This window comes from Colius striatus, chromosome 4 (genome assembly GCF_028858725.1).
Source record: "Colius striatus isolate bColStr4 chromosome 4, bColStr4.1.hap1, whole genome shotgun sequence".
NCBI lineage: Eukaryota > Metazoa > Chordata > Aves > Coliiformes > Coliidae > Colius > Colius striatus.
In genome coordinates this window covers 82426441-82570619 of record NC_084762.1, presented here as the reverse complement: position 1 = coordinate 82570619, position 144179 = coordinate 82426441, and the positions used below count along the sequence as shown (strand labels likewise).

At 39.8% G+C, this 144179-nt stretch overlaps 2 protein-coding genes across 2 annotated transcripts; one reads left to right on the top strand and one right to left on the bottom strand.

Annotated features, from left to right (window-relative positions):
• Window positions 1-14287: 14287 nt before the first annotated feature.
• Window positions 14288-17876, bottom strand: UTP23 (UTP23 small subunit processome component). Its single transcript, XM_061995649.1, has 3 exons — window positions 17623-17876; window positions 15673-15847; window positions 14288-14783 (listed from the first exon to the last, which is right to left on the bottom strand). The coding sequence occupies exons 1-3, from the start codon at window positions 17808-17810 to the stop codon at window positions 14397-14399; spliced, it is 750 nt and encodes a 249-aa protein (XP_061851633.1). The 5' UTR covers window positions 17811-17876; the 3' UTR covers window positions 14288-14396.
• Window positions 17877-30743: 12867 nt separating this feature from the next.
• Window positions 30744-118587, top strand: EIF3H (eukaryotic translation initiation factor 3 subunit H). Its single transcript, XM_061995322.1, has 8 exons — window positions 30744-30890; window positions 54017-54173; window positions 101775-101942; window positions 103449-103548; window positions 104949-105098; window positions 112478-112598; window positions 115122-115254; window positions 118327-118587. Exons 1-8 carry the CDS (start codon window positions 30771-30773, stop codon window positions 118422-118424), a joined length of 1047 nt encoding a protein of 348 aa, XP_061851306.1. The 5' UTR covers window positions 30744-30770; the 3' UTR covers window positions 118425-118587.
• Window positions 118588-144179: the final 25592 nt, after the last annotated feature.

The following is a 144179-nucleotide window of genomic DNA, read 5'->3' as shown; positions in this document are numbered from 1 at the left end:
GCTGTTTGCACACATCTGATGGAATGATTTCATTAGACTGGCTTCAAGCTCATTGTCATCAACACCCTAGTTTCTTTTAGAAGTCATTGAGATGCAGGTCATTTTCTTACTTTTAGTTTCAGAGACTGAAATGGAGCTGCATCAACATTCTGGTAATTTCTGGTTATTTCTTACTTATCTTTTCATTTACAGACATCCTACTTTTCCTAGGCAAACAATACACCCATTATCCCCCTTCTTTCTACACATTGATTCAGAAAATCAAATCTACCAAGGCATGTTTTCAGCGTATGATGAGTGTTTTGACATTGGTTCAGATAAACAAGAGTACTAAATATAAATACTATGCTTGTTGGGACAGGGAAACTGAAGGAGAAAACCAGCATCTTTCTGAGAGTGCCAGAAGGATGCACACAATAGGTGTGGGAGCTCCCTGCCTAAGATACAAGGTCTGCAGGCTTGGGCTGGGCAGTCTTACTTTGTACCTGGGCATGGGATATTGGGGATTTCCACGAGCAATAGCTAACAGAGAGAGTGCTGAGAGAGAAATAGAAGGTATGATCATGCTGCAAAAAAGCATGAGCAACTAGTTGAAAAGTTCAGTAATAGCACTAGATAGCCAGAATGGAAAATACCTTAAAAATATATGATTACTCTCTACAGAGGCTTGCAGTTGAAACTTCAGTACAGTAAGTGGACTATTTCCTTATCAGACGTGACAGAAGGTAGACTGGACTGCAAGGCACTGTGCAAATATGAACTATGACCGTTATTTAAAGCCACCTCACTGGATAGCCTGACACCTGGAAGTCCATCTACCTGTAAGAACAGTTATTTTGTCCATGCCTAAATCATATTTCTGAACCCTTTCTACCTGTCAGTAGTTAAGTTAGAAATAATTCTGTGATTCAATAGCATGTTTCTGGAAAAATAAGTGGCATCAGAAAACAAGTCTTTTCCCCTTGTTCAGCTTTGTTTTCCATGCCCCCTTCTGTGCTGCTCTCATTCTCCATGTATTATATGAGGGATTCATAGAAAATGAAGGAATCAAGTGTCCTGGAAATACCTTCTTCTAAATTACACGTGCACTTGGACTTCTGACCCACGGAGCAGTCTGACAGAATAAACTGTTCTGGTGGATTGTATTGAAAAGGGGTTTATTGAAAAGAATAAGCAAAGGAGTTTACTCTTAAGGCAGTAAGGGTTAATCTGCTACAATTTTGCTAACTTAATTAAAAATGGAACAATCCCCTGATTGCATCAGGGCTCCTATTAAGACTAAATCAATAAACCAACGGGTTCAAATCACAGAATCACTAGATTAATGCAGCGAGTAATCAAGCTGGAGTCAGAGGTTGGCAATGGAAGGAATTATTTTGTGTTAGTCCTGTTTAAAGCTCTCATGAGAGCAAGGGACAGAATTTAAGGCAAAGCAAGTTTCTTTTCCATCTGAGGATAAAGACTGTAGTCTAACCAGTGCGTGAAATTATTTAGCCAGTGAAGAATCATGTTGGTTTTAGGCCCATGCCAAGGAGATGTTGTAATCCTATCCTGTTTCATTTTGAGGAAATGCAATTTAGAGAGTTCTCAGAGGTTCCTCTTTAACATGACTTCTTTGTGCTTGGCTGCTGCCAGTGGTTATGGGTTAACTGTTCTCTCCAAATACCACCAAAACTAGAAGCTTCCCAGAGAAGAATAAAGACTCTTTCTTGGAGGTACAAAAGAAGTGGCACAAAGAGGAGTCCACTGCCCCCAGACCAACTGCTCTTTCCCTTCCTCAAGCACTTGTTCCCATCAGCAAACTGACAGGCAGTGCTCTTCTGGCTTATCTGACTTGAGGAGAGGCTCTTCTACTATTCCACAAGACATTCTTCTTTTTAATCTATCCACAACTCTGAATTTGTTATTCCAGTATAAAATGTCCATCAAATTGTCTGTGGCACACTGAAAGCCCCTCATGGGATGTCACAGTGCATCCTCCCTCCAGACCTTCTGGACTAAGTGCCCCTACACGCACTGCCCTCCCTGGCCACTAATCAGCCAGATAAATGGCAAGACTCCAGAGCAGTTTGGAATCATTATTTTATTGCATATTTTATTCAAAGTCCCTTTAGCATTCAAGCTGTCTTATCTCCCAGAAGAGAGACCTCAGTCTCTTTGCTGTGGCTCTCTTGCTGCCTTGCCTTTATCCAGTCAATTTCAGGGGAAAATGCTCAGTAAAGTAAAAGCTATGCTATTTTCCAAGTGTTTCATGCATTCCTTAAGACAGAGTACTGCAAAGAGAACAGCGAGCTTTCACCTGCAGAGATTTATTTCACATTTCACTAGTGAAGTTTTAAGAGCCACATTTTTAAATATGCTTGAAGATTCTGACAGACAATTTGTAGGATTTTAGTACTCTTTACAGATGGTTTGTAAGCTTTTGAGATTCAAACTCTCATTCAGGTTGGTGCTTTTAGAAGTCAGGTATAATGCCTAATGAGCGTGTCCTCTGAGCAAGTGAAAAATTGTCCTCTTTGTTTCCTTATGCTGTGCAAAGTGTCCTGGTAGGTATCTTTTCCTATGTTTATCCATTCTGGTGTATTGCTTCAGTTAAGATGGTGACCAACAGACGCTCCAAGAATTCATTAGGACGTTACAACAAGTGCAAAGCAAGGAAGCCAAAATGCTTTAATACTTTTTTCCTCCCCTTTAAGGAGGAAAAAATATTTCTGCCTTTGTTTCTTTGTGTATAGCACGGGGTAAGGAAACGTGCCCCTCCTTTGCTGCTGTCCATCATCACAGGCACAGGGTATTACGTGGGAGACAGGGTCAAATCCCTCTTAGTTAAAGTAGTCCCACATCTGATAAGGTACCATCAGTAATCAATATAATTCCTGTCCTGGTTCAGGAAAGTCCTTTGTGGTGGCCAGATGACACCAAACAGTCCGAAAAACTAAGTGATTTCTTCCACCTGAAGTCACTTTTATGGTGTAACACCTGAGAGTTCAGCCTGCTGGGCAGAAATACATCACACCTAGCAGAGCTGCTGGGGTTGTGCCATCACTGAGTAACTCTAGCAGGCTGGGCAGGCAGTGATGTCTGGGCCATAGGCTTCCGTGAGATGAGAAAAATATTCAGACAGACTAGCATGCTGTACAGGATTTGACGTATTTTTAATGAATTAGAAAAAAATCCATGGTAAATTCATTAAGATATTTCTGCGGGGGTCTCTAACCAGAGTCCCACAGCTGGGATTTAAAGGTTCTGAGACAACATGTAAAAGTTTTCCCTTTGGATGAGGCCCAAAGAATGTACTAGAAAGATAAATGCACGCTTCTCTCCTCATCTTCTCTCTTTCTCTGTAAAACATTTAGGCTGAGATCTCCCCTGGAGATAAATTGGCACAGTTTCACTCGTTGCAGCAGAGCTGCAATAATTTAAGAAGGGCTTATGCATTTTAAATCATGTAGGCTACAGCAGAGACAGAGGGAGTATTGCAAACCACAGTCCCTTCTGCACAACCACATCCCCTCCCGCTCCTGGTCCCCACCTGACTGCGCTCCCCTTCTCCTCTTTAAGGCCAGGCTTGGCGGAGGTTTTCTCATCCACCAGCAGCCTGGCTCCAGCATGTGGACAAGAAGTCTCCAAGAAGACCTGGGGCGCCTCGCACCCCTCGGCTTCACACCAGAGTGAGGGGCCCGTGTCCAGCCTGGCCTCACACACCCCCCAGCCTTCCCCCGGTGCCTTTGTGGTGCTTGGGGTTTCCACTGAGCAGCCCCCCAAAGTAATTAATACAGAGGGCTGTACGCTGATGCTGCAGAGCCCATTACTCACTTTTGCTGAGACAGAGGAACTGTTTGTACAGAGTTTGCAGAGATTATCGCCTTGGCTCCAGGATTTGTCATGTTTCATTACAAATGGTGTTTTAGTGAGCTCCTCAGTTCCCAGTGGGCCGCAACCTGTCTGAGGCAAAGTCAAACACTGCAGCAGAGGTTTCCCAAGAAGGGGCTTAACTGTTCCAGATTGCTTGATTACACAAATAGGACTTTGATATGAGACACGAATGCAATTAATTCCTCAGGAGTTACATTTGATAATGGCACAGAAATTAATCTTCATTCGCAGAAATAACACTGGTTGTTTCTTGGAGTTTAAGTAAAAGCCTGAAGAGATACCCACTATCCCACCATAAATATCGCTTTATTTTCTCTTCTAAAAGGATTATTAGTCCTGTAACCTACTGGATTTCTTATTTGAAAAGGTTTTAACGGGGATTAATTCATTAGTAAATGAAGGAAAGGGCACTGCAGCCACAAAATAGCCAAGCTACAAGCATTGTCCTGCACAAGCTTTGAAATCTGCACTCCCAGTCATAAACTGGTAGAAAGATAAACTAAGATTGAGTTTTACAAAGTCATTTAATATGCCTAAGTACTCTGGTGTGAGTTAGTTGCCTAACACTGTTGGGGAGCTTGTTCTAGGTAACACAGGAGTAACTAGGAAACTCTCATGTGATTCTACAAGATGCTGATCATAAACTCCTTCCTACAAAAGATAGATAAGGACAGTCATAAAACCAAGGGCATTAGTGAAGAGTAAATATTTTCAAGACTATATTATATATTTTTAGACACTCTTTCTGCTTTCAACTGGAGAGCAGAATTTCTAGTCTTAAGCTTTTACTTAAATATTCTTAAAGTTTTAAGTACTCTTAAAGTAAAGGGCATTGATCTTCTTCAGCGTAATGGTACCAGATTTACTTGTGGTGAAGGTAAGCTTGTATATTACAGGCTGGTAGCTGAGAAAGCCTTCATCAAATATAATTTAAAAAAAAAGAATACATGAAAGAAAAGTTTGGTTATTTAGAAGTTTGGTGATTATGTATTTTGGGCAATCCTACCACCTGCAGCTTAAGTGAGCTAGCTATTTCAGAGACTTTTGGAAGGCACAAATGAACAGATGGTGTGTTTGTGACACCATCAGGTAGTGGGCAGTGAATATTAGTAAATTGGCAGGTATCCACCAAAAATGATTCCAAAGCAGATAATTAAATAAGTTATAAATAACATCAACAACTAACTTTTTTTTTTAGACCTTCAACAGCTGAAAAGGAAAGAATGAGAGGAGGAAACAAAATCTTTTCAGATTAATTATACAGCTTTATTTCTTACCTTTTCTTAGTCCATTACACACAGAGACCAATTAAAAAGCTAATAAATTAAACATCCCTCAGATATTCTACACAACTGAAGCTAATTGTCTGACATTTTGATATGGCCAAGCATATGTAATAGCAATGTTCTAGTTCTCTCTAGCATTAAGAAATAAATACAGATTTGAAATAAAATCCCCCAGACATCACAAAAAGCCAGATAGATGGAAAAGAAGTCCATTGATTGGCACAGAGCAGTGATTTTCCTGAATGCCATATCCCCATTTTAATTTTCCTATCTTCAGCTCAGAAGTTTGGCAGGCTTTCCTGGGTTCTGATAGCACTGACCTTGGAATTTCTTGTGCAAATTTTTCTATGACACAAGCTTGATCACGAAGATATTGTTCATGCTTAGGGCAATAAGACTTGGGGGAAGATTCCGTCTATGGAAATGCAGACATTTAACCATTGAGACCTACAAGAACCTTGCAGAGGGGCAGTCAGGAAGGCCAAGGCTCAGCTAGCACTCAAATTGTACAAAGATGTCAAGAACAACAAGAAATGGCTCTTCAGACACATGAACAGTAAGCAGAAGCACAGAGAAGACACAGGACCATTGCTAAGCATTGTAGTGAAACTATATTCTCCTCAGTGCAAGGCCACTGTCTATGGTATTTGAAAAGTTAGGGAGAGCAGGGGATGTCCCTGATGGCTGGAAGAAGGCAACTGTCATACTCATCTGCAAAAAAGGCCCAAAAGAGTACCAAGAAAACTACAGGCCCATTAGTTTTACATCGGTCCCTGAGAAAGTAATGGACCAAGTCCTGCTAGAAAGTGACACTAATAAGATGAAGCAGATGACTGTGAGAAGGCAGCAGACAGTTACCAATGGCAAATGATGCCAGAGCAGCCTGATTGCCTTCTACAACAAAATAACATCTTCTCTCAACATGGGAAAGCTGTAGATGCTCTTCACCTGGACTTCAACAAAATGTTCACCACCATTTCCCACAGACTTCTCCTGGGCAACCTGGCAAGATGCAAATTGGTTGGAAGACAGGTAGTGAACTGACTAACAGGTCACACTCAGGGGTTGGTATTTTTTTCACTCAGGCTGGCAGCCTGTCACAAGTGAGGTCTACCAGGGATCAATATTAGGCCCCACAGTGTTCAATATCTTCATAAATGATCTGGATGATGGGATTGAAAGCACTTTCACCTGGTTTGATGACAACACGTCACCAGGTGCTGAGGTGAAGACATCAGAAGGGAGAGCCATCATACAGAGACATCTGAACAGGCTGGAAGAGCAGGCTAGCATGAACTGTATGAAGTTTAATAAGGACAAGTGCAAGGTCCGGCTCCTGGGACACCAAAGAGAGAGTACAGGTTAGGATCTATGTGATGGGAGAACTAAATTGCTGAAGGGGACATGGGATCCTGGTGAACAACAAGCTGACCTTGAGTCAGCAGTGTGCTGCTAGACCAACAAAGGCAAATTGGATCCCGGGCTGCATCCACAGGGGCATTACTAAGCAGAGACAGAGACGTGATCATCCCACTCTACTCAGTGTTTGTCAGGTTGCATCTGAAGAACTGTGTCCAGTTCTGTCTCCCACAACATGGACAAACTGGAGAGAGTCCAAAGGATGGCCACAAAGATGAGCAAAGGGCTGGAGAACCTACTCTGTGTGGAAAGACTGAAGGAGTTAGGTGTTTTCTCCCTGGAGAAGAGAAGGTTTAGGGGACAGCACTCCAGTACTTAAAAGGCAGCTACAAAGAGTACAGATGTTTTCTCTTCCCAAGGAACAACATTGAGAAGACAAAGGCAATGGGTAAAAGTGGCACTGGTAGAAATTTCATCTTGGCTTAAGAGAGAAATTTTTTACAGTTAAGAACAACCATTCAGTGGAACAAGCTCCCTGGGGATGTGTTAGATTCCCCATCACTGGAGGTTTTCAAGATGTGATTGAACAGGGTGCTAGATAATCTCATCTAGTCTCCCTTTCCCTTGAAAGGTTGGACTAGAAGATCTTTCAAGGTGTCTTCCAACTTGATCACTTCTATGATTCTGTTCTATTCAAATTATCATTTACATCTTATTTTTAGAGTACAGAGATATAACCCTAAGTCTAGAGTACAGCTGTGTTTTATTTGGGATTTATTGTGTATTGACTATGTTCTCACGAGAGCATCAGCACAGTAGCCAGTTGACTTGTGTATGTTAGCGATCCCAGCCTCCTAAGAGCATGAGAGCTGAGGGAAATATTTACCCCATCACTTCACAGGCCAGAAGCTAAGATGTGTCCAGGAGCAATGGCATCTAGCTCAGGCACCAAGGCAGTTGCTGCAAACTAACAGGTGAATGCAGAGTTCCCATCCTGCACTTTTTCTCACAAGACTCTTCCTGTCCACAGTATTTCTTGAAGAACATCCAGCAGAAGGCAGAGGCACTCTTCCCAAGTGGGCCTGAAGAAGTTTAAATCTGCTTTCCTGTTTGGTGCTGCTGTTTGCGATGCTAAAGGCACTTCAGCCTGGAAAAGAGGTGAGTGGAGACATCATAGAGGTGTATACAGTCACGAGTGGCACAGGAAGGGTGACTGAAGAATGACTGTTTAATGTTTCATCCATTACAGGGGCTAGCTGGTAGGTAGCACATTCAAAACAAGATATGTGGAAATATTTTTCATAAGATATGTGTTCAATTTGTGCAATCCCTTACCACAGAAAATAAGAGGCTTAACGTTTAAATGGTCTCAAGGAGAGACCTGACAAATTAATGAAATAGAAATTCATTGTGTGCTGTTAAAATATTTTTCCTGGGTCAGGAACTCCCTAACAAATTGTCATAAAGTTGGAAAGTCATCTGGGGAAGTACCAAGAAATTCTTTTGTTTGTTTTCATCCTATTCCTGAGGAACGGCTTTCAGACACTATTGGAGGTGTGATGCTGGGCTAGACAGATTTTTGGACTGTCCCAGAACAGCTCTGCTTGTGTTCTTGGGAGCTGAAAGAGAGGTTAGGGTGGAAAGAGGGAGCCAGGAACTCTAGAAAACTGCTCTCTAAATTTTTTCTGAAAACCTGCCTGTCAAAATGGGTGCCAATTCACAAAGTGAAAAATTTCCTCACTGTTTCTCCAAGGCAGTTTGAAAGAGTAACCGCCCCAAAGAGTCAAGTCAGTAGCATCTTTGGCCCCTGAGGGATGAACATGGCAAAACGATCACTCTGGATCAACGAGAAGTCAAGACTGCAATAAGAAATTTTTGAAGTCCCCTACCGAGTTTCTGGAAGGAGATTAGACTTTAAAAAACCCACATCGTGCTTTGGGTCATGATTTCCACAGCCAGGAGAGCCTCAGTCTATCCCAGGCTATTGCTGAGAGTATCCTCAGGAGCAATTAACTACATGGATTCACCCTATCAATAATGGCATGAGTAAGGTTGCTCCTGGATGTAATATCTGTGTCCTGGGCAGTGAGCCACATGCAATGTCAGGCAAGCTCTACAAAAGAAGGATTTGGCTGCAAACCTGCCAGTGCTGAGAAGAATGCAATATTGAAAAACCATACAGACAAGGAGTGTTTGACACCATGAGACCCACATTCTGCGGGAACTCCTGGGCTATCTACACAGGATCTGCGAGCGGGTCAGTGAGTCCAGCTCCCTGTTTTGAAAAGGCAGAAACAGAATCAGAAAGGGCAACAAAGTTTTCTTAAGAAAATTAGATTTGTTTTTTCATTTGTTCATGATTTATTATTCTGTTCTTCCTCTCCTTGACCGCAAAGCCATTTCTCGTTCACTTTTTGCTACTGACCAATTCTTTCCTTCTGTTAACACCCAGAAACCCTTACATATATTTTTCACTCTTCCTTGGTTTCTTTCAAATCCCAGTAACTAATCTACCCTCTCTTCCTCCAAGCTCTTGGGTCTGGGTTGCTTTTAATTGGACCCCTGTTAACAGCTTCATTGTTTCGCTGTATCCATACACAGAGTGCAGCTGCGTGCTCTCCCTCTCAACCATGGGAGAAGGAATTGGAAAATAAAGTCCCCCCGAGAGAGACCAGCCTGTCTCTTCTGTAACAAGCTGTAGCAACTTTTGCAAAATGACTGCCTCCGTCGGCAGACAGCTGAGCTCTCAGAGACAAATTTGGTGCTCGAAGCACACAGACATAATAATTACCAGAAATACATCACAAGCCCTTCTGCTGGCATTAGTTAGGCCATTCCTAAATCACAAGGTGCAGTCTCTCTCCCTCTCCTGACTCTCTGAGTATGAAAACTTTTGCTTTCTGTCATTCTCTCTTGGAACACTGCAATCTTTCTCCCTCAAATTGTAAATGATAACACCTGCTGGGGCTTTTATCTGCGTATCTCCGGCTGCCCCCTGGGTGAGATATTACGCCCACACAGAGGTATGAAATATACAGTAGCTGCTCGTGAAACTTCTGTATGGAAGACGCAATAAGTATAAATAATGGCAATGTTCTGACGTTCTTCATCTTGTATCTGACAGAACATGTTTAAGAAACCTCAGGAACAGGCTAAAGTTGGTGCAGAAGTCATTCACACTGTTATCAGTGTAGCTGAAAACAAATGAGCAGGACTGCACTGGACATCCTGTTTTCACCACTAGAATGTATTTATTCAAGTCATACCATATTCATATTTACTTTAATGATTCATAAACATCACAGGTTCCAGAAGCTTCTAATTAACTCATCCATTTACTGTTGTTAACAGATGCTCAGGGAGAGATTTATTGTACAATACCGAATCTCACCAATGTATAAATCCAGCCAATTGAATTGGCAGGCAGTCTGGGTAAATATCTTCTGCTGCTGGTAGATGAGACTGCCGTAAATTCAGCATTAATGCCCTGAAGACTGTGGCTGAAGCATTATTGTTTTCTTCTTCTATTACTCTGCACATGTAGCATACACTGTACTGTACAACAGTGCTCATTTCTCTCTTTTTTTAAAAAAAGGATTTAGTGAGGCACTGCATAGGATTCAGGGTATATATTTACCAAAGAAGTTTTTGCTCAGCCTCCTTTTAATTTACCTCTGGCTTTCTGTAGTTCCAAAACCAAAACCAGTCCCTTCAACATGCTACAGCAAAACAATCCTAAGCTTTATTAGAAAAGTCGCATTGGGAACACCATTTGTGGCACAGACACAGCCAGATCCCGAGACCATTTATTGATAAACGAGTGGGACTGGCCACTGTGACCTTGGGCAGCACACAGAGCTGAATGGCTACAAAGGACACGTTCGCTCCACAGCACAGCATTCCACAGCACCCAGGGTTGTGACACTCCCAGTGACACATACTGCTGCATTATTAGAGGGACTTGGGTATGGTTTCTAGCCCAGGCCACCTAAACCCCCACCCAAGCCCGTGCGACAGAGGCAGCGCAGCACAGCCAGGCCCTGCACGGGGCCTGTGGCCAGCAGCCACACTGGTGCACGCCATGAGAACCTGGCCTGGCTAGGGCCAGTCTGCACCAGCCTCACACCCCGCTACGGGCTGGACGCCCTGTCACTGATCTAATGATGTCAACACAGCCCAGCAGCTTCGGCCTGGCCGGCTTGTTTCACTTGGAAACTAGGCCAGGGGATGGTTCTTTCAAATTTCAAACTGGTAACAACACATGGTCTGATTGCCTCTGCTTGCAGCAGCTCTCTTCCAAAACTGAAAGAAGAAGTTATTTATTTCCCTCACCAGAGGAGAGCTGCAGCTATGCTGCAGACACATTTTACAGCTTTTCTCTCAAGAGCTCACTCTCTTTTCTTTCCAGTTCTTCCCAACGGCAGCACCATGACTCAGTTTGTGTTAGCAAAGTACTAAGGAAACACAGATAAATATTGTTTTAAATTCCTTAAGGTGGAAGTCATTAGAGGACTATTAAAATAGTCTTTTTTTTTTTTTTAGTAATTATGTTTTTGTCTGTCTATGGTCTTAAAAAAAGTGTCTTTAAGCTTTGTGTTTCAACAGCACTGAAAGGGACTACTGTAAATAGGGTGTGTTTTCTTTAAAAAACTCCCACAGTTCTTAAAAACGGCATTTTTGGTAATGAGTTTTAATATACTTTTGACACAGAATGAGATTTTGAAGATGAACCATCTCTGTTGTCTGTTCCAACCTTTACTTACAGCAGTGTTTTCTGCAGAGAGGGGTTTGGGAAGGGGGAGAAATACAAGGAGTTTTTCAGGGAGAATGGGGAGCAAAAGTGCATTAACATGGCACTGTGCCCAAGTAAGTGAGGAAGGGAACATGGCAGCTTGAGAAAGGCAATATACATTAAACAAACAAGCTGCATTAAGGAATTTCTGAGTTCCTGAATTTCTCCTCAGAGTTCACTATCAGCTGTCAGTGTAGGAACACCACCACGATGAGCGTGACTGGTTTAAATTTTAATCAAAGCTTTCATCCTGCATACTGCACCCTTCCTGGCTGCTTCCACCTCCCACACTCAGCTCCTGAGGTGCAGGTGGGCTCTGGAATAGTACAAGAAAGGCACAGCCCACTCGAGGCAGCTGTGTCATGAGGAAGGGCTTCAAACCAAGGCCACAGCAGCAGCAGCAGCAGCAAGGAGCAGAAGATGCTGCAAGCATAGAACATACCCATGGACCTCCCAGGCGCTGGCCGGAGGGAAAGCTCTGCAGAACCCAGGGAACAACCCTGCAGCTTCCCCTAAGACTGGCCAACTCTCACCACCCCATCTGGTTTCTCAAACTCCAGGAAACAACTGTCCATACTGTTTCAAAAGCCAACAGAAAGCACCACACATCACAGCTGCATTCAACCTTCAGGCACCTGAGAACCTGCGCAGATAACACACGGATGGGAACTCCCTTGCAAATGCGTGATGTGCAGGCTGAAGGGCTTAACCTCAGGTAGGTGAAGAAACAGCAAGCTTTCCTTTTAAGAATTACATCTTGGTTAAGTAGAAACAGGTGCAGAGAAGTTAAAAACCTGGTGAGGTGGCTGGGAACTCCGTTATGGCACACCTAAGCCACAGCAAATCCGTGCAGCATCCCCTATGTCATGCCACCTCCATCACCCACTGCTGCTTCCTAATGACACCCAATGCACAAGGCACAGGAAACCATTACTCAGGAAAATCATGTACTTGAAACATTCTCAGCAGCTCCCTCCTCCAACTCAGATCTGTTCTGCTCATAACCTTAGAGGACTTTGGAACAAATGCAACATGGTGTGAGTCCCATCAATGTCAACAGGCTGTAGTTCAGGAATCCTCCGCTGCTGTGCCATACTGTGATGGCATTAGGTGTCAGCCAGTGCTATGGTTCAGCATTTTCAAGATTTATTCTTCTCATTTTAAAAGGAAGAATAAACTAAAGATCGACTAGACACATTAGAGATGCCATTACAATGTCAAGAATATTCATTTGTGGGTCAATCTCTGCAGTAATGAAAAACAGGACATGAGGAAATAGGTTTAAGTTGTGCTGGGGGAGGTTTAGATTGGACATTAGGAAGAACTTTTTCACCAAGAAGGTTATTGAGCACTGGAACAGGCTGCCCGGGGAGGTGGTGGAGTCACTATCCCTAGAGATACTTAAAAGATGCGCAGATTTGATGCTAGGGGATATGGTTTAGTTCAGTGATGGACTTGGCAGTGTGAGGTTAGTGGTTGGACTCTATGACCTTAAAGGTCTTTTCCAACTGTAATGATTCTTTGATTCTAACAGACTTTTCAGGATCTTCTAATAAAGATCTCAAAGAACAGACGTTATCGGTTCATACAAGTTAATGGAGTAATTTAGGAATTTCCTCAGGGTACCTTTCCAAAGAAGTTAACTTTTGTATTCAGACAATACAGACAGGTGAGACGCTCTTCTAGGTCAACTCCACATTCTGTAACAGAATGACTGTCAAAGCTAGTTTTAGTAAGAATAGCAACTGAGATTTAGAAGGAAGTCTGGGATACTACCAAACCCCACCTGAAACCCAACAAGCACTTCTGAAAAACTGCTACTGATCATACAAATTCTGGTAGGAATCAAGATGCTGGAGAGAATAATGAAACTTGAGGGTTCCTAAATATTTTGTTCACAAATGTCATGGTTTAGCAAGGAGCAGCTTTTTCTTGATAACAGGGGGAGCGGGTTGCTGTGAAGACTGGGTAAAGAGTTCTGGGACTCTCTCCTGGCTCTTGGGTGGCTCAGACCCACCTCTGGCCTGGCTGGGCCAATCTGGTGCCTCTGCCACCACTATTTAGGGATGGGAATTTGAAGTGCTTGGCAGGAGGTGTAAGAGTAATGCAAGATGGAGGCAACTACGAGGACCCCGCAACCAGAGAAGGAGGAAGGAGGAGCACCAGACCAGAGACTCCAGTGCAAACCATGGTGAGAATGCAGGATGTACCCTTGCAACCCATGCAGGTCAATGGCAGGACTGAGAGCCACCCGCAGCTCCGTGTGCGTGCACCCGGACGGTTGAAGGACTGTGTGGGGAGACGGCCGTGGCACAGGCTGTGCTGGAGAGCCTGTGCACCGCAGAGCAGCCCCACGCGAGAGGCAGAAAGGAGCTGCAGCTTTTGGGATAAATGGATGTCAGAGCAGCCCATGCAGGGCTGCCGTGTGTGTGAGGTACCCCACTGAAGAGCAGGGAGGACTGGTGAGGAGCACACCTGCCCTGAGGAAAGGCAAATAGCAGAAACCATGGAGAACAGACTGACTGAAACCCCTTTTTCCCCCTCTGAGCTGTTCAGGTCGGGAAGAGATAAAGACACTAGGATCAGGGCTCTGAGTCTGGGAAGAGGGGAGGAGTGGAGAGAAGGTGGTCTTAAAGGGCTAGTTGGACTCTTCATCATTGTACCACTCTGTGTTGTTTTATTTTGGTTATGTTTTGGGGGTTTAAGGTTATGTTTTAGTTGGTGTTGCATTAAATTATTTTCTGTGTTCTTCCCCAAGCCGAGTAGCCTGCTCTGTTTTGTCCTGGACCTGAAGCAGCAATTTAGCTCTCCCTGCCCTTTGGCAATTCTCAGGTCTTTGGTACATGAGGCTAATCGTGGTCTTTTGTCCCCTGATGGGCCTAAACCAAGACAAAAATAAAATTACTAGACTACTGAATAAATTACTAGGACAATAACCTGCAAATGCTGAGATGCAGTAATGAGCAATAACACCTCATAAAAACAAGTTTTAATATTAACAACTCCATTTCACATGATGGCACATTAATCTTTCTCTTTGCAAAGTCAAGTCCTGTTCACAAACACTGTTCACAAATATGGGTTTATTCTTCTTCATTCTTCTGCACTGACTGCACGGCTTCTGCTTTAACCCTATTTCGCTTTCTTTTTCTTCTCTTCTTCTTTTCAGCAGAAGGCTCCTGACCTTCCTGTGTTTTCTTCTTTTTTTTCTTCAGACAGCTGAGAGGATTAGGGCCACCTGCCCTTTTACGTTTTCTTCTCTGTTCACTTTCTTGCTTTACTAGTCCTTCTTTTTCTTTAAGCTGCAGTATACTTTGTTTTTGGTGCTCTGGAACAAGCTGATTTGTTTGCAACTTCTGAACAAATGCCAAAGATTTAGGAGAAGGTTTGTCTAGCACCATAGTGTTCTGAATAATAAAGAGGAGAGGAACGCCAGCCTTCTTTTTCACTTTGTTTGCTAAATCCTGATCCTGTAAAATTAAATACTTTAGTCAATATTTTAGGATTAAATGATATTTGCAATTCAAATGCACCTACTTTTAATTCAAAGCTACGAAGATAAATTACATTATGAAAAAGATAAGAAACTTAATCTAGCAGATATACGTGGTAGTGCCTTTCAGAGCAATTTAAATTTCAATTTCTTTCCTTCTGGTTAGCTATACTTCTGATGGAAAATTGATTAACATTTCCCCTTTTTAACACCTATATAAGCATACATGTTTTTCCTGAGGAAAACAATCCCAGTTTATTGGTATGTAGTACACCACAAGAAGTTACACAACGTCTTTTATAACAAGTCATATTAAACTCTTTGTATATTAAGCATAAAGAATTCTACTGTAAACCACTTGATATATATTTTATGTAATATATACACACAGTCCCAACAACAGAGCTAAGAAAAAACCCAGTGTTTCTTATTTGTAAACAAGTTCTACTCTTCTTCTTTAGTTAAAGCCTCCAAAATGTCCTAAAGTTGAAGTTCTGTGGTAGTTTTTTCAGACCATCGTGCAAACAGTCCAGGGCTAGGGATGAACACACACATGCAATATTTAAATTACCAGCCGTCAGTTGTTTTCGTACTTGTCAACAGGTAGTCAGTATGTTTTCTACACTTTCTGATAAACTAAGCAATATCTTTCTAGGCTAAAAAAAAAAAATCTAGTTGTTCCAAGTAAGACAAAAGGTACCCTACTTTATAAGTACCAAATAACGTTTACGAGCAAGGCTTTACAAGATTAATTCCCACATGCTACTGAAAAATCTCATAATCAATGTTTCTGTAGGTTTCCTTATCCTAAGGTATCAAAGGATCACTTCAAATGAAATGGAGTTATGATTCCCATGAGCATTTACCTGTGTGGCAATAAAGAAGTGATGAGGGTTGCCTTCTTCAATCATGGAAAGCAAACAGACCGAACCACTCACAGGATCCTTGTGGTGAGAACAGTTTCGAACTTGAAATCTTTGGGCAATTAATTTTGCCCCATACAGTGCTTTTCCCAGTGCCTCCAGTTCTTTCAGAACACATCTGAAACCCAAGAGATTGATGATTTCTAATGAAGAAAATAACTGCATATTTTTTATAACAGCAACAGGTTCATGTGAATTAATTAGGAATGAGCAATGCCCAGTTGTCAGGCTCTGTGATTTTTAAATGGCACACAGCAATCTGAAACAGTAGCACACTTGAACACATCAGCAACATTTCCTTGGTTCCAAATAAGATTAACCAGTAACAACGTGTTCAGGTATCATCTAGCATATGAACAAATATATACAAATATATAACAAAGAAAATTGCTCTACTTAGCACAAACTGATTAATCGCTGCATGGAAGTGAATTTCTGTACCAGTGTCCATCACCCTGCCTCAAACTTGCTATCAGAATCCTACTGACTCAAGCAGAAGAAAAAAGATTGTCCATATGATTAAAAACCTGGATGTTTATGGCTCCACAACATTCCAACCAGAGAATAAAAAGTAAATCTAAAATCATAGAATCATAGAACGGTAGGGGTTGGAAGAGACCTTTAGAGGTCATGAGATGAAGCCTAACTTATTCCAGCCACCACGTCTTACAATTAAATCTGGGCTGTGGTAGGAATGTAAGGCCTTGAAATACAGCTTCAGGGACATGATAGCAACTATTTCTCTTTCCAGAGAAGAAAGTTCAGCCTTTGAGGATGGTCTTTATAGAGACCCGAGGCTCTTCTTTTTGCAAAGACTCTCACAGTGAGCCAGCTTGTTTCCTCAGGGAAACATTGGTCATGTCATTGAGGTGCTGCATTACCAACTTAGCATTCTCACAGCAGAGAACACAAGTTCATTCAGAGAATTACAGAATCTTAAGGGTTGGAAGAGACCTTGAAAGATCATCTAGTCCAAGCTCCCTGCCAGAGAAGGACTACCTAGACTAGATCACACAGGAACTCATTCAGGTGGGTTTTGAAGTGAAAACAGGTTAAAAAGAGCAATAGATATTGCTGAAAGAAGGAAGCAAAAAGTGACATTTTGAAATATGGTTTGTATCAAAGTGATTCTCAAACCTTTCACAGCTAAGGTCATGACTCCATACTTCCTACTGTCTATAAGTATGGGCCAGTTCTGTATGCTTTGCAAGATGGTTGTTATTTTTGTAGCCTAGGGTACACATCTTCCTGACATTTTCAACACCTGCCTCCATGATGGGCAGTTGCCTATACTGTCATTACAGAAATTCAAGTAAGAGAGAGTTTATCATACACAAAGTCAAGTGAAAACAAAGGTAACTTCAAGGCAATTTAGGTATTTAGCATACATGCTTTCTTCCACACCTTTGTCTGGCACATCCTTTTCCTCCTTTGAGAACAGACACTTTGGAAAGAACCTTTACTGGCAAGCTGAGACTCCAGAAAAGCAGTAATTCGCTCCTGGCCCAAGACAGCCAAGTTGGGCTCAGTTTTCTCAGTTCACCAAGACGCCGGGAGTGCGAAGCGTCTGGCCCGGCCGTCTCTCACACACTAGTGTTACCCCTCGCCTTATCTCACCCCTCAACAGTTTCTCCCATCCTCGGAAAGGCAGCTTGTACCGAGGGATGCCCCTACCCTTCTCCACAACAGCCCCAGTGACCATCCAGTCGTCACGGCGCGGGACCACGGGCCGCCGCAGCCCCTGCCCGACTCCCGCGCACATGCGCACTCCGGCTCACCCCCGCCCGGCTCGGGACCCCCCGGGCATGCGCACGGCGGCCTCCTCCCGCTCCCGCCGCAGGCTGCAGCGTCCCCCCACAACCCCGTGCCCGTGCCCGGCAGCCGCCGCCGTACCGCGTGGTGCAGAGCTGCGTGGCGCCGGCCAGGTACCCGGGCAGCTGCTCCCGGATCTGGATCTTGTTGCGGAGCGCGGCCTGGCAGAAAGTGCCGTCCAGCAGCACCTGGAAAGGCTCGCGGAAGTGGAAGTTGTGCCGGTAGAAGCCCATGTTCTTCTTGGCATGCTTCTGCCGCGTGAGCTTCATGCTGCCGCCGGCGCCCGGCCTCCCTCCGGCCTCCCCCCCGCGCGGCGGCTCCTCCGGAAGCCGTGCCGGGCCCTTCCGCCGCCGCCCGCCCCCGAGGCCCGGCGCTTCGGGCCTGTGATGGGGTTTCCTTGCCCAGCCGCGGTTTCACTCAGATGGCCTGAGAACTAGTACCTTGCTCCGTGTTTGCTCCTGCCGTTCGTTAACATCAGAATCACGTTTTTATGTTGTTTTTTTTGTTTGTTTGCTGTAGTGATTAAATTACATTTGCTGCCCCAGAGGCTGTAGTTTAACGATACATCGGCGTCCTTTCCCTGGGAAGCCTTACTCAGTGCCTGCTTCTTGGCTTGCCTGTACTGGCTCCATCGGCGTCTGCTCCGTGTGCACAAAATGGAAGTTGAGAAGCCTGTGCTCTCCATTTCAATACCACAAACAGAAAATACAGTTTCACTGTGGCACTCAGAAAGCTACATTGCGCCTACTCCTCCAACAGAAAACCTGAGCACACCAGACATTCAGCAGTTAGGAAGCTGAACTTAATGCTTGTATTTTAGGCAGGCAAAGAGATGTGCTATCATAACACCATCAAAATGATAATTGGAGACATCTGTCTTGCTATGCAGGTGCAACAGGAGACACCTTTCTGCCAGAGACAACTCTATCACAAACAAGAAAATTGCAGGTACCAGTTAGCTGTATTCAGTCAGACTGTTCTAATGTCATTTAAGCAAATTCCCACCTGTCATATTGGTCCTTTTACTATAGAGGAGATGAGGAAAACATCTGCTTCCAAGCAGGTTAGTGTTGTGAGAAACTAAAAAGGAATGCATTTAATTTCTATTCTAGAAATTAAAATGTTTAAATGGGAAGATAGTTTATAAAGTACTTATAGGATGAAAAGTACAAAAAACAGGTGATTGAGAGTATTTTCCATGGGATCTGACAGTATTTTTCTGTCATTAAATCCTTCTTTCCAGCTGTCTTCGGGGGAGAGTTGCGTGTGCTCATGAGTACAATGGACATACATGGATACATGCCTTACTGTATGAGCTAAGAGATGTGTTGAATTCATTGGTCTTTATTAAACTTTAGTCTTGTGGCCAACATATTCCCTTACTGGCGTGGTGTCCCAGTTCTTCTATCTAACTGCATAGTTTCATTATTTAAAAAAAATTAGACAGAAACACTCAGCAAGTCTCCAAAGTAAAACCTTATTAGATGAATTATTTTTTCTTCATGTAATTTTTCTTCTTTTTTCTTTTCTGGAGGATGACAATGACTAATTAACTGCCCAAAGGCAGGCAGTTATTCCTTCTTAAGAACACTTTCCACATCTCACAGCCAGAATGTGGAATCTGCAATGATAACAGCTGCTATTGCAGAATGGAGATAAAAAAAGAGAAACAAGTAAGTGAGAGCTTGAACTAGTCATTTTGAACTAAATACAAAGTAAGATATAATCCAGAGTAGGGTGTTAAATACCATTGTGATGAGATATTCTTTCCCTGTTCAGTTGGTAAATAATATCATCACAGACAGGCTGTAATGCGATTGGTATGGTAAGTTTTGTTCAGAAGGCTGGCTAGCAGGCAAAGGAACAGCACAGATTTCTCCTTCATTGTGCAGAAGATAGCATTAATTGTATGGTAAACTACTGGCAGTACCATTCTGTACATTTTATTTCACTTTTATACAATTCTTTTAAAGGATTTTTTAAGCTAATTTCTAAATTAAAAGTAATGCTGTAAGAGAGCAGAGAAGTACAGTTTTCCAGCATTTTCCTTCAGCTTCTTGACAGTACTTTGCATATGACAAAATTCACCATATTCCTTTCAGATTCAATTCTTTCACTATTCCCATGAGTCATCTGTAATATGGTTTTTTTTATTTTTTGGGGTTTTTTTTGTTTTATTTTGTCAAATAAGCCTAAAGATTTCATGGGAGCTGCTGAATCCAGTGGTCTCCAGGACCTGGGGATTGCTGCTCCTGGCTGCTGAAGTCCATCCGTGTACACTCTTAGGACCTGGGAGGGTTCTTGTGCCTGCACATGTCTTGGATAAGCAAATGCAGGTACATACACTCACACAGAGGACACTACAACAGCAGCCATGTAGACCACCACAGCACCTGTAACCACTAGAAGTCATACATGATGGAAGTACAGATAGTGACACAGTCTTGCACCTCTTCTCCAGCTGATCAGAGCTGAAATTCCCAAGTGGCTGCTCACACCCTCAGTCCCTGTACTCACCAGCACACCTACATTCACAGGTCCCTCACATATGAGCAGGGCCCCTCAGTCCATCTAATATCCATGTCTGGGCCTTGGGTTCCCTAACCTGTCTGTGCCTCTCCCACTCACTAGCTACTCCAGCTTAAGTCTGCTAGCAGGTTACACACACAGAGGATTATGTTCACTGGGGAAAGATAGCTAGCTAAGGAAGATAACTGTTTAAGAAAGGAGCTCAATAGGAAGATTGAGCTGCTGTGATCAGGCAGAGAGCTCAGTCAGACAAGTGTACTGACCACTGACAGCTCATCTGTGAGCCCCTCTCCGCTTCATTTCCCCTCATGTCCTAGATCCACCCTGAGCCTTCCTTTCCCTGCCTTTGGCCAGTTCTGTGAACGTCCCATAAAAAGTTTTGTATAATCCCACAAGCCCCTGCTGATATCTCAAAAAAAAGTTTTGCTTGGTCCCATATGCCCCCTCAAATATCTTGTGATACTCAGGAAAATCGTGTTTCCTCCTTATCAGATAGGTTGACCCTCTGCAGTATTGACTTCCTGGGCAGCTCCTTTAGTGGCCTGAAGAGTTCTGCTCTTCTCTGTTGTCTTTGTAACCACCTGTTTATTTGGCTTTTTTTTTTTTCATCTGTATGTATTTAATACATCACTTTCATCTTGCTTCTTATTTATTTTTTATCAAATAGTCCTTAACCAGATGACTTAGTCAATTAAATGCTCTCACATTCCACATACCCTTTCAGAAACTGACTGTAGCACAGCAAAGCTTGTGAAAAAGCTCATCAGAAGATACCTTTTGGAAATTATTTCCTATTATATTTTTAATTGAGAAGTTTCATCAATTATCTGTCTGCACCACTGAAAGACTTTGAGTTTTGGGATCTTTTTAAAGTGAGATTTTACTGAAGAACTAACAAGCCACTTGTATTATCAGTAGACTGCCTACCAGCACTATCATTGTGGAAATGAGCCTGAAGAGAAGAGTAGAAGGTGTTGAAGCACTAGTTTAATTAACTGACTTTTTTCCAACACAAGAAACAGAATTCAAAATGGGAAACTTCCTTTTCTGAAACCAAAGCTCCTGACCGCTGCTGGAAAGGATGCAAACTGGTCTAGGGTACAGTTCTGATCTAACAAAACTGTTCCTGCGACTTTATCAATAATGCTAATAACTCATGAGTAGACACAATGTTTATGAAAAGAAGGTGTCACACTGAAGGAAACCTCTATATCAAAAGTTTACACCACATCTGTGGTCATAGGAAATCCAGTTTCACCCATTGCACCACACACAAAATGTGCTGCAGAAGAGTATTAGCTCTTTGCAGAGAAGACGGTATTTTAGCATATAGCAGTTCAGCTCTGGTTTTGAGATGCTAGGTAAAGCAGTAGTAGAATTAAAGAACATAAAATTGCTGTGACATGTGGATTACTTGAAATGAAAGCTGCTCTTTGTCAAAAGAGCTTTGATGTAGGCCTAGTGACAAAGATTTCTCTTCCTAGCTGGCACTTAGCAAATGCTTGTAGCTCGGTGATAAAAAGATTTCAGGTCCTGACTCTCCCAAACTTGTCCTGTCAGACCTTTTTAATCTGATTGTGTTGCTTTTGGGCAAATGTCATGCTCTATGGTTATTTCCAATAGGTCTTAGCACTCCACATGCTTAAATAGGAAAAATTAACTGATGTCCAAAAAAAAAGGTAGGGTTTTCAATTAGAACATTTGGAAACAAAACTATGACACATAAACACAGGACAGTAAAACATTGTTGGAATGTGTCTGAAAATATTTGCCTAGATGTATTATTGATTTTTACTGAGGTATGTATAGCCACAGAATAAGATTCAGCAGCATTTAATATGATAAATTGTATTTCTCAGAATGTTTATTATTCATGGCTGGCTCCTCCTTTCATTGCCTTGGAGCCAGTTTGGAGCTTTTGAATTTTAGCCTTCATCATATACATTAATCTTTTACGGTATCTGTTTTTCTGTTATAGGAAAGCAGCATCTGGATTTATAATGAATATGGCTGTGACAAGCCCTGTCTTTTCTTTATGGATTAGTAAGAACTCAGCAGATCAGAATGTTTTATATAGTAAAGATTTTTCACCTTTCCAGCTCAACTGTTACCATAATCCTTAATTAGAAAATTACTTCTGGCTTAAATACAGTAACTGACCATTACAGAATGACCCACATTAACTATCTTGTTAATTGTGTATCATAAAGTATACATTTATTGTAGATATTACAATATTTAATTTGACTGCATACTGTTGACTTCCATGGGTAAGAAAAAGAATATCTGTACAGGCTTTTAAGTGACTTCCTAAGTACTTTGAGAACATTCAGAAGGACAAAGGTTTTGGAGGCAACTTCAGCTTTTTTACAAAAGCTGGAAGAACGTATAGGGCTGAAAATAATCAGAGGGATTCTTAACAGCTTCTCCAATGTTATGCAGCTTTTCTCAATTATGAACAAAATCAGATTAATTTAGCTAAATCTTTTGTCTTTCTGATACACATCACCAATACACACCATTTAGTTTATGCAACACTTTTGGTTGACGCAGCTTTTTAAGATGTATGTGTTAAACAACTGGTTTCATGCTTCTGTGAAGACACACAAGGGCATCTTTTCTGAGTATCCTTTCCTCTCTGCACTGTTTGTTGAGATCTGCAGTAGTTGTCATTCTGCTTCCTCTACACTCACAGAGCCTGTAGAAGCACTTAAGAGTGATGTAAAAGTGTCATAATCTAGAAAAATAGTAAATCTTTGTGGAGTACTCAGGACTGGAATAGTAATTTCAATTCAGGGAGTGGGAAGAATGCAGAAGATGGCAAGGTGCTGTTCCAAACACCGATTATATGATGGCCGATGTGTTGGGCAGATAGAGAAGAAGAATGGAGTGATGCTTCACATCTTGCAACCTTTTGTGCCTATGAAAATATCCATTGTTTCATGTTGGGCAGAACATCCCTCTCCTCCTTTTAGTATTTCTGACAGCAAGTCAATACATCAGGTCCATTTTAGTTATTTTAAACAAACACAATTTTACTTCGGAGATTACAGGAAGCTGGATGACATAAAGCATGGCATGTATGTACATTACTTCCATTTTTTTCCTCATTTCTTGTTCTCCTTAGACAAGGTTGTTATATTCCACATCTGATAGCTTGTGTGTTATTTAGAATCAGAAGGTGCAGTAGCTGGTTATGAAGAATGTCTGAATAAACTGACATCAAAAGGGAAATTACATGGGCAGCTTGTCTCCAGCAAGAAGTTAGCTTTATGGCCAAAGTTCTGATTTGTGCAAGAGAATTCAGTTCAGTTGCCTGAAATATTACACATGTCTTTTCACCCTTTCATTCATTTCAGAAAGAATTAATTTAACTAGAACAGAGAAGTAGAATCATAAAATCATAGAATGGGAGGGGTTAGAAGGGATATCTAGAAATTATCTAGTCCACCCCCCCTGCTAAAGCAGGTCCACAAGAATCTTCACTTTGTGGTTAATATATATTCTCTATGAATATGTATTGTTCACATAGAAAATATATATTCTATAATATATTCTATATGCTTACCTAATTTTCTAACTGGTGTTCTGGTTTAGCAAGGAGCAGCTTTTGGCTTAGTAACAGGGGGAGCGGGTTGCAGTGAAGACCCGGTAAAGAGTTTGCGGACCCTCCCCCAGCTCCTGGGTTCAGACCCACCTCCGGCCCGGCTGGGCCAATCTGGCACCTCTGCGATCACTATTTAGGGGACGGGAATTCGGAATGCGAGTCAGGAGATGTAAGAGTGATACAAGATGGAGGCGACCACGCGGACCCTTCAGCCAGAGAAGGAGGAAGGAAGGAGAAGCAGTAGACCAGAGATCCTTCTGCAGGTCGTGGCGAGAATGCAAGCTGTGCCCCTGCAACCTATGGAGGTCCATGGCAGGACTGAGAGCCACCAGCAGCTCCATGTGAGTGAGCCCGGATGGGCGAGGGACTGTGTGGGGAGACGGCCATGGCCCAGGCCGTGTTGGAGAGCCTGCACGCCGCAGAGCAGCCCCACACGAGAGGCAGAGAGGAGCTGCAGCCTTTGGAATGGGTGAGTGTCGGAGCAGCCCGTGCAGGGCTGCCATGTGTGTGAGTTACCCCACGGACTTGCAGGGAGGACTGGCATGGAGTTCACCCGAGGAGGTTTGTCCTGAGGAGGGACAAACGGCAGAAGCTATCGGGAACAGACTAACTGAAACCCCCACTGCCTGCCCTCCTGAACCGTTCAGGAGGGGACAGGGTAAAAACCCCGGGATCAGGGCTCTGAGCCCGGGAAGAGGGGAGGTATGGCAAGAAGGTGTTCTTAAAAAGGCTGGTTGGACTCTTCATTGATGTATTACTCTGTGTTGTTTCATTTTGGTTATGTTCTGGGTTTTTGGGGGTATGTTTTAGTTGATGTTGCATTAAATTGGTTTTTTTTCTGTTTTCTTCCCCAAACCGAGTGGCCTGGTCTGTTTTGTCCTGAACCTTAAGTGGCAATTAAGCCCTCCCTGCCCTTGAGCAATTCTCAGCCTCTTTGGTACTCGAGGCTAATCGTGGTCTTTGTTTCCCTGATGGGCCTAAACCATGACAACTGGATACTCTAGGAAGAGTCTGGCTCTGCTTAGAACCATAAAATAACTCTGTAAAAATAACATTTATTTGTTTTATAGGAGTGAATTAGCACTTAAGATGTCTCAGTCTTTTTTATCAAAGGCATCTTCAGTTAGGCATTTTTGTTGTTAATCCCTATGCCATTTTTTTCCTGTTAGTTGTATGCTATAAGTATTGAGGTGCTATAGTAAATGATCGATTAATAATAAAAATACCTATGAACATCAGTGTGTTTAATGCAGTGTAAAAAGAGTGGATAAGAAAAGAAGGTAACTAAAACCTCTTGTTGGAAAATGGTTATTGAATATAGCAGAGAAAAATTTGAGCAGTGAAAAAAGTGCACAACTTTCCCAAGAGAAGAGCTTATATTTTTAAACATTTCCTTCATATGCAGAAGTGTCTTGTTATGCTGCTGTGGTGTTTTAAATCATGGAATCACAGAATCTTAAGGGTTGGAAAGGGCTTCAAAAGATCATCCAGTCCACCCCCCCTGCCAGAGCAGGGCCACCTAGAGTAGGTCACACAGTAACTGATCCAGGTGGGTTTTGAATGTCTCCATAGGAGACTCAACAGCCCATCTGGGCAGCCTGTGCCAGTGCTCCCTCACCCTCATAGTGAAGAAATATTTCGTTTTGTTTCTTTAGAATGTCTTGTGTTCCAGCTTGTACCTATTGCTCCCTGTCCTGTCATTGGACATCACTGAGAACAGCCTGGCTGACCACTTTACGTATTTGTAAATATTAATGAGGTCACCCCTCAATCTCTTCCAAGCTAAAGAGCCCCAGCTCCCTCAACCTTTCATCATAAGGGAGATGCTTCTCTCTATCATCTTTGTGGCCCTGTGGTGAACTCTCTCCAGCAGCTCCCTGTTCTTCTTGAACTGAGGGGCCCAGAACTGGACACAGTATTCCAGATGTGGTTTCACGAGGGCAGAGTAGAGGGGGAATTATATTAAAAAATAATGCTTTTATATTTCACCAAGCAAATACTAGAAGGTTGCCTGTCTAAAAGCATGGCTGAAACCATGCATGGCCTCTGAAACCTCTGTTCTTACAGCAAAGAAATTTAATTTTCAAAGCTCACATTCTGTTCCTGTAGTTTCTTTATTGCATTTGATGTTTGTCTCTGGGGGTTTCTATGCTCTTGCAGCTCCCACATTCACCATTTTTCTTTCACTCCTGCACCTTATTACTTCTCATGTCCCATTTCAAACAAAAAATCCAATAAAACCAATTTCTTCACTTTGATTCTTGTGAAGAAAATTAGGAAAAAAACATGGAATGTACTTCAGTATTTGTACTGATTAACGTAATGAGAAATACCACAACTTTGGGTTTTTTTGGTCACTAAATGCCCTTGCGGTTTTGTACTCAGCTCTTAAATTTTCATATTGAGCTTCTCTGTAGAAAGTAGCAAACGTTGGATGAATATCTAACACTTCAGAAGATTATTATTTATCAGTGAAACAGAATGTTGAGCCAGCAATGTGCCCTCATGGCCAAGAAGGCCAATGGCATTCCGAGATGCATCAAGAAGAGTGTGGCTAGCAGGCCAAAGGAGGTTCTGCTCCCCCTCTAATCTGCGCTGGAGAGGTCTTGTGTCCAGTTCTGAGCTCCTCAGCTCAAGAGGCACATAGAACTTCTGGAGAGAGTCCAGCACAGGGTCACCAAGATGATCAGAGGACTGGAGCATCTGTCCTGTGAGAAGCGGCTAAAAGACCTGGAGCTGTTTAGCCTGGACAAGAGAAGACTGAGGGAGGATCTCATTAACACAAATATTTAAAAGGTGTTTTCAAGTCGATGGGGCATCACTTCTTTTTGTTGTCTGAAGTGACAGGTCAAGGGGTAATGGACAAAAGCTGGAACACAAAAAGTTCCACTTAAGGAAAAACTACTTTCCTGTTCAGGTGAGGGAACCCTGGTAGAGGCTGCCCAGGGAGGGTGTGGAACCTTCTTTGGAGATTTTCAAAACCTGCCTGGAAGTGTGTCTGTGTGGCCTGGGCTAGGTGGATGTGGTTGAGCAGGGGGTTGGACTCGATGATCTTTAGAGGCCCCTTCCAGCCCCTACCATTCTGTGATTCTATGATGCTGTACAAAGAAACATGCAAAGGGCTTGACTTCAGTCACTTGCATCTGGTGGAGTAATGAATGATATTCGAACAAAAGGAGTGCAGAGTGCTATCTTTATATATCAGGGAGAACCTTTGTTAACGTGGGTTGATATGCCAGATGATATTTCATTTCCTTTAGACCTGAAATGCTGTGGTCAGCAGGACACAAATGGCTGAAAATCCTGAATTACACAAGGCTTATCGACAACACTGCTTCCTGAAGCTGTACTTGGTATTTGGGATTGCAAACACAAGGCAGTCAGTGCTACTGGATATTAGTGTAGTCATACAGTTATATATAGTTATATATATAGTTATACAAGCATGCACTTGGCAAAACTGCATCTACTAGAGAGACCTGAGGGTCCCTGTTAAATCTTCTTATGACTCACCCCTCCTCTCCTAAAAAAAAAAAAAACCCAAAAACCTAAGAAAAGAATGGGCACTTAAGTGGTCTTGTCTGACCCATGGCTTTGGAAATGTGGTTCATGAGTCTTCTTGCCTTCCTTCTGTTTTCTCCTCATGCTATGGGAGGGGAGTGAGTGAGAGGCTGAGTGGGTGTTTGTTCACTGGTGTCAACCCACCACAGATACCTTCATAGATACACAGAAGGACCTTCTCCTCACAGGAATTTGCACTCCATCTGTAGGATGTGTGAGTGGTATGTAAATGAGAGGCTACTATCAAAAGGCATCTTGTGAATAAGAAAGGGATTTCATCAGGAGCAAAGAGGCCATGGCATGTGTAGAACAACGTAGAATAAGCTTTTAACTTGAATGTAGGCATTAAGCACAGCCTTATAGTCTCTACAGTTCTCCCAAATTCAGCCTTATCTTACACAGAAAATATGTTAGATTCTTACTTTATTTTTGAGCAATGCACCCGCCTGCTGAGACAAAGCAGGTATGTTACATATAAAGACACATTGAAAAAGGTCAGCAATATATTCCTATGAAGATAATGGCACATGTCTGTCTTTCCTGATGTTTGAAAATTGAAGCCTCAACATCTCATCTTGAGAAAATGGAGCTTTTGAGAACTTGAAACTTCTGTAAGGAAACAAGATATTACAAGGCAATTTTGGGTTTGGAGAATCTGTTGATACTGAGTTTTGGAGATTATTTTAATGGAAACAATTTCATTTTGTAGATAATTAATGTTGTTTTAGGCAACTGTAGTTATTAGTGCAACTTTGTATTTGGGGTGCTGTTGCGTCTCGGTGCAAGTACAGACTGCTATATGTGTATCCTAAGTAATTCTTCTCTATGCCACTGCACTTTGTGATAATGAAATTAAGGTGTTCATTATGCTTAGAAATATTTGGAATTGCTAAGAGGGTAGGGAGAATTCAGACATGACCCATTTACCAAGTGGTAGCAAGTCATTGCATGTTAGCCCATCTCTGGTAACTATTCATGTGCGTGGTCTTAGCCTGCAGCATACACAAATGAAATTCAAGTTGGTTTAGCCCTTAAGGTAAAGTCAGTCTGAAAATTTGGAAGGGATTACATCTTTGAACCCTTAATCAGATAATTTCCATTTAGCAACACTAGTTCTGCTCATAACACTGATATGGTGCAGGGGAGGGAAATGACATGTGTCGGTTACACCAAGGTTTTCACTTGGGCTGGACTGGGGAATAAAAACATTTGATTTGGTTCCAGCTGTCTCTTGATTCAGAATATCCTTTTAAAATGATTAATGGAGTCAGTGCACTACTTGAAATTTCAAAAATACTTTGTGATGGAAATGTTCTGTTCTGTGGTTTTCCCGAGTAGCTTGGGCAATGTTACCATTGTTTTTTTCTATCTCACATTCTTTTTATGTCCTCCTTTTCAAGAACTGAGTATTTTCAGTGATGAAATTTTCTCTGGTCTCTTGTCTCCAGTGATCAGCTGAGTTCTGTAAAATTGATATTTGTGTTTCATTTCTCATGTTAATCATAATTAACCAAATTGACTGAGCCCTATGCCAGTCCCTCGAATGGGGCTATTTTGGGTGCCCACAGCAACCTCTTTGAACATGCTGATGTTCTGTGCTGTAGCTACTTGTTTGGTTAGATTTTATTGTGGTGTTTTTTTTTTTTTTTCTTCTTTTTAAATTACCATCAGCTGCTGTACAAGAATGAATAGAAAGGAATAGTGCACTCACAGTTGTCTTACCCTAGGATTTACGAGTGGTAAAGCAACTGTGCATTTACAGGCAGAATGCATGGGGATTTTTTTCTGTTATTGAAAATTTTTCTGTTTCTATAAAACCTTTCAAAAATACCTTTGAAGGAGCCTACAGATCTCCAGCAGTCCATGGACTGGGGTAGAAAACCACTATATTACCATAACACTGTTTTCTAATCTTAAGTTTTCTTTAATCAAAGGTATTTGATAATATTTGTAAATTAAAACTGGATATGTATATCTATATAAGAGCAAAGTGAAATATTAATATCAAATCAAGCCACTTTGTTCTCTAGAAAAACTTCAAAAGGCAATGCCAGTGGGAGTGCAACATTCAGTCATGGAAACCTGCTAAGGGCAGGACTCAAATTTGCACCACCTACGTGACTGAGCTCATTGCCCACAGCAGACTGTCTTGAAACTGGGGGTTGTTATTGCGTCAGCTCCTCTACAAACCTATTTTTTAAGAACAATGCCCTAATCCTGCTGCACATGCACATTTCAGTCTCTTTGAAGCACAAGGCATGTTTCACTTAAGTGATGCTTCAGTTCTAAACTTTACCTTTGATCTCCATTTAGCAGGTTTAAAAAGGAAATCTAAGAGGGGATTCATCACACTGAACTTTAGCCATTCAACGTGAGGTGTTTTTAGGTAAGCTGGGTATTGAGATCTCTTGTTAGTCAATCCCTGTCTGGTCAGTGGTATCAGTAGCATTTAGGTTTGCCTGGTGGACATGATTATTATACTAGGTTCTTGGCTTCACTTTGTTTCAGCCCCGATGCAGGCAGCTGGTAGTGAATATTCTTATGAATATGTTAAGGCTATTTTATAGGAACAGGCGAAGCTGGGTGTGTGTCTACTGGAAAATGTGGATACATCTTTGTATTGGTGCTGGTAAATACATTCCTCTCAGCTACATTGTTGAAAAGGTTCTTAGTGAATTTTTATGAAGTCACCTATTTGGCATAGTGTCTGGAGAGCTTGGGAGTGTATAGCATGTCTACCTTTCATAGCCCACTCCATTTTGCAGAAAAACAGGTACAGTTTGAAATACTTCTCTAAAAACCAACCAACCAAAAAGGAGCAGTAAAGCAGAAGCAAAGGTTAACTTTTAATGCAACACTTAAACCCCTTCCTGGGACCATGAGCAGCTGATAGAAACAAACTCCTGAACTATGCAATGTCAAGATTTTGCATCCTCTCTCAGTGCACTGGAGACTCGTTATTCGTACTCAAGACAGGCATTCACCTTGGATTTCAGCACTGAAAACAATGAATTCTTGAAAAGGAGGACATAAAAAGAATGTCAGATTGAAAAAATAAGGGCAACGTTGCCCAAACTACTGAGGAAAACCACAGAAGACTTCCATCACAAAGCAGTCTGCTTTTTAAGAGATAACCCCCAAAGCTTTCACATCTCTTATGTCTTGGAAGTGCTTCTCCCCCACTGTCACGCTGATTTATCAGGTGTAATCGCTCCCCATGAGCAGAGCCAGCCCACAGGCCCCAGCCACGGCCGGAGGCACCGGCGGCGCAGACAGGTGGGCCGGGAGGAAAGCAGCGGGGAGTCCCCTCTCCGGCCCGTCTTCTGCCCCGCTCCCAGCAGCGCCTCGCAGGTTGCCCCGTCCTGCCGCTGCTGCAGCAGGGCCGCGGGGGTGGCCGGACTGGGACTGCGCGTGCGCGGCCGGCCGCCTCCCGCCGCGTTTCCGCCCGGACCCGTTTCTCCGCGTGCCGCAGCGGCCTCGCCGGCGCTTCCGGTGTTTCGCTTTCCTCTTTCCGGCCGGCGTGAGGGGCGAGATGGCGTCGCGCAAGGAAGGCGCTGGGGCTGCCGGCAGCGGCTTCGGCGCCTCGAAAGGCAAAGGCAAGGCAGCCGCCACGGGCGACTCGGCCGTCAAGCAAGTGCAGATCGACGGGCTGGTGAGCGGAGGGGCCAGGGCCGCCGCTGGCGGAAGGGCGGGCGCGGCGGCCGCGTGGGGCTGCCGGCGAGGGTGGCCTGGCCGGGCCGCGGGGCTGCGGGCCGGCGTCGGTCCTAGGCCGGCGTCCCTCCCGCGACCTGATCGCCGTGGTGGCCCGAGGGGCAGGGGCGGTCTCATCCTCCTCCCGAGCTTTCTCAGCGGTGGCCGGGCTGCCCCTGGGCTCATTCCTAGGGAGGGGAGCAGTTGCCTCCCCAGTGTAAGCAATGCCCGGGACGGGGCAGAAATTAAGTGCTTATAAGTATTTCTTTTCATTCTTCAGCCCCACAGCCCGGGCGCTTGGATTTTCTATTTCCACCTTTCGTACCTCAGACTGTTGAGGTATTATATCTTACAGGTGTAAGAGATGGTGAGCCTGGTGGGTTTTTCACTTAGCCGATATGGTTTTGTGCTTTCTCTGTTAGGGCCAGTAGCACCTGCTGTTTTCTTAATAAGAACTAAACCCTTGAGCTGAAAAGACTTAGTAGACAATAGAGCCATCCCAATAGAGACAGTCCTTGCAGATCTTAAGTGAAAGAGCATCTACTAAAGTTGGTTCTTTGTTTTGCTACTGCCTCTTTTTGTGTCAATTGATGCCTCACGCTGTTGGTAGCACAAATAATGACACAGAGTGGTGAAAAAAATAGAAGCATTGTTTGTTGCTTTTTTGTTATCTTTGTAAAGTGTCACCAGAACTCTGTACAGCTGAAATGTGAAGGGGAATCAGTATACTGGTAAGGAGAAGGAAGATCAAAGTTTTGAGGCAAACTTTGAGGCCCTCTTGACAGTTTATAGTGAGTCATTATCCTGAAGTTATACAGTATAGTAAATGTTTGGGAAAAGGAAAATGACTTATGTATAGTGACTCTTACAAATAAGAACGTTAGAGTATTTCTTCAGTATTCTGTTTAACTGTTTGTGCATCTGTGGCTTTGATGCATGAAGCATTTTAAAGGATTGATGAAAACTGACCAGTCGTGAAATGCAGCCCTAAAATTACAGCAACTGACCATAGACTGCTGCTGTTACAAACAGACTAGTGCCAGATGGGCAGTAGTGTGTGTGTGTGGCTTTTTATTAGCAAGTTAGAGGGGAGAACAGTGAAGGAGGAAATAGTAAGAACAGGATACAGGTTGTGACCTTTGTGTTTCTGTTGGTGTAAAAGCTGTTTTATCAATTTTTGGACTTAACAACTGTTAGATTTGGTGATTTTTTTTGTTTGGTGTTGGTTTTTTTTTTTTTTTTTTTTTTTGTTCTTGCTTTAATGAAATAAAGAGAACAGATGTTTCAAAACTGTTCTCCATCAGACAGGTAATCTGTTTTATGAACTACTGTTCATGCAAGTCAACTGCGAGTGGCCCTGATGGTCTGCTTCTGACAGTCTAGGAGATGCCTACAGTTGCTTTTTGCTTTATGCTTTTTCTTATTGTTGTGTATTCTTCTGGTACAGCACAGTGGTGCCTCTTGCATGGAGTCTGTATGGAGGAAAATAACTTACTGAAAGGAGTTGAAAGCTTTCACCATTCCACTTGCTTAAGATGTCTCCCAATGGATCTTACACAAAATGTTCTCAGGATGCTAACAGTGTGTTTCACAAAGTGCCACGACATCTGTGCTGTAGACAAGTGTTGGCATAAATTCGCTTGCTTTATAAAGAAAGTGGATCCTATGGCAAGTCCTTGGAGTGTCTTACTGAAATTCTGCTAAAATATTTCTAATATCTTACAAACTTAAATGTCTCATCTGTGCTCTCACAAAGTAATGAGATTTTGTCAGTCATCTTGATGATGACTATGGTAGTTATGTGCCAAAAGTAAGGATGCACTTTGGTGTGTGTCAGGAAAGTTAATGATCTAACACTGATATCTTGACAATGACATAAGTAATACTTACAAATGGGACTGCTTTGAAAGCAAAGACATTCAGTGTAGGTTGCTTTTGGGTCTGTGTGTGGGAAATAGAAGACGTGTCAGTCTGCTTAGGATGTGAGAATGTGAAAGTATTTTTAGAAAGCTTTTTATTTCAGAGAAACAGTAGAATAAAACAATATTAGTAATGAAAAGAAAAAGTTCTTAATCTCAGTATGTTACCTTAAAACATAGTATATAGTGATGCAGCAGTACCTATTTTTCTGGCCTCCTCTTAAAATTTGCTAGAAGTAGAGCATCCTGTAGTTACTTTAATATGTTTAATTCCTTATTATGTAATGGTGTAATTTGGACTTGTAGCAAGTGCAACTTTGTTTCAAGTAACATAATGGTAAGTTAAAAAACAAAACCATGGCAGGAGTAAAAGCTAACAAGGAAACCTTAACTAATAATGTAATTATTAGGTTTGTAAGGCATGATAAGAAAAAGTGGGTGATATTCTCTATCTAACTTGGGAATACAAGGAATGACTGCAAGATCAAAGAAAATTTACTCTATCTAGTTGCTTTTACAACACAGAAAAAGACAGTGAATGCATGTGGGTTCAGAGCCATTGATGTTGAGGTTTGTTAAATAAGGCATCTTTGAGGTGCTGGCTTTTTGAAACTGTCTTCTGAATTATTGAATTGAGTGGACATTGCTGTTTAGACTCTGCAGTGAATAGAAATATGAGATTTCTCTTCCTCCTTTTTGGTTTATTTAGTAATAAAGATTAGTACTGGCAACCTGTGCTTGTTCTACAAATCACTGTAGAACTACCTAGGGAGTAGGGATGTGTAGTCTATATAATAAGGACAGCTGTAGGGGATAACGTGAGTTTAGTGGCATGTTATGGAAAGTCCTAATGTATCACTGGTTTATGCCACCATGAAGTCCATGGCCTGATTCAGCTTGTATTGGTTCAGCAAACAAAGCGTTCTATGCATTTAAGGTTTTGCATAGAGCTTTTATTGTTATAGCAATGTGTCAATTACAAGCTTAATGAAAAAAACTTATAATGAAAGCAATTTCCGGTGTCGATGGTCTAGTCTTTCCAAGAAATGAGAGGTTGCTGGGTAAAAAACCCTCCAGAAACTCTCTCCAGATTTTAAATTCATCCTTTGCTGGATGTGTGAGGGAAACATACTGATGAAGGATGAGGAAAAGACTGAGGTACTTAATGCCTTCTTTGACTCAATCTTTAATAGTAAACCCAGTTGTTCTCAGGGTACCCACCCATCTGGACAGAAGGCAGAATGAAGGCCCCATAATCCAAGGGGAAATGATGTGTGACCTGCTAAATCACTTAGACACACACAGGTCCATGGAGCTGGATGGGATCCACCCGAAGGTGCTGAGGGAGCTAATGGAACTGCTTGCCAAGCTGCTTTCCATCATCTACCAGCAGTCCTGGCTCACTGGAGAGGTCCCAGAGGACTGGAGGATGACAAATGTGACCCCCATCTATAAGAAGGGTCAGAAGGAGGATCCTGGGAACTACAAGCCTGTCAACTTGACCTTGGTGCCAAGGAAGGTTATGGAACACATCATCCTGAGTGCCACTGTGAGGCACATACAGGACAACCAAGGGTTCAGGCCCAGTCAGCATGACTTTATAAAAGGCAGGTCCTGCTTGACCAACCTGATCTTTTAGGATAAGGGGACCCACTTAGTGGATGAGGGAAGGGCTGTAGATTTTTTCCTACCTCAACTTTAGTAAAGCCTTTCTGACAGCATCTGCCTGGAGAAACTGGCTGCCCATGACCTAGATGGGTCTATTCTGAGATCTGTGGAAAAGTGTCTGAATGGCCAGGCTCAGAGAGTGGTGATGAATGGAGTTAAATCCAGTTGGCGGCTGGTGAGCAGTGGCATTCTTCAGGGCTCAGTTTTCAGGCCTGTTCTGTTTAAAACATTTACCAGTGGTCTAGATGAAGTGATTGTCTGCACCCTCAGTAAATTGCAGATGACACCAAGTTGAGTGGGTGTGTAGATCTGCTTGAGGGCAGGAAGACTCTTCAGAGGGACCTGAACAGGTGGGTTGAGGCCAATTGTATGAGGTTCAACAAGGCCATTTTGGGTCTTGCAAGTCACTGCAACCCCGTGCAACACTACAGACTTGAGGCAGACTGGCTGGAAAGCTGCCTGGAAGAAAAGGAGCTGGGGGTTTTGGTTGATAGCTGACTGAATATGAGCCAGCAGTGTTCCCAGTTGGCCAAGGGGATCAATGTCATTCAGGCTTGTATCAGAAATACTGTGACCAGCAGGACCAAGGAAGTCATTGTCCCCCTGTACAGCTGGTGAGGCTGCACTTTGAGTGCTGTGTTCAGTTTTGAACCCTTCACTACAAAAAGGACACTGAGGTGCTGAAGAGTGTCCAGAGATGGACATTGAAGCTGGTCTTAAGCACAAGTCTGACAAGGAGCGTCTGAGGGAGCTGGGAGTGTTTAGCCTGGAGAACAGGAGGTGGAGAGACTTTCACTCTTACAACTACCTGAGAGGACATTGTACTGAGGTGGATGTTGGTCTCTTCTTCCAAGTGAAAAGTGACAGGACAAGACAAAATTACCTCAAGTTGTGCCATGGGAGGTTTCAATTGGATATTGAGAAAAATTTCTTCACTGAAAGGGCTGTCAAGCATTGAAACAAGATGCCCTGGAAAGTAGTGGAGTCACTATCACTGCAGATATCTAAAAAGACATATAGATGAAGTGCTTAGGAAGATGGCTTAGTGGTGGCATGGCAGAGCTAGGTTAATGGTCAGATGTGATGATCTTAGAGGTCTCTTCCAACATAAATTGTTCTATTTTATAAATTGTCCGTTGTTAGGTGTAGCAGGAAATGATGAAGTCCTAATTCTGAGTTTCCATCAAAGCTTGGAGACTTTCCTAGAATGCTTTTTAGTGAAACTTCTGACCTTACTGAAGTATCTAAAAATGCACTTGCCAAGTTCCTTGACATATTTCAACAGATCTCCCAGTTTTAGTAGTGATTTCAGGCAAAATAAGAAGTGACAGCAGAGATGAATTGGTGTATGTCTTGGAGACATAAGATCAGGCAAGATGAGCAACAGTTTTCTAAGATAAGCATGAAAGCTTGTGTAATACAGAAATTCAAACAGTATTCAAAACCAGAGTTATTCCATGGTAGTGGATTGTGGGTCATGTCTGACCACGGACATGTGGATAATGGATATATGGAAAAATTCTTCTGGGAAAATAACAGCTGTGGGCTAGGAGATGAGGATCTTTTAGCAAGGTGAGTGGACTGGCTGCTAGGCTAAATAAGTGGGTTTTATTAATCAAGTTTATCTTCAGAAAAGTCACAAGAAAGTATGATTGAATCAAAGATCACTTTAAGCTTAATCGTCTCTGATTTGGTGATGGGGTAGTGTGCCTAATGGTTTGTATTCTCATCTGTGCTGTGTGGAGGGGTTTTGAATTATTTTTTTTTTAACATAAAAAAACCCATGTGAGTGTGCCTTTTTAAAAACACCCAAACATTATTGAATTTCTTTTCAGTAGTTGCTCTACTCATAGTTGTGGCATTTAAATTGTTTATGCCTTGTTTTCCTATTGGCCGTTATTATTCTAAAAATGTATGATCAATAAGATTGTATCCACAGCTGTTATTGGGGAGCACCTAGGTAGCTTCTTGGCTAAGGAGCCTTTTGGGATGATATCATAGAATCTTTGAGTGGTAGGGGTTGGAAGGGGCCTTTAGAGATCATCTAGTCCATCCCTCCTGCAGGAGCAGGTTCACCTAGATCAGGTCACTGAGGAATGTGTCCAGGCAGGTTTTGAAAACCTCCAGAGAAGGAGACTCCACACCCTACCTGGGCAGCCTGTGCCAAGGCTCCCTCACCTGAAAAGGAAAGTAGTTTTCCCTTGTGTTTAAATGGAACATTTTGTGTTTCAGCTTCTTTCCATCACCCCTTGTCCCGTCCCTTGAGACAACAGAGAACCCTCCTGACACCCACCATTTAGATATTCGTAAATTGTAATGAGATTCCCCCTTCAGTCTCCACTTCTCCAGACTAAACAGCCCCAATTCCTACAGCCTCTCCTCATAAGGAAGTTGTTCCAATCTGATCGTCTTGGTGGCCCTGCACTGGACTCTCTCTCCAGAAGTTCTCTGTCCCTCTAGAGCTGGGGAGCCCAGAACTGGACACAATACTCCAGATGAGACATCACCAGGGCAGAGTAGAGGGGAAGCAGAAGCTCCCTTGACCTACTGACCGCACTCTTCTTGATGCATCCCAGGATGCATCGTGTTTAATATGATATGTTTAATGATAGGTGAAATAAGGTATCATGTTTGCAGAAAATAAGTTTTGGAGAATCATCTTGCAAATGTTTAAGCACTGTTTTAGATGACAGCTTGGAAATACTCTTGGAAATACAGTAATCAATTTCAGTAGAGTTTGAGTAATTGCTAATACCAGTAAAGATTGTATGGAACCGGCTACAAACACTTGACATTTCTTAAGTTGGGAAGATCTGTGCTTTGCCTAGCTTTTCTTGTGGTTCCTTCCCTTCTCCTTTACCCTTTTTGAAGACTTTGTAAAAATGCCCAGACTGTGTGTTCTGCCTCCTGTTCTCTGTACAGTTCCTTGGTATTTCAGAGCTGTAGAATAGAATTTTAGGATACAACATCCTTCTGGCTGTAATGTGTTGTGTGTGTCCACCAAAGGACTTCAAATAGAAATTTAAGTTGAAATTTAATCTCTTTGAGTTTAAGTAATCTCTTTGAGTTTCCTTGGCCTGTTTCCCTTAAAATTTAGATCAGATTATGCTGATGCTGAGAGTTAGTGTGTGAATTGCATTCTACCCTGATGTGTTCATGGATACCCTGAACCATGGAGAAGACAAAAGTGTTTTGTATTAGTTGGGTAGTATGCATATACTTTCTATTAATCTTCAGGTACACTGAGCTGCATGAATCTAACCCAGAGGGGAACTTCTGACATACAATCTGTGCTTATATTTAGGAGAGAAAGCACTGATGTGTAGTAGCAAGTTGAAAGGGCAAGAAATTCCTTTAAATTCAGGCTTAATGAAGACTTCTTAACCTGAAATGAGTAAAGCACCCACATTGTGGTGAAAATTTCAGTGTGTTTTGTCAATGGATAGCAAGTATACTTGCTAACTGAGCACAAACAGTAAATGATTTATAGGACTGCACTGGTGCACTCAGCATCTACTAAGTGTCATGGTAAGTATACTCTAGTGAGGCATTTGGAACTAGAACATCTGGTATCACTTCATACCATGAAACTAGTGTGCTGACAAAAGGAGTTAATCTAAATGTGGAGGTGGCTTAAATGTGTTGAGCAGTGTTATGCTTCAAGATTTGAAGGGAAAAATATTATTTCAAAACAACTTTTTTTTCTGCAGTGCGAGGAGAAATAATGTGTTGCCCTCTACACTGCTGTCGTTAACAGTTACATTTCTCATTACTTTTCATTCCTGTTACGTGCATATCAAACAAGTCTCTTGCCTTGTAATTATATATTTGTAGCTGTTGAAAACAGTAAATTGTGCTCTTACAATACCCTTTGGGCTTTGTTAATACCAAGGAGAAGAGTATTTATACTCTTTTGAGTAACGTGCTACACTTTAGCAATTGAAATGTTACATCAGAAACCAACAAGATAATAAGCATTATCTTTGTGTCTTATTTAGATGTTAATTTTGACTTTGGTATCTATAAATGGGAAGGTGAGAATTGCTGGCTTTGTTGCTGAGACAGGGCAGTATGTCCTGGTACACACCAAAACATCAATTTTCAATTTATTGTAACAAAATTAGGCTTTTCAGCTGACATGCAGCATGGTGTAATGGAGAGAAGTGTACAGGGTACAGGAGACAGGAGCAGAAAAACAGCAGGTTCAGATTTAGAAAGCCCTTTGTGGTATGTATAAAATGAACATTTTTTATGCTTTATTATGTCTTAGTACTTTTTCTTCCACCTTTTAAATAAGTCTTAGAGACCTTATGAGAGGCCTTATAAGAAGAGGAACAAGTATTTTGTGTTTTTCTTGTCTTTGAAAAAGAGAATGTATTTTCAACTTACTATTGCTATAGTGTTTTTTTTTTAATTATCTGTCTTTGCTAGAGATGTTTTTTTATTATGAATACTTTGTGTGTTATTTTTCCATAGTTACACACATGCTCAGAATACCTTCTCTGTGATGACACAGTTTTTAACTTGCTGTTCTTTTAATCTTCAGGTGATGTTTAGATTGCAGAGATATGACCGCAGTGCCTAGCTTTTCGATTTATGTTACCACGTAACATAATGGTATCCTCTTAATGGAAAGTAAATACACTGTTAATGTAATGAATTGGAACATTTCAGACTCATATAGTAAGTATTTGTTAGTGTTTTGTAAGATTATTCAGTAATCAAAAATTGGGTGCAAAACAAAGACAAAATTATTTAACTTTGATAATGTGTTTTATAACAGACATACCTAAGGTTATTTAGGAATAAGCCTGGGAATAGTCTAGAATGACTTGTATGTGGATCCTTGTTTCAGATAATAATTTTATTTATTTAATTTGGATTAATTTAATTTTTAAAGTTAATAGAAATGCTTGTCTACCCCCTAGAGTCTGAAGATGCCCCTGAAGTTTGCTGTATGCATGCAATAGGCTAAGTATCTTTTAGAAATATATGATCTTTTATGAAAAATGAGGGTTAGAGTGTAGGTTTGAGCATATAAGGCTTGTCAGTCTCTGCCTTTGTTCTACTTAAACATTGTAGCTTGCTTTGCAGGCCATTTGCTAGGTATCCTTCCCATTCCACGGAGCCCAATGTCAATGCAATATGCAGTATACAGACCTAATCATGTTAAGTGAGTGTTGCACTCATTTGGTGTTCAGAGTCTCATGTGGATGTGTGAGTCTCTTCATGTAAATATTTGTGTTTTCTTAATGTGCATCTTAGGAAAACAGACAATCTCATTGTCGAAATTCTTTGTTAAGATAGAGCTGAGTTTTGAGCACTTAGGTCTTGTGGTGGTTTAGCCCTGGCTGGGTGCCAAATGGCCACCAAGTTGTTCTATCATTCCCCCTCCTAAACTGGACAGTGGAGAGAGAAATATAATGAGAGGTTTCTGTGTCGAGATAAGGACAGGGAGATCACTCAACAATTACTGCAAGGAAGTGAGAAATTAAAAAAACTCAAATCTTAAAACACCTCCTCCCACCCCTCCCTCTTCCAAGGACTCTCCTTCCTTCCCCTCTAGTGGCACAGGGGATGGGGTGTAGTCAGCTCATTACAGATGGATTTTGCTGCTGCTTCTCAGGGAGAGGCCTCCTCACACTTCCCACTGCTACAGTGTGGGGTCCTTCCTCATGGGAGACAGTCCCTCGTGAACTTCTCCAACGTGAATCTTTCCCATGGGCTACAATTTTTCACAAACTGCTCCAGCATGGGGCCTCCCATAGGGGCAGCTCTTCACACCCTGCCCCAACAAGGGTCATCCATGGGGAGAACAGTCCTTCAGGTATTGATTGCTCCAGTGTGATCATGAGGTCTAACAGCAAACCTACTTTGGCGTGGGCTCCTCTCGCCCCACAGGCTCCCAGGTCCTGCCAGGAACTTGCTCCAGGGTGAGCTTCCTCCAGAATCACAGCCTCCTTCAGGCATCTACCTGCTCTGCTGTGGGCTCCTGCATGGGCTGTGAGTGAATCTGTTCCCCGATGGCCTCCATGGACTGCAGGGGCCCAGCTGCCTCACCATGGGCTGCACCACAGGGCAAAAGGGTGTCTTTCTTCCAGGGCCTAAGCACCCTCCTCCCCATCCTTCTCCACTGACCTTGGTGTCTGAGAGATGTTTTCACATTCTCACACCTTGTTGCTGCTGCAGTTTAGCAACTGTGCAACAACTTCTTTCCCTTCTCAAATATTTTAATCATAGAGTCATTACCTCAGTCACTAATTGGCCAGGCCTTCATCATATGCGGGGTCTATCTTAGAATTGACTGGGCACTGGCCCTATCATCTACAGGGGAAGCTTCTGGCAGCAATTTGTTTAAAGAGGCCACCCCTGTAGCCCCCCTGCTACCGAAACCTGGCCCAGGCTAAACCACTACCTCACTCTCTTATTTTATACTGCTACATTATTATCAATATAAAAATCCTCCTGGTTTTAAAAACTTTTGAACTTTAGATGACATATTGGGTGTTTACTGCAGCTATCATACCACTTTTTGGGAACAATCTGAAAGCTATACTACCTTGTCCATTGGCGCTCGCAGTGATAAAATGAGAATGGTTGTTTTTAATCTGTCACAGTAGCTGTTCTTAAAAATGGAACTCTTCTGGAAGTGGTTTTCACATGGCCAAGTTCAGATGATGATACAAAGGCAAGTCTTATCTCTGTTTGAAGGATGAGGAAGCTGAAGCTTACCAGCAGTAACTGTCTTTTGTGTTTTTTCCTCAATGTTATATTTTAAGTCAGCAGGAAAACTGAAGCTCGGTTCAGACTCAGTTCTCTGGATTGCACTACCTGTTACTAGGAGGATCTGTCTATTGCAGCCCCTTAGCACACATCTTTTCTGACAAATGCTTGGTTAAGTGCTTGAATATGGAAAAAATTGTTGCACAAAAGGTTATAAATTATTAAAATGACATGGAAGTCATGTCCAGTAGGGATTTTACTGCTTACTTGGAAACATCTGTTGAATACATATGGAAGTCATGATTTTTAAGACACACCCTTAAACGATATATATGTATTCCAGTTCTGTTGTGCAGGGTTTTTGAAAAAGTTTAGTAGTTTCAGCCACTGCTCCCTCCTCCCCATCTAGATCTGCCTTATTTTGCTAATTTTTGAGGTTCAGATAGGTAATGGTAACTGTCTTGCAGTTTTTCTTCAGCTTCAACATGATAATTGTTTGGCACAGTCCAATTAAAAAAAATAGGCTCATAATAAAATTTGCTACTGCTACTTTTGCCTGTCATCTTTAAATATTATTTTAGGGAGCTACTAGAAGTTGATACTGAAGAGAAAACCTTTTACTTGCAAATAGACTACTAGTCCAATGAGCATTGTGAATATTTGAACAACAGTGATTCACTAATACACGGAACATACTGTATGTTGAAAGTGTAAAGCTCTGGTGTATCAAGAAAGTGTTGAAACTGTGCCTGCCTTTATTACTTCTATCTGATTTCCATATGTTGTACTCTAAAGGAGTATATTCATCAGCTTTCATTCTTGAAATGATGGTTAGGTATTGAATTCATTAAAAATCATGTCTAAATTATATTGTCAATTTTAAAAACTTGCTTGAAGTAGTGAAAGTTTTCAAAAGGTTGGAGTTCAATGAGATTTGTGAGATAGGAGAAATAATACACTAAGCAGTCCAGGGGAAACACTCCATCCCACTTGTTACTAGCAGAATTTTGGACGTTAATCTTATTTCAGCCTTATCACTGCCTGCTAATCATGTGCTAATAACATCTAATGCCATGCTGCTTGCACGATTGAAGTCCTGGGGCTGCCTTACAGAAATGTTTCTACAAGGAAGTGATTCTGCAGCGCTTGTGGCCCTCATGGTTTCCATGGGAATGAGCATGAATCCATGTACTGTGAAATGTGTTATGAAACTTTGTATTGTGGAGAAATACATTATACTAGTGTGTGAACAGGGCAGTGGAGAATGTACAAATGTGATGGTGCATTTTTACTTAGACTGAGACAATATTTAAAGTGTGCTAATGGCTTGCAAAGAACCATGGAGATAGTTAAGATGAACTGTTGTGCACTCTGAAAAAAACAAGTGAAAATGTAATGGGACAAAAGTCAGGAAGAGATTGGTCTCTTTGGTAAAACACACTTTGATTAACATTTGATGTTTGGTATTTTTCCATGTTTCTATATTTTAATAAACTTTGTTTTTCTCCTCTGTTTAGTGACTTTTTCCTTTGGTGTACCGCAGTTTATGTTCAACTTCTCTTTGCAAGAACAAGCAACTCACTTGTATGTGAGTAAATAAATGACTTAAACAGATGATTCATGGTACATACAAGACATTAGCTGATTAATGTAAGTTCCTAACAGAGTCAAGGAAAACCACAGCCTATGAAAAACCAACAGGCCTCTAACAGAAACCCAGTAATCTCCCCTTCTAATGTTGTATTTGTACAGACATAGGCTTAGTGTCTGTACTATTTCAGTTCTTCATGCTGAGTTCCACCTAACTATTTGTGTTGGGAGCCAATTCTTTTTCATTTAATATTCCAGATATATACTAGTTTTAGTTCTCTATTTGCTTTGTGTTCTGTGTCTTGTTTTATATAAAATCAGTGATTTTTGTAATTTGGAATAGCTGTTTTGTTTTGAATATACCTTGTTTTTTTTTGTTTGTTTGTTTTTGTTTCTTTTAAGATTCCTACAGTTTTTGAGGTGTCCTAGTAATAACAGCATGAGTGAGTAGCTAACCCATGTGTGCAGCATCTGGGTGTGCTTACAGGCAATACAGTGTATCGATCACCTGGCAGTGTCCATGGTGAGCCTGGACTTGCACTGTGTAACCATCTTAGCTGTAACACTGGGACTACTGAAGGTGCAGGCAGACTGAATTGCTGTAGGGGAAGGCCTTGTTCTTTTTAGACTCAGTTTCTCTCTTACTTGAAGGGAAATACTGGAGCTCTTGAATCAATTTTGAAGAAATGACAAAACAACTGAAAGAGCAGATCATAGAATCATAGAATGGTAGGGGTTGGAAGGGACCTTTAGAGATCATCTAATCCAACTCCCCTGCAGAAGCAGGTTCACCTAGATCAGGTCATATAGGAACATGTTCAGGCAGGTCTTGAAGACCTCCAAGGAAGGAGACTCCACAACCCCTCTGGGCAGCCTGTGCCACTGCTTCGTCACCCTCACAGGAAAAAAGGGGTTTTTCGTATTTAAATGGAACTTTTTGTGTTCCAGCTTCATCCCATTACCCCTTGTCCTGTTGCTAGCTACAATAGAAAAAAGGGATGCCCCAACCTCCTGACACCCACCCTTTAGATATTTATAAATGTTAATAAGATCTCCCCTCAGTCTCCTCCAGAGACAGGCCCAGTTCCTGCAGCCTTTCCTCATAAGGAAGATGTTCCAGTCCCCTGATCATCTTGGTGGGCCTGTGCTGGACTTTTTCCAGCACTTCCCTGTCCCTCTTGAGCTGAGGAGCCCGGAACTGGACACAGGACTCCAGATGAGGCCTGACCAGGGCAGAGTAGAGAGGGAGAAGAACCTCCCTTGACCTGCTGCCCACACTCTTCTTGATACATCCCAGGATGCCATTGGCCTTCTTGGCCACGAGGGCACATTGCTGGCTGATATTTAGCTTACTGTCAATCAGGACTTCCAGGTCTCTCTCTGCAGAGCTGCTCTCCAGCAGGTCAGTCCCCAGCCTGTACTGGTGCAGGGGGTTGTCCCTTCCCAGGGGCAGGACTCTGCACTTGTCCTTGTACCTCATCTCCTTGTACCTGCCCAACTCTCATGCCAGTCAAGATCCTGCTGAATGGCAGTACAGCCTTCTGGAGAATCAGCCAGTCCTCCCAGTTTGGTGTCATCAGTGAACTTTCTGAGGGTACACTCTGTCCGCTAATCCAGGTCGTTGATGAGGATCTTGAACAAGACTGGCCCCAGAACGGATCCCTGTGGAACTCCACTGGCCACAGGCTTCCAACTCGATTCTGTGCCACCCTCTGGGATCTGTCATTCAGCCAGCTCTCGATCCACCTCACTGCCCACTCATCCAAGCCATACTGCCTGAGCTTTCTGATGAGGATGTTATGGGAGACAGTGTCAAAAGCCTTGCTGAAGTCAAGGTAGATGACATCCACTGCTCTCCCGTCATCTAGCCAGCCGGTTATGCACTCCTAGAAGGATATCAGGTTGGTCAAACAGGATTTCCCCTTGGTGAAGCCATGTTGACTCCCTCTGATAACCATCTTTTCCTTCAGTGGTAACATTCAGGATAAGTTGTTCCATCACCTTTCCAGGGATGGAGGTGAGACTGACTGGCCTTTGAAGTCACTGTTTAGGGGGCATTTCCCTGGTGGTAGTTGAAGCTTTGTGTTCAGTTTGCATTGAGCAAGTTGCTGAGATAAATATAACTGTCACAGTTTCAGAAAGTGGAAAGTTAACTGAAAGTCTGTTTTTTGCTTCAGAGTAAGCAAGACATAGCTTTTACAGCCATGCTCTAAAAAGTACATATAACCAGTTAATGTTCAGGAAGGAGTAGTAAAAATGCTTCTTGGCCTGTTACTGACTTTAGGTTTTGCTTTGAATCAGCTGCTTACTAAGATAAAGTAGCAAGCTTATGTCTGACTAATTGTTATGTATAGATATTATCACCTTCTTTGTCCTGTTGTGGAAAAAAAAAAAGCAAACCACTGGAAAGTGTTGAGTTAGATGTCTGTAAGCGTTTTGTGAGGCAGGAAGTAATACAGAAAACTATCCAGGTTCCTATAGTTACAGTGTGATATGGTTCCTAAACCAGGGAAAAGTGACAGCAAATGCTGATGTTATATCAATAATTTGTTATAATTTGGGTAGTTTTCTTCAGCCTAATGTACATACTGTGGAGCTGCACTCCTTTTTGAAGGCAATATGATCCATCTTGTAGTTAAATAATCTCAAATCTTAAGGTTTACAAACAAACAGGTGATATGTGCCAACTGATGTAACAAGTTGCACAGGGAACAAAAAGCATTGGATGCTTTTCACATGATTCCTAATCCTCAATTGTATTTAAGTAGTACAGAGGTATATAACATTCTCTACCCCCCAAAGCCCTACAGTTCAAGATGTAATATTTTCTCTTCAATTTAACACGAATTTCCAAAGTCATTTGGTACTGAGGAGCTGCATGAGTCTAAACCAACAGAATCCTATGATTTATAATTTATGTGTGAAAATATATGTATTTACAAGCAGATCCTCCCTGCTTTTGAGGACCATCTCAGATCAGTATGCATTGTTCACAATGGTTGAATTCAGACTCAGCTCTAGGAAACTTCCACTCATGTCAAGAAGGCATTTTGATATTTATACCTGATTGAGATGGGATGAAATGTCATGTGTGTTGGGGCCTGGGCTATAATGAACGTTATGGAGTTAGACAAAGATGGAGAAAGTTAGCAGTTCATCTTTGAATTGTCTTCAACAGCAGAAAAAGAAAAGAAAAGAATGCCTTTGTGACAGCAAGCTTGAGCAGGGAGGAAAAACCAAAACTACAGACTAACAGAGACAAGGTCAAAACAAGAAGACAGGATAGGGCATTCAATTAAGCATTGTTAGAAGATGGAATAGAGCATTCAATTAAGCATTGTGTGATCGCATGTACGTGACTAACAAATTGCAATATATGTAACTAACAATAGTGTAAAGTTAAGTAAAATGTAAGGTAAGCATAACTTTAGTCTAGTGTGAGAGAAAACTAACTGAAGGTCAAATAGATGGAGTGATATTTTAAGCACAATAAGGTTGATGTTTTAAGTACAATAAGGATGGTGTTTTGACACAATGATGTTGGTGTCTTAAGTTGTTAGAGAAATGAAACTTTGAGGCCTTATGCATAGCGTGTGATCCTTAGTATTAACTAATTGTCATGAATTGTAGCACGTATACAGCATTTGGAAAAGGTATATGTGATGATTATGTGACAATAAATTTGGAGTGGATGCACATCATATTGGTGTCTGGTCACTCCCGTCTCACATAATGAAGAACAACCCCTGCACATGTGTAATTCTGTAATACCTCCAAAATATCGTTTTTACGCCCCAAATTTCTGTCAAGTTGAGAAATAAGATTTTTAACATCTGGTATTTATTATCTGTTGAGTGACAAAAAATGTAAGCTTAGTAACCCAAGAACTGTATTTTCAAAGGCATTATAAATATCTATGTTAAGGCTCTACCCAGTTAAGATAAAGGTAAAATATTGCAGAGAGTTTGAGGTCTTCTGTTCAAAGGATGACTATTATACTTGCTAGACAGAACAGTGAGGGCAAAAAATTGTTATTTCTGAACTTGCTGTTCAGAATCAACATTTTTTTTAAAGTTACCTTGGTTTCAGTATCTTTCTGATTACTTGTCAGAGAATTAAAATACCTTTATTGGCCATCAGTCATAGTTAGGATTGAAGAGATCTGTCAAAACAATTACTTTGAGATGTTGAAGTGCTTTGTGGAAAACATTGTGTTGTGGCATTGTTTTTTGTGGATTATTTTTGTTTTAATTCCTCTGAGATAAAAATAGTCTAATAGTTTTAATAGCTTTTATTCCAAAGTTAAGCATGAGAAGAAAAGAATAACTGTTTAGACATCAATCATGTCAGGAATACTCAGAAAAAAATAATCACTGTTGAAAAGGACAATCTAGAAAAATTAAAAAATATCTCCTGATAAGCTAGAATATGCATTTAAGTGAACTCAGTGTTTGCTTGTCAGTAGAAATTGTTATATTTCTCAAGATTAGTATAACGTGGAAAATCCAATTTCACCTCTAATCTTCAATTCACCTTGTGCCACAACTTTATATGATGGCAGTCTTGGCCATGAAGCTTCACTTCGAACAGCTAAAAGACTAGGGTATCAACCTGTTGTTTTTGTGTTTTTGGCACTTCATCTGTCAGACAGTGCTTTCCAGGACATTTTTCTGTGGACTGCACTGATTAAGTTGGAATTTATGTGTGCCTGTAAACATCTGTCTCTCTAATAATCTGGAGGAGAGCGTTATGTGTATTAGACATACATTTTCTTACTCTTAACTGTTGCAGTGGTATCTTTACTTCAGAATTCCTTTTGTCATGGCAGGAAAGTTCAGAGACTCTGTTAGTGTCTTAACGAGTGGTGCTGTAGCCAGGAGACAAATCAGCACAAGGCCAGTTTTAGCTTGGTCAGCTTCCAGAACTTGTGTTTTGTAAGTATAGGATAAGCAGTTATCTTTAGTCTGTAAAAACCTGATGTGAAACTATTAAAAAATGCTAACATTGCCCATGTTTCACTATATCTTGCTCTAGTTTTTGCTCCTTTTTTTTTTCCTTTTTTAAATTTCGCCAAGCCTTTGTTTAAAAGAGAGCAAATTGGAGTGAGCTCTGTCTGGGTGGGGATGAGGGGCAGCTTGTGTGCTTATGGGTGAGAGTGAAGGGGCAGGGTAGTGTGAGTGATACTGCAGTGGGAGTTCACTGCAGGCCACCTGATCAGGAAGTGGATGAGGCCTTCTACAAACAGCTGAGAGCTGCCTCAAAATCACAATCCCTAGTCCTTATGGGGAACTTCACTCTGATATTGACTGGCAAAGCCAAGCACACAGAGTCCAGGAGGTTCCTACAGAATGTTGATGACAACTTCCTGTCACAGGTGGCTGAGAAGCCAATAAGGAGAGGCTTGCTGCTGGACCTTGTACTTAAAAATAAAGAAGGTCCAGTTGGGAATGTGATGGCTGGAGACAACCTTGGCTGCAGTGACTGCAAGTGACACCAAGCCGAGTTGTGACCCTGGACTTCAGGCGAGCTGACTTTAGCCTCTTCAAAGACCTGCTTGGAAGAATCTGATGGGACAGGATTCTTGATGGTAGGAGTACCCAAGAGAGCTGGTCTGTCTTCAAGCACCACTTCCACCAAGACCAAGATCGATGTGTCCCCCTGAGCACAAAATCAGGAAAAGGAGGCAAGAGGCTTACATAGTTAAAAAAGAACTACTGGATCTACTTAAGGAGATGAAAGAAATGTGTGCAAGGTGGAAAAAAAAGCCTGGTTGCTTGAGAAGGGTATAGTAACATTGCCAGAGTATGCAGGGACAAAACCAGAAAGGCCACAGCCCTTTTGGAATTAAACCTGGCAAAGGAAGTAAAGGTAAACAAGAAGGGCTTTTTCAAATACATCAGCAGCAAAAGAAGATTAAGGAGAATGTGAACCTGCTGAAAAACAAAGAGGATGTCCTAGTAACAGAGGATGCAGAGAAGGCAGAGCTACCGAATGCCTTCTTTGCCTCAGTTTTCACTGCCAAGGCTGGCCCTCAGGAAGCCCAATCCCTGGAGGATAGTATGATAGACTGGAGAATGGAAGTCTCTGGAGGTTTTCAAAACCTGCCTGGACATGTTCCCATGTAACCTGATCTAGGCCGGACTTGCTTGAGCAGGGAAGATGGTCTTTAGAGGTCCTTTCCAGCCCCTACCATTCTGTGATTCTGTGAAAAACATTCTGTGCTTATCTGAGGACTTTGGAATTGTTTATTTGAATTTCATTTTTGTGTAGCTAACTAACTATATTTCAGCACAATACAGGTTGTAAAATTTCTTTTGGTCTACTGTGATCTCAGGAAGCATGCACAGCTAGGAAATTAGTATAAAATTTGATATGTAAAATTTGATGTGTCTTAATTTCGTATTATTAAACAGATGACCTAATTTTTTTCCAAAGGTAGCATATATCCTCTTATGTTTGTCGGGTAGGTTTAGCACAATTGAAACTCAATTGCATGAGTCATTGTTAGTAATGATAGTTGAGATTTATCCATTAGTAATGATAGTTGAGATTTATCCATTTAGAAAACTACATTAACAATTCTCCTTTGAATATTGCCACTGCTATAAGTAAAATTGCTCACGCTGTAATGCTTAGAAGTTCATGGTTTGAGTTTTAAGAAGTCATATGGAAAAAGCTCTGTATGTGATACAGATGTATTCCAAACATATCAGACACTATTAGTGGTAATAGCTTTCAAGACTCTTTTGCCAAGCTAAATATCCATCAGAGTTTCACTAGTGTTAAATATTGAGAGGATGTGAGTGTCATGGCATGTTCCTCATTTGATGCCCGTGTCAGTTGCAGTTGGTTTTAAAACAGCTTCGGAACACTATGTTGCTTACACTCTCATCTCATCCTCTCCCTAGATGCTGGCAATCCATGCCAGTGGTTGTGCTGACAAAACTTTCTTGGGTGGGGAAAAAATGTTAAGTATTTGAAGAGATTTAAGTACTTGAATTAAGACTGTAAGTTGGCTTGTTACATCATGTATCCAGTGACCTAACAGAAGCTCTCTCTTTGTTACCACATCTGTAAGACACAGCACAGGTACTGGTTTCTATGTGGTGACTCAGCTCTCTGGATCACAATCATAAATTAATCGTAGATGCTTTGATTTGCTGTTGTTTCTCTTTAGAGACGTAGAGAACTGTGTATCTTGGCATATTCATGTCACTGCAGCAGAATTTTCTCAGGACCTCTGAAAGGCTTATGATATTTCAGCTGATGTTTCATGTTATAGGTATTTCTTTCAGGAGAGTTTGTAAACTGTGGAAATTAACAACTGCAATGTGGCCAAAGTTAAAATTTGTCATCATACTCCACTCCTACAGCTAAAGTATGTATCTTTGAAATTTTAATACTTTCAGAATGGTTCTATTTTTTGTAGTATGACTTCATTCTTAATGTTTGAGCAGTGCTTTGAAGATCTGAAGATTAAAAGTACTGTTGAAGTGGAATTTTTTTTTTGTGTTGAGGACTTAATAGCCATTAAAATTTTAAAAATAGCTACTCTGAGTGCTGATACTGCTTTGGTATTTTGAACATCAGATTTGCAAGGCTGAGGGAGTCTTGGGATTTATTTGGGAGTTATTTGTGTATCCTTTTCTAAAGAGTCTTTGTGTACTTGTATATTTCTTCTATACTAATTGTATTTACTAACTCAAGCTGTATATGGTTATTGACTTGTGTGTTCAGAGGTATCACAATTTAAAATCTGGGGTTTTTTGACCAGGAAGTCATACTTACATTTTCTACTTGAGTACATAGCTTTTTCCTGGTTATCCAGCTGTATTACTTAAATAAGAGTACAGCTGAAATGTGGCTTGATTACTGTTAATTTCACATAGCAATGTTATAGCAGCGAAGGGTCTAAGGGTATGTAAAAACAACTGTAGTTTTTACAACTGTAGTTTTTACAAAGAGGCAATATCTGTTATTAGATTAGTAAGTGGATGGGAATTGTAAATAGTGTTTGGAAAGTGAATTGGCATTGGATGAAAGATGGGATATGCTGGTGTTCATTTAGATTTCTTCGGGACTTTTTTTGTTTGTTATCTGGAAAACCTGATTTGTGTTGGTGTGTTGTGTTACTTGCATTATTCACATTAACACAGATTTTCAGACCAGTGAAACTATTCTGATTCTGTTCTGGTGTTTCATAAGTATAACATCTATTTTGGGAAAGGTCTAGATACAAGCTAGTGTTCATTTGTTTGGAGGGTGTGATTTACTTACTGTGAAGTATTAGCTTTTGCATTTAGATGCAGAAATGCTGTGGCATTGTCATTTGTGTAGTGATCTTCTTTTCCTGCTGTATCTACACTAACAAAAATGAAAATGACATTTTTAACATTTGAAACTGATCATCTAGAGAAGTAGTTCTACTTTACATTTAAAAGTCTGTTTTTAGTACTGAAACACAAGTTTCTGTGCATGTTTCCATCTTTATCACATGGTAGCATTTTGATGGAAGGTTTTTCAATCCAAGTTTAAGAGCTTGCTATACTAAAGACTTATGTCTTGAGTGCTAAATAAAACTCTCAAAAACCAAGAATAAAGCAAAACCAAGAATAATTTGTCACTGGATGTGCTTCTCAGACTTGTTCATTTATCTTTTTATAAATGATTTTAGTAGCTAATGGGTTTTCCAGTACAGTCATAAACCTGAACTTCTGCAGCTTGCTAAGAAGTGTGAAGTATAGAGTAGTGAGTTCATGACCTTCTCTGCTACCTTTCTCAGACTGTGTTAGAAAAGAAGCTTTCAGGTAGTCCTAAATTGGGGTCTGTATCTCCCCAGATAATATCTACTGTGGTCTTCAGTCTGGAGATTTAAAACTGCAGACTTGTGCAAAAACCTTTTTTGTGTGTTGTGGTATTTGGTTAGTATTTAAGAGTTTTGAACTCCTAGTTTTATCTCCCTGAAAAATCATTGATACTTTGTGACAACCCATGCTCATTTTGTTTGTCTCTGCATTCTTTGATGAGCAGTTATCAACAGAAGTACTGCAATAAAATTGGTTTTGTGCCACAAATGCTCCTGGAATGGAATCAAACAGCCAAACAGCAGTCACAGTAACAGGGACAGTCAGTGTGCATAGAAAACTCGAGCAAATAAGGAGCAAAATACTGGAAAAGTTGAAGCTTACAAGATTGTAAAGATGTTGAGAATAGTTGTATAGCGGGCAGAGAGCATGCTGTGCTGTAATCTGCCTGGTTAGTTATGGATTCCTTGACTGGAAGACAGAGCTTATGGCAAATGTATGATAAACCTTTACACTAAATGAAAACTGAATGTTGTTTATGTCCTGGCTCTAGTAAAGGTAGAAGACATCCATCTTCCACATCCAGGTGATCTTGAAGTGATGTTTGCTATACTGCTTTCAGCACTGTTAAATTCTACTTCACTGTCCACTGAATTTAATTTCCTTACTGTTTTCCCACAAAATGAAATATATGTAACCAAAGCATCTCTTTGTCTCTCTGCTCTGTAGCCCTGTTTCAACAAATTGGATAAAAAGGTATGGCTTCAAGGGACTTGAGGGTCAGACATGAATGTGTATTGGGGTGAAACAGTGTTATCTACCCATGACTGAGAAGTTCCTAAGCAAATGTATCTAGATGCCAGAGAAGGCACAAGTATGTCATATTATGAATAAACAATGAATCAGTGGATATTAGTTCTGTTTGATACTTATATCTAACATAGAAAAAGATCTTTCTTTTCTGTACATGCCAACTGTATATGAAGCTCTTGCTTTCCCATACTACCCCAACAAGTCATTTTTGTAATACAAAATTTCTTTTGCAGTCACCTTTTTATTCTACTTAACCTGTAGTGCCTTAATTTGTTAATGGTGTTTTAAAAATTTAAATATAGAGTTCTGCTAAACAACCAAAGAGAAAGCTAGGGACAAATACATGTTCATGATGTCTAAATATGAGCTTTTTTTTCTTCCCTGTTGAATGTTCACTAAATACCAGTATTTGTACATAATGTGTTCTTGGAGTGATTGAACTGAAATCTATTAGACTAATCTGTTTACCAGCAGACATTAAAGCCGTATTGCTTAGCAATCATTGCAATAGGAGTCATGAGGCATTTTCTGGTGCATTTTGACTGGATGGATTAGGGTTTAGTGGAATAAAACCCACTTATGCTGAACAAAGCATAAGTTCCTTCAAGTCTGTGTATGTGGAAAGTGTCTTGTTCCAGTTTCTGTTAAAGATAAAATGTTTAAAGTATTTCTAGCAAATGATTGACTATTTTTGAGTATCGTTTTTGGTTCATACTGTTCGCATTTACAATATCATCTCATGAGGATTATTTGTTGTAGAGTTCAGATTTACAGAAGGAAGTGATATGAAATGTGATGAGTACTTTTTGCTCCTTTTTTCTCATTCATTACCTTTAAACATCCTGTGACACACAGTTTACAAAGTATAAATTAAACTATCACCTGAAGTAAAACTGCAATGAGATATAATTTTGAGGGTTAATGCAGCTGAAATTTGATGCGTTTTGTACTCGAAAAAAATTTCCTACCAATTTCCTACCAATGTTCCTGTGTGACCTGATCTAGGTGGAATGGAACAGGCTGCCTGGAGGGGTTGTGGAGTCTCCTTCCTTGGAGGTCTTCAAGACCTGCCTGGACATGTTCCTATGTGACCTGATATAGGTGAACCTGCTTCTGCAGGGGGGTTGGATTAGATGATCTCTAAAGGTCCCTTTCAGCCCCTACCATTCTATAATTCTATGAATTTCTACATAGTTATTTTCAAGGTGTTTTGTTAGTTTCTTGTACAATGTTTCCCTCAGGAGGGAGCTTATTGCCCCTGCAAGATAGCTTTTAACAGTTACAGCAACACGGTAAAGTAAAAAAGATCAATATTTCATTTTAGAAGGATATTTCAGAAAATTGGTTTAGAATTGCATTTTGACCGTTCTTTTAATGGTCTTTTTATTCTCCTGTGCTATCGGAATGGCTGCCCATTCTACAAACTATATTAAAATTGATGGTGTTTAAGCCAGTAGCAAACTTGGTTTGCAGCTTTAAATTTACGCAGTGCTTTGAGAAAAGCTCAAAACATGTAGTCTGAGTACAAAAAAACATATTGCATAATATAATTTTCTTGGTTTGTGTTCTAGGTTGTGTTAAAGATCATTAAACATTACCAAGAAGAAGGACAGGGGAATGAAGTGGTCCAAGGAGTGCTGCTGGGTCTTGTGGTGGATGACAGACTTGAAATCACAAATTGCTTCCCTTTCCCTCAGCATACAGAAGATGATGCAGACTTTGATGAAGGTAACAGTTACAGCTTTGCAAAAATTTAGATGAAAATGAAAATCCATATGTGAAAAAAATTGTGGTTTTTTTTCCCCATGGTAAACATAAGCTCATATGTTGTCAGACAGTCTTTTTATTTGAATTGAGGTATAAATAGGTTACTTACAATGTCATCCTGAATATCCAACTGAAATCTTGTCTGTATAAGGAAAGTTATAGTGATAAATACTGTATCATATGGACACATGTATTTTAGATTATGACTGTCCACATAGGCAGTTATGTTAGTTTCCAGTCTGTAATTCACATAGACTTTAAAGTTCTTTATGAAAATGGCTGTATGTATGTGTTTATGTATGCATACATATATGTAAGTGTGTAGTCAGGCATATACATTGCCTCTTTCTGTTTCCATTTGTATATGTGAAGTACTCATTGAATGCTTGGAAAGCACTGCCTTGCAAGTTTAGGAGGCTAGTTAAATTGAAGCCTGCATGATCTTTTTGCTTCTTCAAGTGACAGAGTAGCATGAGTGGTTTTTGTCTTGGTGTTTTCATGCTGGTCCTAGTGATGTTTTGTTATTGCCACTGTCAGTATAATTGACTTGACACAGAAGGATAGAAAATTTATAAAGTCAACTTGAAAAGCTTACAATTCTAATGTTGGTTATATATATATATATGTATATATGTGTGTGTGTTTGTATTTCGTAATACTAGTAGGAACACTTCTTTGTTAGAGCTTAGAGAGAGACAGTTTAACTTCAGGAGTAAAGAGGCACTATAGTCAAAGCAGTTGTGGTTGGAAGCTTGATTCTATCTAATTTTGAAAATTCAGTTTGAGCAAGATTACTTAATCTCTCAGTATAAACTGCTTTTTCTTGCTTCTAATGAGATTAGATATTATTAGATTAATATTTTTATCTTATTACAAAAGACTCTCAGGTCTTGCCTTTAAACAGATGATTTTAAGAATTATTTATAACTTGGTAATGTTTCTTAGCTGTTTATTGCTTCTGTTGTGGGGTTATACAATTTGCTACATGAAGAAAAAAAAGTCAAAACACAAGAGAGTCCTAACTGACCTACATTAATATGATGCCTGAGTCGGAACTAAATTTTATTAAAGCCTAGAAGATGTTTTAAAGATTCCATCTCATCTTTTGTTCATCAAAGGATCAGAGTAATCTGAATGTTTAATTGGAGACCGTGCTTCATTTTTTCCTGTATAAAATGCCTGAATTATTTCCATGTAGCCGATAGGCAAGCAAGAAGTGAAATAAATTTCTTATCTTGATAGAGGAATTAATCGTAGTATATGATGACTACCATGCTGAAAATGCAAGCTTGTGATCAACTATTCTACTTGGGAAAAGTTGCATTCCAAGAAAGTGACTCTTGTTACCAGTCTGTCTTTTTCTCTTTTTACCAAGTAGGTAATAGTCCCAGCATTAAGTAAGGTGGAAAAGGCAATGCATGTGGAGCTTCATTCACCTGGATGCCTTAGTTTATCAACCTTCTGTTCTCATACTGCAGGCACAGAAAGAGCAGACTCTAGCCAGATTGGAAAATGAAGGTATCAGTGCAATACTGATACACTCCTCTAGCACTGGTAGTGAATTTGAAGCCAGATCAACGGAGCTTGCCTGTGCTGAACCCGATAAGCCAACCTGAAAAGCTGTTTTGTACTGGTTTTCATCTTCTCTAGTATCTACTATATAGGTCATAGAGAGGTTCTCTCTGTATTCTTCCTGGTGATATACAGTTAACTAGACTGAACCATCCAGGAAATGCACAGTGCTTATGTCCCATCTGCATTCTCTTTACTTAGGGCACGTTCAGCCCTTTGACCAGTATGGTAGAGGCTAGGGAAGATGAAACCCAAACAAAATGACTCTTGAAATTGCCATCTTGAATGTTAGGTACGTTCTTAGGCTCTATTGTAGCATTGTCTTCTGTCTTGTCAATGTGAAAAACAATGTTTTATAAATACTCTTTGTTTGTTTTCCCTGGAGCTATCTTTCCCTATGCAAGCATCATGCCAGCCTTTCAAAAGATTCTTTTTTCTTCCACAGATATTCCATCAGAGAAATCTCTTATTAAATGCCAGAACCCCAAAATTCAGGATGCTAAAAACCAAACCAAACAAGACACCACCCTCCCCTCAAGCCTTGTATAGTTATATCAGTATCATAACTAGCTTTATATATTTGCACAAATTCAAGCCCAGAGATGTAGAAAGTATAAGGGTCTTAGCACTTCAGTACCATCACCCAGAATGATACCTGATGTCATTTTCTTTGGTCAAAATAGTATTACATTGCCTTTTCTTCTTACTTAGTGTATATATATACTTTTTTCCCCCATAGTGTCTTAAGTTCTGGAATAAGAACAATCTGCAGGCCCAGAAGCTTTGAATCTCAATGGGAAAGTGCTTCTCAATGGACTTTGGTTGTACTTGATCTTATGTTAATGCAGGGACTGTTGCACTTGCTGATGAGCTACACTAACCCTCCTGTGGGGAGGAAATGGGGAGCAACCATGGAGGTGTTGGCAAACCGATGATGAGAATTTGGTGAATACATTCCCAAAATTAATTTCTATGATTTTGCAGGAGCTCTAGGAATAGATCACCTGAAAAACTTTCATTTGTCATGTGATCCTGAGGTGATAGTTGTTAAGAGAATTGAGCTCATGTACAGGAGGGTGATATTTGAACAAATAAATTACAGGATAATTGGCAAGATGCAATTTTGTTCATATTTTCTTTTTTAAAACTGAGCAAATCTAATATAAACCACATTTTATATGCAATAAAAACATCCTTTATTTGAACTTGAAATAGAAATCAGTTTGATAAAACATATATTTCTAACTTATTTTCAACAACCATTTCTTTAGATAGGCTTAGATATACCTTTTTTATGGTGCCATTTTGTCTCTTGCTGTTAATACGTAAGATAATATTAAGTTTTGACTATTTGCTACAACAGAATTCCTTAAAAAATGCAGTTTTTAGTGCAAGAGAATTTTTGAGTATCGCTTTAACTGACACTATTTCTAGAAACTACAGAGAAGAGAGTTTATTTTAGCTACAAGTACTTCTTATTACAAATCTGGGAGGATTGTCTACCATGTAAAAATTCCCAGGTGTTTTTTTTATCTTACTTTCTCCTGCAGTGTTGTCTTCCTCTGATCCTTTTTACAAAGTGTAATTTTTTTGGAAAGATTTTTCCTGTCAGGGAAGTCTTAAACACTTAGGTTGGCCTGCTGCAGCTGCCGCAGTGTAAGATTTTTGGAGAGGTTGGGAGGGTTCAACCCAGGTCTCTATGTTAGAAATCTGGAGGTGAAGTTTAGCAGATGATGTGTGAGCTAATGGAGGAGAATTGCAGAAAAGGGGTACGTTGTTGAGTCTTCAGCAAAACGTGCTTCAACATGAATGTTTGGTGTTTTGAAGCTGCACTCTGGACTTCGGGACTGATGTATAATTTTCAGACAACTATGTTTCCTTATTACTAGTGCACTTAAATCCTCATAGATATTGAATTCATTTATCAAGATATGGATCTTTAGTTTTAAGAAGATATTTTCAATTATTTATACACATAACTTCTATTCCTGTGTCTGTCCTCCCCTCCCTGCTCCCCAGCATCCTCCTCCTGTGCCTGTCCTCCCCTCCCCACTCCCCAGCATCCTCCACCTGATGGATTCGGCTCTTGTTTAGGGAAAATTAGATTTCTGCTGTAAGGATTTTTGGCTTAGGCATTTCTGTGAAATGATGCAGTACCCCAGCTTGTCTTTGTGAGGGTGGTTTTGTGAAAATTACTGTCACTTTAGAGCATTTCAGAGCTCTTGTCTGGACATAGTTTTGTTTTCTTTGAGTTAAGGTTCAATAAAAGGTGCGATGCATGAGGTGCATATTCTTGCTGAGAAATAAATGTGTTATTCTTGCTTATAAATTGTGTGTCTAAGTGACATGTTAAGTTCAGTCCTTTGCACTTCATTGTTTTTATCTTCAGTGCTATTCATTGAGTAGTTCTTCTCCCTGTTTAAAGGAAATTTATATTCCTTTTGTGGAAAGCAACAATTAAAAATGTAGTATACATCTCTATTCATTACAGATTTTGTAAGACATTGTTTTCATCAGGTATTTTGAAACAGATTTTATTTTGATCTGATACATTTTAGTACCCTACAATAAATTAAGTGGTGTGATAATAACGCAAATAGAAACTTCAAAAGAGTTCTAGAAGGTTATAACTCTTTATTTTTGTATAACTACGCAGAGTTTTCATTTAATTCCTTCTGAAATCATATAGATGAAAAGGCGGTGCAGATTTGTTTCTCTCTCAGTCCTGGCCTGATTTTTACTTTGTTACCCAAGAAGGTTAATCTTGTTTTTCAGTTTTCAAGTTAGAAATATCTAGATGATTAAAGATTCTAATACCTGTGTTTTTCTGTGCCGTAGGTTGTATTTAGCTGTATCACCAGTCAGTAACAACTAGAAATAATGTAATGCAGCATTTCCACAAAAACACCATTTCCTTTGTGGCTTCTATTTAGCCTCAAATCAATGCAGTTATATGTGGAGAAAAATGTCATAGCTCCTATGTAGTGTTTTTTTAGGATTTTAATTGGCCAGGAGTAGCAGTAGTTCACACTGCTGAGCCCTACTCTCCAGCACTGCCAGTACAGTGACTCGTGATACGAGGCCCTTGCAGAAGCAGAAGATTTCAGGTGGCTAAAAGGAACATGCTTAGAAAAGTTAAAAAGCAATTAATGTGTCCTTCTGAACTGTTGCCTAATGCAGTGAGCATTGGCTGTGTTAAGGCCTCTTCTGTTGTATTGAAGGACTTAACTCTTGAGGTTGCATTTATTAAGGTGAAACCTGAGGTCTGCTATACTGCTTTGACATTACAGGGACTTCAAGACCAAAGTCACACGAGTTCTTATGCTTTCCAGCATACTGTGTCTCTGTGCATAGGTATGGTGGTATTCGGTGGACTGTTTTGGCTTTCTAAAAAACATCTTAATAAAAAGGACGACTTCTTAAGTTAATAGAGAAGCTCCACAAACAGCATTTTGAGTATCACTGGAGAGGTAGTATGAACTCCCAAGGTACTTGAAACCCATGTATGGTTACACCAGAATCTCCCAGACAGTACATATATACCTGTAGGAACCAAATGGACTCTGTGAAGGTTGATCTTTTTCTTTGTTTTTTTTCTGATAGCATTGCTGTAGAAGTCCTGATGTCATTAAATCTCAGCTCCCTAGCTGTGTTGATTCATTTTCTTTTCTGTAAAGGCTTCTGCCAAGGCTAAATTTTATCAGTTTTTATTGTAAAAAAGCAATTCCTGGTTATTCCTATTTAAAATCTGCTAGTGTTATAAATCAAACTGTTTACTGTTATAGGCATACCTTTTATTTCTTTTGTGTTGTTGCAGGACATAATTTGAGCATGCTGTAACTGTTCTGAATAGGCAGATGCAATTTTAGTTGACGAAACTTTGGTGGTTTTGATTTAGGTTTATTCTCTTTAGGTATAGGAGTTGGCAAAAACTGTTAGAGGAGGGCATATGTATTGTCTTTTTTGGTAAGAGTATGGAATGTTTATGAAATATATGAAATTTAAGTTTTGTTTTATTAAAGACACGAACAGATGAGCCAAAAGCTCCTAAATCGCAGCCTTTGTTCTGGCTCTAGTTGTAGTCCACTTATCTGATTTCCTCGACCATGTTTTTCGTAAGTTCCTTTAGTAATTTAGGAGGAAAGCTATACTATGTAAATGTTGACTTTTCAGTTCCTAAGTGCTGCCAGAAGCCCGTCAGGTTTGTGCATGCATTTATGAAGTTTCACTTTGTGCTCTATGTAAAAGGGATATTGAATTGTAAATTGGATTTTTCCTTTATCATTTGGCTGTAAAGAGTTCATGAAATAGCCTCTAGACTTGTTAAGGATTAACTTAGATAATGATGGTTTTGACAGAGGGTGGATGGTCAGCTGTTAAGCAGGCAAAACAGTCTCATTGAGTTTTTCATATTTTGTGGGGTTTTATTTTTGAGTTGCCAGAACTGATATTGGAATATACTGATCAACAGACAGATTGGTCATTAAGTGTGCTTAGCTGTCATGCAATAAGATGATTGCATAATCATGGTTCTTTAAGAAAGCTGCTAATCACACCTGAGTTTTATACTTCACCTGTCACTAGTAGTGCTTGATTTCTTTCCTAAAAGGAAACTAATATTGACACAGTTTGCATAATTGTAATGGTTCAGTGGAGTAGCAGGCAAGCTGCATGTTAAATGTTTGGTATAGTTTTCATACTGTGCAGACTTCTCTCTACTGGATGTTTTTGTCTTTATTAGGCAAAGAAGAAATTCAGATAAAGGGCAATTTTTCAGGGCACAGTCTATCTGCTAAGTGTCCCTGCGTGTGTGGTACATGGGCTTGTTTGGATCGGATACAGCAATGTACGCCAAAGTTCGGTTTTCTACTAAAAAGTCCTGAGAAAAAACACCTTTTAACTGTCATAAATACAGCAGAGGAAGGCGAAGAGGAGACGTGTGTGTCTTCGTTACCCCGTTCTAGCTGTGTTGCATCGCTCAGCGGCTGAGCGGAGGGACGCGCGGCGGCGGAGCGCCCGTTAGAGGGCACTGCTGCCCAGCGCACAGCCCGCCGCGCCGCCCCGCACCGCGCCGAACAGCACCGCGCCGGGCAGCACCGCGCCGGGCCGGGCGGCCGGGGGGCGACCATGGAAGTGCTTTTCGTCTTGATAACGTTCATATAAGCGTTTACACAAACGAATTCAGAAAATGTATTACAAAATGGATCGAGTTATAAAGCTTTACCGACATGCTTTTTCGTTTGTTATATCAGCCGAATTGTGTCGCCTGGTCTAAGGAATGTATCGATTGGTAGAATTTGATTCGGAGACTTGTGTGTGTGTGTATATGTATCCTAAGAGCAGAGCAGGAACTTTCTTGCTTTGCAGGTTCCCTTCTTCACTTCCCCATTCTACTACAAGTAACTAAGACAGAGGAGGTAGCACTTGTGATGGAACTTCTTAGCTTATTTAATTGGTTTCATACTACTAGACTAGGCAGAATTTTTTAAAAAAACAAACATATAAACTATTCCCTTTTTTTGATAGTATTGCACAAAATGCTTGAAATGATTTTTTTTTTTCAATTTAATTTCTGGGTTTTCAAGTTGATTTTCACTGTAGAGGCAATGCTTTGAAGTGGTAGGTAAATCCTTTTGTTTAATGTCTAATTTTAAATCAAAAAAGAGAAATAATTTTGCTCTTTAAAGCACCAGGTATATTAAAGTTTTATTTAAATAAAGCTCCATTAAAGTCTTGCTGTAGAAGAAGTTTAGTGTAATCTGCTTTTAAATGCAGAAATGTTGTACTTTTATATATTTTTTAAATTTCATTTTTTTATGAAAACATATTTCATGACATTTTTTCCTTGGGTAATTTTAAATGTAAAAACCTTCTGGCTGCCTAGATTCTACTGAATGCAGTCATAGCTTGTTTTATATATATTCTTAATAAAATTGCAATGGATATTATTGTCGTATCTAATAAACTTTCACAGTGAACTTTACTGAAAATTTTGCTTAAGAGTAATCATCTAGTAATCCTAAAAGTGAAGTTAAAGAAGCATCTATTTTAAGTGATAGGTCGTTTGCTGTACATAACTACCTTTCAGCCACATTAGAATGAGATGGAAGTTTGTATCCGGCTCAGTTTTGCGTTTAACTGATTCGCTTTATGCAAGTTTGGAACTTGAAGCCAGGATATTTTTTTCTTCACAGTTTGTGTTCTAGCTTACTTGTATCCTTTATTTGTAACCTTGACATATGATCATTTAGTTTGCTGTATGGGTAGTTCATATAGTTTTGTTATGCTTGCAGAAATGCACTAATTTTTATGTAATCAGCAATATGAAAGCCCAATTTCTTTTACCTGCAATTTAGGTAAAATGTTACAAATCAGCTACTTTAAATTTGATTTTTCTTGCTAATATAATCAGCTAAACTCTGACTAAAGGCATAAAAGGGCATAGAAGAGGCTAAAACAATTAAATAATAAAAGTCTATTCAGATGTTTAATATCTGTGCTTTGGTTTCAGGCATCAGTCTGAATTTTATGCCTACATTGTAGTTTGCGATTTTAAAACATTAAGCCGTGTGCTTACTGTAGAGGAGAGAAAATGTAAAGGTTATTTACCCTGAGCACTCAAAGGTTTTGAAATAATTTTTGTTGAGTTATGAAGAATCCAAAGGTTGTTTTATTTTTAGAAATTTATTAAATATATTGTAGAGATTTGAGAATGTGCAAGAACTATAAAACATGAAAACATTTTATATTTCCCTAGACTTTAAAGCACACTGATGCAAATGACCTTGTGTTTATGTTTTATCATTAACTTAGGAAATATTATGGTGAAGAGTATCTAATGTGCCAATTCCTATTTAAAGAAGAGATGCACAATTCTTTTAGTTGTTCTACTACAGTTTATGAAACAATATTGCTTTCAACATATGGCAAAGGTGAAACTTGCTGGCTTTTTTTCTCCCAAAATGTACTGCATCCTTTACTTAGCATTTGAATTTGCCATCCTGCAGTTCAGGAGGAATTCTGCATAAACCCATTTATATTTTAAGGAAACAGAGTTTTTTCTGGCAATTACTAGAACGTATAATAGACATCCTGGTAGATCCCATATTCATCTTATACAGCTAAAGCAAGTATTGCCTTGTGTGTCTAAAGTTAGAGAAGCAGTAGCTTTAAACTACCTCTGTTCGGAGGAAGTAAAGGCTTTGTCCAGAAGGAAGTGCAGACTATGTAAAAAGATGGTGGTGTCAATTCTGATAAAAACTTTCAGCTTCATCCTTGATTATGATTCTTCAGTCTTGGACAGTGTGCTACAGGAGGGAATACTTCTGTTGGATTGCCTGGATCACTCTCTGTGTGCTTTTTTCATATCTGGTTTTGCTCTGTAAGCTTGTCATTGCTTAAGAGACCAATAGATGCTTGTGATCCCTGTAGTCCCCCATAGCTTTAGCCAAATATTTTGACTCTACACTCATTTGTTCTTTTGGTAACACTTCTCCCAGTGTGAGGACCAAGAGGAAAAGTGTTCTTTTCACACCTTCTTATTGCCTCTTTCCATTCCCCCCTCCTTTCCTTTTTTGCTAATGCAAGTATTTAGCTATTTCCTTCTCTGAAGAATGTTGCAATAAACTTGAGGGAGCTGAAGAAAAGCATGGCAAAATGAACAAATCCCACGTGCTAATGTTTTTTTTTCTGAGAGCCAAAATGAAGGAAATGCCTATAGTTCTATTGAACAATAATTCAAATCAATACATCTGGATGAGAAAGTATAGAAACTGATTGAAACAAGTAGTAGTAGTAAATTAAGAAAAAATCTTTTTCGTTCTTGTTTTTTGCTGCATGTTTTATGGTTTTCTCCACTGCATAATCTGGAAAAATTATGTAGCGTTATTCCCTTCTAGAAGAAAACTATACAGTCTTGATGTATAGAACACATTAAACCCAAATGACACCTTTTTGTTTTAGTGTTTATTTTGTTGATAGAAAAACAGAGACGTGTTACTGGCCCGAGGTTCAGTACTGGATATTGAACTGAATACTTGAGGAACAGAAGGATTACTAAAATTGAAATTATTTTCTAGAGAAATACTAGTCGTTGATGGAAAAGAGAAAAATCTGTAGTAAAGTTTAAGTTTAGATTTTCATTTTAGCATTATGTATTTATGATTAATATAGACTGTCAAATCCAGTGATACAGTCAAAAATACATGGAGAAGCTGAGCTCAAACTGAGCTGTAGTCTGGTAAGCCAGTATATATAATCTTAATAACAGCAAAATATAAGGAAATAAAAACTTTAAAGCTCTCCTGAAGATGATAGGTGTGTGTGTAGCTGCACGTGTAGTAGTGCATAGCTATGTAATTCCTTATTGACTGTATTTACAAAATATATTTGTTGCAGATAAGGTTGTTCTCACACATCTAACTTCAAGACATTTACTATATTTTGGTTTATGATGTGTTGGTCAAGAAGTTGCTGTAGTATGCAGCTTGTCTTCTGTTTCACTGTTTGCTGAATACACAGTTTGATTTCTTTTATTGGATTACATGCTTCAGTTCAGCCTCAATTTATGCTGTATAAAAATACATGTTAAAATAGATTGTTTACTCTTCAGTAAAATACTCGTATGGTTTTGTTAGTTTAGTGTGATAGATCCTCAATGCACATATTTATAGCCAACGAGCAACATTGTGGAGCTTTAGTCAATAATAGAAATGGAAAGATTTCTTAAAACTTTTTTAGAAAACAAGACGGGCATGTTCTTTGTGCGATATATTTAGGTCATAAGGGACATCTGCTAAGGATAATTTTTTTAACACTTGCTAACAATTCTAATATAATATGGCCTATTCATCAGTCATATTGTTCCTGACTTGGCTAGTGTGGATTTTAGTGATTCCCGATGTGCATTCAGACTCTCTTAATTGCTAGTTTCTTGCTGTTCTATCTCATTGTTTTGTAGGACAATGCATAAGCGGGCACAGAATAATCAAAATGGTTTCCCTGTCCATATTAGGCACCTAACAGAGATATATTTACTGTGCAAAGTGTGCTTGTTTTTGCAAGTGGAAGTCTCATTGGAACAAAATAAATCTTAATGGGAAAGTAATGCAACAAGATTTGAACTGCTGTTCAATATGCATGTATGAATATATATATATGTATCAGAATACTTATGTATATCTGTATATATTTTTATATAGATAAAAACATAATCTGTGCAATATATCTTCGAGTTTTTATTGCGTGCTTTTATGCAGCACAAAAATTAGAGGGATAAGATAGGGAGGCACTACAGACACTGAACATCAGGATTTTAGAGTTCTCAATGTATTAACTCTTAAATTGTGCCAGTTTTATGCCTTTGAGAAAGATAAGCTGATGCAGAGATATTTGCAGTATAACTGCAAGTATGATCTTGTTTTCATGAATGCAGGATTTCACTTATCTGTAGGGTATTTGACTCCTGAACAATTTCATGTACTGTTCCTCCAACTAGCATGTGCAAGGCAGGTAGTTAGATGGGCAACACTAGGCTTCACTGTTTGAGGGGAGAGAGGCTATGGTGAGGTTTAGGTTTTGGTATTAGTGAAATGGGAAAATTGACCAGCTCAAGTCTGGCAGTGTTAGTGAAAGGGATATTTGTAATTTGACATCCACATGTAAATGGAAATAGGTTTGCGTTTTTTTTTTTCCTTTCCCCCCTAGCATGTTCTGTTTATTTGGTTTTGTTTCTTCTTAATAGTTTGCATTGCTCCGTACTGTGTTCTTACCTACCAATAGAGTAATAACTGTTTAATGATAAGAACGATTGTCCTAAACCATTAATTATTTTTTCTAAATTCAATTTGTGCAACTCTGAACTGTTTGTGATAGTGGAAGAAAAATAGAAAGTAGAAATTATAGATTTTGTGACAGGTTGGGGAAGCTTTCTTTATAGCTTACTCCAGGTGTTGAGTCTTGTTTAAACCTAACTCTTATCTTTCTGATCAGTTTTGGGAGAAAACAAGAGGACTTTCTTTGCTAGGGTTGTTACTCATTTTTACTTAATTGTCTTAGCCAAGCACAATAGATGATCCTTAAAGTCCTGCGTGGCTGCAAAACATTAAAACAGTTTGTTGGGATTTTTTTCCCCCAATTCTGTAAGTGATTTTTAGTTCCGCTTTAACAAAGCATGTTTAGGAAAACTGTTTTGGACTATTAAAGTAGTACCAATGATTGGGAATAAATCAGCCTGTGGCTGTTAAGTCAGTTGTTGAGTACAGCTGAAAGACCATGGTCTTTGCAAATGTTGATTTCATTCAGAATTTAAATCTGTAGCTGTATGACACAATTGAAGTATTTTATCGGATTCACTAGTTGTTCTCTATGTTAAAGAATTGAAAATTTGATTCCTCTATGCACTGTTGATTAAAACAGTTTGTCAAAAGCTTTATGTAAACAGCTTTACATAAAGTGTACTTTATGAAATGTACAGCTTAAGCATAGAACTGTGATATTTTTTTTTGTTATGTATGCAGCCTGGGAGAAAGGAGTGAGGGAAGACTGTGAGAAGGGAATTGAAGACGCTGTTGTAAGGATGCAGTTTGGACACTGGGTGCCACTCCTGGTACACACTGAGGTTTGAAAGCCTTTCTCATGCAGTGGAACAACAAGCACTCTTAAAAATGGAGGTATTTGTTACTCAGGAAATTCTGAAGGTCTTCATCTCCTGAGCCTAATGGTTCTGCTATGTGAAAAACATATGCCAGAGTCCTACAAGGAAGAACTAAAGCTACAAAGGCAGGATTTAAAAAAAAAAAGAAATTTAATTCAACTGAGAATTATTTTCTAGACTTGATGTGTTGCTCTCTAGTTACATATAAGCTCCCATCATGTACAAGACAGACAAGATTGCAGCACCAAGCATTCAGGAGCTAGAACAAATACGGCAGTTCTCAGGAGTAGTAAGAATAATTTCAAAACAAAAAACCAGGAATTAAATATCTCCCTGGAAGTATATCTTATCTTTTTTTGGTTTTTTTTTTTTGGTCATCATTTGCTTGTTGCTTGTTAGAGTAATACAGTGTTAAAATCATTGGAAAGTTGGAAGACTAGAGGAAAGGACAGTCGAGGATTGGTTTGGGATTGATTAATTTACAGAAACTAGAATTAGAGCAATATAGTGATGGTTTCCAACAGGCACCAAGTGCTGAAGACAAGAGGAATGCTGAGGAGATGGAGTGAGGAGTGGGAATAAGAAGTGTTGAGATACAAATTGGAAGAAGGTTGGTGCTCCCATCCTGCAAGCTGTGTAGCTTTCAAGCTAGGAAGCGCAACCTGATTTATGCTTTACTGTGCTCATGCCCAGCGGCGTCAGCTGGCTCTGGGTGTTCTAAACATTGTACAAACACATACTTGCTCAAACATTTTAGAAACAGCGCAGGAGTTTAGGTGCCCAGGTCTTAATGGCTTTCAGTGGAATATTGGCACCTCTACCTAGCTAATTTGGAAACTGAAATTTCAGTTACAACTGAAAGGCAGATGGGGGTTTGGAAAGCTAAGTGCCAGAGCATTTACCAAATGCTAGACTTCCAAAACTGATTTTCATGCAAAAATTTCATCCACTCTTTTATTTGAGAAGGAGTTGAAGTAGTGGGTCAGAAATTAAAAACTACTTGGAGATCGAGATCAAAGCAAGACACTACTTGAAATAATGGCAGGGTGAGGGATGAGGGAGTTCCTTGTAAAATTTGACTTTGATGAAATAGTGTAGAATTAAAAAGTTCCTCTGTCCGCAAGTGTAGAAATTTGAGCTCTTGGTTTTTAAAATGACATTTGACAACGAGTTCCTCGTATTCACAGTGCTCCATTCTGTGATATTTGAATGAATCTTCCAAGCCACTTTTCTTATTAGGATGTTTCAAGTGAAAAATTAATTGATGTGTTTGGATTCACAAAGCACAAAGTTAAAATGAAGAATAAATGTCGAATTGTCTTTTTTTCTTGGTCTAATTGCTGTTAGAGTTTATACTCCTTTTAAAGACTTTCAGAAGTAGTTAAAAATATTAGTGATGTATTTAATTGAAACTTTCAGGTTAAGTCTCTTAGTTGCCATTATGTTTTTTTTTAGACTTTCCAAGACAAACACATTGACCCACAGAAAATGATGGCAAACATGAGTCATCTGCTATCTCCTTTTTAATTAGCTAAGCTTTATGTTGATAGTGAATAATACAAAGCCATGCTGGTTTCTGTGGTTTTGCCAACTGTGGCAAAAAACTTGACTTAAAAAAAGTTTTTTTCTTTTTTTTTTCAATTAGATGTTATCAAAATGCACCAGATACATAAGCAGAGACAGAAATGAAAGAACTGGCAACAAACCTTTTGTTGACACCTGGAAATGTATTAAATGGGCCACTTGAAATAATGAGTATGGCACATGATAAGCTAGAGCTGCCTGGGTTTTATTAGGTTGCTTGATGCTTTGATCACAAATTTATTTAAAGAGGTGATTGTTTATAGTGTCAATGCTCCTTGTCATCGCTGTGATTTAGATTTCAATCTGACACAATATAAAGAGGAGTTGCAAAAACCAAGACTCAAATCAGAAATTGATATGGGAGAGATGCTAGTTTAACATGTCAGCCTTTGAACAAAAGCACCTGTTAAACAAGACCTGTACTCTGAAAGAGCAGTAGATGGTTTTCAGCTGATGTAGGACACATGGAGAGCAACAGTAATATCTCATGCCTTCTGGGAGCAGACAGAGCAGTTGTCGTGGAATGGTCTTGCCATCTCAGGTGGAGGGATTGGGATGGACATCAATGAAAACATCTGTGTGTTGGCATACTGCAGCCATGTCCCTTTGGAGCTAGTGTCACAAGTAAGCATGGCTGTAGACTATGTGCAAGCTTTGCATTGTGCTGTGAACAGCTGGGTTCTGCTCCCCAGTGCTGCCCTCTCTATGTTACAGATTTTGATTTCCCTTTGCTCCTTCTTCATGCATTTAAGTGTCACTTCAACATGAAAGAATGTCCTCTGATCTGCTCATTCTTGCTAATAAATTAATAAAATCCGATCTATGTCAATAACTTGATTATGGGAAACACCTGTATTCTTTCTTTTAATGTTGATGCAGTTTTGCGGAGATGAAATAACACTATTACTCTATACAAAATGCCTAAGTTGGAACTTTCTGAGGCTTGGGTGATTGTCAGAGCTAGGAGAAGGGCTTGTTTGGCAGCATCTATGTATTTGATTTGGTTGTGGATACTTAATAATATTGTTAGCCTCTAATAATACTTGTCTTGCGGAGCTTGCTATTGAAAATCTATAACCCCCCCCCTTTTCTTTTTTAGTATATAGCAATAACAGCTAGTGTTTAATGACAGTAGTTCTTAATTGTGATTTTATTTTTCTTTTGTGTATGTTTGGATTCTTCAGAATAGACAGGGACACATGATTAAGTCTTCCTTGAGAAAAAGATTTTTTTGCAAAAGGAGAAATTTTGTTGGGTTTTTTTTCCTTTGTCCAAGGTGGCTGCAAGGAGCAGCAGGGGATTTAACTTTTATCAAGGGTGAGTCATGAGGAGAAGCACTGGAGGGTAGGGGTACAATATCAGAGGTTATGGGGAAGTCTGGAGAGGTCCCAAAGGACACGTTAGCCAAATGGTCCTGACAAATGGTATATAATGGGGAGGAAGTTGCTATCAAATGACTTTTAGCTCTGTCCCTATAATTTTGATAGCATATTTATCCTGAATTTCAAAGAGACTTTAAAATTACTAAAGTCTATGCATTTCAATGTCTGTAACTTGATCAACTTGTTTAGTAATATTTTCCATATACCCCTCTATATGTTGAAGTCTTTGTGCATCGGCTCACGTGAAAGTGGTTTGATTTTACTGAAAATTTTTAGAGTTATTAAGTGGAAGACTGTAGTTTTTGTCATACAAATGATGGCATCTTAAACATAGTTCAAGTATCTCAGAATGGTATAAAGAAGAAAGGGTGTTTTACTTTTCATTAGTTGTCCTTTCACTCAATTTTATGTGTTGTGGTTGTTTTCTCTTGTGACACAGAGGAAGACAGTTGATACAAATGTCGTAAACACAGTGTAATGTCCAAATGCCTTTGAGATCCCTTATGTTATGAAATGAGAACTGGTCACTTGGGAGGATTATTGGGGAGGAACAGGGCAAATCCTCCCCACTTTTAAATGTTTGGGTTTTCGCTCTTTTTTAATTTACTTTCTATCTCCAAATTAATATAAAAATTAAAGCAATCTATATTTTTACTTGATCTTTTCCTAGAAATATGTGTGAAACTTAATATTTATTAAATACCTGCAAACAACTCTTTCTTTGACATTTTTGCTTTCAGAACAAATAAAGTTTAATTATTAATCAAAATTTTAAATTAGTTTTACTGTTGACTTTTTCTTTTGCATTCAAAGAACTGCTCTAATTCTCATTAAAATAGCAGTAGGTCTATATCTTCAGATCTTAGGCATGCAGTGTATAGATGCTCTTCTTGCGTATTTCACATCTCCTTTCTTCAGAAGTTCCCATCATTGTGTCACTGTACTTCAGCTTGCTCCAAAGCTTGAGCAAATCTCTTGAAACGTGTCCACAGGAGATACCAGGCTAACTTGTATGCATGTATGTCCTGTAACTCCTTCTAGTTGTGCTGCTGCAATTAACAATGACTGATTTGTTGGTAGTGCTGCTGTATTTTGTGAGTGGCCAGAGGTCTTGCTCACAGGGTTTGCGTGAGCAGCTGAGCCCTCACTTGTGCAGGTGTGAACTGGGAAGTGACATATCAACGGGGATCAATCTGTGACTACTGGTGGTTATCTGGGCCTAGATCCTATATTTGAGAGACTTCCAAATATCTTTCACAATGAGTGTATTTCTGATCAGTTCTCAAGCGTGGTACTCTTAGAAAGGTTATAAAGGTATCAGCTGAACAAAGCAAATGCTAGTGGTCAATATTTATACTCAAGTGTTAAGGCATAATATAATGTACACTTCAGTCCCCATGAACTCTTTTAAACTAGCTAAAATAGTGACACAACTTCCATGATACTTTCTGCCAAATGTGTGCATGTAAGTATGGAAACTAGTTATCAAATGATTTGTTTATTGTAAACTTTGATAAAAAGAGTGGTAGTTAATTTCAACAGCATACTTTCGTATAAGCTGGTGTTAGGAAATGTGCTGCTAAATTTTGGGCCTTCAGCTCAGGTAGACTTTTTTGTTTTCATTTCCTAGTAAAGTCTTGGAGAGCTTTGGTTCGGTTAAAGGCCAATCTCCCCCTTTTTTTGAAAATTACAGGAAACTGTTACAGGAATAAAACAATACAACGTCCACTCTCATGAAATCCACTCTCTGCTCTAATATCTTGTAAAAACAAGATCTGTTTTTGCTAAGAAATGGCTAAAAGTGTTAAGAGAAGACATGGCAGTAGACATGGATGAATAACGAAAGCTTCCACTGAATCTCTTTACTAAGTGTATCGTGTCTATAAATCCATTCAAGCTCTTATAAGTTAACTAAACCCTCCAGTTTTGTTATGTAGGAATAAAATTAATATATAGTGACGTGAACAACGTAATTGATCAAGTGTTTTTAAACATTGCAGCAGTATTTTAATTTAAAAAGTATTAAATATTTCAAAGTGCTGATGGTAATTTTCTTCCCAGAATACTTTTTTTTTCTCCAGTCAAGGCTTCTGTAAATGTATGTGCGTGTGCTGCTTTTCATGTCTGTACAGCAGAAAGGTGTATAGCACACTGAACATCTATAAAATGCTATTGCTGTTGGCTCTGTGGAAAGGGAAAAATGCTCAAAAGAGACTTGGAAGAAAAGAATGGAAAGGGACCTCTGATTCAGGCCTGGGGAACTGCAAAGCAGAACTGCTTCTGAGCTGCTGGAAGAAAAAATAAAAAAAAGGCTGTGTTTATACGAGTAAATCATAACTAGAAACTATAGAGAATGCAAGAGTAAAGTCAATTTAAACCAGTGTTATGTAACTTTGATCATCATTATGGTTTGTTTTGCATTTCCTTCGCAGTGTCCCACCAGACTGTCTTTGATTCGGCTCTTTTGTCATCATGTCATCCACACTTGGAGACTCCGAAACTGCTGTTCTTCCATCCTATCTGGAACCTTGGAAATGCTCTATTTTCTTTAACTTTCTAAAGTATTTTCCTTTTTTTCCCTTTCATGTGTTTTTTTATGGAATATTGCTTTATGGTAACTTAATTTTTACTGTCACCTCTTTTCTAAAGTCTCTCCCATGTCCCATCCAGATTATGGCATTAGGGTAACAGTTGATTTATGACTATTTCCATCCTTCTCCTTGATCTTTTTCTTTCCTTCCCCCAGCTTGTCCTGTTAACATAGAGCAGATCTGCTCTTGCTTGCACTGCTGCTCTTTTCCCCTTGCACTTCCTGCTTTGAAACTTTTTCTCCACTTGATCTTCTGACCTGCAGACCAGGCTGATAAAAGCACTAGCTCGTTTCTGCACCATCCTTTAGCTACTTCTGCTGGTTCCATATCACTGGTGAATCATGACGGAATGTTCCAGTGTTTATGTTACTTCCTGCTCCAAACTTGAAATTGTTTTATTAATTTAGAAGGAAGTAATCATGTAATATATTATTTAAATAACATATGATGAATGAAGTGTAAGCATTCAAAGTGGTTATAGTACCAATGCACATTTTGCAAGGTAGGCTATTAAAAGTTAAACCTACAAAGATGGCCTGTGGTCCTTTCGCTCCTTCTATGCTACAGCGTTTATGCAAGTTAGATGGCATCTGGCAACCTATCTGTTACAGGCAGCTGACAGAGTTTCATGGATCTTGTAGTACTGCAGCCAAAAACTCTAATGTCTTACGCAGCTCACAGGCTGTGTATTTGGGCAGTCTACCTGAAGCTGCAGATGTCTTGAACCAAATGCCCTGTTTTATGCAGGAAAGTGTAGGTAGCTGAACCACAAAAGTGCACTGTGTCTAAGATGTCTGCTGTGGGGAACCTAGCCAACGTATGTAGTAGAGAATTTAAATGGTTGTAAAGCTGCCAACACTAGGTAGAAGGTGGGATAAGAGAATGATTTGTACCTAGAGTGTGAGATTAATACCCTGCACTTGCATAGCACCTTTCATTTGAGGATCTTGGCACACTTTATGATCAGTTAATTGCCTCATAACCTCTCTGTGAGGTAAGCTATCACTAGTTTACAGTTAAAGAAATTGATGCGTAGAAGAATTTATGTAACTTCACTGGGATGCCTGGGTAGTTGTGGGAGAAACATGTAGAGTTTGTTTTGTGCTAATTTTGGATCTCTAACATCACAACACTTAATTTCCCTAAACAAAAGGCAATAACTGATTCTTGCTCCTCCAGCTCTTCAGTTGTGGGTTCCTTTCCTGTGTTTTTCTTCCGTGTGGTCCTTTGAACTGTGGTCTTACAGGTGGCAGCTGTAGGGTACTGGCAGAGCGGGAAATGAAGTGCTGTTTTAAATGTGAGTTGTAAGCACTACAACTTGTCTGTCCTTTTGGATGCTGAAGAGCAGAGTTTTACTATGAAAAGAATTTAATTCATAGAATCATAGAATGGTAGGGGTTGGAAGGGACCTTTAGCGATCATCTAGTCCAACCCCCCTGCAGAAGCAGGTTCACCTAGATCAATTCTTTTTACTTTCTTTCCTCTACCAAGGTATAGCTGTCTTAAACCTGCTTCTTATGTTTCCAATTTTTCATGTCACGTAGAGAAATCATAAACCTGTAATTCTGTGGTGCCCTAGCTGCCATCCACATTTGTTAAATGGGTGTATTGCTGGTGGTGGTCTAGCAATGCTGGATGAGCTAGACAATACTGCTCATGATATTGCTAATGCTCATGGTAAGGTATGGCTTTGTCCCCGTTAGCACTTCAAGCTTTAAATAAAGTTAAATTTGTGGTTTAGTATATGAATGCACCTCTCTGGCCCAAAGAAAACATTCACAGTTAGTATATTCCTATTTGGCCTTTTTTCATAAAATAATCAGAGCTATCTTTTTAATTATTTTAATCATGTCTGTAGAAAATTCCGGTTTGTCTATGCTGGTTATAAAGACATAAGTAAGTAGAAGTTATTTTGTGACAGGAAAGCACACATCGGGTATTTGATTGAAGTGGGGTTAGAATATGAAAATTAAATGTATCTTTGCAGAAATAGTGCTGCAGGCAGTTTCCTTTGTAGTAGTACAGATAAAATGCTGTCTTTAGAAAGGTTACTGAGAGTAGTAATTATTAAGATAGAAAAGTACTTAAAAAATTTTTGGAACTATGGTAATTTGTGTTCTGTTTTGAAGTACACATAGATAAAAAATGGACACTGCATACACACCCCTCACCTTCATGAGATGCGATTTCCTTATTATGTGTACCAGTTCCTATTAATAGTGACTTTCTTCTGATTATAAGACACTGGACAGTGAGAGATGGTGAAAGAAAGCTGGTATTAGCCATATGCTCAAAAAGCAAAACACAGTTTTTGACCTTGGCTTTGGAGAAGAAAAAGGAAAAAAGTAAACACGACTTTGCCTTAAGATACTGCAGACTTGACAAGACTGATAATTTTTCCTTTCAGCTGCTGTTGCTTTACAAGGTAAGGTATTGTGTCTTCTACTTTTTAGTAAGCACTTATGCGTCTCGTACTGCAAGGTAAAATCATAAGGTCAAGTATTTGAGATGGGCAAACTTTTTGTTACTTACATGTATTTGTTATCCCAAGTCTACAGTTTAATTGTTCTACTTTTCTGATCTCTATCTCATTTAGCAAAGCTATGCAGTACTTCTTCCTTAAGATAATAGCAACTAGAGCTGAACATAATTTTAACTGATTTTTTTAAAAGAGGGAGCTTTTGAAACAGATGTGCAAAGCTTGTCTTTGTTACAGGAGATAATTTTAGAAACTTTTTAGGTGGTACAAGGGTGACTATTGTGATGGGAAAGGTAGTAGGTTGTTTCCAAGGAGAAAACTTGCCAGCTTCAAGTTCAAAAAAACAAGTTGAGTGCTTTTGAGCTAGATACATCTGCTAATGCTGTTTTTAAAAATTATGCATTTAGTCCAGTAATATAATAGTACATGTAGGAAATACATTAACCAGCTTACTCTAGCTTATCTTCCTAACTCCAAGAAAGTTAATTAGGGTCACATTATGTTTGTTACAAATTTCAGAGGTTCATACTGGTAAGTGTTGAAATTTGCATAACAGCTGAACAGAATTATAATATCCCTTGTCCTGTAAATATACCTGAAAACCTTCAGACCATGGTTGTTTTCTTCTACCATTTAATGGTGCTTGATCTGCATTTCAGATGTAATTAAGGAGCAGGCATTATTGGAGTACCTGTTACTGTAGCCTCAGTACAGTTATGGTTGTCTTGAAGAAAAACAAACACCTTTGTTTTTTCTCTTCTGTGCAGTACAAAATGTATAATACTGTGGGGGGGTTCATTCATTTATTTTGCTCCTTCTATGTGGAGTTTCTCTCCCAACTGACTTGCATGTGTTTTTCATTGTTGAAGTGGTGCTGGTGCATCACCCATTTTCAGTGCTCAGTTAACTTGTCACACAGAAGGTAACTGACTCTGCTGGCCATAAAATTTGTTTTATTGCCAATATATTTAAGCGTTTCTGATTAACTTTTATTGGGATTATTTTATTAATTTTGATGCCTGTGAGCATCATGTTGAGGCAAAGATTGCTACTTCAGATGGCACAATTTTTATGAAATTGTTATCTGAGAACATGGTGATTCTTTGTTCCTGGCCTAGGACATCAAGTTGATTTGGAATCTAGCAAAAGAATGTGTTGTTTATTTATTTATTTTTTAAAAAAATGCTATCGGAAGCTCGGTAGTAGAGCCTCCCAAGTGCTTTACACAGTTATATAGAAAAGATGCAGAAAACCCCAGAAATATGGAGAGACTTCTTTTAAAAGCTTGGATAGCTCATTCAAAGGACAGATTTGTTTGTTTTGCCTATCCTACAAAAGAGTTCACAAAATAATGTTGTCCAAGATAACATGCCACTTTGCAGGTAGTTTTATTGTCTTTACAGAAAATAATTTGTGTGACCTATTTGAAACACATATTTGTTGTTTTCCTTCACAGTGGGCTGGAAATTAAGTTTTTAGTATTTAATGATTCAGCCCTGGAGGAGAATTTTTGTTTTTTCCCTAAACTAAACTGCCTACTTTTAGTGCAAGTTAATTAGATTTTACTCCCAAGAAGAGTAAGTTATTAGTAGTCTCACTGCAGCTCAGTATTATTTTGAAAATTACATTTTAAAGTTTTAAAACAGATACATTCCTATTATTTAAGAAACGTTGTTGTCAGATGTTCTTATTTTTATCAATAATAATTTTTGTATAACGTAGTGGCAGTTCTGTAATTCTATATCATGAAGAATTTATTGGTAATTAATTGATATCATAGCTGTCAAATAGTATTATGAACCCATTCTGCTGAGGAAGAGAGATGTGCATGCTGGGCCAGTTACATGCTGAGATTTGAGCAGGCCAAGTAGGTTATTAATTTTAAGTAGTAAATGGGCCACTAGTTAATGTTTACCTACAATTTACATTGGGAATAAGAATGTCTTTAATAGGCTTTCAAAGAAAATTTTGTATGGATTAGTCCTGGTCCAGCAGTAAACAGAAAGGCAAAGTAGGACTGGCAAAACATAACAGAGGATAATGCTTGAGGAAATGCAGAAGTTGATAGCTTCCTGCTTTTAAGTTTACAAGATAATTATTTTACTACTTTTGTATTTACTCAGTGTTAAGTTGCATAAGTAAACAGGTAAAGCTTAAGCAGCAGGCAGAATGGAAAGAAAATGGGCATCAAATTGGCTAAGAAAGAGATGAAAGCAGTAAGTAGGAAGAGAGGAGAATTTATACATGAAGAAGTAATGTATTTACTGGGGTATGAGTTGCAATTTGATGTTACTGGGAGTGAAACAGAGATGGGAAGTAGAAGTTACAAGGCAAAGTAGAAGTTATAATGCAAAGTGTTAGTCTTTTTGAGCATGGTCTCTTTTCATAAAGATAAGGCTAAAATGAGTAAATTTATTTCCTACACTGCAAAAATCAAAGGATTTTATTCGAAGCAGTTGAGAAATTTGATGAACTGTGTGCTAAGTGATTATTTTACCTTCGCAAGAGACCCTGAGGACCTGCAAGGTTTTGATACTGAAAATGTTGTAATTCTTTAAAATAACTCCTGCTGCTAGCTTAAGAAAAGAGAGAGTTTTCGTATGGAAACCTAATATATGTGTTCCTTCAGTCATGCCAGAAACGCAGATATGATGTTTCATGTAGGCTTTTCTGTGGCTCCCGGTAACACTATCACAGAACATCTGAGAGCAATGAATGTACTTGCACCATAGATTGGTAATAATCTGTACTTTGGATGAGAAGAGGACAGTAATCTTTTGTCTTGTGTCACCTAATCTGATTTTCAGTTTTTTAGTTACATAAACATTACAAAATAAAAATGTGGATATCTGTTCTAGAATGTTTGGTGATTTCTTTTTTAATGACAATTTCTATTTTCAGTTTGTATCTTCTTTTAAGAAAGATTTTTTTTTTTCCTCAGGCTTTCACGGACTAATCATAGAATCATAAAATGATAGGAGTTGTAAGGGACCTTTAACCATGGCTTTCCTTTTCTAAAAATGAAGGAAATAGCTGTGAAATGCCTAATTTGTTGAATGTTAAGCATACCAACACTCCTCCTTTTCTTTTTCAGAGTAACACGCTCTGTATGCTTTTTAGAAATTACTAAAAATTCTTCCTCAGTGTGAGCTCCATTATGGTAGATGGTATTTTATGCTAAACACCTATAATAAGGTACAGATTACAAAAACTTAGTGTACTATATAGATGTTATGGAAGATGATCAGTCTACATACTAGGTAAGATGTTTGCTTCTACTCAACAAAACTAGATTATTTCCTATGAGCAAGAGAGCTCTTTATACAAAATATTGTCACTTCGTGATACATAATGAAATTAATGACTAGATGAATCTGAGATGCCATCCATACTTACATAGTATTCTGATGTTTCAGGACAGATTTTATTTTAACCATATTTTTTTTCTGAAAACTGGGCATGTAAATAGTGTTCTTCCTCTTCCTCAACAGCAACACACTTTTTAAAGATTTTATTCGAGATGTGTAACCATGTCATTGTAAAAGCAACTGGAGAAAAGATATGAGTCAAGGGATCAGAAGCTTGTTCTGTCTGCTGTTTCGTTGTAGGAATACTTTATGCCTTACAAGTAAGGAGAAAATAAATAGCAGAAAATTACTATAGCTGGACAGAAGTTGAAAAAGAAAGAAAAATAGCTGACTTGCTAATAGATTGTATAATTTTTTTACTGGAAAAAAGGATACTTCACAGCTTTTAGAAGACTGTGGGGAAAATGAGTTGTAAGTCATTCCAAAATAAACAAAGCTGTGGTTCTTACTGTGATACTGAAGGGAGGGATAAGTAAAGTCTTTAGAAATACTGTAACGTGTTGGTTTTTTAAGTGTAATTAGTTAATGACTCCTAATTTTTTTTCCATATGATTTGTATAAGTCAGTTAAGAATAGTGAAAAAAAACCCAACCTCAAACCAAACAGATTTTTCAATTATTTTGTATAAAATAACACAAAATATGAAGAAAATCTGGTAACTGCACTGTTCCTTGCAGTGGCAGACTGAAGAAGGATTTTAAAGCATTTCTTTAGAAAAAAACAACTGCCTACCCAGTTCTGAACATTTTACTAGTCTCAGGTAATTGAGGGTAAGGACACTGACAATTTGAGTTGACCCTGATCTAGTGACATTCAACACTTAACACTGGAGGCAAATGGAATCCCACTGTTTTTCATACACTTTTTTTGCCTTTCTTAAATACATGAAAGTGATGTGTAGGTTTGTCTGGTACTTGTAGTCTTTTGCGTGTATTGGTAGCTATAGCTCCTGTGGAGGTGGTGAGCTGTTGCTGACAAAGGGAGCAAGGAGGAAGGAAGGAAGGAGGCAGTAGCTTGTTGAATGTCCCTTGACAGTATGTCAAAGGCCAGATTTATTCTATTGAAACAGGTCTCCTTAAGCTCACTTTGCATTTTTGAGAGGGGGAAACTAGCTAATATGGTGGCAGGGAAGATCTCAACTGACATCTCACCTAAGAATGAGAAGGGATCTGTGATCTGACTGTAATAAAGGCACGTCGCTGAATGGAATTAAGCAACAAGTGGCAAAAATAAATATTTGAAGCAGAGCAAAACTAACCTGTTCAGTGTTGAAAGAATTTACTGAAGGAGATGACAATTTTTCATTTCAAGTTTATAAGACAGTACTATGCTACAGCCTTATGGAAACATGCAAGTGAAGAGAGTAAACTGTAACAGCACTTAATCTTCCTGTGAGATGAAAGGGACTGTGTCTGTAAGGTGTTGGTGTTTTTTTTTTTTTGTTTTGTTTTTTTTTTACTTACCAACTGAAGCATTTAAAAAAAGTTACTCTTTCTATTCTTATGGTACCTCAGCCTTTTTACTATCCTGTTTGATGAGCTGTCTCCATTCAAACACAAACATGTTTTCTTTGCTGTTTCTTATGTGCTTAAAAGCTTGGCATCTCAGGATTTTTAGAGTAATTCATAAAATGCCCACTATTTTCTTGAAATTTAGCCTTTTTCCTGTATGTTACCTTTAAATGACTCAGAAGTAAATGGGTCCTTTAGTTCTTAAGTGTATAGGAACTTATCCTCCTCCCTGCAACTACCATTTGGTGCTGTAGTGGTTAAAACTTGTATTAGAATGATGGGCCCAAAGAAGTTGATGTATATTTGCTTATTTGTTTTAATATATTTGTTGATCCAAAATGTGCTCACATTAGATTTGTAAGATGCACAATACTCCATGTTTCCCTGCTTGGAAGCGTTAGCAACTTGAGCATGGCTATGGAAATAGCACCTGATGAATTAATAAACTTCTGTCAGGATACTTAAGAAAGCTTGATAAAAGTGGATAATGAAAAGGTTTTACTGCTTGTTTTAGACAGTTCTTCATATGTAAAAAGCACAGTATTTGTGCTTTTCTTTGTCAGTTTAGTTGAGATACTGTAAAAAGGTGATGTGGCTGAGTATGGCTCCCCATATTAGAATGTATGAAAGCAGTTGTATAAGAGAACTATCTGTATTAACTTTTTGAATTGATATAAAGAAATTTTTAGTATACTGGTCAAAGCCAATTGAAAGCAAATGTCAGATTTATAATCCAGAAAATAACAAGAGATGATTTAATCGACCATTTGTTGTTCCTATACATAGGAATGGCTGGGTTTTCAGTTGTGATTGACATCTCTTAAGGACAGGTCTACAACAGAACTTGAGAGGATCCCCATGTGCTGACTGTGAGCAATATATTTAGTGAGTTTTACATATCAATAAAAGCAGAGATATTCCAAGGTGGAATTGTTAATGTAAAATAAAGCTTGCTTAGATTGACAAGAAAATGAGTGTTAGGGAATGTCAAACTAAGGAAGAAGGCCAACTGGGAAGAAGAAGAAAAAAAATAATGTCTGGTTTGTATCATCTGTCCTATTTAGAGAGGAAATTGAGAGGTTTTGAGAAATGGGGAAAAGGTGATTCAGATTATTGGTATGAAGCCTGAGCTGGTAAAGTTGAATTCATTCAATGGGAGATGCTCAAAGATGTCACTCCTCTTAGAAAGGGCATGGAGGTATTAGCTGGTGCTAGGGGAAAACTCATGCTGTTGTGATCTAATCTGAAGGATCAAACTCAATTTGGGAACTTGATCCTGCATTTGCTGCAAAATGAAACATATGCTTCAGTCCTTTTAATTGTTCTGCTATTTTACCAGTCTCCCAAGAATAGAAATATCTATTCTCTCTCTTTCTCAGAAAAAAATGCCTTCACAGTTGGAGTTTGAATAATATTCTCTGTGATTCATCTTGTCTGTGGAGTTCTGTAGAAGAGAAGACATTTTCTTTCATGGTTCCTGTCTTGACTTATTCATGTAGTTGTTAATTGGTCATAGAGTGAAATATAGTATGTACCATTATTTCCTCTGCATAATTTGATCCTACTTGACCTGCCAAAAAGACCACAAAGCTATATGTATGGGGAGAGTGGTTTGCATGCAATGTGGGATGGGGAGAACACAGAATGACTTAAAGCAAGATATGTCAGCGTTTCCAAGGCCTGGAACTCTATGGTATAACTTTTCAGAGACTATTTCCTAATAATTTAATTTTATGTAAAGTACTCAAATCAGTAATTCTAACTTCAACCAACCAGGAGACCTAGACTACTAATGTAGTTTTCTATTGCATGTTTTCCTATTTGAAACTGTTGTGGAGCTTGCCTTTAGAGTACTTTCAGTATTGATATACACTACCCTCAAAATACCTGTTTTAGTTGACAAAGCAAATCCTTACCCTTTACATAGCTTTTTGCAGAGAACATTGTTTTCGAGAAAATATTTATTCTTTCAGAATTCTGACACTTCTTTTTAATCATTCACTGCATAAATCCTGTATCCATATGTATGGCACTCTGAATGGGGATTTTTTTTTTCTCCTTCACATTCTAAACTTCAGTGAATTAAAGTTTCCAGTTAATGTCATAGGGCTTTTGATTTGAATTTTATAATATTTTTTCAGTTTCTCACATGTGAAAGTCAAAGTAAGTATTATTTGATAAATTCTGTAAGTTCTGGATGACTTAAAGTCATTTGAATGCTATTTAAGTTTCTTTCTTGTTATTCTTCTAATTAGTTATAGCTTTTGTTAGGGCATGCATTACTAGGAGCAGACCACTTTACTGCACTGCCATTTCTGAAGCAAATAATTGTTGTTACAGGGAGACCTTTGTAGGTAGCATTTAATTTAAATATACTCATAGAGCAATCTTTTGGCAGCTCTATTTTGTAATTCAAGCATCTGCCATTCAGAGCTCACTCCCTAAGCAAAACTTAGGTAAGAGGCATTAATATTGTGGCATGGAAGCAGCAGTATACCGATTAAGTTGGATGGTTTTAATAATAGGAAATAAACTTGTAACACATAATTTACCACATCTTTGTTATTTTAGTAGGGCAAGTTTTTTTTAATGATGTATTTAAAAAAAAAAAGATAAAATTGATTGGATGTTTAGTTAGAATACTGTTCATTTTAGGAGTGATTTGTTGTCTGCAGGTGAACTTTCATAATACATGTGATCTAATCTAACAGCCAGGGGATGGGAGGGATCCTGAGTGTTCCTCTGCGCTTGGCTGTGTGTTCCTACCTCCTCCCTTGCGTAGGATCTAGCAATTACATCGCCACAGAGTGAGTCCGTTGGAGAGTGAATCCAACAAAGTTGATGCAGCTCACGTAGCTGGAGGAAAAGGAGAAATGAGTAGGGATCACCCATTTCAGCAGCAATTTGGGGTAAAGGATTGAGTGTAACATTTTCATTTTTGTTCCCCTCTTACTTATTTTGTTGTCTATTAACACAGCAGAGAGTTTGTTTTATATGATCAAGATGTGTAAACATTGGTATGACTTGTTTTAGCTAAATGTCTAGGTAGTATGTCAGATACAGAAATATGCCTGAGCAAAATATTCTCTGTATTACAGCTGTAGACTTATTTGTCAAATCATGTGGAAAAGCTGAGCAACTCCTGTGTCTCTTCCTAAAGAAAGAATGAAATTTGAAGTTAGAAGATAGTTCAGCTGAGTATTTGTCTTTAAATGATGCTTTGCTTGAGATTCCTCTAAACTGCTGTACATGGACAAAGTAGATAAATAATGATTTATTGACCCTAGTGTACAAATTTCATAGGGCTAGCCATGTCAAAGTAATATTTTGGTCATTTATACTGGCTTGGCTTTTCATTTTTTGTTTATTCCCTCCCCCTCCCCCCCGCCCTATTTGAGTTGTGAAAAGCTTTGGTATCACCTTGCTTTTTCTTAAAACCAAACAAGTGCAAACATTCCCTCTGCATCCTGCTTTTTGTTGTGTCAGAGGTGGTCCATTTTATTATCCATTCTTCTGGAACCTTTCATTATTTTTCTGCAGGATGTCAAGGAGCAGGACACAGGCCTAATATTTTGTTGTCCTTAATATCAGAACTCTGTTTCTGTGTGACAGATGGTATCGTTCATGATTATATCATGACACTACCTGTATAGCCATGTTTTACGTGGCCAGTTCTTTAATCTCTCCTTTCTCTAGTTGGCCACATTACGTTAATCTATTGCCTGTTTTTGTCTCATGTCTCATATTAAATGCATGTAAAACTTTTTTTATTACTATAATAAAAGCTATTCTGCAAAATCAAGTGGGAGAAAAGGGCCCTGTACTGTGAAAGTTCTCTTCAACACAATTTTTGTTAACGTGTGGTCTGTTCAGTGGAAAAGTTTCAGTTTTCCTGTGATGGTATTAAACCTTTTAATCGCTTTCAGTTCAACTATGAAATTTTTATCCAAGAAAAATAAGTTTGAGTCTGGATATCACTTCTTCATCTTCTACGTTTGACTAACCAAACGCCCACTGGGGTATTTGTTCCTCTGATTTTTGTCCCAGGTTTGATGTTAGAATTGTGTAGTGACCAAGCTCTGTTTCCACTGTCAGTAACGTTCATACCATTTATAACATGGTGTAAAATCCAGTCTCTCTTTCATCAGTACTAATGGAAGTGAATGATAGTATGAGGTGATGGAAACATTTTATTTCCTAAACACTTCTCAGTTTGCCATTGATTTCTGTTACTCTGGAGGACTGATCTTTCACAGCTGTTGCAAAATGCAAGTGGGTTTTTTCCCCACTGTGCAGATATCTGCCTTTTTCTAAACTCTCTGTGGCACAAAAGGGTCTTTTTAAAATGTCACAAATACAAAGCAATTTATGTTGGCATTAAATGTAAACACTTTGCTGTCATTGTTTATGGAAGAAATTAAAAGTTTAGGAGTGAATGCAAGTTACCCATGGCTTATTCCTTAGGAATCACTTACATCCAGTTTTATCAGTTACTACTTGAAAAGAGTTGTAGATTCACTTTTATGTCATTGCAGTAACTATGCCTTTTGCTTTTCTGTCCTTACAAATAAGTTTTGTCAAATGTGGTGCCGTAGGGATGAATTAATTGTATTAAGCTTGCTTCTCATCTAAGACTAGTGAAAGTTGTATATATATGTGTATATCTAGTTTTAACTTTCTATCTATTCTAGTTTTATCTAGCTATATGTATATTTGTGTATATAAATATGCCTGGATGAATGGTTGCATATGCATAAAACTGTCTAACTCTCCCATGATATAAAATAATAGGATAAGTTTTAAATGGGATAACTGTACCTTTAGAAATTATTTTCCACTGAGGCGTAGCACTGGATGTTAATGCATACATATGGAAGCACAATGTTGATTCAGATGGAAGAGGAAATATCAATTTAGATTGAGGAATGTGTTTCCTATAATACTCACTGTTCTCAGTTATTCTTATAGAGCTTTGCATAGAGCTTGTAGCTGTGGTGCGGGAATACTAACTTCAGTAGCAGATGTGAGCCTGAAGCTTATTACATGTTTCACCAGATGTTTCATTTATCTTTAGGGCAACCTTCTGGTTTGTTTTTTGTATCAAACACTGTAAGAAATAAAATTCAGAATGTATTTTAAACATTTTATGGGTATGTGAAGATAAAGGAACTCTTTTTATAACCTGAAGAAGCATTGTAATTTCTCATATTAAATATATTTTTCTTTTAAACTATATTTCAACAAGATACTTTATAATGTCATGCATTGATCCAATTTGATTTATACTCAACTTGCTTGTAAAGATGATGTAACCCTGAACTGAACAGGTTCTGTTTGTTTGTGTAAGTTCATTGTCTACTTTTATTAATAGTTCATGTGATTTAGTACATATTTGCTGTTAAAATTTGTTTACCTTAAAATAATCTTTTGACTGAAGAAGCTTCAGAATTTTCAGTAGTAGTTGTGAACCTCAAGGAGAGATCCTTTAGAGAGGGTGATTGGGTTGGTAGTTAAGAATGGAAATTCATCTTCGAGACATTTCTGTATCTCACTCTCTTTGCCCAGCAGCCATTCACTCTATGCAGGGTAGGAGGTCGTAAATTCAGTTTTTGTGTTCTGGCACCTGCTCACGTTCTTAAAACCATGCACTTTCCTTGGACAGGTTTGAGTTACAAGATTGTCTTGAAGTTAATGTGTGTTTGCTGTCTGTTAATGAAAATTTCAGTACATGTGACTTTTGGTCCAGGAGTGTGACAAAACCACATTTTGGAAAGTTTTACCAGTGAAAATTATAGGGGACAGCAAGAGAAATGTCTGAAAGTCTTTTTAGTGATTTTTATTGTTGTTCCTCCTCAAGCACGTTTAATGGTGTTGCTCATCAGGCATCGTGTCTGCCTTCTGTCTTTTCTTTCATCACCTGTAGCAGTTCCATGAAAAAGAAATACCCTGTTTTCAAACTTAGAAAAAAAAACTAGTGTGAATTGTTAATCAGCTTCAACTAGAAGGAACCAAGTAAACACTTAAATCTGACTCAGTTCTGGGGATCGGAATATTACACTTGACTTCTGGAGAAAAATTGTCAGACTTTGCAAAATCAAGCAAAGATCAAGTGCAAATTCTTGCACTTGAAATGCAGCATTGGAAAGCAAGTTCTTTATTACTCTTGTCCTTGGAAGCAGAAGTAAAAGAGACATTCATTGTTTCTGAACTCTTTTGTAACATGGAGCAGGTCTTAACAAAGACTATTCTGTGTATGTGCTTTGCTGTTTGTGGATTTCTCCTCTGTGGCTGTACAAACATTTCTCCCCTTTGGGACCTAATTACGTAGCCTCCTTGTAACAGCTACAATTGCTTACATAGAAAAGTAATATCAGGAGAGTATTTCGTGTATTTATAGCTATCTTTTAAAACAACAGCTGGCTACCAGTGACAGTGGGATGTGATCAGCAATTGCTCTCTAAAGCAGAATTTGGAAGTCTATTTTAAAGGCTAATTGGCTTATCTTTAAGTCTGGGATAGTATTTTTGTTCCTCCATGTGCTTCCTAAGTTATGCCCTGGAAAGGAGCCCTTGAGGATAGACTTTCACTGCCCCATGGCCTTGTGTGGATAGAGGAGTAGAGAACAGCCTGGGTACAACTTCTCCTTTAAAAGTCAACAAGTGGAAGGGGTGAAGTTGTATTGGAATGCTTATATAGCTAATGTAGGCAGTCTCCTAAAAATCTCACTGAAAGGCTGTCTCTTGCAGAAACATAATAGAGATTTTGACAGTGCAATTGTCAGGTTGTCAAGTGTTTCTAACTTCAGTGTTTCTAGCAGGTCTCTAGCTAGGCTATTTTTCATGTGGAATCCTCTCTTCTACTCACCAAAGGAGTGGGACACGATTTCCAAGACTCCTCAAATCTAAGTGCAAAAACTCAAGAAAAATTATTTGTAAAATAAAAAAAGAAGTTTATTAGACTCTTAATCTAAAGAAAAACTGGAATCATTTACTATGCAGGAAAAAAAATTATGCTACCAACCAACGTAATCTAGTTGGCTACAGATTCGGTGCACACTCATCACAAGCTCTCTGGATGCATTAATGTTCTGGAATAAGCAGCACTCTGGCTCACAGTTTTCCTACAGAAAAAAGGATTTTTATTTTTCTAGTCCACTTGAATATATTCTTATGATAAAATATGGAGGAGATGTTGGAAACACTAAGTGCAGTTTTTAAGTAGTTGTTTGGAGACTCTGGGAGCAGTGTAAACATCTTTCTTCTGAGGCAGAGAAAACTTTGTTAAAAGTGTCCCATGTTTTCTGCTGGCACCTGATACCACATTTGTGATATGTAAAAATAAAACAAATTGGGAAGTTGAACATACTTATTTTCAGTAAACAGAATCTGAGCTTACTCTTATACATCAAAGTTGCCACTGCTCATCTGATTAAACTTTTATTATTCTGAACATTTTTCTGATATGAATGTGGCACATGTAAATTTTTGTTTTTCAGTAAAATACTTTGACATTCTTTGTAATTTTTTACGGAGAAAGAATCTTCATTTAAATTTTATTCTGCTTATATTAGTATTCAAGAGAATTTACTGACTTTGCTGTTGAGGGCTGCAGTAGTATTTCTCATTTTTCTTGATTTATATGTAGTTTTAAACAAAGGAGATCATGGTCAGTGTATTGAGATGCTTTTTAATTTGTGTATCTTTCTGCCATATTTCCCCATCTGCTGAACAAAAGTAATTCTCTAGGCCTCACTTTTCAAGTCCTCTTGACATTGCAGTTCAGTGTTATCCAGTCCTTGGCTTTGTTTCCTTCCTGTCCTTTGACAGTTCTCTATTTTCATGTTTACTTACCATATTGAACTTCAGTTGCAAATCTGAGCACAATTTGTGAAACAAAATATCTTTGGACTGGCTTACCCATGTTAATTTTTTGAAACTATTTCTGTTACATTTTTGACATTCAATGAGAACAGTTAAAATAAATATAGGCTGTGGCTGTTAACCAAAGATTTTGTACCTATTGTGACTAGTATCTTGTTTGCATTTGAAAAAGTATTTAAGCTGGATCCTTTGAGAATTATATAGTGGTCTGCATAATTGCTTTTAGTGTTTTCAATAACTGACAAAAAGATGAATGCAGAAAGAAAATAACTGCTTTTGAAACACAAAAAGTCTTCTTTCATAAAATTTCACACTAAAGTTGGTAATTTCTAAAAGCTTGTACTTTTACTCAAACCAAACTTGGATTACTTAGATTTCCATGATTTTTCTTAAGCATGAAGCAGAAATTTTGTTATCGTGGCCTTTTTTTTTTTTTTTTTTGTACTGATTGGTTGGTTGTTTCTTTGTTTTATGTGATTTGAATTAAGATTTACTGGTCGTTTTAGTTAACCATGTTCTTATTAAGCCTCCTTTTTCATAGAATCATTGCATAGCTGAGGCTGGAAGGTATATCTAGAGGTCTCTGGTCCAACCCCTCTGCTCAAAGGAGGGTCAACTATAACAGTTTGTCTGCTTGAGGTTTATTATCTCCAAAAACAGAGACTCTACAGTTTCTCTCAGCAGCCTGTTGCAGTTTGCCCGTCGTCACAGTTTTTTGTTGGTGTTTTGTTTTGTTTTTAATAAAAGATATTTTATCTTTATGTTGAATATCCTGAGTATTGAGGCACATGAATAACATCCTCCTCAGCCTTCTAAGCCCCAGCTCTCTAAGCTTCTCCTTGTATTACAGATATCCTCAGTCATCTTTGTGTCCTGTCCCTGAACTCTTTTCAGTAAGTCCATATCAGTCTTGTACTGGGGAGCCAAGCAATGGATGCAGCACCCTAGATGTATCTCATCAGGGCTGAGCAGAGAGAAAGGATCACCTCCCTGGAACTGCTGGCAACACTCTGCCTAATGCAGCCCAGGAGGCTGTTGGGTGCCTTTGCTGCAAGGACACATCACTGATTCATGGTCAACTGGGTGTCCACGAGAGCCACAAAGCCTTTTCTTCAGAATTCCTTTCTGACCAGTCAGCCCCAGCATGTACTGGTGCCTGGGTTTGTTGTTCCCCAGGGACAGGACTTCACATTTCCCTTTGCTGAACTTTGAGATTCCTATCTGTCTGTTTCTCCAGCTTGAAGTCTCTGAATGTCAACACAACCTTCTGGTGTATCAACCACTCTCAGTTTTGTGTCATTGCGAACTTGCTGAGAGTGTACCTTCCCATCATCTAGGTCATTAATGAAAATGACAGAAGAGTAGTGGATCCAGTATTGACCCTGGGCACACCACTGGTATTAGGACTGGCCTCTGGATAGACTTTGTGCTGCTTTGTGCCAACCTTGCATGCCTCATCATCACTGTGCTTTTTATCTGAAGTCTGTTTGGGTGACATTAAGCTAGTTGAAATTTTGAGGGGGTTTTTTTTCAGTTATAATTTAGGTTTGTAAATATAATTTAGTTAGTATGGCATTTTGGCAGTGAGTAAAATATAGGTGCCATCAAGAGACTCAGTGATTCATCTTTTCTTCAAACAAGACAGTTTTGCTTTGGACTGTGTTCAGAATAAATGCTGAATGCTGTCTCAAAGGTTTATAATCTTCAGAGAAGAATCAGGAATGGGAAGAATCAATTTGTCCAGCTCCCATCGGGGAGTCCTTTAGCTGAGTGAGCAGTGGAACTGCAGCCTTCTGCCTCAAATCTGATGTACTGCACAGTACACTGTGCTTTTTCTCTTGCTTGTTAGAGAATTGATTGCCATCCCTCTGCTTCCCAATGTGTTTCCCGTATACAAAACCTACTTTAAGTTTATAACTTCCTCCTTGGCACAGAGCACTTTTTCTGCCTGTTTAAACAGGGTTTGAGTTTAGTTCTTGACTACCTTAAAGAACAAGCCACACTTAGATATAAAAGTTGCAAGTGCTATGTTGCTGAAATATTAGCTTTGGCTTGCAAAATCCCACCATGTGATGTTACAAGCCCTAGAAAAGGGAGAAATTCACCCTAATTCTGTGTACTACACATTTGAGTAGCTTGATATAAAAGCTGTGAGTTTTATTTTCTAATTTTATTATTATTAAACTGTTGAGGGTTTTGGTTCGGTTTAAATTATTTGATAAATTTAGCATTTAAACATAGTGCACGATCTGAAGTAGTTAGATGCCAAAGGCTGCACGACTCTCTTTCACCTCAAATATCTAACCACTCCTATTTTTATGGTTCCTCTTACTGTGCTCTGGAAAAGATTTTTTGAAGCTGGCCTGAATTCATTGTTTCTTTGAGGACACATTGAAGAAGTTAAGCTAATAACAAGGCGTTGCTAGTGTCAGCGTGGGCTTTAAAAATTCTACAGGGCAATGTCGATGATCATGCCATTCAGTAGATACTGTGCAGTGTTAGAGCTCCTAACTGCAGTACTAACACGCAGTGAAATGTAGATTTCTGTGTTGAGTTACCTTGATCAGAATTTCCTAACAGTCAGGTTGTTATCTGAGCGGCACTGTGAAATCAAAGGGTGATTTTTTTCTGGGGATGGGGGAAGGAGGGAGGTGGGAAGAGCAGTGGCAGGGGAAGAGGTGAACCTTAGAAAACTGCAACCAAATGCATGCTGTGAGGTTTCTGTGTCTTGTTGCTGAGATTTGCCTTTATTTATTGTTGAACACCCTTTTTCCATTTATATAAAAGTATGGCATAATGCATTAATATTTACTGTGGTATTTACCTTGATTCTTGGTTAAGTGCGTATTTAAATATAGGAGGGGTTGTGTATACCCCCCACCCCCGTATATGTACATTTGCATACACACAAAAGTCGAAACGAGGAAGCAGTAAGTGATGATGAGAAATCTCAGTTCCTTGGGAAGAAAATGAGGCCTGTAATAGCTAGCTAGTCAGACTGTCCAAGACAAGATTGGAAGTCTGATATAGAAATAGTTTGGGGATTTGGAGAATGTTAATGCTTCAGCACAGTTGGACTGGATCTATCTTGGCCACTTGAAATGTCATTTAGTTGTACCAGGTTTTACTTTTTTTTCCCCCACATCTGCATGGAAAGCCTCTGAAGACTAAACAATGCTTGTCTTAAGTACTTCAGTAGATTCTTATGTGTTAAAACAAGGACTGGAGTTTCCCCCTCCAAGTGTGGCGTGCTAATTTGTTTTTTTTCCAGATTAAGGAGTGAGCATTCTGAGAGGGAAGTACTGGGATCTGGGAAAAAAATAGTTTGATGGTTCATGTGTCAAAATGGTGTGGTTGCTGCCAGTGAGCCTTTCAAAACTCTATCTGCTCTCTCTTCAAGGCACTTGTGCTGTAAGTTTCATGGTGCTGTAAGCATCATGGTGGAGTTACTTAGAAATTTGTACAATTATGCCTGAAACGATATGCTTGTAAAATGTTAAGTACCTTAATACTATTTCACTAATGAAATTTTGCACATGCTACTTAATCCATAGCTGTTGCAGCTGTGGATTAAGCAGTCATAGGAAGAAACAATACAACAATGTAGTACTGATGTTCTTGAACATGTCTTTGTTAGAATTGGCATAAAAACAAGGTTCTACCTAATGAAGCATAACATACTTTCTCAATTGTTTAGCTTCAAAATCTTAACACATTGTTTTTCTTCTAATGTAGCGCTGAGCTGTATGGGATGACATGTGTTGAAAAGATGGATGCCAACTAACAGTTCTGGATGACAATTTTCTTCTCAGAATGTCATGTTACATCACTATAAGCTCTTGCTGCCTGCTAGCATCCATGGCCACTAAATAACTTTTTGTATTTCCAATACCCTGCTAATGCTATTGCCAGTTATCTTGACATTTACATGATGTAGTATTATTTGCCTTCAGGAATCAAGGGACAGTTGTTTACACATGCAAGAAGGAACTGCTTCCATTGGAATTTGATTTAACCTTCTGTTTCTTGGTGCTGCCAGAAGCTTCCAAAATGATTGTGCCACGGCCATTGGGAGGAAGGACTTTAAAATCTATGCCTCTTTTTTTTTTTTTTTTTATGAGATGGAAAATGTCTTGTCATCTAATTTCAATAATTTAGGACTCTTTTGGGAAAATTCTTTCACAAGGTTTGAACCTCTAGTCCCACTTTTTTCCAAGTATTTTTCTTCAAGCTCCCTTGAAAATGTTAAGCAGGGTCTTCTACTTATGAGCCCACCAGTGATTTTTTTCTTTGTATTGTTTCACAAGCTCAGAAGAGAGAATTGAAAACAACTATTGGTACAATGTACTACAATGAAATACTAGTATACCTCTTATGAATATTTTAATATATCAAAAGACAGTTATTTCAGTTACTGAATTCTGGCTTTCATTAGACATCAGCTAAGTATGGCTCCATAGCCTCCGTATGTGCAACACAAGCCTTCCAGTTCACCTGTAGAAATGTTTGGGTGACGGTGTTGTTTAGTTATCCTGTCAGAACCTGTATGTTAATGATAGTAAAAGTTGATTTTTTTTTCCCCTCCCCCTCTCTTTTAAAAAGAGCTTCTTAGTGACTATAAGTGATGTTGACTATGTCTGTGTCCTGTGTAGCACTTGGATCTGTAGCTCAAGAGCCAAACCAGCAGGTAACCCATCAGTCTCAGATCTTTCTGTCTGCAAGCTGAAGAGGGGTTAAGATTCTTATTGTGCAGGGATTGGAAGGAAAAGAATTTGATTCAATTTATCTGAAAGTCAATGCTTGGCAAAGGGAATGGCTGTCCCCAGATCATGTAGTGGAGAGATGCTTTCTCTTCTGTCTACCAGGTAGGATTCTTACTGACTTGTACTTGTGTGAGCTAAAGTTGTGTTGCTCGTGGCTCAAGGGCTTCACTGAGAGCGATGAGTGCACATAGGTGGTAGTACAGCAGAGATTCAAATGAAATCATCTTCTTTTGGGGCCTTCAGATGGCTTAATCGTTGCTTTCTAAGCTGTTTGGATAGGATGTCTCAGTCTTTCTTGGTGTCAGGTGATTATTTTAGGAGTGTTGCAAGTTGTATACGGAAATATCCTTGTAATAGTGTGCTTCTCTAGGTATTATGCAAAGCTTCTAGTTACTGCTTTAAATGAGGGGTGAGAGTTAAGTGCTGTTCTCACTGAAAAGCAGTTAATGCAGCATTTTACTTCTGTTTGATTAGTGAGTAACAGTAACACCACGTGGGCTAGATAAAACTGATAGCCTTTGTAAGGCTAGTGTGAATTTTCGGGGTTATGATGGTTCCTCCTCCTTTCTTCCTTTAAGGAGCAGTAGATGGTAACTGCTTCATGCCTTTCTAGTGCACAAGGGCATCTTGCTCTGTAAAAATAAGCCCCATATGGAAGAAGCTGTAAACTCTTGGTTTTTTTCTCCAAATGCAGTTGAACACATGTGGAATCTAAATACTTGTGTAATTTTGAGGCAAAATAAGTGTTTATGGGTTAGCTACCATGTTTTTCTTCCCTTTTGCCAAAACTTAGAACTTTTCTTGACTGATTGTCCTTGCCAAATGTTTAACAGTGTTATCCCCACAGGATGGACTGATGGAGGTCACAGAAAACAAATAGCCTGCGTAACTTACAACTGAAGAAAAAGTCTGTAACAGTGATTTTTCTTTTAATAAATCCTGATTTACTATAAGGACAATTCAGGAAAATTACTGTATAGAGGCTGTGTTCAGACCACATTTTGTGAGCTTGAAACTTAAGAACAATGTGAGAGATTCTTCAAAACAGATGTGTGGATATTTAATAACAAGGCATCAGAGAGCTACTTGCTTCGTTGTATTTGGTAAGAGAAGATGGGTATTTAGGCTTTTAAGTAAGCTGTCAAAGATATCCCGCCTCTTCCTTCTGCCTTTGAATTTTTGCAATGCAAACACTGAGTGGTACAAGATATCCAAACTTTGAAGCATCACAACAAAGAAAAAACTTTCTGCTTTTCAAGGAGAGGTGGGGGTTTTAAAAGCCCAAAACATCTTATGTGAAGTCATTATTGTTCCTCTTCACTTACTGAAAAGCTATCAACAAATGAGCCAGACTTTCTTGTGATGTGTATGGCCTATAGCGGTTTTCAAACTGCAATATTTGCTAAGTTGTTTCTGTTTCAGTGTCTATCCTCGTTCTTCTTTCAAATTGATGCGTGTGGAAATCTATGTAAATCAAAAAGATAAAAATGACTATGTAATTGTTTAATCTTTAGACATTTCTGGGGTTTTTTCCAGATAACATCTCTGAGCATTTATGTAACATAAAATTTCATAAAAATACATTAATCTTATTGACATTTATGTAGGAAAAGGATTAGATTTTCACCACACGGTCTTGTATGGCTGTGTACTTAATTGCTTTGTAACTTGTAGCAGTAAGGTAGAAATGTTGATAATATTTTGTAAAGAGAGAATTTTTGCCTGTTAATGTAGCCTCACTAAAAAAGCAAAAATCAATGACTAGTAAAGAAAATTAAGGAAATCTTACTAAACTTTTTAATGATTTAATGATTTTTTTTAAGGGAAGTACCTACTCAGATACAAATTTAACATACAATTTTTGGAACGTGCTGATTCCTTTGAATCTAACTTTGCATTTTATAGACTAGAGTGATACTCATTCGACAAAAATTGTGTAGGTAAAGGCTTCAAGGTGCTAAAGTCCATAGGAATGCATTCCTAATAGAAAACACTTGATGCTTTTGTTGGACATTTGATATTTATTAGGAAATAAGATAGTATCTTCTTGCTCTTTTTCAAGGAAAGCAAGAATTAAGTTGCCTGGATGACATTTTTAGTAGCATAATTTACTACTGTCATGACGATGTAGGCTGACTGAAACTTTTTTCCTAGATAAAGATTTTGATCTTGTATCAATTTCATCTTCAGTCAGCATAAAAATGGTACTGTAGTAAACCAAATGGATGCTTAGATATGGATAATGTTTACCCGACACATAGGGGAAGATTAGAGATTATTAAGCAGTGAGTGTAAGATAGAAAGCTCCATCTTCATAGTGTGTAAGTGCCAATAAAAGTACTATAAATGTATGGTAGAAAACCTTCAAAATATTTTGCATTTTCTTCTGGCAGTTGCTCCTTAAAGAGCATCATCAACAAAGCAATGGAATTATATTACTTGATTTCAACTTTAATTTCAAAATGCTAGTTGATATTCTATTTCTGAATTTAAAAAATGCTTTTAGATGACTCAAGTGTTTTAATATTTCTAAAAGATAGTAGTATAGTGCTTTTATCCTTTGAATAATGTTACACACCTTAGAAGACCATTTTGCAAGTTACTTTTACAGTCCTTGCCATTTTCTTTAGACTATTCTTGAGACTCAGGTGTGTTTGTTTAAAAGTCGTAAAAGTTTCTGTTATCTTGAGATGCGTAGAGAATTGTGTAGTCTATGAGATTTAGTTAGTTTGTCCAAAGGCTTATCTGAGTGTTTGCTCATGTGTTAATAAAATGATATAATAGCTTGACTGATTTGATTGCCGCCTAATTCAGTAGTTATGTGCTTAGTTCTAAGCCCCAAGCTTGCTGTTAGAGAACACTGGGCGAGTGCCAGCACATGTGGAGGAAGTGGTGTGCTTCCATTTGCTGCTTTCACATTGTCCTGTCACGCACATCCCTTTACTCCTTTTCTTTGAAAACTCACCCTCATCTTCCTTTATCCCCACCAGTGACACAGTCTTTCCTGCGCTGCTTTGATAGGAAGTATGCCCTTGTGTTGGCCCATGTCTTGGAAACACCTCTACAAAGCAACACGGTTACTACCTGTGTTGGTGTGGTGTCCTAAACTCCAGGATGGTTACCTCTGCCCCCACTGCCAAGCCTCTGGTCCTTAGCTCTGGTGGAGACTATACATGGGCAACTGCTGTCTAAACTGGTCATAGCTAACAGTATGGAGATGCATACTTAGATGCATGCCCCAAAGATAAGCATCTCAGAAGTGCTCCAAACATGTTAGTTTATTTTTGCTGGTTTTTTTTGCTGTTAATTTTTGCTATTCAGTGACTGCTTGTGATACCTCCTCTTTGTGTACTGTTGTAAAACACATTGAAGTGTGATCAAGGTTAAAAATGAATCATCTCACTCTGCATACACGATGAATAGTTACTTTAGAGTTTTTGCTCTTCAGTTTCTTCCCGTTTTTCTTGTAAAATGAAGGACTTTTGACTTTAGAAAGTGTATTAAGACACTGGCAAAGCCTCAGTTGCTGTAATGAGCATTTAGTTGCAGAAGGAAATTGGACTTACTCTTACTGGAACAGTAGCATCGATGACATAGATGGAGGTCATTGCTACAGATTTGTTTTCAGTTTATCCCATAGTCTATGAAGAAAATGCAGGTTTCTAAAGTGGTCTTTTCAGATGATGGACGGTTTTTCCATGACAGTTGCTAACTTTAAAAAGTAACAATTCCTTATAAAAATGTAATCCACTTTGGACAAATGTGTTCTGCCCTTTTTTTCATCCTTGAATTTTGCAATTAAAATGGAGTTGAATTAAAATCTTTTGACTCACTTTTGGTTTTGTGGTCGTATGATTGACTATGACTCTTGGACTTTTGCCTATTTTCAGGTGATCTTTTTGGGTTTTTCCCCATCCAACTTCTCACAGGCTCTGGTCAGCTTAGCTTCCAAGTTTAGAGGAAATCAGGTGCTTTCAGCCCAGTGTAAAAAAATGCATAAAATAGAGTACTGTTTTGTACTGACTTGATATTTCAGAGGAGGAAATGAATATTATTGAGGAAGGCAATATTTACTTTTAATTTTTTTCTCCCTGAATAGGAGAATTGTTGAGTTACTGAGTTTGTGCGTTTGTTGTGAGAGAAGTGCGGGGGGGCTGGATATAGATAAAAACTTGCAAATATGTGCATTCATATATGTGTTGCACACTTAAGCTTAAGAAATTATTTCAGCAGTATCTAAAGGCTTTTTCAGATAAACATTGCCTTTGCCAGAATTAACTGTGAATTCTTGTTTCTCTTTGCCCATCTTTTTTCTTTGTATTTTTTAACAAGACTGAATTGGTTGTGGTACTAATTATACTTATATCTTCAAAATTGGATTTGTTATCAATAGATGCAGTCATTGTGATTCATAGTGTTTTAGACAATTAATTGAGATTGTGTGTGTGGAGGAGGGAAACGAATTAATCTGTTGTCTCCATAATTCTCTGTACTTAATTAAATTAAATCAGTTTTCCTTCTTTTAGTCAAATGTGTACACTAGTTCCTTGAACTAGCATCTGCTAACTTCTTTTAGTCATTGAAGATACTGTCTGAAGTGTACATGTGGTTTGGCAAAAGCTTAATATGTATAGAAAACCCAGAATTTTCTGTGCTGCTAAAATGTACCATCTAGTGCATAGCACTTGTTCAATACGCATGCTACCACATGGTAGCACTTTAAAAGAGACAAATTATTGCCTTAAAAATACTATTCACATTAGTAGTGGTGCTGTAAAAGGAATGTTTTAGCTGTTTTTCAACATAGTGTAATCAGAATAAACAAAATTTATCAAGTTTACGTTGCCAGTTAAATTCAAAGCAATGTTAGCTCAGAGGCTGAATGGTGTTTCTTCTGATGGACTTTTGTGTCCTCTGGAAAGTGTGGCCAGTCTTGAGTAAATTTGAGTCAGTGACAAACTGAAGTCTTTGTTCATTTGTCTTCTGTGAGGGAAAAATATTCATCTTTAGATATTCCAGAGAGTCTTTTTGAGGCTGCTGTGGGTGAGGGAGCAGTAAAGGCCTAATGTGTTCTTGAAGGAATGACTTGCCCTGATGAAGACGTGTTTCTGCTGTTGCTGCTGCTATTTGAGTTCATATTTAAGGATAACTGTGAATGTGAGTGAAGACAAAATTTAGTTGTGAAATCCAGACTGAAGGTTCTGCAGGTGTTAGTGGTTCATAGCACAGCATTGGTTGTCACCTCCTTTGGTAGCACTGCATGTGTTCAGCATACACCACAGCGAGCATACAACAGTCTACAGCCCATGATTCTGGGTGCAGTGTTCTTCAACTTTGATGGGGCTTGGCTTTTTAGGAAATGTATTGGTTGCTGCTTTTAAAACTGGATTACTTAAGGCATTTCAACTGAAATTCTGTTTTGGAAATTAAGGCCTTGAGCATCTGAGGTACCATCAAATATATTGCTCTAGGCCACTTTTGATCAGGATCTCATACATCATACTGTTTACCAGCAGTCTGATTGTGGCCAGGCTGAAATGCATCCCAATGTGATGGTAACAATGACTATGTAAGGACTAGATTTCGGCAACACTTACAATTGAAATCCAGCTCTCAGAAGGCCCCACATCAATGACTTGCTTATAAAGAAGTAAACCCAATACTGTTTTAGTGAGAAACTTGTGTCATGTATCAGATTGCCACAAGAACACTTGTTTTGGAAAAAATTTAGAAATAAGTTATTTCAAGAGTGATCTGAATTTGCCAGTTGTTTACAAATTCTGATGTCTTAAATTCGTTTGCATTTTAAAATTGTCATATGGACCTTTTTTCCTTTTTTTTCAATGCTTGTTGGCTTGACCTATTCTTAAACCAGGTTTTCAAACAGTGAAGTTATTGACTGAGAGTATTTTAAGGTATTTAGAGAATGTGGATGAGTTTTCCCAGTGCAGAATGGGTCATCACCTTGGTGTTCAGTTTTTAGCCTTGTCTCTGATACACTGCATAGTTTTGGGTATGTCATTTTCTTATCGGTAATGTAGGATATATACTTCCTATATGCTAAACCCTAGATAATCTCTCTAATGTTGGCAGTACTTTTTAGAAAAGGAAAAAGTGTTTATGTTATTTTAGTATTTTCTATAATCTTTTCTGAGTTTGTTTAGAGCTAGTTGAATTCAGGGGAAAAGAATATACCAACCAAACTACTGCAATAGGGTTTGCTGTTTTTAGTCAGGGGATTTTGATAGTGCAAATTCACACAAGTCAATCATATTCAAGCAAAACACCCGTACTGTATAGCTTTGCACTTCTACTATAACAAATTATAGTAATGCTTTTCAGTTGCATTAATTCCTCCCCTCCATTTGTTTGTAAACTAACAAAAAATTGCCCTTTTAGAGAAAAGAGGATTTTTTTAAATAATACCAAAAGAGAAAATCTTCTGATAAAAAACCAAAATCTACCCTGGAGATACTCTCCAGAGATACACGATAGCTCAGGAGACAGAAGTTGTGCATTTTCAATGTGACAAGCAAACTGAGAAGTGCAAGCATGACTGTTGGCTTCCTTCATCGTAAGGACACTGTCAAACAACAAATTTGCTTCAAAATGTTTAAATGTTGGGGAGAGAAGGGGATAAGCATCTTGGTCTGGCTGTTCCCCATGCCTCACCTTGTTCAACCTCACTTCTGGGCACTCTCAGACTTAATGTCACTTTTTAGTGGCATCTTTATGGTGTGGCTTGAGAAAGACTGACTTGAAACAGTGAACTCCTCGTTAGAAGGAAGTGCATGACTATCCTAAATCCTAGGAGATTGCGGACTGGGTTGAAGGAGATTGCCTAGTCTGTGCTAAACTTCTAGGTAAAAAAGATGATGCTCTGTAGATGGAGCAAAAGGTGTAAAGAAGCACTGGTGACCATATCAGCGAAAGCAACTTGGGACCCGTGACACATTTGTGCAAGTTGGCAACTTGTTGGCGCTATCTAGCTACTAATACCTGTTATAAAATAAATATGTTTGGTTAAAAGAGTTTCCATTTCTTCCTGGTGGGGACTGCATCATGTTTTAATTTCAGCAGTTGTTTTCCCAAGGCAGAGATGTTAGCTATTGATGCTTTATTGGTTGAGTTTTTTACACTATTGCCTTCGTTATCATCTAACTGCTAACAGTCATGAGAAGAGGAGAACTAACTGCTGACTTGAAATCTGGATGGCTTTCAGTGAGTCCTTTTTCTTCTAGATGATATCGCTTACACATGTTTAATTCCATATATTGCTGATTGTACTGTGTTCAAGAAAAGAAATTGGAACTTGGTTAACACTTCAGATGAACACTTTTAAGAGCATAATATCCCTTTATTCAAATTTGTCAAAGATCTGGATGTTTTCTTAGGGTATTTGCTCTCTTTGACATTACATCTCTTAAGTGAGAAATTATCTAAATGGGCCAACTACATGATTTACCTGACCACCTCTACTTTGATAGTGTCCTCTATTGTAAGAGAATTCTCACTGCAAGGAGTAGTCTCTCTCAGCTATCTAAAAAGCCACATTTAACTTAATTCTCAAAAAAAAAAAAAGTTTTATCTCTTTCAGCTGCTTTTGAAAATTCCTTACTAGTTTTTCCTTTTCATGACTTCATTTGGCTGGAAAGGATCTAGCCATAATTTTGTGTTTTAGCATGTTGCAGCATGTCATGTCAAAAGCAAGTCTTACTTGCTTTCCATACAGATAAATATTTGAAAAGCTGCTTTTACCCAAAATAGTTGATTCTAGCTACATTTAATAACTGGATTATATACTTTTTCAATTCCAGATTGTGGTCACAGCAATTTTGTTTGTTCCGGTGGAGGTCTGAGTTCTTTAAGTTTCTAAATTTCACAATTTCAAATTGTGAAATTTAACATTTCACAATGTTAAAACTTAACATCTTCCCCCTGAAAGAAAAACAAAACCAATGAAACCTTCAAGTCTAAGGACTGAGCTTCTTTGACAAGCTAGGTCTTAGCTTTGGTTTTGTGAGAAATGTTGAGATGCTACCTGCTGAAGCATCAGGGCTGCTGTGTAAGGAGTGCACTTTGAAGCTGCACACTGTTTCTGGAAGTTTTGATCTGGCAAGGCAGAAGGTTTTCATATTGACTTCAAAACAACTATTTGATCAGTTCTGCTGTCTGGCTGTCCTGAAGAGTGTAGTGAGATTTGCCTTAGAGACAGATGGTACAGGGGTTTTTTTTGCTTGCAGTGTGTTATGGGATTCTGTACTGTAGCCTGGATGGTTTTTCTATATTGTCTTTGGGGTGCTCTATTATCATGGTGTCCTAGATGAAACACAAATTACAAGTCATTTCTATTGAGATATTATGAAATAGAATGCAAGCACCAACACATGCTGATGGAAAAAGTCTGCAAGGGTTCACATAAGTGTACATAGATTACTTTAAAAATACAGTCAGTAAGATATGACAATTTAATGAAAGGGGCCAGCAGACTGCAGAATGTAGTTTGTACTGTAAGGGTGATAAGTTGGAATAATATTTGTCCAGTCTTGAAAAATGTCTTCTCATATCTTAAAAGAGTATAGCTGGATTTTTTTTTTCTCTTGAAAGAATACGAAGTTGGATCTGAAAACATAGACCATTCTATCTTCTAATCTACATTGATTTCTTTTATAATAAATATAATATTTTCATCTCTGCAAGGAGAAGCCTTGAAATAAATTACGAAAAATGAATGCATAGCACAGGATTGGTTTTTACCTTTGTAAATTTTGCAGCTGGAGGCAAGAACTTAAGGGTTCTGTAGTGTTGTTGCATCTGATTTCCTATCAGTTGACTGTGAGTATTAGCTATCTGATAATCATACTGAAAACTGTTTCCTTCAATTTAACCAGCAGGCACAGTGTCTGTCTGTTTAAGAGGCCTCATAAGTGATAAGGTGTGTTTATCTGTTTGATGGGATTCTGTTAAACATTCCTGAATAGAGAATTCTGTTCCAACAAAGCAATCTGACTGAAGTATTTAGTAGAAACAGAGTTTATGTGTTTGCACAATGAAACATTACAGCTGTTGGTGTAAAAAGACAAAAACATTCTCTACTGTCTAAGGTAACTTACTTTATACAAATATGTGTGTCTGTTATGCATTATATATACATACATGCAGATTTATATATGTATTAGATACATTTATGTACATCTAAAAAGAAGTAACGGTCCTGAAAAATTGAAGATAAAGGCAATCAAAACTATCTGACAGCTATAGGTGGTCACCCAAACTCTTAATACTGAAAATGTAGGTGTATGTTCTGAAAAAGATGTAAATAGTTTAATGAATGTATGAAATAGAAGATAAATAGTTCTACTTTTGATTCCAAAAGTTATCTAATAGTGGATAGTATTACAAGTTAAATCACAGTATTATTTCTTTGTTACTAAATGGTAAAATGTTATTGTCAATAAAGCCCACAAAGCCCAGGATCAGAATTTTGTTTTTATGAATGAGCAAGGTAATACACACTGTAAGTGATGTGTAGCAGTGTGTTAATCACTTTAGCAATTAGCTGCAGCTGAAAAAAGTCTGCTTACTCTGGCTAGTCTTACTATCATTCTCTGAGGAAGCTCTGGATTTTAATAGACAGCCCAGCAGTGAATAAACAAAGTTCTATCCAGTTGCAAAAATGAAAATAAAATAAAATGTACTCATTTAATACCAAACTCTCTCTTGAAATAGTACAGATGTGTGTAAGCTAACTTTTTAAACATCTTTTTATTTGATCTAGTTCAATACCAGATGGAAATGATGCGAAGCCTTCGCCACGTAAACATTGATCATCTTCACGTTGGCTGGTACCAGTCCACATACTATGGCTCTTTTGTCACTCGTGCCCTCCTGGACTCCCAGTTCAGTTACCAGCACGCAATTGAGGAGTCTGTAGTTCTCATTTACGGTTAGTATGAGGTTTCCTTTATTATTCTTTTCCCCTCTTAATATTATTACTACTATTTTTGTATTCTGTCTTTTGCCTGTAAGAGTAGCCTGGCAGGCCTTTTCGAGTAAATACCAACCCTGTGTCTACGGCAGCCTCAGCAGCAGCTAAGTCTAGACAGGGTTTCCTTCTTTCTGTTTATTTTTCTTGCTATCAGAGCCCTGATGTGTACGTTTTGGAATGCTGGAGTAGCTGCTTCATTTTTATTCCTTCATCTCCCCTCCCTCGTCGAAGGGGCTGGTGGAACCCGACCAGATGTCTAACAAACCCCGCTTGCTAGCGTGTCTGGCTCTGTACGTGACTGACCAATCATCACACGAATTGCCAAGTTTTTTTTTTAATACCTCTGACAGAAGCATACAAAACCTGGACTGTTTCTTAGCACAAAGATTTTTTTCTTTTCTGCCTATTTAATGGTGTTTCCTCAAGCTCTCCAGACCAGATGTTCTGTGCTGTATCAGAACCGTAGGCAATTTAACAGCTTTATAGCCTCCCCCTCCCCAAACACTCACAGTTTGCCATATCTGGCAGACTTGCATATAGTTTCCAGCTGAGAAGTAAATGTAACGTCCTGAGTATCTGTCAGAAAAAATACTAATGAATACGATCAATCTTATGAGCTGCCCCAAAATTGTTTCAGTATGTTAACAATTGGATTACAGTAAAGAACAAGTTGTTAAAGTATACTTATATTGGCTGGAAACATTGCATCATCAGACCTTGATGTATTTTCCACTTGTTTCATTCTATTTTGGTTTTCACTTTATCACCGATTGCTAAAAGTTTTACTGTGTTAAGTTTCAGACAACATGAATGTTAACACAGCTTTTATTCTCATGTTGGTATGCTTCAGCCCTTATCATGCTGCAAGTGTTAAGCTTCTTTGTCCTAGGAATGTAGCAGTTTGTTTAGAAAATTCCCCCCTCAGTTCAGTAGAGTATGTCAAGGCAAAACTAATATCGGAGTTACTTATATACAAGTTATATTGTTATACATGAAGCAGCAGAGCATCTTGATCTGAATTAGCTTATTGCTACTCTAAAGTGCCATATTTTTGAAAAATAAAATGTATTCTAATGAATATTTTCATTTACTGCATGACTGAAGGGAAAAATAGTGAAATGAGATGGCTCTTAAATGAGTTGTGTGGATAGTTTATCTGAAAGGAAAAAAAGTGAATTAGACCTTTAATGGGGAAATAATGTTGTGAGTAGAATAAGTCTAGATCTCCCATGTTCTCCAAGTCAAGCTCCTTAGTTCGCTGACCTGTATATAGTTGGATATATTTTAATTTCAGTTCCCTAGGTGTATTTTTGCTATAGTTTCTTTTCTATGTTGATTGTCTCATTTCTTTTTACTAAGACTGCTTAGTTATTTTCCTCCTCCTGTTTATGTTATTCAGATTTTTGTTTTTAAAAAAACAATCTGGGGTTAGTAATAATATACTTCCTCCATTTTTAATTATAGATCCCATTAAGACTGCTCAAGGGTCTTTGTCACTAAAGGCATATAGACTGACTCCCAAACTGATGGAAGTTTGCAAAGAAAAAGACTTCTCTCCAGAAGCGTAAGTAGCTTAATGTTTTCTCATAGGTTTTGCTAGATTATTTGTGATACAGAAGGGTACATGGAATGATGAAATACTGTATTTTTAAATCTCCATGTAATAGTATATGTTGGAAAAACAGGATATATATGGGTAGCAAAAGACATGCACTGACATAGTGTGCTGAGAAGGCATGAGATGCTGTCTTTAGGTGTCTGAATAAAGGCTGAAGTGATGGAACTTGAACTGATTCTGGGGATGGTCAGCAGGCTGACTGTAAGGACTGTGGTGGAAGTAGCTGTATCTGGCAACAGAGTAAAAAATATAAAGAAAGAAATGGAGAAGAGGAAATAGCTGGTCTGACTTTAAGCTCTTTTCTTTTTCCAGAAGGAAAATCGAACAGGTATTCTGGAATAGCTGTTCTTCTGTATTTATTCCAAATTAACTCCCCCATATGGACACATCTTCTGGAGTAAAGTTGGATAATTACTCTATTTCAAAAATTAACTGCTTGTAATAGATGGGGGTCACAGCTGTCATCTTTTTCCTCAAACAGCTTGGGTTCCATGGCAAAAGCACAAGCACTTGTTTTCTTCATTGAGGAAGAATGGAACAGTTTCATTGCTTGGTGTCTAAACATACATTTCCATGATGAACAAACAAATCTGTGCTTAGTCAAAAAAAAAAAAAAAAAGAGGGAGAGATGGAGGCAAAAGCAAAAGATTTTATTCCAAATTCCAATATGCATATAAAGAAATTAAAGATATATTTCCTTTGAAACTTATAGATTGTGCTTTTATTTCCAGATTGTATGAAAGGTGTTACTGTTTGTTATAAAGCAGTAGCAATAGTTTTAATATATATAGTGTGAAAAAACCCAAACAACCAAAACTCAAAACAGACTGGAAGTTCGATATTCACCATGGCATTTAATTATTCCAAAACACACACTATTTTGTAAGTCTAATTTTTTGGTCAGTAAAAATTTTCATTATTCAGCTATTGGGGAAATTGTTTTTTATTGTAGTAGTTGTGATTTTAAAAGATATTTTAGTATCATGTACTTCTATTTAAGAAACTCTGATGGCAGGGAAATCAGTAAAATATTTTGGAAAGGGCAGAGTTAATCTTGTCAGTACAGACTTTTGCTGGAGGCTTTTTCATGTAAGTAATGTAATAGCAAGCAAAGCAGCTGCTTGATTTCTGAGAGTTTTTCTTAGAGCAGCTTTTCCTAGTCTTTGTGAACGTGAGGTTTTTGCCATGCAAATGCTCTCTTACCAAAATCTGACTCTTGTTTGATTGTGGAACTATGAAAATTGAGGTGTTTTATGAGCTTGCCAATTGTTGGAGCAACAACTCAACAAAAAGAACTAGAGAGTAACTGGTTGTATTAATAAATATTTTAAAACTTTTTTTCACAGCCTGAAAAAAGCAAATATTGCTTATGAAAACATGTTTGAAGAAGTGCCCATTGTAATTAAGAATTCATACCTGATCAATGTGATGTTGTGGGAACTAGAAAAGAAATCCGCGGTAGCCGATAGACATGAATTGCTCAGTCTGGCTAGCAGGTAAGTACTTGTTAAAATAATGGATGTATTTTTATTCGCTTTCCCAAACCACAGTTTAACACCTTGGGTGAAATCCCAGTCTCATTACAGCCCATGGAAGTTTTGCCTTGACTTTTAATGGGATTGCGACTTTACCCTTCATGTTTTTTTGATGAAGGAAAAACTGCATGGTAAAACTGTAGCATTAGATTCAAGGACTAAATTTGATCTGTGATCCACGTACTCCTGTACTGCTGAAGTGTGTAATCTTTTCAGTAGTGCATATTTCTTCTAGAAAATACTGGCATTCAGAAAATTCAGGCAAATAAATCTAGAAATGAAAATTGGTTTTGTTAAGTATTCCTTAAGTAATTCTATAAATTAATAGAAAATAAATCCCATTTGTTCTACTTGGCATTTGAAAAGAAAATAGTAAAGCCAGTATCTGAGGTATGACCTCTAGCAGTATGATCATAAATTGGGTGGTGCTTAAGTCTTACACAACACAGTACACTTGATTGAATGATTATTGAGCTGACCAAAATAACCAGATACTGCATCATTTTGTGTATCTTGTTACATGTAGAAACTGGGATGTAACCACTAATAGATTTGGGGTATAACTGTTTTTGTGCCCAGGTATGATCTGACAAGATTCTGATCCTCCCTGACTCTTGACACCCAAGTCAGATGAATACTAGTGGCCTTCTTTCTTTTTCCTTATATGGATATAGTGAGAGGCCTGATAGCTTTTAGAGAAATCATTCAAGAGAGAACAGGTACAAACTCTACCAGACAATTTACTAATGTCACAAGAGATTCTTAGTCAGTAATTTTGTCAAATTGTATCTTTGAAACTTGGAATTAACAAAGAGAAGTTTTTTTTTTTTTTTGCCAAGATGTTCAGTCTACTTGACTTAGGACACTCTTTCCTTGATCACAAAGCTTTTACCATCTGAGGAGAGGATGGGCACTGAATGTAGATGACAGTGATTCCCCATGAGCTTCTACTTCTTCACTGTGAAAAGGAGGACACAGCAGCTTTCTGGGTGACCTGACAGCATTGCCCTTGATTGTTTCTATGGGTTTGCTCCTGTAAAACAGTTTGGGATTATTAAGCACCCATGATCCTAACACAGATTGCTGCTGTCCCACAATATGATCCTGGAAGTGGAAATGAATTTGAACAGATTACAAAGCACAGTTGAATTTTTTCATCAGCTTTACATCTTACAGAATAACTGTTCTGTACCACTGCCTTGAGTCAAGATAAATGATAGTAACTGTAGACATTAATTTCCTTTCTGGAATGACAGTGTTAATAACTTGGTGTGAAACAGGCTTTTGTGTTGTTCATCATACTAGTAAGTGAACAAGAAAAACACAAGCCCAAAAGAAAAAGGAAACGTCATCATTTGTGGTTAGGAATCCTTCACAAGAAGAAAAAAAAAAGGGATAACTGTTTTCTTAGAGAATCAAAATCTATTTTCAGTGGATATTTTCTTGATGACATAGATGGAACTGGATTCTTGATAAACCTAGTTAAAACTGCCTTTTCAGTGAAGTGTGTTTCTTTGAATTTACTCAGTTACTATCTTATATACTGGCAGCAATTTCTTGAGCTTATTGAAGTCTAGATTTTTCCCACTAATAGGAATTTACTTAAACAGATTCATCAGTTTTCAAGATATTTCTGAATTCTGTCTCCTGAACTGACTTTCCTGGCAGCATTCTGCTGTCTCACCTGGTCTAGTTGAGGAAATGAAGATGCTTAGTTTGATTTGAAAGAAAGTTTTGGAAATGACCACAGTGGGTTTATTTTAAGGTTTTTCTATGTGTCTTTTAAAAAGATATTTGATAGTTGCTTTTAGTTACTGGGCCAGTTACATGCAGTGATACCTTACATTGATACAACTCAGTAGGCAGCCAGCAAATTAAAACGTTTTAATGCTCATTTATTCAAGGTAGGGTGACTTACACTGCCTGCTGAAATATTTAACTAGTTTTTACTTGAATTCAGCTACGAAGATTTCTCTGTCAAAGAATATATTGCCTGAAGTAGGGGAGTTCAAACCCTCAGTATTCTGGAATTTTATTTTCATTTTGCGTTTCCTTGTTTTTGTCTTTTGAACAGTTCTGCCTGAACATTTCAGAAACCATCTTTTAATTTTGGTGCATATCCTCCTCACTTAACTTTCATGTTGTGGAATTCGTTGACAGTAATTCTTTAAGGCTTTTTTTCAGGATTTGGGACTCATTGAGCTTCTTGGGATTTTTTTTTTTGGTCATTTGAGAGCATCCTTGAACCCTTTTTAATCTTCTGAAGCAATGGTTTTGGCAATGAACTGAATTTAGCTGTAGTTGTTCTCTGGAGAGTTTGTTTCATCAAGATTCTCACATGTTCAGCCACCCACTTTGTCTGAGTTTTTGAAGCTTTACCTATTTGAGATGCTTTGTCTGCATCTTAATATCTTTCTCCTTTTGAAGTACATTTGTGATAATTATATAGAGTAGTTTACTTTTTGGGGCATAATTTTGTGTTTTTCTTGTTAAATCTGAATTGACTGCAATATTCTAGGGAAAGAAGTTGAAGGCAGAACAGCAGAAGGTTTAGCAAGTAATAGCAAGTAAAGGCCTTTTGCTCTAACAGTTATCCTCCTGCTACCCTAAAGGACCAAAATGTCTTGAAGACCTTGGAGTACTGCCAGTCTTTTGATAGAAACTCAAGAATTAAAATCCTGTCAGATAATGTTCCAGATCTTCAGAGAAATAATTGCAACCAACTTTCCCATTCTCATCCATCTCTTCCCTGTTCTATTGATGATCTAGTTTAAATTAGAAAAAGCTTTTTTGTGGTCTAGCTTCATAATAGGGTTGTTCTATAATATCTCAATTTGTCTCAAGCAATTTTTCTAATAGTGTGCGTCAGTAGAAGCAAACATGTGCTGAACATTTACTGCAGTAACATCTACTTGGCAGATACATTTTTCAAACATCAGATGCAGTATTTTTGCAAAAGTGACATAAGGAGGGTTACTTTGGCTTTTGAAAACAATATTAACCTTTATACATTGTGCTGCTTATTAAGAAATCTCAATGTGCTTAACAGATTATTAAGATAATTATGAAAATCTCTAATTTGCAGATGGGGGAAGCTGACACAGAGAGGGTAAATGTGTTGCCCAAAGGCACACATCAAAGTCAGAGTAGAAAAGGGAATGGAGCTCAAGACTCCCGACTTACATATCTCATTCAAACAAAATCCTCTTAAAAAGAGCACAGGTTGAACTCGAGCTGAAATGCTGAGATGTAAACAAGTTCTGCTAAGCGGTGGGAACGTTCCCGAGAAATATTTAATCAAAAAGATGTGCTGTGCCCAGCAGTACCTCTCTAATCCACCCAAAACTGTTCCCACCAGGAGGAGAAACTCTGCACAGCATGGCACCTTTCCCAAAAAACGGATTCAGAGAGGGGCCTCAGTAACGCTTATGGAAAGTGGAAAAACTGAGCAGCAGATACAGCATTTTCTTAACTCCTCCTCTTGCTGCTCCTAGTTCTCATCTTCCTTAGACAGGTTGCAGACCAAACAAAACAAAATAAATGAGGGGGGCCATTTATGGTGATTGTGGGCAAGTTTAGGGAACCTTCTTTTTTGGACACTATCAGCTTCAGAGTCGTTATACCCAAAAATTAGATGCCTGAATACAGCACAGTTATTCAGCTCTATGGATGCCTGCTCTCTTCTGGGCCAGCACAGGGAGGTGGGCTTCTCCAGAAGTGCAAGCTGAGGCCCATGAGCTGTGTGTAGAAATGCTTAAAACTAAAGGGACACAGGAAGCTGAGAACCATGTGAATTGCTGCTGCTCTTTGAAGCTTTGGTGTCTTACTCAAGGCTGCATTTTGGACCTTTAGTGAGTGTGTGTCTGGAGTCCTTTCCTGATGAAAGATGCTGAAGTAAATGTGGGCTTCATGTGTAATTCTCCAGTATGAATCTTATAGAAGTGGAGCCAGTTTGAGGTTCCAGCCCCATCTGCTTGCATCATTCCTCCCCACTAACCCCATTTCATCTCCACACCCCTCCCACCCTCAAAGATTTTTATTCCCTCATCTGTTTCGGAACATGGCCGTACAAAAAGCTTTGTGGAATAGTCTGGTGGAAAAAAGTCAGGCTCCCACTCTTCCCTTCCAGCCTTTCCTTCAGCCTCCCTAGAAAAAAAAAAAAAAAGAAATCCCAACAGAGGGTGTTTTTGCATTTACAGTAGACTATTTCACTGAAAGTTTGAAGTGTGCCCACGCAAACAGCTGAATCCATACAGCTGAGAGTGCTGTAATCCTTGGGCAAAGGAGGAGGGAGAGGGGAGAAGATGCTGGAGCCTCTTAAACTGACTTTGCTGGGAACAGAAGACTACACCTTTGCTGCTCTTAAAATCTCTCTGCAAAGGGGGGCTCTGGTGGTACAAGCATTCCCTCAGGAAAAGAGAGGCTTGCATTTCGGTCTCTTAGCCCAGATCTGTACCTAATGGAGTGCCCTCGTGTAGTGAGTGATCCCTGAGTTTAGTTAATTAATAATTGCTGCTTTCTCCTGTGGATGCCCCTCTCAATGCAAGGCCACTAGCAGGAAGAATAAGACAGAAAGCAAAAATGCACAGCACAAGAAATTGGTTTAACAGCCTTATATTTGATGGGGTATAATCTGTCACCCCAAAAGGGCAGATAAGAAATCAAATCCTTGACACATGGATTAATTGTGATTCCTTGTTTAACTGTTATCAAGTACAAAGGTCAAATAATACTAAGGCTATGCTTTCTAGTCTGATGGGGTTTTTTTCTAAACAGACTTTGAAAGATTCCCTTTGAGTATGTATTTGTCCTCCTTTGGCATTTTTGATTATGTCACTCAGGCTACACAGATAAGTCTCAAATGATAAATTTCTGGAAGTTTTACAGGTCACTCACTATAGATGAATGATTCTAATAACTCTAGTGGAGTGCTCTCACATTAAATTAATTCTTCATTAGATGTGTGAGAATCCACATGACAGATATTTTTTGACTGTTGTAACTGCAGGAGAAGCTCCATTCTGTTTTTGCCCTTCTGTTATCTATGTTTCTCCCCCAAAAAGAGCACAATTTGTGGGATGGAATCAATGTGATTTAACTTCTTAAATCTTACCAGAATAAACTTCAACTGAATAAAACTTGCTTAAACATTGTGTATGTACATTTTTACAAATTCTTTCCTATTGGTCTTTCTGTTTTTTTTTGAGAGATAGAGCAAAAAAGGCTATCAACCACATGAGAAGTGAGGAAAGAGCTGGTCCTGTTTTTGTAGCATACTTATCACTTCATGTCTCAGTTCACATCTGTTTAAGTTATCTGTTTTTAGCTTTTTGTTTCCCTGGTGATGAGAGCAAACACTATATTACTGCAATTTCTAACAATAACTCTCTGTTTCTGTATTCTGCTGTACTAAGCTGGTCCCAAGGAGATTCACATAAAATCGTTCTTTGTAACTATGTTTGAGATGGACACTATCTGTAAAATAATTCCGTATTCCCGATGTCCACGTACCCTACAAGGCTGTCAGTGTGTACCTATATAGGCATTCCTGATAATAGTTCTAACACTAACTCTGTAGGATATAAACTCTATAAAAACCTGAAAATATGCACACCCCTAGCCATGGCAGTATTCCACAGTTCTAAATATCACATGCTTTTTAAAAAAACCCATCCAAGAAGTTTAAAAATAATTATTCTAGTGGCGCCTATCTTGCTGCTGTGTAGCTGAAGTCCTTCACACCACTGACAAAACTCTGGCCTGAGAATAGACTGTGGTCCAAAGTTACTGATGCAGCCTTTTGTTCACTGAGCAGGCAGCTCAGCTAGTGAAATAGCTGTAAGGTTGTCATTAGCTACGTTCTCAGCAGGTGTCCTTAGTGCCTCAGTAGGTTCTATGGATTTGGGGATGTCCATACTGTTATATATGTGGATCCCATCTCTCTTCGTGTCTGCCACTTCCAGTTAGTTTCCCCGGTTCATAGGCTGTAGGATGGTGGGATGGAACACACTGTAAAAGGCAGAAAGAATCTCAAATAATGTGGAGAAGCAGTGACTGAAGGATATGACTCTCATAGAGAAGTGCACAAAACTTTTTATTGGAAAGAAATTCTCATGAATTTCGTTTGAGGAGGAGGGGGGTGAAGTTTGGCTTTTTGACTCATTGGTCTTCAGCCACATAGGACTGGGCAAGGCTTAGATTAAACAGAGTAACTTCTGATCAAAGGTATCAATAGAGAGCAGTAAGTATTCTCCTTTTGCTGCACTACCCAGTAAACACCATTTAGGATGAACACTGTCTCCATGGGCACCAACGTAAAAACTTCCAAAACTTTAACTTGGAAGCTATACCTTAAGTTGAACATTCCTGCAAAATACTGAATCTATTGCTAAAAATGGTGACAATAAAAGTTGTTTAACAGACTCCATTTGTCTGGCCAAGGCGGTAGATCGCGTAACTGGAGCTGGACGTGCCCGGCCTAGCTGCTTCCATGTTGCCTATGGTATGGAATGTGGAGCTGGCTGGCCTGGGCGCAGCTCTCCCTCCCAACAGCTGAGATCAAGCACGTCTGCCCAGCTTCCAGGCGTGGTTTGATAGAGTAGTTAATGGGATGGAGTTCTGTCCTTTCAGAGGGATAGTTAAATATTTGTGAAAAAGCTAGCACTAACTTGAAACCAAACTCTTTGAAGAACACATCTTCTGCAACATTGCTTAGGTTTGCACGTCATAAAGCGGCAGACTACTTCTTTTAAACATTTGACCTGGATCTGCAATACCAGTAAATCTTTGCATGGCATGTTTTTTTCATAACTGAGCTTACCTGCAAAGAACAAAACACTTGAATATGATACTTGCAATGTGGCAAAGATCATAGATTAATTTCAGTTGGAAAAGACCTTTAAGACAAGAGGAAATGGCCTCAAGTTGTGCCAGGGAAAGTTTAGATTGGAGATTAGAAAGAACTTTTTCACCAGAAGGGCTTTTAAGCATTAGAACAGGCTGCACAGGGAGGTGGTGGAGATAGTTAAAAGATGCATAGCTGAGATGCTGAGGGACATAGTTTAGTGATGGGCTTGGCAGTGTTAGGTTAGGGGTTGGACTCAAGGGTCTTTTCCAACCAATATGATTCTGTCATCAAGTGCAACCACTGGAGGTGTTAAAGGAGGAGATGCCAAGTGTAGTGTCATCAAATATATGAACAAAGGTAACCAGAAACTTCAGTGTTTGTAAACTGCACCAGTAGTGCAGAAAAGGTGGTCAAGTGACTCAAATTTTACTTTTTAAATCTTTAAAAAAAAACCCCAAAAATCAATCTTTCAAGAGTGTTTCTTGTATTTCAGTAATCACCTAGGGAAGAGTCTGCAGCTGCTGATGGACAGAGTGGATGAGATGAGCCAAGACATTGTTAAATACAATACCTACCTGAGGAATGTAAGCAAGCAGCAGCAGCAGAAACACCAGGTTAGTATCATGGAAAACCTGAATGAGAGGATTTTTTTCCACAAAGTATGATTTGAGTGGTGTTATCTAAGATAGATAGATTTGGATCTAAGCAAGATAAAATCCTTACAGAAATATATCCATTAAATAGAGGTATAAAATGTGCTAGTCATAGGGAATTATCAAATGGATTGACTTCTGCTGGCATGTAACGTGATTTGACCAGTCTTTACTATTTTACGTGTTTGTTAGTGATTTATAATAAAGCAAAATCATTGATAAATATGCTGTGGACACAGAGATTAGAGATTTAGTAAATTAAATGAAAGAGCTGAAAGTACAAGTGAATTGTTCCAAAACAAACTGTGTTTTAATCGCATCACATGTAGTCATGCGTTTTAGAAATAAAGGAACACAGTCCATATTTAAAAGGCTGTTTTCTGATCAGAAATGACACACAGTCATGTTTTGTATCAGTAGATAGTGATACTGATTGTGTGATGCTCTTTTTTTTAATTCTTGGTGCCTAAGAGCCCCTTTAAAAGGCAAAACAGTCTGTCTGGTTAAAGAATGTTGAGTGTGGACGCTGCCTGTAGGTGGCCTTGCTTCAGCAGAGGGGTTGGTCAAGGTGTGCTCCAGAGGTCCTATCCTCCAGGCCCTTTCTAGCCTCAACTGTTCTGTCATTTAGAGACAGTACAACTTTATTTGCTGTTGCTGCATTTGATAAAGCAATCCTGTGTCTAATTATAGAAGAATGCTGGCAAATGGGAAAAAAGCACTATGAGAATGATTTAAAAGCCTGGAAAGCAGATCTTAGTGAATGCTATTCACTTCACGTGATAAATTATGTTAACGAGTGACTTGCTTACTCAAGAAGTACCTGCATGAAAAATAAATTTGAGCTCTTTAATCTTGCAGACAGAACTGTGACAAGATTCAGTATCGGCCAACTGAAAATGGGCCAGGCTACTTAAAGATAAAATATTGCAGGTATTGCTACCCGAAGCAGCTAATTATTAAAAGGAGCACCTGTGGTTCATGGAAATGCTTCATCACTGTCTATTTTCACATCAAAACTGGCTTTTTCTGCTTAAGTGTAGCTTGAGCAGGGAGTACTTTAGGGAAGCAGCACATGATCAGTGGTCTCTCATGGCTTTCTGACTCCTCAGGACACAGAACCTTCATGCACGTTATCTTCAGAAAATGTTTTGTTTGTGGCCTCATTTGAATGGAAAGATGGCATCAGCTTCAAGGAGTTTAGTAACAAGGGGATCTATTTATTTTGAAAAGAGGAGGAAAGTAGGTTCCGTAGTGTCTCCCTTCATTTCTTTACTAATTATAGCTGCCTTAGTAGTGGCTCATTGCGGCATAGCTAGTGGTCTTAACTTCATTTTTAAAATGGAGCAATTGTGATTAAGAGCAAGCTGTTTCAATAGAGAATAATAGGCAGACTGCTGAGAAGTGAATGGGGTAATGCAGAGAAAAGAAACGAGATGCAATTCACATACAAATATGGGCATTTAAGATTTTATTTTTAACATTGTCCAAAAACATGTATTTGTCACTACTACTGGAAAAAAAAAATCACTTCATTTGAGTATGCCACCAAGTATGAACTGTTTTCGGACTTTTAGGCAGAGATACATTTAAGTGAGTGAAGCAAAACACCCTATACTCTTTGGCCTGTTTAAAGGGGATTTTGATAGACAAACCTCGCAGCTAATTACTGGCTATGACATACACCATGACCTCTCTCACATGTGTTTTTGAATGCACATGCTGCTGCAAGAAGAAATGTTTATCCAACAGCCCAAGAAGTGGTCTGCCTTAGTTCTTACAAAGTTTGAGTAACTTGTATGGTGCAGGGAAGCACTGAAAACAAATCTGTTTGGCTTTTTTTAAGCAACAGAGTAATTTCTGTTTGTAGTATTCTTTGGTGTAACCTGTGAAGAAATGGCATCAAAGTAGCAGAATATCTAACTGGAATGGAGAAATGAATCATTATGCTTTGTTTCAGCCATTGCTTTGTTCTCAGTTTAGAGTTAATACTTTTTGGCTTAAAATACGTTATTTAATCAAGTTCTCTTCCCCTTTCACATTAATATTGTTTTGACCTTTGACTTGCAGAAAATTGAGTATTCCTGGTTTGTGTAACTATTTGAGGTAATGGATTATTGTACCTACATCTTCTAACCTTGCTCTCCGTTTTTTGCATCAGGAAATGGAGGCCTTAATCTACTCTGCAGTATTCTTTCTATCAGATACATTATTTCTGAAAAAAAATTTTGCATTAACCCCACCACCTCAATACCACATAAATTTCCAGTGCCAGCTTTGAGGGGGAGGAAATGCTTGTTACCAGTGAACTGAAATAAACTGTGAATTGCATTTGCCTTGTTTGAAATAAACTGAATTACATTGAAGAAATATAATTTCTAAAACACCTTTGCTGGTTAGGGAGTGAGCATCTTTCTTTTTCAAAAGAAAAACTTACTGCTGGTTTGGAAGCCCTGTTGCATTCTGTTTCTTTTGTGTTATTTTCAGTACCAGCAGAGACGTCAGCAAGAAAATATTCAGCGTCAAAGCCGAGGAGAAGCCCCGCTTCCTGAGGAGGACATCAATAAACTGTTTAAACCACCACAGCCACCTCCAAGAATGGAGTCACTCCTTATTGCAGGTAATATTCTTCACCTCATCTTTTCATGTATGGAAGTTTGCTGGGGAGTTGTGCAGTTGTCATCTTAGAAAGCAACTTAAGTTTTCATTGTATTTGCCATTATGGTGTGAAATTTTGGCATTGATGGTATTTGAAATACTTCATTTGATTGGAGATGGTCATTTCAACCAGTGCTCTACATCTGAAGCATCTGAAGTATTCTTTAAAAAAAAGTAGCTAAGAAAAACAACTTTATTGCTAGTAGGCAGTCCGTGCCTCTGTTAGAAAGTAAGTTCCACACAGAGAAGAGCTTCCCACTCTTTAGAGGCATCTGAACAGGCTGGATCAGTGGGCCGAGGCCAATAGCATGAGGTTCAACAAGGCCTGGTCCTGCACTTGGGCAACAACAACCCCATGCAGTGCTACAGGCTTGGGGCAGAGTTGCTTGAGAGCTGTCTTGTGGAAAAGGACACAGGGATGTTAATTGACAGCTGGCTGAACATGAGCCAGCAGTGTGCCCAGGTGGCCAAGAAGGCCAGTGACATCCTGGCCTGGATCAGAAATAGTGTGACCAGCAGAACTAAGGAGGTGATTGTCCCCCTGTACTTGTTGCTGGTGAGGCTGTACCTTGAATACTGTGTCCAGTTCTGGGTCCCTTACTACAAGAAGGACACTGAGGTGCTGGAGCATGTCCAGAGACAGGCAACAAAACTGGTGAAGGGTCTGAAGAACAAGTCTGATGAGGAGCGGCTGAGGGAGTTGGGGATGTTTAGCCTGGAGAAGAAGAGGCTGAGAGGAAGCATGGTCACTCTCTATAGCTACCTGAAAGAGTTGTACTAATCTGGGGGTTGATCTCTTCAGTAATGAATGATATAATAAGAGGAAATGGGTTCAAGTTGTGCCAGGAGAGGTTGTGCCAGGAGGATTCTATGATTCCAAGAATTTTAAACCATCTAAGTAACAGAGGCATGTTACCCATGCAGATATGAACATGTGTCATTTTCTAAAAGCAACACAGTGTTTAACTGGAATGACTGTGTAAAACTTCAAACTTGATGTACGGAGACTTTCTGCTTTTATTTCGTGTTTTATCATGCTAGGTAGCTCCTGCTGACCATCTGTGCCTCCTGGGTTGATGGGAAATGGCAGGAGCAGCAGCCAGAGCCTTTTCATGGCTCCATTCTGAGTCAAATGGGCTTTTAAGGGAGATCTTGAGAAATGCCCCATGGAGCAGGCTTTCTGCACAATGGGACTAGTGACTACTGCAATCAAGAAGTGCTCCCTGCACTCACAGCCCATCTCCTCCCTCAACTCCACAAGTCAGGGAGCTGTACAGACAAGTGGCTGGATTAAACTGTTTGGGCTGGAAGTACTGATTCAGAGCAGAGCAGTTGTCTGCAGACCGAAGTTACTGATAAAATCCCCAGGTGCTGAGCTAGCCATGGCAGCAGCTGGGAAGGTTTTACTTTTTAGTTTCACACAGGATCGGGATAATTTCCTTGATTTCTATGAACAGTTTTAGGGAAACTATCCCCATTGTCCTGCAGCCCAAGGTGAATGAAAATAAGAACAGGAACAATGCTTAAGCATAGGTACCACCCCCTAATTTCTTCAGTGTACTGGTATGCTGGAGTGTATAGCCACAGTTTGGTACAGAAGTCAGTGCCTGTCCTGTGCCTCCTGGAAGGGTACCTGGTACCCCACAGTGGCAACAGAGAGCGGAAAACCTAGATGCTAAGCAATCTACATTGGAAAATGTAATGAGAAAGCAAGTTGTTTAACTACAGCAGGCTTTTGGGATCAGTTAGCTATCACCTTGTTTTGTACTGAGAGAAAACAAACGCAAAGTCCTGGTAATTTAGTGTATAGAAAAGAATGCTTTGACTTAATTTGAGCTGCCACTCTTGAGTTTTGGAGTGACCAAGAGGTTATTATTTTGATATAAATGTTGTTTCACTCTGCTTAATAAGTGCTGCTTTTAGAAGAAATTATGTTCTTGATCTATTATTCCTTCCAGAGCCTTTCAAAAAACCTAATGTTTTGATAATTTTTACCAGTTAATGATGCCGCTTTTTACCAGCATTAAAAGATTGAAACATTTATCTTTAGCATAGCTTAAAGATGCAGCAGAATGTGTATGTGTGTACACTTGTGTTTTATGAAAGAGAGAGCTTCAGATGAATCAACTGTTATAAGAAGAGGAATTGAAAACTTTTACACTTGAAGGAAAAAACAGTTTTCAGCCAAAACACACGCTTCGTTTGTTCTTTTACCATAGTCAGGGGAAGAATTGAAAGCATCCACTTCAACTTAGATGAAATAAAGTTTGTGGATAAAGAATAGAACTTATCTCTTTTGTCTCTGAGGCATTTAAAAACTTTTAAAGTAGACCATTCAACTGAGAGTTTATTTGCCTTGTAAACAGTCTTAATTTTGATTGAACTGGCTTCATGATTTGCTATTCCTAGCTAACAAGGGAAATAACTTTGTAGCAGTACATGTATAAAAATGTTTTGATGGGCACATTTGATTTGCAAAGCACTGACAAGTCTCCGTACCCAGATGAGTTTTGAAATAGCTAATAAAGTGAAATATTAGGTGGAAAAAGAGACAAGCAAAGTGTCAAACAGGACTACCACAATTTTCAGTCCGCTACTGAAACATATTTGTTACAAATATTTTATTAGGGACAGCAGAGGCATAACAACAGAACTGAAATTGGTTTGTAGTACTTCTGGAGCAACTAAGTTGAACAACTTAAGTGATTAAGCTTCCAGGACAGTGTTGTTTATTCTCTTCATTGTCATATATTTCTTCAGAAATTGTGCATAATAGAATTATAGGAGAACTAAGGAGTTTATGAGTACACTAGTGTACCTACACTGCTGATTTGGTTTCTTCTTCTTCACAAACGTATTTGGGAATACTGAAAATGTGAAATTCCCAAGTGTAGAGTAGTTGAGCTGTTTTGGTTGCTTCTCTGTGTTAAATCCTGAATGATTTATGGATGTTTGGCTTTTTGAATATAACATTCTAGGATGTTTTTCTGAATTTCAAAACTGACCATGGTTTACTCTTCTTTCCTTTTCACAGGTCAAATTAATACCTACTGCCAGAATATTAAGGAGTTCAATGCACAGAACCTGGGCAAGCTTTTCATGGCTCAGGCTCTCCAAGATTACAACAACTGAAGAAACCTTGCTGTGGCCCTCAACAGGAAAAGTTATTTACAGTTTTATACTGTTCATGATCCTCTTGAAAATTTAGTATATTGGGAAAAGAACCTTGTAAAAAAGGGTCACCTTTGTTGGTGTAGAATTCCCCTGTAATAACAATAAAGGCTAATTTTGAGGATGTTTTAGCATTTCCTTATTTATTGGCTGTATTGGACTGGAATTTTCTGTGGTCACTCAGGTTTTCTAAATGTTTGGCAGTTATTCTTGTTTAGTCATAGCAAATAATACAGGTTTCATTTAACTTGGAATCTGAAATGAAACCAAGTTACTACAAATGTTCAGTGTAACTGACTTCACAGAAGAAATTTCAGGTTACCCAGTTTGGGTTGAGAACTTGCAACCGTGATATGTTTGTCACTGGGAGCAGTTGCTTGGTTTTATTTTAATTGATTTGGACAGCGTGGTGTGATGGTGATTCCTTATCACAAGTATTTCCTAGACTTCACATTTGCAACATACAAAGCTAGTGTTACATAGAGAACGATCTCCACCACATTGTGCTCAGCCACGTTGCCATTTCATGTTGCCACCACCGACTGAGTTAAGTCTAGCAATGCTGCCAAGTCTTCATGACAGAAACTGTAGAAGTAGCTAACCTGGAGCAGCTAGTGTACTATAAATGGACACCATACTCACTGTGCATCAGCTCTGCCATCTGAATGTGCCTTTATTCCTGAACGTGAGCTATTTCTCTGATGAACAGGAATGCTAATTTAAACGCCTCATATGTGTCACCTCGTGCGTGTTACTGTCATTGATTTCTGATTTGTTTTTTTCTTGAGTTCTTTCTTGCCTGTCATTGTGTGATGTGTTATGAGAGCCTGAAATGGCTGCAGGGGTGTGGTTTGGTCTTTTAAGAGAAAAAAAAACATCCTCTAAATATGGACCAGCCTCTAAAGTGAACATTCTGGAAAGTCAGAAGTGTGTGAAAACTGAGGGTTAGGCTAAGAACTTACTCTTCTCCAGTCTAAACTGTAGTGGTTGCAGTATGTATGTAAATAGGGATGCAAGGTTTGTTCAGCCCTCACATATCTGGCAAATTGCCTGTATGATCTTTTGCCTTGGAAACTTTGGGCACCTTTATTTTATCTTTCCTACAGTGAACTTCTGTGAAATCAAAGGTCAGTGAAGTGTCCTGCTACAGTGTCATGTGATCCACTTTCGTTTCCAATACAAATGACGTTCAAACCATGTTAATTTCCATGTTAATTTCCTAATCCTGAAGGACGGAAGTGGGAACAGATAATTAGACTAAGATGAGACATTTGAGAGAGGAAAAAATAGTTTTCAGGATAACTGGGAATAGAAAACTGACTATTGTCTGTGTGTAGAAGGAAGATGCAGTGACACTAGTCATACTAGAAGGCCTGCAAAGGAGGTGTTAACAAAAGAAATACTTGGAATAGGTTAAAAACAAACTGTGGGTTTTGACTTAGTTCTTTAAGCCTGAGGATGTAAGTGTGAGAAGGAAGACAGTAGTACTCTACTGTACTGGAGATTAAGAAGATCAGTGGCTTTTATAGAGCTAGATTCAATGTGCTTAATGTCAGTTCAACTCAATGAAGAAATGTGGAAGACCTCAGAGATGTGTGGCTTCTAAAGGTATGGATCTGAGTCAGACAAGGAAATGGGATACAAAAGTAGGTAAAGTGTGAGTAGACTTTGGAGATAGTTTGACTGTTCTGTTCTGAGCCGCACTTTAGTCTTCTGTCGTGGTAGAAGTAATTAGAGGAAGCCTCCCTGAGCGAGCAAGCTTGGATCAGGTGAAGCTGTTGGTCTGTAAATGAGAATCAGCTGCTGTGGAGAAGGATGGGCCTGTGTCTCTGCTGGGTCTGCGGTGAGCTTTCTCCACTATATCTGTATTCCTGGAACTTTGCTTTTACGTGTTCTCTTCCTATTGTGAGCGAGCTGGCAGAACATTCACCATAAGAAATGTCCTTTCCGTTTCTAGTTACCACACCCCTACCTATTTTTTCTCCATCCTTGGCTGTGAAAGGCTTTACTGTATCCTAATAAAAGAGTAGTGAGATTAGAGTCTTCAAAAATCACCTTTAAAGATGTTAGAACTTCTTTTTGGTCAGCGAGCCTATTGTCACTGCAGAGGCAAACAAGGCCTCTGCTCCCATCCTGTGTCTGTGGGTAACACATGTGCAGACAGCAGACAAAATGTGCACCTAGGGGAAAACCTTCCCTGCAGTCACAGAAGCACAGAATCTTAAGAGTTGAAAGGGATCTCAAAAAATCATCCAGTCCTACCCCCCTGCTGGAGCAGGACCACCTAGAGCAGGTCACACAGGAAATTGTCCAGGTGGGTTTGAATGTCCCCAGAGAAGGAGACTCCACAGTCCATCTGGGCAGCCTGTTCCAGTGCTCCCCCTCACCCTCACAGGGAAGAAAGTCATCCTTGTATTTCTTTGGAACCTCTTATGTTCCAGCTTGTACCCATTGCCCCTTGTCCTATCATTGGACATCATTGAGAAGAGCCTGGCTCCATCTGTGAGTTGTATGTGCAGTCTACAGATGGCCACTGTCTTCCCCTGTTCCATTCCTAGCCATGCAGGTCTGTGTCTTGTAATTGTGCTTTATTTTGTGCAATACTGTAATCCTTGTAAGAGAAAATGTTACTTTGGGATCCAACTCTCATTGGCCTGAGTCTTACAGGCAAGTCGTCTAAGCTGGATGTTGGGCAAGCCTTTCAAATGTGAGATTTGAAAGGAGAAAAAAGGGGATGATTAGTTTTGATGCTGAAGAAAAACAGGATTTATTCCAGTTGGTCAGTGTGTGGAATCTTCACCAGTATGGCTCCAATTTTGCTGTGACATTTACTGCCTCTGCTCCCATGCTGCTTGTGAAGTGCTCTGTACTGATAATTTGAGCCTATGTGGGAGGTGAGGTGCCATCTCCTTTAAGTGTAGCACAGGCTTAGCCGTGCTGCCGTGGCTGCCTGCTCACAGCAGTTCTCTGGGTTCTCTGCCCCAGCTCCTTTTTCATATGTAGACATAACATAAGGGCTTTCCTGATGTAAGGTGGGATGAGTGCAACTTGATCTTGTAGAAACAGAAAGTTAGTGCTCTCAGAGTCTGAGGTAATGGCCTCCCTGAGGAGCCACAGGAAGGGGTGACGTGTGCTCATTGCATGACACAAAGTGAAATAGTCTCATCTCTGAGCCTTTCTAACCACAGGAGATGTGTCTGGTTAGACTGACAGCCCTGAGCTTATCTTCAGGACAGGTAGTAGGAAAGGATGCTAAACTGTGCTAAATATGTGCGATTCCTTGGTTTACTGCCACAGTTCTTATCAGAGACTAATCCTTTATATGAATATTTAAGGAAAATGAAACCAAACGGGGAGGGAACTTTTCTGCAACCCAAACATACTTGGCTGCCCTTACCTGAATGATGATATATGAGCCAGGACTCCTTTGTCCTTTTGATGTTTTCAGAGTTGGACCAAGTTCCATGTGAACTGTGGGCATCCTACCCCTGCCTGGCCTCTTGGAGGAAGCCTGGGCTGCTTTCTTCAGTTATTCTACACAGAGTTATCATGTCCTTTTTCTTCTCACCTCCACATGATATTCTCCCAACTGCATGAATGTTTTAGAGGCTGAATTTCTACTCTGCATCCTGCCAAAGTGTGGACTGTGCAGAGCTGAATAGCATGAGTGTAAGGTACCACCAGGTAAGAACGGGAAGTGTTTGTGCAGATGTAAACCACTGCACAGACTATGGTGTGGAGCAGATTGGAGATGCACTTTTTGTTGCTAACAAAGACTTTGGATAGGATTGGCAGTGACAACCAATAGTACTTGTAAAGAACACCTGACTTACTTGTGTTTGTACTTTGTGCTTTGCAAATTCCTGAGCAGAGTCAGTCATTAATCTTCCTGTTGGTCAGTATTGCCTGATTTTTTTTTCCTTCTGATGAATCTCTAATATGACAAATCACTGGTGCCAATCTGAAACATCTTTAAGAAGCAAGCACTATTAAATGGCTCTCACTTGATCGTCAGAGAACTCATGGTGCTCTATTAAGAAGTCATTAGGAGCTGGTGATGCAAATAATGTCACCAGCCAAAATATGTGCAATGTGTGCAGTAAGAGGAATTGAATTGCTCACTGTAGAACTGCGTCTCATCCAGTTTTCCAGCCTTGGGGTGAGAGATATGTCCCTCATGATTTTCCATGCCTGTGCATTTTCTTCCCCTGGATTTTATGCTTCCTTTTAATTTTCTACAGATTTTGCCCGCAGCTTGTTGATTTTTAAGCAAAAGGAGCATACTGCTCTAAATCCAATGCCTTCTGTCATTATGTGCTTTACTTTTCCACTAATTCTTCTGAAAAGCTTTATCTGCAGTTGGAAAGATGCTTTAAATTTTATGATATGAACATCAAATCCATGGTGGAAGTTCCACTCAGGTATGGTCCTGAGTTCAGCTGTCTCACACCCCTGGTCTTCAGCCGCAGGGGACTGAATGCATTGGCACTGCTGAGGATGTGTCTCCTTGGGGCTAGTCCAGAGGGAGTGATTCAGAAGCTTTTCATACCAAGTTTACAACTGGAAGGAGGTTTATGCAAAGTTGGGCCTGTGTTTTATTTTTTGATCTTTTAATTGACAGAACAGATTGCTGTTGACACAACTCATCGTATGCTGGGTGGTAGCAAATTGCACAGATCTATAGAGGATGTCTTTAAAAACAACAGCTTTGGGAAAAGGCTCCTTACTGAGAGAAAAGTTAATGTCTTATTTCAATTAAAGCAAACATTTATACTTGAGGAAAAATGGCCAGATCCATTTTACAATCATACTAAAAGTAATGCGGGTGTCAGTAAAATAAACAAGGAAGGGTAGCAATGTATTTATCTAGCAGAAACACAGCTAAAGGCTTCAAAAGCTTTATGAGATGAGAAGAATGCATGCCACAAAGCTTTTCATTCTTGTTCAAATGATGGATTTATTAATCTATCGCCATTACTGAGGCTGGTGTCCCTGAAATATTGTATGATACATCCAGCTTCTGATCCTTTTGTTTTTTTCCTTCTGGATTTCAGCAATACAAATTGAGTCCCGTGTGCAAAAACATGTCCTGTTTTCATTAATCAGTGTGTGATTTCATCTCATATCTCAGTAAAACTCATGGAGAGTCATAATGGGTTAGCAAGTTGAAAGATGGAAGATTGAAGGGTCTTGCCCCACTGCAGTATTCACTTGCTTGCTCACCCTGAAAACAAAGGATTTAAAGTAGGCATTGTCTGTCACAGAATTGGTTAATTTTTTTGTGCCCAAATCTTTCACTCAGCTTCTTTAACATTAGCAAATTTAGTTGCTAGTTTGCAGATTGCATCTAAGGCAGGAAAACATATTGTATGAGTGGAATGCAGCATTGCAACAGACTCATTTCAAGATGTGGTAATAAATGTACCTGAAAGTCAAGTCCAACGTAATAATGGCCAGTTTATGTCGTTGAGGAGAAGCAGTAAGCAATATGATGATCAAGGCTAGTCTGTCTTACAGCAAATTGGAATACTTGAGCAGTTTCTGCTTTAGACCAATTGTGTGACTTCAGAGAGATTTCTTCTTTATTAGAAAAAAATCCATGGCTATATTAAATGCTTAGTGTTTAACATATCACAGTAGTCAGCCATACCCATTGTTATTAGCTACAAAGAAACTTGTTTCCATAAGGATTAGCAATTATGAGATTCAACAATGTTAACAATTTGGTTACAGGGACTGCAAGGTCATAGTCAATTTAATCTGTTTTAACACGACTTCTTAAAGCCATGCTGTAAGACTATCTAGGATTCTAGTGCAGTTAGAGGAAAAGGAAATCACCTTTCAGTTCATAGAAGAGCAGTTTCTACAGTTACATATGTGAGCACAAGCAGCCATGGACTTGGTTTCTTGTGGCTTTTTGGTCTTTTTCGTTCAACCACAAATAGCTGTTCACAATGACTCCTACACACGATTTCCATGTTACGTCCTGTTTCTTTGGAAAAAGCTCAACATAACCCTTTCAATGATGCTGATATCAGTGGTCTGCGTAGTACAGGGAGGATGTGTGAGTGTGAAGAGGAAGCTCTGCAGATCTGGGTTTGCATGGACCACCAGCATCTGTCCTGGAGGGGATAACAGATTGCAGATGAACAAGCTATTTGGAAGTGAAAAACTCTCTTATTCATTAATGGATTTTCATAAGGACTTCAACATGTATTTAATGAATCCTCACTCTCAAAGGAAAATTTTCAGCTTGTGAAGGACACTCAGATATTTTAATTTTATATATCTGTAGAACAGAAATAAGATGATTTATTAGAAGAAAAGAGACTTCTGAATCAAGCAGTAAACCAAGTTACATGGTCATGAAATGCCTGAGTTGTGTCTGTCTGCAAATCTTACAGCATTTGTTGGTGTGAACTTTTCTTCAGTCGTAAGAATTTTCATTAGATCACAACCTTATCAGAAGGGACTCCTTTTATGTATGTCATGGTTTGCCATGAAGCTGTTTCTGGTAAGGGGGAAGGGGCTGTAAAGATGGCTCCTGTAAGAAGTTGCTGGAAACTCTCCCCAGCTCTGAGCCAGCTCTGAGCCAGACTCACTTCTGGGGCTGAGCCAATTAGATGCCTCCATGATCACTTTTTAAGAAGGTGGAAAAGGAGGCTTCTTCCTGTTCCTTTTTCTTCTATCCTTTTCTGGCTGGTGGTGGTGCAAGGAGTGGGAAGAGAGAGAGAAACAACCACGTGGACTCCAAGGTCAGTGAGGGAAGAGAGGAGAAGGTATGCTGGAGCAGAGACTCTCCTGCATCCTGCAGAGAGGACTGGTGAAGCAGAGGTTTGTTTGTACTTCATTACAGACCTTGCATCAGGGGCAGTGACTATGCCCAGAGGAGGCTGTGTCCTGTGTGAGGGACCCTGTATCAGCAGAAGCCGCGGCTGCTGGGAAGAACCCACACCAGAGACGGTCATTAAGGACTGTGTCTAGGGTGGACCCCATATTGGAGCAGGTGAAGAATGCCACGAGTCGTTTTCATCTGAGAAGAGAGAAGTGGCAGAGCCCATCTGTGATAGACTGACCACATCCCTCATTGCCTGCCCTCACCGAACCATTGAGTGGGGAGAAGGTAGAGATATCAGAAGCAGTGAGCTGGGCCCAGGAAGAAAGGAGGGAATGGGGGAGGGAGATCCTAAAGTACTGATTGTATTTTTCTCATCATCCTGCCCTGTTTTTGCTTTTTTTCTGTTCTGTTTCTTGTAGATAGTAGAACAAACTTTACTTACTTTCCTCTCTATGTCAAGCAGTGGAGTCTTTTGCCTGGAACTGTAATTGGCAGCGAGCTCTCCCTGCCCTTGTCTTAATCCATAACATCCTTGGTTATCTCTTTCCTCCCATTTTGCTGGGGCCTCTGCCATCCTGCCGAGGGTGGGGGTGAATGGGGGGCACCGAGCCAGAGACTGTCATCGTGCTTGCTGGGCAAAACCACGACAATGTGTGTATGGGTTTTGTCATCTATCTTAAAATAAATGGCTAAAGTGGTATGAATCAGGCAGCTATCTGACATTTCTCATCCCCTTTGTAGTGGGATGAGAATGAAGCTTCCTCTCTTGGGAGGACCGAAGCTTTATGCTTTATAGAACGTAGGAGGGCTTTACTCACTGAAGGAGGCAAGCACTCAGCAGCCCCAAAGGAGGAAGCCAGCATGCCTGGAGAGAAGCTTGTCCTTGTGGCTCACTAGCCACAAGCTCTCCTTGCCACCCCCCTACCTGCCATCCAGCCAATAGCTGTCAACCCTTGTTGCTGAAGTGTAAATAGTGAAGTATCCACAGGTGAATGATTTCCTTCTGTAAGGAACCAGTGTTCTTAATATAAAATGTAGGAGCTGCCTTGTGTCTCACGCTGCCTGAGGATGTAGCAATGAGCCAAATAGGAGTCCTATCTCTAAACCTGAGTCCAGGGGGTGAGGGCAGTCACACTGTGTAGGCTCTTGGATCCAGCATCTTACTCCAACGGTGCAATAAGCAGCAATTCTATCTTTTTTGTATTTGCAGGGTGTAAGCTCTTCCAGACAGGTGCCATATCTGTCATGTGCATATAAAGTGCTTCATGTGCTCAATCCAACCCCATTCTCAGCAGGTCTTTGATATCATTTGGAGAATCTAAGTGTAATTGTCTGATTATTACATCTTATGGAGAAAATAGTACATGATTAGACCATTAAAAGGTTGTGTGCTGAGTAACTGGATGAAGATTGCACTGACTTGAATTAACTTGAACTAAGTTTTTCCTGTCTCTTGAGGGCTCAGATTTCCAAAGTTTAGTAAAGCTGATTTTATTGTTGTGGAGGTTTGACCCTGGCTAGATGCCAGGTGCCTACCAAGTTGCTCTGTCACCCACTTCCTCATCGAGCCAGGGAGGGGAGAAAATAAGATGGAAGCCTCATGGGTTGAGATAAAAGCAGTTTAATAAAGCACATAAAGTTTAATAGAGAAATAGCAAAGTCACTCATGTGAGAAGCAAAGCAAATAAAGATGTGACTTTCTACTTCCTCTCAGCAGTGATGTCTGGCAGGGCATTGGAGAAATACACGAGGGACTGTCTCCCATGGGAGGGACCCCACAGTGTAGCATGGGAAGTGTGATGAAGAGAAGAAGCAGCAGCAAAGAAGCAGCAAAGAACCCTGAGAAGAAGCAGCAGCAAAGTCCATCTGTAATGAACTGACCACAACCCCCATCCGCCATCCCCTGTGCTGCTGGGGAAGGAAGGAAGGAGAGTCCTGGGAAGAGGGAGGAGTGGGGGAAATGTTTTAAGATTTGGTTTTATTTCTTATCTCACTGCTCTGTTTGGATTGTTCATTAATAAATCAAACCATTTCTCCCCAAGTTGAGTCTGTTTTGTCTGTGATACTAATTGCTGAGCGATGTCCCTGTCCTTATCTTGACACACGAACCTCTCGTTATATTTCTCTCTCCCCTGTCCAATTTAGGAGGGGGAGTGGTGGAATGACTTGGTGGGCACCTGGCACCCAGCCTGGACTAAACCACTACAGTTGTGTGAATCTGTGTAGACTCTTATGCAGACTGTATTTTGAAGCTGTGTTGGAAGCACAGTTGTTATCCTCTTCCAGAACTAAGAGAGTGGAAAGCAGCAGCAGCACTTTGTCATTACCTGCTCTATGTAACTGGCACCAAAGGTGGGTTACTCGGCTTGGTTATTTGCCAAACAGCAAAGTCACCTTGAGGCCAAAATGTGCAGATGTGACAAACTCTCCTAGCCTTGTAACCCCACCAGCCAGCCCAGGCTGGGCTGCCTATGGTCTTCTTGCACCTGCTTTTCATTTCTTAGGTCTCTTAATTCTGTAATTAGCTCATCATGTTACTTATTTTCAGCCATGTTCTCTTGCAGCCTTTACCCTTGGCCATTCTTTGAATTTTCAGCAGGGTGATGATCAGAACTCTTGTTTTGCTTTGTGGAAACACCAGAGCTTTTCATATGAAACTGACAATTTTCTTCTTTTATTTTTTTTCTTCTTTTCTGTAACCTCAGTCTTGGAAATAGCTGAATCCCTTGAGCAAAAGCTTCCCAAAAAAGATCCTATTAGTCAGACAGCTAACATCAGGAATGCTTAGCTTGAATTGTTCAAAGTTATCCTGAAGCAGAGTATTACAATGGAAAATGTTAAGTAGCCTCTGCATAAATGTGGCTACTTGTGCTGCCATTAATAACCTTGGCCTTGTAGAGAATGTTCTTGTGCTAGTTAAATTAGATTAACCAGTAAATTTTCTCTTTAAATGTCTATCAGATTTAAGACTTCTGGGCTTAAGCCTGCTGCCACTAAGGCTGATGGTAAAACTGTTGGGTTCTGTGTGAACATGGACTTTTCAGGAATGATGTTAGGATTTTGTACTGTTGAAAGCTATGAATATTAAGAATAAAATAATAAAGACATCACAATGCAAGACTGAAGTGGGTAGCTTTCAGACCCAACTAAATTGTGAACTTGTCTGACATTTCAGTCAGTTTTAACGTTAGCTTGTAAAAATCTATGAGTATATTAAGTTACTCAAATCTGCGAGTATATTTCTCATTGCAAGGACACTGAGATGCTGGAGCGTGTCCAAAGAAGGACAATGAAGCTGGGGAAGAGTCTGGAGTACAGGTTTGATGAGGAGAGGGTCAGGGAGCTGGAGATGTTTAGTCTGGAGGAAAGGAGGCTGAGGGGAGAGATAATCCCTCTCTACAGTTCTCTGACTGGGAGGTTGTAGTGAGGTGGGGGTTGATGTCTTCTCCCGAGTAACGAGTGACGTGACCAGAGGAAATGACCTCAAGTTGTGCCAGGGTAGGTTTAGATTGGAGATTAGGAAGAACTCTTTCACTGAGAGGGTTATTAGACAGTGGCACAGGCTGCCCAGGGAGCTAGTGGAGTCACCATCCCTGGAGGTATTTAAGAGACACATAGCTGAGGGGACATGGTTTAGTGGTGGGCTTGGCTGTGCCAGGATAGTAGTTGGACTCAATGATCTTAAAGATCTTTTCCAACCAAAATGAATCTACGTGGCTCTAAGAGCACAGTAGTACCCATGGCTTCTGGTAAAATTACATTTTTAATACTGTAGGAAAAAAAAAATTCATGTGATCAAGTGTTCAATTCCACTTTTCTGAATGCTTCATATATCTGAAGAATTACAGCTCTCAGGAGAGCATAATATAACATCTAAAGTCATATTGATATTTAATGTTTTATCATTGTAGTTCTGCTCACAGCCTCTGCACCTTATTCCATCACCCTCTCAGATATGCTGTGGCATTACTCACATTTAAATACCTTTTACTACTCTCTGGCAAGAAAGCCATTCAAAAAATACTGCCTGCATTGCTTGCTAAAAGAGCTGGTAGTAGAAGCTGCTGCCCTTTTCAGCTGGTAATCACTGCCTGCTGCCACTATTGAAATAGCAGCTAAACAAGCATCATCCAAGGGTCTCAGCTGGCATATTGCCACTCAGGTGTAGTAATATGTGCTCTGGTCCCAAGTACAGGTGAGACATTTACAGATTTAAAATGCTGATCTATTTTGTCCTGTTGTTTTGCACATGCTCTGCAATATTTTTGTCCTCATGAAGGTCTATAGACTTGAAAGCTATAAATACTGCCATGCCAGGGCAAGAGCCAAGACCAGAGCTGGCTTTGGGAGCAAGAAGTTCAGTGGGATGATCTTTGCCTGAGACAACTCACCTGCCTGCACTGCTGTCATATCCCAACCAGCTGGAGTTTTTTCATGCTGCTCTGCCATGCATAGTATAGACAGCCTTCAATCTGAGATCCCTGCAGAGAAAATAGGCTGCATCTGTGAGCTGAGCCACTCTCCTCAGTCTGTGATTCATTTCCAACAACAAGTAGAGAGGGAGGTGGGAGGTTTCAGTAGGGCTGGGATGGGAAGTCTGTGCTGCCTCCTCCCCAATTTGAGAGCAAGAGGTGACAGAGACTGAAGTCGAGGGTTTTACTGACCATTCCTGAAGAGCAGAAGCCTAATCCTGGCATAGGAGAGCTGACATCTCATAAAATGTGCAGGGACAGGAGTAACATCTGACTCCAAAAATATATACTATCCACTGGCTCATATCCACCATACAGAGAAGTCACAGTGCATGCTTTTGTTTGACCACCTTGCAAAGTGATCTGCTGAGCTAAGCAGAACCTCCCTGAAGCTTGTTCATGGCCAGTTTTAACAGCAGCAGTCTCATCTTGGTATGTGGGGCTTTAATTGTGCATGTCCCATTAGCACTAATGGAGTTACCTGAAGTCCTATGTGTGGAGATGAGACTATAAATCTAGGGTTACAACCTCATTAAAGTTGTTTATTTCACGTGTAATAGCCCTTTTGCCACCAGGAAGCCTCAATTCATTTTTTTATTTGTCCCTTTGAATGAAGTTTCCTCATTACAAGATCATAACTGCCTTTTCTGGGCCATGCCCTGAGATGACCACACAGACTTAAAGCCAGGACCCAGCTCCCAGGAGTTATTGGGACCCTGATACAGAGAGCTGTGATATATTTTTTTTACTCTTTTAGGCCTCACTAGTTTCTATGTTGTTTTTATTAGAAGTGCTAGAAGGTGCTGCCAGGCTACGCCATTCCTCAGCACAATTGCCATTGCTTTTGGAAATGCAGCTGTTCTGGGCACTTCCCTATAGGGTAGTGAGAGCAGTGGAAGCAGAGAGCAGCAGCAGCCAGGCTTGTGCCTGGGAAGGGGCACGTGCGCATCAAGCAATGAGCTGCTGTGGCATGTGGAGTCTGGGAAAAGGCCCTTAAAATCATGGGGAAAAGCCAGGAAAGAACTGGGGCTTGCAGAACCAAAGAGATCTATTTTTACTGAAAAACAAAGGCCAACAGCTGATGGTGATGAAAAAAGTGTCAAAAGCAGGCTCAGATGAGGCCGTTTATAAGAAAGAGTGGTCAGTGAATTATAGAATCATAGAATCATTTCAGCTGGAAGAGACCTTTAAGATCATTAAGTCTAGCTTTTGTCCCAGCCCTGTCAACCACTAGAACATTTCCCTAAGGGCAACATCCACCCATCTCTTAAACACTTCTAGGGATGGTGACTCCACCACCTCCCTGGGCAGCCTGTTCCAATGCCTGACAACCCTTTCAGTAAAGAAATTCCTCCCAATATCCAGCCTGAACCTCCCCTGGTGCAACTTGAGGCTGTTTCATCTTGTTCTATTGCTTGTCAGAGTAGACCAACCCCCGTGTCACTACAGCTTCCTTTCAGGTAGTTGTAGGGAGCAATAAGGTCTTTCCTGAGCCTTCTCTTCTCCAGGCTAAACAGCCCCAGATCCCTCAGTTGTTCCTCATATGAGTCGTGCTCCAAATCCTTTCCTAGCTTGGTTTCCTGCCTCTGGATCCTCTCCAGCACCTCAATGTCCTTCTTGTAGAGAGGGGCCCAAAACTGGACACAGTATTTGAGGTGCAGCCTCACCAAAGCCGAGTCCAGGGGAACGATCACCTCCCTGCTCCTGCTGACAACGAGGGATGGAGCATGTTCATGGCAAGCAGCCTATGGGGCCACTGGGCAGAGGAGATGTCTGTCCTGGTCCCACTGGAAGAGAAACTTCTGACAGCTGAGTACCTCATCTCTTGTGGCCAAGATGGATGCCTTTGTCTTCTGCTGCTCTCTGGTCTTTTCAGCCCTGTTTGTCTCTGAGAAGTGTCATATACAGAAATAACAGGGCCTTTTCTAATCCCTTACAAATAGCAGATGACAGAAAAGAAAAAAACCCCACAGTTATAATCTAATTGCAAAATCACACAGCAAGAGTGATTTTGATCATACTGGCCATGAAAAGCTTTGCCATCTCCAGGCTGAGACTTCTCACAGCAGTTAATAAGCTGAGTACTCATCATAGGTCATCTTAAAAAGACTGGTTTGCCAAGGACATGATGTCTGAATGCTCTGAAATGGGTATGACCAGGTTAATGGTTATTTGAGAATATTGATCTTTCCCGGCACAGAAGGGTTGAGAAAAACCTGCTTTAGGCCCGTGTTTGTCAGTTTGGATTGTGATGGGTGTTGTGCTTTTGGCAGGGGGACACAGGGATTCCAGGCAGGGCTGTGGGCGCCTGTGCTTCAGGCGGTCAGTGTGGAAACAAACTGGGTTTTAAAGACACAGGTAGGAAGGTGATCACTGAGAGCATAAGTGAACAGCAGGTCATTTAGGAGTCTTGGGAGAGGAACGAGGGGGAATTAGGAAGACACAGATCTGTTTATCTGCCCTAGCAAATCATCTGACTTGAAGAAATGCTAATGTGTGAGGAAGACATTAAAGGCAGACGCTAATGTGGCTTTTCATATTATTGAGTGGGAAGTGTTCTGCGCTGAGGAAGCTGAAACTCAGATGAAAAATCATGAATGTGAGCAGATTGGACCAGTGATGTCCAGTCGGCTGCAAGCAGCTGGGCAATGCTGATGAGCTGGGAAGTGAAAGAAGAGATTTGAGTAGAGGCAATGATAAATGGAAATGAAATTGGTGGAATAGGAAGGTTTTTTCCTCAGGTATTACTTATTCTGTGGTATTAGTTCAGAGACTATGGGGGTTTTTTTAGGAAAATTGCAGTGTGTCCTCACCACTTAGATCTGCAAAAACATAGCCCAACCCTGTCACCAAAGCCCCTGTGCTCATTGCCTCTCCCTGCACCGTCCTGTGCTGTCTGTCCAGTGATTGCCATTTCTGCTCATGTGTGTGAGTCACCTTTGACGACATTGCAGAGCTCCCACTTTGTTTCTGCTCTCAGTTTCAATGTGCAACTCAGTGAGTTAATTCTCAAGGGTAGCTATTGTGGTTTAAAACACCTAATTTGGAGATGCAGCAGCAGGTATCAGACTTTGTGTTGTGCATCAAAATAGTAACCAAAATGGAACTTCTTTACCTTGTTCTTTTCATTTCCATTTTATTTTCTTACTAATTAAACAGAATGTTTTTGTCTGCTCCACTGTGCTAAAGATACGCCTGCTGCCCTTGGCATGTTTTTGAGCTATGGCATGGCAAGCACAGCCAATATCCAGAGACAACCCTCCCTCTGCCCATGTATAACGAAGGCTGTCCCTTCTCAGCCATCCCTGAGTGCCCTGCTGGCAAGGCAAGCGGCTGCACCGACCTTGCAGTCATGCAATTTGTGCAAGCCTAGGGAGAGATTGAGGACCCTTCAGTCGAGGACTCTTCAGTGAAACTGCTGGCTCTACCCCTTTTGTGATAATCATAGATATTTATCTATCAAAAGAAACAAATTCAGATGCTGTCAGTTTGTACCAAGTTTTTGTTCTTCTGCGCTGATCTGGTTTGTTGTTGCAGAGCTGTGCAGGTTTTTGTTGGTTTTAAGGGGGTTTTATTTTTAACCAAATCATCACATAGCAGTAGTGGCAGTAAAAATCAGGCCGTTTTATTTTAACATCTGGCTTTGCATTGTATTTGACATTGGCAGGGAATAAATAAAGGCATTCTGTTGTTTCCCCATGAAACAGGTTTGGGTTGGTTTTTTTAAATTATGTTTCTGGGTACTGTGCTCCCTAGAAAGTACATCCCATAGTATTTCACGAAACTTTCGGAATTTTTGGTCAGTTAGGATAAATGTTTAGCAATCAACTTGGCAGGGGAAGAGCTGCTGGGAGCTACCACCCAGGGAGCACCCCATCACCTACTCCTAGACCAGATCCAGCAGCACTGGTACCATGAGATCCTGGCTGCCATACCCCTTGGGCTGCTGATTGCTGGCCTGAGCAGGCCCTCTGAGGCCACACAAGCTGCCTTCAGCTAGAGGCTACCACCTGCAAAGGATTCTTGTGCATTACTTTCCCAGAGCACGATTCATCTCAGCTGGCTTCTGCTGCTGGTGTTGGACCCCATCTTCTCTATCCACCTCTCAGTGAAGTGTGCCATGGTCAGAGGGCCAGATGTTGACACCTACTTTTGGATGAGGTATCTGTGCCCTGAGTTCTGCTGACTGCAGAGGAGGCAGGGGGTTACCTACTCACATGTGCACAGACTGTCAGTCAAATTAGTACAGCTTCTGGTACCTCCAATGGGATCACATGGGGGCTGAGGGTCCTACCTCTCATCCACATCTGTTTCATCCACATCTTCTTTATTCCCTTTATAAGTAGATGAGATCCATCTCTTCATCCTGGAAAAGGGAACATAACAAGTCTCCTCGCCGAGCTGTGCCACCCTCAGTTGTATCTACCAGCAGGTGCTTTACATGTGCACTCCTACGTGCTCTGAAAATGGAGTCCCCACTGATAACCAAGCTTTGAAGTAAGGTACGTGCCCATCCTAGGGAGAAAACCCTGTTGCTTACATGAAGTGTATCATGTTGCCGGCTCTGTCGATATTTTGGTATAGCTACAAATATTTTTCTCTCAAGTTTTATTAAGTGAGACCCACACACTTCTTCCAGCTGTGACTGTGCGGTCTGTTCCTACATAGCTGTTCACCCCGCCCTTGCTCAGCAACACTTCACAGTCATGCTGTGGTGCAGATGAAGAATTTGGGTTTGAAGCTGTCAATCTGATTCCCATTAAAGCTGTATGGATATTTGCCACACACCTGCCTAGGAAGCTGGGATAAATAATTCAGTGATGCACAGTGATACCTAATGGCAAGCAGATAACTTGAGTAACCTTGCTCTGCGTTAAGCTCCTCAGTGCTCTGTACTTTCATGACAAGAAAAGGAGAAAAACCCCGAGACAGATGTGAAGTGGTTAGAAAGGGCTGTGGACTTTCACTCTTGTGGAATGAGCTTTCAGCCCTTCAGAAAGGAAGGGACTGACATCTGGTACAGCTGAGGAATGCAGTGAGGAGAGCAAAGTGTGAAAGCCAGTAAAGCTCACTGGGGACAACCGGCAGCAACGAGAACACAGCAGAGGTAATTGGTACATGCTAATAACCAAGGCAAAAAAAGAGGAGTGTGTAAACCTTTGTCTGACTCCCATTTTCAGAAATACCTTTGGACTTGAGGAGCAAGTGTTCTAAGTAGAATTTAGACTCTGTTGTGTGGCTCGCTTTTGCAAGGAAGGCCACCTTCATGACGTACATTTATTAACAGGTAAGTGTGGGCACATCTCTTCTGCAAGCACGACTGATTTGCTCTCACTTAGCTGCAGCTACAGCAAAGTGCTCAGAAAGCTAGGCATGTGAGGGTTGCAGGCAGAAACTTCTAGGATTTTAGGTCCTCTGCTGCTTAGGAAGTCAGGTGGTCTCACTGGTTTCCTAGAGCTTTCTCACGTGCCTGTGGACAGATGGTGATTAATATCTGGAATTGGAGCAGGAGTCATCAGATCTAGCTTTTCTTGTTTCATTTTATATTTTATAGTTCTAAAAAGCTGGGCGTATCGCAGGAGAGATGAAGCCATCGTGGCTTTCTCTGGGAGTTCACAAACTAATCTATGAGAAAATAATCTTAACAAATACTGGTTTGCATTTTAAAAACCCCTTGATTTGCATAAAATCATATAAGTTCTTTTGTCTGCAACATCTTCTAAATACCATTGTCTCTTATTTGTGAAAGTGAAGTAATCCCTTCCTCCAGGCTGTTGATGATCTGCCCCTTACATTTGAGACAATATATCTAAGTCAGCAAGAACACTGTTCTGACTCCAATGCATGGTGCAGCCTGTTAAAAAAGAGATCACCTAATATTACTGAATATATGAATGGATTAAGAATGTAGTAACTTTAACAAGTGAAGTTTGTGACTCTGGGCTCAAGGGCTTTAATGATAGCTTGCTCCCTTCTGCCTACGACTGCATCCAACACACAGCAGTTGCTTCTGCTACTTTTCACCAAAAGCTCAAACTGAATCAGCCATATAGAGACACTTGTTAATCCTCTGCAGCACTTTTGCCTACAAACTTGCCATTAAAGGCCTGATCTTGAATGGGGGGACAAACTTCAGGTGGCATTAAGTGTGCCACCCCAAGCTGAGGAGCTGCCTCAACACAGACCTGTTTGGTCTCTCCTGATTCCCTTGCACAGGGTACCACCCTGTGAGGAGGAACAAGCTGTGGCTACTAAGATAGCCTTGATGTCAAAGCAAACAAGAGAACAGCTGTAGATGCAGATGTGGAGAAGATTTGTGGTACAGAAAGGTGTCATTCTCATAGCATGGTTCTCCAGTGCTCTAGTTCTGTGGGATGACATGTAATATCAGCGAATTAAACAGAAGTGGTTTCTACTATTACGTAGTTACTGCAATTATTCCTAGCTGTATGGCAAAGAGATTTTTCTAGCATGTCTGTGCTCAGAGGGAGTCTGTAGGTAGGTCTGTGTGCTCAATTTCGGCATTTAATCTTGGGACAAGTAGGTTAACAAGTAGTCTCTCAATGACTTTACAGTATATTGTGTTTATGATGTCAAGCTAAGGCCATTCTGATTTTTTGACTTCTATAAAACACCCCATATACTGTACTAGGAAATAGTCACTTTTTTTACATATGATGTGCCAGGTTGGTAGGGTGAGACAGTTTTGGTACTGCTCCAAAGAAACTAGACTTCTGGGAGTTTTTTTTCATTCTGCCCAATGCAATCTGATCTTCTGCTGGTCCCATATGAAACCAGTTTATGTACCTTTGGCCACACAACCCAACATGATTACTAGCTGACTTTCTTGGCTCTTAGAAAAACTGTCAAGCAAATTTTTGATGCTAGCTGCAAACAAGGAGAAACAGGGAGCTTGCTGGTCCTGGTTCTGCACACAAGTGATGGGGAATGAAAACACATCCTTTCTTTAAATATAGGTTAATAAAAAAATTATCTCTGAACTGCATTTTTTTCCTTCTGTCTGAGCAATCACAGAATCACAGAATCACAGAATCTTAAGGGTTGGAAGATCATCTAGTCCAACCCCGATGCCACAGCAGGACCACCTAGAGTAGGTCACACAGGAACTTCTCCAGGTGGGTTTGGAATGTCTCCAGAGAAGGAGACTCCACAACCCATCTGGGCAGCCTGTGCCAGTTTTCCTGTACCCTCACAGGAAAGAAATTCTTCCTTGTGTTTCTTTGGAACCTCTTGTGTTCCAGTTTATACCCATTGCCCCTTGTCCTATCATTGGACATCATTGAGATGAGTCTGGCTCCATCCTCCTACCACCCACCCTTCACATTTTTGTAAACATTAATAAGGTCACCCCTCAGTCTCCTCTTCTCCAAGCTAAAGTGCTGGTTTCTTTCCTGGGGAGAAACAACATTCTCATACCCCTAATTAGAAGCTGGTGCAGATACTGAAGCAGAAAAATCCACTTTACTAATAAAAGCTATCAATCAGCTAAACATACATACCCTTTCACTCCTAGCAGTTCATGCTAACTGCTCACTGGAAAACTGTGAAGTTTGAGACAATTGTAGTATTTTTGTATGTTATTATTTCTTAATCTTTGTTTTCATTTGGTGACGTCAGGATGCCAAATTTGTAAGTAATGGGGTCCTTTCACCTCTAATTTACATCTTGCATGAGCCTCATCCACTGGTTGCAGACATGCACTCATTCCATTTTTCTGAAGGTCCCTGAGGGCCAGGTGTGCTCTTGCTGCTTGTGGGCAGGCCCAGGAGAGCAGGGGAGGCAGTGTGGCTGCTGGAGCAGTGACCTTAGCTCCTGCTGCTGACCAGGGGACTGGGGCTTTGGAGGCAGTTTGACTCAAGATGCAGATTTGGCAGCTTGGGCCTACTTCTGTTGCTGGACAGGGAAAATCCTGCTGATAGTTTCTGTGTGATGGAGGGACAGTGGGGAGGAGATGAGAGTTTCCTGATTGCAGTGGGAGAAAGTGCAGCCTTTGAGAACCAAGTTAAAGCTTTGCCCTATTTCCCAGAAGCTAAATTAGCATTTCTCAGTCTTTAACAAAAAGAAGACCTACAAGCCTTTTTGATCTGAGCACTAGCAACCAGGGAGTGAATGGTGCCTGTGGGCAGGCACTGATATAAGCTCCTGCCAACTCTGTGGGATGGCATGTGTGTATGTGTGTTTTGGTTTAGTTTCTTAATTATTTTTCTGCAAACAGTTCATGGACCATCTTCTGCTGCCTTATGGATTGTGGGTTGCCCATTGGCCCCACAGAGCAATGCTGAGCTGGATGACTACTACTCTTGAATTTAGGCTGCACCAGACATCAGAGAAACACAGAATGGTAGGGGTTGGAAGGGACCTTTAGAGATCATCTAGTCCAACCCACCTGCAGAAGCAGGTTCACCTAGATCAGGTCACACAAGAACATGTCCAGGCAGATTTTGAAAACCTTCAGAGAAGGAGACTCCACAACTTCCCTGGGCAGCCTGTGCCAGGACTCCCTCACCCTTACAGTAAAATAGCTTTTCCTTAAGTTTTGTCTCGTTTAGGCCCATCAGGGAACAAAAGACCACGATTAGCCTCAAGTACTGAAGACCTGAGGATTGCCAAAGGGCAGGGAGAGCTAAATTGCTGCTTAAGGTTCAGGACAAAACAGAGCAGGCTACTCGGTTTGGGGAAGAAAACAGAAAATAATTTAATGCAACACCAACTAAAACATAACCTTAAAACCCCAAAACATAACCAAAATAAAACAACACAGAGTGGCACAATGATGAAGAGTCCAACCAGCCCTTTAAGAACACCTTCTTCCCACCCCTCCCCTCTTCCCAGGCTCAGAGCCTTGATCCCGGTGATTTTACCTCCCCCCATGAACGACCCAGGGAGGCAGGGAATGAGGGTTTCAGTCACTGTTCCTGATGGCTTCTGCCGTTTGTCTCTCCTCAGGACAGGTGGGCTCCGCAACCATCCTCCCTGCTCCTCTGTGGGGTACCTCACACACAGGGCAGCCCTGCACAGGCTGCTCCAACATGCATTTATCCCAAAGGCTGCAGCTCCTCTCTGCCTCTCGTGTGGGGCTGCTCTGCGGCGCGCAGGCTCCAGCACGGCCTGCGCCATGGCCGTCTCCCCACACGGTCCTTCACCCGTCCAGGTGCACTCACACGGAGCTGCTGGTGGCTCTCAGTCCTTCCATGGGTTGCAGGGGTACAGCCTGTGTTCTCACCATGGCTTGCAGAGGGGTCTCTGGTCTGGTGCTCCTCCTTCCTTCCTCCTTCTCTGACTGTGGGGTCCATGTGGTTGCCTCCATCTTGTATCACTCTTACACCTCCTGCAAACGCTTCAAATTCCTGTCCCTAAATAGTGATGGCAGAGGTGCCAGATTGGCCCAGCCAGGCTAGAGGTGGATCTGAACCCAGGAGCCAGAGGAGAGTCCAAAAACTCTTCACTGGGTGTTCACTGCAACCCCTTCCCCTGTTACCAAGCAAAAACAGCTCCTTGCTAAACCATGGCATGTTTAAATCAAACTATCTGTATTCCAGCTTCTTTCTATTACCCCTTGTTCTGTCACTTGACAGAACAGAAAAAAGGGATGCCCCAATCTCTGACATCCACTATTTAGATATTTGTAAAGAGCAATGAGATCCCTCCACAGTCTTCTCTTACCCAGACTAAACAGCCTCAGTTCCTCCAGCCTTTCTTCATAAGGAAGATGCGCCAGTCCCCTGATCATCTTGGTGACCCTGTACTGGACTCTCTTCAGAATTTCCCTGTCCCTCTTGAGCTGAGGAGCCCAGAACTGGACACAGGACTCCAGATGAGGCCTCACCAGGGTAGAGTAGAGGGGGAGGAGAAACTCCCTCTATGTATTCCAGAATGCCATTGGCCTTCTTGGCCATGAGTACTTGTCCTTGTTGAACCTCATGAGGTTCCTCTCCGTCCACCTATCAAGCTGGTCGAGATCCCGCTGAATGGCAGCACAGCTTCTGGTGAATCAGCCAGTCCTCCCAGTTTGGTGTCATCAGCCAACTTGCTGAGGGTACACTCTGTCTCCTCATCCAGGTCATTGATATTATAGATGAAGGATTTATGTGCTGTTATTCCCCGAAATAATCACCTCTGTCTTGAGTACTTTGGCACTGATAAGGGACCAAGGTAGAATCTGTGTTCATCTCTAGTCCTGCATGCCTTGTTCTGAAATTATCCACCTTCACTGATTTCCCTGTATAAGCTTAAATGTAGCCATTCTTTCTTTGCAATGATCAGTATTAATTCAGATCTTGCATCCAAGGGTTTAATCTAACATGCTCATTTAAGGTGAAATATTAGAAACCGTCCAGCATCTGTAATAATTTTTCTGTATTAAATGAAGGATTTTTTTAATTTAACATTGAAAAAACACACTTAAGTAATATGGGACAGCTTCAAAGTGGCTGCAGTCAGGAAATTGGAAGGTAGATACTCTCTTTTTAGCCCATCTGAACATAAAGTTTCACAGCAGCTGGACTTGAAGGCCAGCTCCATGTGGTCTCAGTTTGCTGAGCTTGCTGCTTCGCCAGGAATGTGAGGTCCTTCCTGGGGATGGATGAAACTGGCAGGAGACTGGCATGCACGTCAGCATGACTTTGTCCTGTGGAGAGCTGTGTGCTGTGGCTGCCCTGTAGCTCCTTAGCCTGAGTCCTTCTGTTTCTGTTGCTTCAAACCAATGAGCAGATTGGAGTCAGTAGGGGTTAATTGGTAGTTACCGGTTTAAACTGAAAATGCCATCTTCCCCTGAGAAAGAGTGGGCAGATGCACTAGAGTCTGGCAGGAAAATGTGTGGCTGGTTACATCCCTGCATTAACTGCCCTTAGTACCTGTGAGCCAGGCTTCAGGCAAATACTGAGAAAAAGCTGCTCTTGTCTCCAAAAGGCACCGTGTACCTGTGTTCAATGCATCGCTCGTGGCTTCAGGTTGAGGCTAGTAGTGGTCCTGTAACAGCAGTGAGTTCCCACTCCCCACATCTGCCTGTATGTGGGGCAACAGAGAGTGAAGGTAGCCTGGTAATGGTATAGTAATGATAAAGAAGAAGTGAATCAATATGTGTGAGAAGGATAATTAGTGAGCAGTTTGGCACTGAGCAGCCAGCCTTTCAATCTGTTTGGTCAGGCAGGTTTTTTTCCAGAGTGGCTGATAGGCTGTAACACTAGATCTCTTGGGTACAGAGGTCTTGCTCTGTGGGTAACTGGCTGATGTGATAAATCTGGCTACGCTGCAGTAGAGCTTAACCCTGCTTGTGAGCAACTGCTGTAAAAATACTTGGGGCATGTGCTGCATTTTAAACATTGATGTCGCGTCCGTTTTTGTTGCTGTTTCAAAACACTAGAAGAGACAAGGCAACGGGATTATACAGTTCTCTGTCTCTCTTTTGCTTGTTCCTAATCTTAAAGTGATTATTTTCAGTCATAAATAGCATTCCTTTCATTTTCTGTTAATTTTGTCTGCCGCTTCGGATGTCAGATCAGGTTTGTATACTCAGCTTACACACACATTCCTTAAAATAGAAGGATCCTGCTATTTTGCCTCAGGCACTGTGCAGCCCACTCCTGGTTACAATAACATCTACTTGAAGAGCAATACCATTGTCTTCTGGCAAGTACATAACTGGCAATGGAGTTGGTGCAGGAAGCATTGGACTTCTGCTCTCGTCATTCTCTGTCCCATAGCTAAGGAAAACTTATGTTGTCCTTCACAGATGAGCAATTAGGATTGGTTGGCAAAAGGAGAGGGTGGGGAAAGGAAACCTCCTCACCTGTCCTGCAGGAACATGGACTCTACTGTAGTCAATTGAAAAAAAAATATGGTGCAATAATCTTCTTGTGTGGCTCTTGATGCTGATTATTTTCTTTAAGTATCATTTCCCGTCAGTATAGAAGAATCTCAGGTTTCATTTTGTATTAGAAAGCAATTTTCTAAGTAGTGGTTTAAATTTATTTGAGAAAAGCTTGAGAGAAAAACTTGAAGGCTCAAAACCCAAAAGGTGAACAAGAAGAACCCCACAGGGTATTATTATAAAGACAAACAAACAAGCCAACCAACTAACCAACCCAGGAAGTAAAGACTGTCTGGCCTGGTTTCTGATCCGGGCTGGCATGTCTGCCTGTCTTACTGATGTTGTCAATAGTCCCTCTGTTCCTCCTTCTCCCCCTTGTCTTCTAATTTTGTGAAGGATATTTTTATAACTGCACCTTCCTAGGTGTGTGTGGGGTTGGTGAAGAGAGAGAACCAGAGAAATGCCATCACCTGCTGTGCCCTGGGCTGGGCTGTGCTTTGCTGCACGTGCCTTCCTGACTGCCCGTGTGCTGGGCCAGCAGTGCCTGCAGCTCGGGAGGGCACCAGCCCCTTGGAAGGCCCATTGACTTCATCAGGACACTTTTATTGACTTCATCAGGACACTTTTACAAATATGCCTTACGTTGATCTAGTTGTCCTCTGCCCTGACAGAGCTTGTCAGCCTTCAGACCTCTCAAGATGCTCCCTTTCCTGCTTTGTGGCTTCCCCTCCATTGTTTCCATACCATGCCTATCTCTTTTCCTGGTAGAAAAGCTTAAGACTGAACTGGAAATGGAGATAACATGGTTTTATTATGAGGATCTGGTATTGTTATTTACTTTCCCCATGATGTTTTTACTAATAGCCATTGCAGGTCATGTTTTACTTCAGTCTGACATTTGACAATTCATTTAGGAATAACAAATGCTTAATTTCAAACTGCTTGAAAATATCCATCAGGCTTATGTTAGGAGCTACCAGAACCAGTAGCCTGATAGAGAGGAGGCTGCTGCAGCTCGCACAATCCCAGCATATTGTCCCCTTGCATGCCCAGGGCAAGGACCCCCAGCCTGTCTGTTACTCCAGAGAGCTGCCCTCGTGGACTTACAGTGCTGGGTGCCACTGAACCCAGGGGGATGATGCTCCCCTGGAACAGCCCTGGGAGGACTGGGCAGGGTTTCATGCCTCTGACCCAGGCTTCCCTGCTGCCTCTGTGCTTGTCTGTGTGGGTAGAGGTGAGCCCTTAATCACATAACTTCACAGGTTATTTCTGAAACAAGAAATTGTCCAGAAACACTAGAGATTACCCCTGTCAGTCGTGACTCAGACGTGTTCACAAATGCCCAAGTGACCCAGCAGCCTTGTGTCCTTCCTTGGTACTTGGAAACTAAAACTCATCAGAAAATGGATGCTCCTTGTGGTCCACATTTTCTTCCAAACAATTTGCTGAGGCTTTTCCCTGCAATATTCACTCCAGTTTAGACTAGTATTGCACAAGACATAGATTTTGTACTATGAAAACTGTTTGCAACATAATTTATGGTGAAACCGCAGCACATATTTTAGGAAGATAGAGACTTTGAGTCAGAACCGGGTAAATAATGGAAAACGCATCGCACCATTTAGCAACTTGTTCCAATAGCAACTTTTTTTCTAACAGACAGTGATTTGTCAAAATCCGCTGCCTAAAACCTAATTGAAATAGGTTGTGCTGATTGGCAGAGTTGTAGTCAACAATGTTCCATGTAGAAATAAGCGGATATTTTCTTCCCTGTGTGCTTGTTAGATTAAAGAGCTCTCAAGGATCAGAAGACGTGTCTCTGTCTGTGGAACAGAGGCATCTGTGAATGGTAGGGGTGTAATTTCCTTCCCACCTCCAATTACACTCTCTTGTGATCCATCTGTCTGGGAAGCTATCAGGTATTGTGTTTTATAATTGCTGCTTGTTAAAAATATCATCTTTATTGGAAGCTTAAAAAAGGAAATCTCAAAAGACCCTCAAGAAATGAAAGCAAAGCTACTTTTAGAAAAAAAACCCTTTTAATGAGAAAGAGATTAAAAATGGGAACACTTTATAAAAGGATTTGATTTGAAAAACACCCAAACAGCCCATGCAGAGCATTCAAATAATACTAAAAATGTGTATACTAATGAAAATGTTTTCTGTCAAAAAAGTGCATTAAGATATTTAGATGAAGATGTCTGAGTATAATTGTAGGATTGCATCAAGAGATGTCCTTTGCCTGTTCAGGTGCGAGACTGAACTCCGAGTTTGACCTTCAAGGTGACAGCTGGGCTCAACTCTCTTCGTCTGTGAGCAAAGCGGTACGTCTAATTGACAGGAAAGATGGATGCATTTGCTAATAGGATCTGGGTCTCCTTAAATAGGTGTCTGATTTCCCTATGGATCTGAGTTTAGGCAGGAACAGCAGGTGCCTCACAGCCCCATTTTTCTCTTCATCTAGGTGACAGAGGACACTACTAGCGCCCTTCCAGCCCACTCATCTGGGTTTCCTTCCCACAGAAAGAAAAGGCTGTGGCTGAGTTACATATCTGGATAGGACCTGGAAGCTTTTC

Bases quoted from the DNA above. Each gene is read 5' to 3' on its own strand.
- UTP23 (XM_061995649.1), bottom strand. From the start codon at position 17,810: ATGAAGCTCACGCGGCAGAAGCATGCCAAGAAGAACATGGGCTTCTAC. The intron at 15,848-17,622 runs GTACGGCGGCGG...CTTGGGTTTCAG, and splicing joins ACGCAGCTCTGCACCACGCG to ATGTGTTCTGAAAGAACTGG. The intron at 14,784-15,672 runs GTAAATGCTCAT...TTAATTTTACAG, and splicing joins ACTTCTTTATTGCCACACAG to GATCAGGATTTAGCAAACAA.
- EIF3H (XM_061995322.1), top strand. From the start codon at position 30,771: ATGGCGTCGCGCAAGGAAGGCGCTGGGGCTGCCGGCAGCGGCTTCGGC. The intron at 105,099-112,477 runs GTAAGTACTTGT...CTTGTATTTCAG, and splicing joins TTGCTCAGTCTGGCTAGCAG to TAATCACCTAGGGAAGAGTC. The intron at 115,255-118,326 runs GTAATATTCTTC...TCCTTTTCACAG, and splicing joins GGAGTCACTCCTTATTGCAG to GTCAAATTAATACCTACTGC.